The 112,289-nt window shown below is 47.4% G+C and overlaps 3 protein-coding genes across 12 annotated transcripts; 2 read left to right on the top strand and 1 right to left on the bottom strand.

The window, feature by feature from the left end:
* The first annotated feature begins 4,041 nt into the window (after positions 1-4,041).
* POPDC2 (popeye domain containing 2) lies at positions 4,042-15,043 on the top strand. 2 transcript variants are annotated; one of them, XM_037390203.1, is made up of 4 exons: positions 4,042-4,547; positions 6,906-7,014; positions 10,199-10,700; positions 14,596-15,043. In XM_037390203.1, exons 1-3 carry the CDS (start codon positions 4,057-4,059, stop codon positions 10,652-10,654), a joined length of 1,056 nt encoding a protein of 351 aa, XP_037246100.1. In that variant the 5' UTR covers positions 4,042-4,056; the 3' UTR covers positions 10,655-10,700; positions 14,596-15,043. The 2 variants fall into 2 exon arrangements, with proteins under 2 accessions (XP_037246100.1, XP_037246101.1); XM_037390204.1 differs by having other exon boundaries at positions 4,057-4,547; positions 10,199-10,562.
* Positions 15,044-17,250: 2,207 nt separating this feature from the next.
* PLA1A (phospholipase A1 member A) lies at positions 17,251-39,235 on the bottom strand. Of its 2 annotated transcripts, none has more exons than XM_037390201.1 (12): positions 39,119-39,235; positions 34,087-34,250; positions 32,083-32,284; positions 30,671-30,848; positions 29,068-29,176; positions 26,454-26,555; positions 25,494-25,583; positions 24,430-24,597; positions 23,278-23,367; positions 22,713-22,821; positions 19,050-19,214; positions 17,251-17,739 (listed from the first exon to the last, which is right to left on the bottom strand). In XM_037390201.1, the coding sequence occupies exons 2-12, from the start codon at positions 34,148-34,150 to the stop codon at positions 17,655-17,657; spliced, it is 1,362 nt and encodes a 453-aa protein (XP_037246098.1). In that variant the 5' UTR covers positions 34,151-34,250; positions 39,119-39,235; the 3' UTR covers positions 17,251-17,654. The 2 variants fall into 2 exon arrangements, with proteins under 2 accessions (XP_037246098.1, XP_037246099.1); XM_037390202.1 differs by having other exon boundaries at positions 34,132-34,250.
* Positions 39,231-90,516, top strand: CD58 (CD58 molecule). 8 transcript variants are annotated; one of them, XM_037390209.1, is made up of 10 exons: positions 39,231-39,331; positions 47,214-47,513; positions 48,517-48,771; positions 51,098-51,193; positions 53,836-53,892; positions 62,991-63,059; positions 63,409-63,477; positions 88,222-88,427; positions 88,628-88,828; positions 90,441-90,516. In XM_037390209.1, exons 1-8 carry the CDS (start codon positions 39,280-39,282, stop codon positions 88,233-88,235), a joined length of 912 nt encoding a protein of 303 aa, XP_037246106.1. In that variant the 5' UTR covers positions 39,231-39,279; the 3' UTR covers positions 88,236-88,427; positions 88,628-88,828; positions 90,441-90,516. The 8 variants fall into 8 exon arrangements, with proteins under 8 accessions (XP_037246106.1, XP_037246105.1, XP_037246104.1 ...); XM_037390208.1 differs by lacking the exon at positions 90,441-90,516 and having other exon boundaries at positions 88,628-89,000; XM_037390207.1 differs by lacking the exons at positions 88,222-88,427; positions 88,628-88,828; positions 90,441-90,516 and adding exons at positions 67,616-67,762; positions 68,438-69,311.
* Positions 90,517-112,289: the final 21,773 nt, after the last annotated feature.

Here is a 112,289-nt window from a genome sequence, read left to right as displayed (position 1 = left end):
GTGGTCGAGTGAGAATGGAGCTGTTTAAATCAGATTAAGAAAATTAAAAACAGGTCCCTGTACAATTTCACACAAATTCTATCAGCTTAAGACATGGGACTTTTGGCCTTTTACTTGAAAGTGAAAGCACGGTAGATAATTTGGAAAGTTTTTTGGAAGAAAGATGATGAGTGGGATGCTGTGATACCGGTGTGCAACAGGTACTGAACAGCTCCATCCTTGAAACAACAGAAAAACCTTGTAGTCAAATCCCGTGTCTTGCTGGGTGGCTTCATTTGTTACCGCAGGGCTCCTGTGCAGCAAATTCAAGCCTTGACTCAGGGAGTGGGAGTTACTGACACTGTGTTACTACTCACAGATGGAGCTGGTGACAGATGCTGCTCTGCACAGGGTGTCGGTGTACCTGCAAGGGAGTGAAACGCGACAGCAGCAGGAAACTTGACTGAATTATGCAGCAGGACAACTAAATAGAGTATGTGCTGCCTTTGTCCCTCTGTGATTTTCCATGAGCTTGTCCGGAGCAGGCTTAGACCTTTCCCAACAGTTGTAAATAGAATGCGATTTGAAACTACAGGTGGATATTTTGGAGTCACAGGGTTTATTAGTGTGGAAGTAACCATTTTGCAGACTGATGACAGTGATGCACTATATAATAAATCAAAAAGGAGATGTCTGATTATGCCCTCCCTGGCTTTCAGCCACTAAGGTCTTAGTGTCCTTGGCACAGACGATTGGACTAGTTTTCAGCTTGCGGGATCAGTAGTGAACCTGTAGACTTCCTGAGGATGGGCAAAATAGCCAGTCGTTGAGCTGCTGTGAGATTTGGAACCGATAATCTCTCAGTGCCGTGCTGCTCTCAAGGACAGAGGATTTATTTGCCAAACATAGTGCAGGTTGCATCTGGATTGCATCATTGTGTGGGGCTAAATATTAAGTGTTACTGGATGAATTCGTTGTAAGTAGGGAAATCAGTGGAGTACCTGTTTACACACTGCCAGTTCCAGTGCTGAAAAGCTTGACGTGTCTGTTTTTCTTCTTCACGGACTCCTTTTCTTGTAATGCCTACATGCCTTCTTCCAGGGAAGAACTTTAATGCTGCTCATGTGTTTTCTCTGCACTTGCTCTCTTGATTCCAAATTGTTTTGGGCCTCGGTGTCTCCCTTTTAATGCTTGTGTGGCTTTCCCCTTGAATCACTATTGGCTTTTGAACACTTGCTGAACCCTAGCATCCCTGAACGGAAGGCATGTATTCTAATTCAAGGCAAGGCATGAAAATAAAATTTCTCTCTGGAAAATTAAAAGCTTTTCTTGCTGGGTAGAAAACTGAAAATTCTGTGAAAACAGTCTGTATGGATGTGGTACTCTCAAGGGAGAAAGAAAGATTTGAGCCTTGGTGGTTCAAACACTTTACAAATCTCCCTTTTAAAAAACCTGAATTAACCTCTAGCATGTGCCCAGGCATCTGCCGTTCAAAAGGCTCTGTCATTCTCTCTGCAGTGTCACGTTCAGCCCCAGCAGAAAAGTCGCAGTTTCTAGTGAGAGCTTTGCTCTGTTACTGCTGTGGGTTTAAAGCTTCCTGGCTGCCGTCCGCGGGAAGTCACACTGGGCTGTCCTCGCCTGTGGCGCTGGTCCCAGCGCACGGTCCTGGGGTTACTGCAACGCCACTGCCAGTGTCCTGGAAGATGCTAGAGGAACTACCTTCTTTGTCTTAATGAATTATTAACATTGTGTTCTGGAGTACTTTCTAGCTTAGGAATTTACTTAACTGAGGAGTGAGATCAGTAACTTTTATTTTCCCTGCTTTCTTTGGTGTTGGTGCAAAAGTTTTTTGGTAGTATGGAATGGTGGGAGGAATTGCAATGTTGCTTCTCAGAATGCTTCCTCTAATGCAGTTGTATGTTGCTGTTCACAGCAGCTCAGTTTTGTCTCTCAGATCTTACGCAAAGTATCTTTTCTTGTAAGCATTCCCAACCTTGATGTCCCATCTCCCCATTATGTCAAATGTCGGCCTGGTGAGAGGGCCCCTTGTAATACTGATTATTCGTGGAGACCTGAAGGTAGACAAGTTGTTGGGATCATCTAGCGAGTACATGGCGACCATGTGAAAAACAGAACTTGGCTCCCAAGATTTTTATTGGAGTGCTTTGGCTATAAGATCATCTTTCCCTCTTTGCAGAGGAGGCGAAGAGAAATGAAGTCCTTCATTCCCCCATACTTCTTGCAGCTGAGCCTTGCTCTGCTTCAGCCAGTAGGATTTATTTCTTCACTTAAATAAGGGACCACTGGAGACAGGGTTCCCTGTTTCACTTCACAATGGAAAGCATCTTTCTGAGTGGATTTACTTATCCCTTGTGCAAAGCTTCCCACATGGCAGCCCGTCCAGATGGCGTGGCTGCTCTCAGGAGTCGTACCGCCCCGTGTTGCACGTGGACTTGTTGTAGAGATAGATTGTACTGCCTGAGACCACGAATTCTTTAAGGTTGCCATCAAGTGTTGCTTCAGCCTCGCCCAGCAGACAGTGTTATTCCAGAGCACTGTGCGTAGAAGCGGCGACCGGTGTGTCTTTAAGCGAATGGTGCCAGTGGGAATGGCATGTTAGGCAGGGCAGCTGCGAGCTGGGCCTGAAACACGACCACCCCTGAAACCCTACCTCTACTCCACTGACCCATGCAGGCTGACCTCATACTGTTGACTGACTGTGCGGGTTGCGTCAATGCCTGAAATGTAACTGCTTCCTGGCAGCGGGGCAGATCCTGCCTGGATGACTGATAACGTGTTACTCGAAGCAAGGGAGAAATTGCCTTTATGCGCCTTTTCTGTAGCTGGCCACGGAGGACTGAATTCGGCGGGTGCCTCTCGTGCCTGTGCCCTGGGTTACACAAGTGAAAAGTGTTTGCTTTCCTCTTTGCGCTAAATGAATGGCTGGGGGGGTCCAAATAGCTATGAACAATAAAAATGTGAGATAGTGTTTCCGAAGGATGCTTCCCAACGGAGCCTGTTATCTGTGAGGTGGGAGAATCCTACTAGGATTTCCCCACAAAACACACTTCCAAGTGTTACGTTGCCAAAGTTTTAGGCAGGATAGGCTCTTCGTGATAGATGCAGCTGGGTCCCAACGGCTCGTTTACTCTAGCTCTGTCCCTTGCAATCACAACTGCCCATGCAGAGCTTTGCGTCGTGCCCCTTGGTCTACAGCACCCCACGAGACGGAGCTCCCTGGAGCAAGGGGAGGCTGTGCTGCAGCGCCTGGGTGGAAAGCTTTTCTCGAGAACCGGCCTCTCTTCTTTAGCTAAGTCCCTGCCACCGCTACGAGCCACAGCAGGAGACGGGGGTGACCTTTTCCCTTTTTTGTGCTGGGTGAAAGTCACCCTCTCGCAGGAGCGTGGAGCCCCGCGGCTGGCTGGAGCTCACCGCGATAAGCTGGTTGTTTTCCCCTCTGCTTTCCCCTCCGCGCGCTGCACTGGGCTTATCTGGGCGCCTGAGTTATGTTAAGTATCGGGTGCGTGCTTGCTCTCTGTTCTCCTCGCTGCTTTTGCTCCTTGGATTTCAATTCCAAACATGGTTATCCATTTGGGGTCTCTCTCCTTTGCGCTGCCAAGTGATACACATTCCATGCTCCACACCAGCTCCCTCCGCTGCTCGCTCACGGTCGCTATTTCCATTTGCCGGAGGGCAGCGAGAGAGGCAGTGCAACGAGATCTCTGTCCTGGCTGCAAGTTTTCCAGCTAATGGCCTCTCCTCTTTCTTTGACTGAGCTCTTTTGGCCTCATATTTGCCAGCTCCTTTTCTCACTGGCGTGGCTAAGGAGGGGGCCAGCCACCGGTTTGTGAGCCACAAAGGGGAGAAACGAGCCCTTTGGGGATTTTTCGGGTGCAAAAGCGTTCAGCAGCGCTTTAACATGTCACTCTGAAGCGTGCTGCTGTGGGACCGGCTGGTGCTCAAGAGGAGGAGGAACGGCTACCCAGCAGCTCTGGTTTCAGACCTCTGCAGCACCCTTCGTGTATGACAATTCGTTTTGATCGCAGGACGGCCGGGGAGGGTGGGGAGTGGGGAAGGATGAGCGCAAGCAGCCTCTCTTGGGACCAGGCTATTCTCCAGCCTCCGGTGTGTGATGCCTGGAAGGAGATTATGGAGGGAGCAGCCTACCATCTGGCCAGCTGCATCGTCCTCCTGGGTTACATGGGGGGAAGTGGCATCTTTGGGTCCCTCTATATCTTTGGCTTCCTGGCCCCAGGCTACTTCTGCTATGCTCTGTGGGGCTGGCTGAGTGCCTGCGGGCTGGATATCTTCACCTGGAACATGGTGCTCGTCCTCGCCTGCTTGCTTCAGCTGGCTCACCTGGCTTACCGGCTCCGCAGAGACACCATCCCAGAAGAGTTTGACCTCCTCTACAAGACCATGTACCTGCCCTTGCAGGTGCCCCTGGAAGTCTACAAAGAAATCGTGAAGTGCTGTGAAGAACAAGTCCAGTCACTAGTCAGAGACCAGAATTACGCGGTGGAGGGCAAGACGCCCATTGACCGCCTCTCATTGCTGCTGTCTGGCAGGTAAAGGCTCCGGTTTCTGAACAAAGTCTGACGGCAGAGCGCTGGGGCTTATTGTTGTATTTTTGCCCTCTGTAGAAATTGGGGTGAGGTTTGTTTCCTTCCTCTGAAGGGGCTTTGAGATATGCATCTGATTATTGGGGGGGGGGGGGTAACCCACTTCTGGGGGTCACTTTTTGTTTGCTTTTGTTCTTCTAAAGTAGAGTATTTCAGGGAACAGTTTGCAGGATCATGCTATGTGCAGTACAGTGGCCGGCTCAGCCTTGCCTGTGATACTGTTTGGGAATCCTTACCTCATTCTCCATCATTTTAAAGGGATTTTATTTCTGATCGGAGCAGGCTGGCTGTGAGAGAGTGTTTCTTGAGGCAGGGAGGCAGCGTGTCTGGACCTGTGGTCTCTGGGGGTACCAGACACGCCTCTGTGATGTGCATGGTTGTGCACTGAGAATGCTGAGTCCTCAGTTCCCCTGGCCCCCGTGGCCAGCAGTGTTCAGGGAGAGGTTCCACCCTGCTCCCAACACCTCAAGTCCTAGGGCTGTGACATTTTTCACTTTGAGGGTCATTTCATCAAAAGGGAGAGCACTCCAGGGGTGGATCCTGCCTCATCAGGCCTCTGCCTTTCCCTGCGTCCTCATGCATTCATGATGTTCCTTCCTCTGGACCACCAAGGAGGACCTCAGGGACCTCTAGATAGTCACACTAGGGATTTGATTATTGAGTGAACTGTGCTGATGGAGTACTAGCGTTTGTTCATCTGAGCTCCTGTGCCATGCCTTAGTGAGCGTATCTCTTAATGATTTGTGAAATCCAAATGCTTGCGAATAGTGATGATACTGGCTTCCCAGCCGCTGCCAGGCACTTGGCACTAACGTCAGGTGAGAGTGGGAAGGGAAGGAGGTCTGTAGACGGGAGCAGTGCTGAGCTGTAGGAGTGTGTCTCACAAGGATTTTCCTTTGGGAAGACAAACCCAGCATCACCTGGGGCTTGTGTTTTACTGCAGTGGTCCATCCTCTCTGGTGAGCGGGTGTGTAAAGAAGAAGGGCTGTCCTTCATCTTTTTGTTATTTGTCCCTTTGTAGAATGTAAGAGCATTCTGAGACCACTGACCAGTGCTGAATGGCAAAGCGCTGGGAGGAAACTGGGTACGTGTGTTTTCATTACATTTCTTTCCCCTTACGAAACACCCGCGCTGAGCAGCTGCTCTGAAGTTTACTGTATCTGCAAGTCATGTTAGTGAGGAAGAGTCTGTGCTGTCTTGCCCCGCACTGGATAATCCGACGCTGCTCTGTGGGCATGGAAGTGCTGCAACAGACAGTAAGCCGGGGCTGGTGGGGTAGTTGTGCTGCTCTCTTTTGCAGTGGGAAGTATGCATTTTGGCACGTATAGGATGCTCCGTGGAGATACAACTGGATGTGCGTTTCCTGGTACCCCCTCTATTGCCTTGTGAGGTCCTTGCTGACTCAGCAGAGCGTTGCTGCTGTTACGGTGCCCCTTCTTAAACTGAGCAATAGCCAGACAAGGGGGACTTGGAAATGCAGGATGTGCCTGGATCGGAAAACCTGCTTTGTGATCCCTGACCCTTCCAAGCAGCGTTCCCAGCTGGCTGGAAGCCAACAGTGAACTGAGCCTTAACTCCTGAAAGCAAGAATTGCCTTTGTGCATTGTACAGTGGAGGAATGTGGCAACAGGGAGGCAAGAGGCCCCAAATCTGGTGGTGCAGAGTTATGAATAGAGCTCCAGAGTGCCCTGCCATTGCCCCAGGCCTGTGCAGCTCTCCTCTGCTCCCACAGCAGAGCTCTGTGCAAGTTCAACCTTGACACTGGTAGACGCTTGTAGCAAAAGCAGCAGAAAAGAATACTTGGGAGGCCAGGAGAGAACAAATAGTAATGTGCAGCAAACTGTGAGCTTGCAGCATGATGTGTCAGGAATGAGGGGGTTCTGGGTGTAACAGCTTCTCAGCATCAAGGTAGGGAATGCTCTCGTGCAACCCTGGGGACAAGGAGATCCAAGTACAAAGAGCCACAGGCTGGCTTAGAAGAACCTGAAAAGCAGCAGCAGTCTGGCGGGCTGAGAAGCCCTGGTTTAGGACCAGGCATTGCACCTGTGAGGGCTGCTTTGTAGCAGGAAACAGAAAACGGGTTATGGGGAAGTGGCAGCAAACGTGTCCCACAGAGGAAGGAGGGGCAGTCCCATAGACCGAAGCATCTGCAGCTGTCCCGGAGCGGGTGTGAGACAGGCATGAGATGAGAAGTCCTCTCCTCCCTGGTGGGACCGGCTGCCTGCCCGTTGTGTAAGCTGATCAGGTTCACGTGACATCTGTTTTGTGGCCTAAGCCTGTGCACCTCCTCTGTCCTCTCTGCAGGGTCCGAGTGAGCCAGGACGGACAATTCCTTCACTATGTCTTTCCGTACCAGTTCCTGGACTCTCCAGAATGGGAGTCGCTGCGACCCTCTGAGGAAGGAACTTTCCAGGTAACCCCGCGTGGCCCCGCAGCAGCCCAGCTCTGCTCCTCGCTGCTTCGTTTCATGTCTGAGAAGGGGACGGAGGGGCTCATTGTGCCGTTCAAAGCTAACTGGGAATACTTCCCTCCCCTTCCTCATGGTTTAGCCAGCACGAGATGGTGTGATCAGCTGTGTTACCTTTTCTCTTAACTTCCTCTGAAGACCTCAGTGCTGCTCCTACTATCAGCTGATAGGAGGGAGGGTGGAGCATGGTGTTCCTTTCGGTTTAGCAGGGAGATGAGGTATTGGATCACTGGCACTCTTCCATTACAGCATCCCCTGGTACCTGTATTGATGCATTTGCCCTGCACGCTGCTAGCAGGTTGCATCGCTCCAGCATCAGGATGGCAGCCATGACAATATGCTGCAGTGATGTAAATCCGTAAATATCCTGTTCCTCACAGAAGTTTTTGATGGTGATGTGTTTGGGGTGGAGAAGCAGAAGGGATGATTCACACCCGAATATGGTTCTTTCTGAGCAGAAGAATCCCTTGCAGAGAGGCCAGACCAATTCTTATTTGCAGCAACTGAAAGGATTTTGCTTTTGCTGTCAACACCCCACAGTATTTGCTTGGCTTTCCCTCTGGGGGCGGTTACTGAAGCCCACATCTCTCTGCCTTTAACTCACACCCCAGGACAGGCTGATGCCTGTCAGGCTGTCAATCTAGAATATGTTGGTTAGTGCATATGAAAAGGGATTTTGCTAATCCCTTGGGGGCATGGGGCAGTCATGAAGGAATGATGATGCTTTCTCATGAGGGCAGTCACGTTCAGACTTGGTTAAAGCAGGCCAGCTCTCCGAATCTGCTTTCCTTGGGTCTGAATTTGGCCCATGTGTGAAAGGGTCACGGTGGTCGCTCCTGAAGGCCATGCTATTGCCACTGACGACAGTCTTGCAAGAGGAACAGTGGCAGGAGATGGATGACTGTGGTACAGGGCTACGGCTCATGGGAAGAAATAGGGATGTGGGGCCAAGATGATGGGGTAGAGAGGGCAACGACAGCATGGCTGTGCTAGGGGTGGGGGTATCTCATGTTTTGCACAGGGCTTCGATCCGGCAGCAGTCTGCTGCTAGCTCCTGGACTGTAATTTGCCTAAGAGTCGAGCAGAGAGAAGGATGGCTGCGCAGTGCTCCCGGCAGGGAAATGGCCATCTGGATGGCATGCAACCTGCGAAAACATCTGCAGCACTTTCTGAGCTGATTTCTGTGGAACTGAATGTTCCAAACCTCCTGAGTGTCTTTATCTGTGGTAGGTGAGACAGCTTGGGAGCAAGCTGGTGCCAGGCTGCACCAGCCCTGCCAGCATCACGCTCTTGGCTCCTGCTCTGTGAGACAGGGCTGGTCCGGGAGGTTGGCTGTGCCTGGCCCAGGATGGGGAGGTAGAGTCCTAGGTGGGGCACTGAGGAGCATGAAGAAGCGGCAGCTTGTGTGAAACCAGGATTGAGCAGGTGAGGCTTTACCAGTCCATGTTCCTGCCAGGACGTTATTCTTGATGGCTGTGCTTAGCCACGGTGACGTGCTGCTTTTGGCAGCTGTATGACCCACTAGTCCCTCTTACCTGAGTAGTTAATAACACTCTGGCATTTCTCAACCTTATTTCTAATAATTTGGTTTAAAAAGTGCACATTTGGCTCTGAGGCTTTGCTGGAGGAAGGCATAAAAGGTTTTTCTTGCCCAAGTTTTCCCCATGGCTCTCTGGGTTGAGCAGTTTCAATCCTGAGCCCACTGAAAAATGACAGAAGGGTGACTCAGTCTACAAGGAGAGCCAGTTTCCTTGAGCTTTCTACTTTGGCTGTGTCTTCTTCCCACAGGACTGCTGGTTCCCAGTGCCTGAAGGAGTTGGGTTTCAGGGCTGGCACTTTCCCCTGAAGGCTGAATTATGGGCTCTGCCGATGCCGGAGTGCTTTGTTGGGGGGGATTCATGAGTGAAATCTGCCCTGCTGTCCTGGTTAGGAGGCAGGTTTTCTTGTTACATCTCACTTAATCCCTCACAAGAAGTGGAGGCTTTTGATCACTGTGCCAGAAGCTGGTTAGGAAAATGAGATTCTGGTTATTTCAGTTTCCGTGTGACCCTTCCTCTTGCTCACCTTGGCCTGGGAAAGTTCTCAGGTTTTATCTCCTATATTTCTTTCATAAGGCAGCTGCTTGCATGGCAATGGTGTTAAATATCAAACCCAAGGACACACACATGCAGCCAAGCTGTGTTCAGCTTCCCAGTGGCCCTCTGCCATGATGGCTGGCCAAGGAGACCCCTGGATAGAGAGTGAGAGGGAGCCCCCAGGATATTTTGGCTCCAGCACTAGTTCACATGCCAGTGTCTCCATTACACTCGGATGTTCTTCTTTGGCCCAAGGCAGTTTGACCCTTCTTGTGTTTCTTATCTATCATTATTATTATTATTATTATTATTATTATTATTTTACAATATACAGTTATGGTTTAGATAATGGTTTTTTATTATTATTAACAATGTGGTCTTATAGCTAGGGAGGAGTTTGCATTGGCAAAACCCAAAGCAAAACAAAATGTTCTCTAAAATCAACCCAACAAAACCTGAGGTGAGTTCCCTACCTACACACAAACACAGTAAACCCCTTTGATTTCCTCTCTCACCGAGCTGTGCCGCATGTCCTTCAAGGCCATTCAGCCCTACAGTGCCCCGCAGAGCTGGTGAGACAGGACACCCCTCTGGCGCAGGTGAGCCTTCCAGGTGGCCTTCTTGGAGCAGGGGCAACCTGGCAGCGGGATAGGCTAGCTGCCTGCCACAGGGCTACCCACTGGGCATGCAGAAACACCCCGCTCTGTAAGAGTTCTCTAGAGGGAGCAGGCTGCCTGTACTGCCCTGCTCGTTTCAGCTACATCGCTCCAGTGTCAATGGGGAGCATCATCTGAAAGCGGGAGGGTGAAACGTAGCCAGCCCTGTGGCTAGGGTAAGCAAGGGCGTGCCGCTGAGTGCATAGGAAAAACTGGTCTGTGGCTCCCTGGGGAGAGGAAACAGAGGCAGGTACGGATTTATCTGATCGTTCAGCTTGGACGATTTGGCTCTCCAGCCCTGCTGCCTCCAAGGAGTGCGGGCATCAGAGGGGCTGGGGGCCTTCACTGGAGGGAAGACGCAGCCCCGAGGCATGACTCCGCTCCCTCCCTGCCCCACAGGTCACGCTGACGGCTGAGACCGACTGCAGCTTCATCACCTGGCCAAGGAAGAAGCTGTATCTCCTTCTGAGGAAGGACCGCTACATTGCCCGGCTCTTCTCCTCCCACCTGGGCTACGACATCTCAGAGAAGCTCTATTCCCTCAACGAGAAGCTTTTCGCCAAGTTTGGCCTTCGCTTCGACATCCGCTTGCCCAGCCTCTACCACGTCCTCGGGCCAGCCTCCTCGGAGGGGGAGTCGGAGGACTGTGAGGAGCCGCCGCCTGCCTCTGGCCAGGCTGTCTCTGAGCCCCCTCCGCAGCCACCGCCACCACCACCGCCGGCTCCACGCCCCCGGGCATCCCGGCCCGACAGTGACCTGCTGGGTGAGGACTCCACCAGTCTTGTCTTGGAAGATTTTGCTGAGTTGCCGGGGTCTTTTATGGACTATGTGAGCGAAGGGGAGTATATGAAGTGAGGGCACTCCTGGCACGGGCATGCCTCACGCTGTGTGGGATCCCCGCGTAAGTACCCGCTTGCAGAAGCAAGTCCTTCCCGTGACCCAACTGCCCAGGCAGGGTGGCAGCCCCCGGCTTCTCGCACTCGTTTGCTGTGGGTTTGCTCCCCTGCAGTGTTTTTTTGCCTGCTGCCCCAAGAAATCCCAGGAGGTGGGCTTGAGCTGCGTGATTTCCTTAAGGAAAAGCAGCAGGGTAGAGGCTTGACTGCAGGCACCAGCTGCGCTCTGGGGCAGCAGGGCCGGTAACCTGGCTGTAGGAAACTCTTCCCTGCCCTGTCCTTTCCCCATCCCTCAGGAGAAACTGAAACAGTGTCCAGGCTGGCAGGTAGTACACAGCTGCCTGCAGAGACGCCACAGGGCTCAGCCTGGTTCACCATGAGCTAGAGCTGTGCCTGGAGATATTCCAGGACTGAGCTGAGGAAGACATGTGCAGGTGAGAGAGCAGACAACCCAGGAGATGCTGGCAGGGGTAGAAACAGCTCCAGGGTTTACAGTGGATTGATAGCGAGGAGTTGCTGTACAGCCTGCAAGTGCTTAGTCTGGGCAGGGGGAGAAAGCTCAGAGTCCTTCCCCCTGCTGCACACCGCAGCTCATCCCAGCGTTTGCTCTGTCCTTATTTCTGCTGAGCTTTGTCTCAGCCAGATCAGTGAGGTACTGAAAACACTGCCCTGTGTGTACAGCTCTTGCCTCCAGCCACCCTGGACTGACAGGTTAAACATCGTTTTAATATGCCCCAAACACTGCTTTCTGGTGAGTGGGAATAAGATGCTGTCTTCCAAAATGCCAGCTCCTTACGCTGCAAGGGAAAAAATCCTGGGCCTCGTGGATGTTGGGGCAGAAGAGCTACACAGGCAAACAGAAATAGACAGGAGGGTGGCTCATGCTTTAAATTCAGATCTAAATAGCCAAGAGAAGATTTCCACACTGAGCTGCTTTTAGCCAGCTGCTGCACACCAGCTGCAGACTTCGAAATGTGCATTCCTGCTGCCACCCCGTAATAGCTGCTTTCTGGCATCCAGCTACCAGCAACCGAGCCTGGGACTGGGATTTCTGTCCTAGAAGCGACCACTGCGTGTGTCCCAGTTGGGTCTGCGTGGCAGGGAGGAAGCTGCAGGGCTAGGCTGCAGCTGGGGAGCCCATCTTCCAGCAGACATCCTTGAACAAAGTGCACCACGGCACTCGGGTCTTCCCTGCACGCGCGTGGGTCTGCTGCTGGGCTGCGAATGCTTGGGCTGTGGACTCATCACTGGCAGGCAGCATGAAGCAGGACGCAATGACTCCTGGCATGAGCCCTGACAAGTCTGCGGTAACTTTCCCTACCCTGCAGCGCTTGTGCACAAGCCTCACCACTGTGGTGGCAAGGGGACCGTCCCTCACCGGTCCTCTGCATGGAAAGGCTGCGTGGGACAGGCAGCACTTGCTATTTGCAGGAGCCCTGTGGTGGGAGATGATTTTTTTGCTGTTCTATCCTGTTGCTTTTCTTAATTTTTGAAAAGAGTGGAAGATCTTACTGTTTACTGCAGTTACAGTTCTGCTTTGTGTTGAGCCACGTGCCTGTTCCTGTACTGCTTCCATGCCTCCAGATTTAAAATCTGGGATGTGAAGAAACTGGCCAGGGAAAGAACAAGTGTATTTGGTTTTGCTTGAATCAGATAAAAGGTCAGCAAGAGTTTTGCTTAGGCTTTCTGTTGTTGGGATTTATTTTTTTTTTTTAAAAAAAAAAGGAGGCATAGAGAAGAATTAAAAAAAAATCATCATTTGTTTTCTAGCTTAGAATTCCTAGGAACGTGAAGTCCCTGGTTTTGGTAGACTGCAGGAGATATGATTTTGCAGCTTTTTCAGTCCTTACTTGGAGAGACAGGAGCACTGAATCACTTAGGAGACAGCCATCCTCCTAACTGTCAGGCATAGCTGTTGAATACATGCAATCAAGAATGAATGCAGATAGTGTTGTAAATGTGAAGTCTCTTTGTCTATGCTTTGGTTGTAGTTTGTTTTCTCAGCAGAAGGATATCCATCCTCAGGTTATTGGCAGAATTCTCCTGGTTGATCAAGTTTCATATAATCAGAATGTCAAATGCAATTAAAAAAAACGGAGGAGGCAAGGAACACCGTAGCTTTTTTTTGAATCATTTCCACCCATTTTTGGTAATGAGTCAATATTGTGAACACACACACAAGAGGTATATGTGTACATGTGTGTTGGGGAAAGCTCGTGCAACACAGCACAAAGCTATTCTTCCTTTCACACAACTCTTTTAAAATGTGTTGCTGCAAGCTTTTGTCTTTCTAGATCTTGTGAATGAGGCGGTATCAGGGTGTGCTGATACTTGCAGTGGAGACCTGCAATAAAAGCCCAAATGTTTCAGAGGCCAGTATTTGGGGTGGGAGATGAGGAGGATTTTGCTTGTCTGCCAGTGTGGTATTTTAATTTCTAAGGTAATAAGACAAGGAAACACAAACTCTGTTTAGTGTGTTCATAACAGTGGAATGAGTGCTTCCTTGTTACTGTGCTTACTGCCTGGGCATCCTAATCGCATTCCATCCCAGCAGTACAGCAGCCGTTGTCATAACCGGACAATACTCCACAGCGACTTGAGTAAAATTTAGTGATACAATCACAAAAACCAGTGAGACAGAGGAGCTGCAGTTCTCCCTTTCGGCCAAGCACTTGCCACAGCTCAGCTGATGATCTGAGCAGGTCTGCCTTGGCCCAGGGAAAGCACTCCCATAACATTTCCCTCGGAAGTGCTGACAACATCCATAGTAAATAGGGATATTCCCTGCAGTGTTGTTGTTCAAAGTAAGTGATACCTGTGGTCCCAGAGGTCAGAGCTCCCCTGGGGCTTTCCCCTGTCTGTGCTTTCATCTCCTCCCCCAGCAATGTCCGACCCAGGTAATCACCTTCCAGCTCTCTAAATTCCCCGTGCTCAAGTGCTTCTATGGATCACGTTCCTTTTCGTTTTCTGTCACTACAATGGCCACCTTGCAATCCCACAGCGCAGGAGGGCAGTTCTTGAATGCCCAAAGTGCTGCAAAGATCACGCAGAAGAAAATATTCCTGGGAGATATGTTGGCCTACTATTCTTACCATTCCTGAAGTTTCTAGTCTCATGAGCAAGACAGTGATATCCCACTGATGAGCACGTTCTTTGCCTGAGGAGGAGAGATACATCAATAACTTAGAGGCTGCCTGTTTAAAAGAGATGGGTTCAAAGGTTCTGTTCAATGCTTGCTTTAACAGGGTACTGCCGTATAGCTCAATGCTCCATAGCAAACTAAGCTTTATTCCTTGCATGAATATTCAAACAACCAAAAGTCACCTGCTTTTTCCCCTTTTCATACCACATTTGTTCTAGTTTGTTGCTATCACGTGCTTGCAAGATGTGGAACTGTTGCTACCTAGTTTTACGCAGTTACATCGTGGGGCTGGCTTTCTGTTTGGTGGGTGAGGTGAATGGATGGGTGGGTGGGTGCTTGATGGCCTGTTACTTGGTTCAAGATAGCAAGAATCATTTTACACCTGCTTTGAGGGCAAAATCAAAGGAGCTGTGGACTTTGTTTCACCAGTATCACTGAAGGCGCTTTGGGCAGGGGGTGGGTGGGGTGGTTTTGCTGTCTCAGAATGGGTCTGTAACCGCATTTTCTGATTTATCACATATTGAAGAACTGTAACCGCGTTTTCTGATTTATCACATATTGAAGAATTACATAGTTATGCATGCTGATCTAGGCGGGGGGGGGGGGGGGGGGGAAGGAAGGTAATGGTGGGCTCCATGAGGTTTGTGTCTTGTAAAAATTTAGAACTAAGGTTTATTCCTGTGATAATAATGGTGGGTTTTTTTCTTCCTCCCCCGCCTCACTCTCATTTTCCTCCCCTCTCCACTGCTTTCCTTCTGCAGCCTCTGGAAACCTTCTCCGGAGTTCTCCCCATCCTCTCTGCAAAGGACGAGCTCCTCTGGCTCCCACTCAGACCCCCGAACTCTAGGGAACAACAGGCTGTTATGATCCTGAAGCCCCTCCAAAGGAGCGTACGCTCACACAGGTTTCTGACCGGAGACACCCTTTAGCATGCGCTGAGACATCCACCTGCAGACATGTACACGCAGGAGCACACGAAGCACACGCGTGAGACTGTGGTGTGACACTCCAGCACCTCCCACCCCATGGTTGTTCACCAGAGCTGCCTGCCCCAGTGTGCTTCCACGGTTTGTTTTCTAGTCCTGCCTCTGAGGTGCGTCGGCAGCTGTGATACCAAGGTACACCGATATTGCTGCAAGCGATACCAGCCTGCTCACAGAATCTGTGTTCCCTTTGATTTAATAATTGCCATTAAAATCAGAGATGAAACTGCTGGTGTTTGAGGATTTGGAGAGGGAGACAATACTGTTCGAAAGGTTTGAGGTGATCTCAAGGCACAGAGGGGAAAGGACAGGGGAAAATGAGCTGCCTGACACCTTTGGTAATGGGCTTGCAATGGAGAGCATGATAAGAAGATGTGCTATCATGCATCTCACTGGCATCCACTTTAGTAAGATGAGAAATTACTTTTCCAGGAGTTAACATTTCTCATTTATGACAAGCACCACTTCTCAAAGAAGTTACTGATTTCTGGCGAAAGGTCGGTTGTTTGAGTTGATTCATTTGGAATAAGAAAGGGGAAGAATTAGGACTGGGGGAAGGTGTAGGCAAGAAGGAGAGCCTGAACCCTTTTTTTTTTTTTTTTTGGTCTCGCTTGTGCTCAGAGGGGGACAACCGTGGGGTGCATGCACCAAGTGAAGAAATGAGTGAGTACAAAATGTCTCTGGGGAGAGCAGCCACTGGCAGGAAGAAGTGTGATATCTTAGATGAAAATAGTATGGAAATGGAAGGCCTTTTTCAAGTTCTGCTGCAACAGGCTTTGGCTGATGAGCTTCCCCGGCCATTTCCTCTGTCAGGGAACTGGAGATGGCAGTGTTGGTGGAGAAATCCTCTGTCCCACAGTGCCTGGTGCAACCAGCCTGGGCGGTGAGGGTATGAGCCTCTGCAGGGCAGATATCCAGGGAAGGAGTGAGGAGCATCACTCTCTCCATCAGCAGGCACAGGGCAGTGCGTTTTTCAGTGCCTCTTGGCTCAGACACGCAGGGGCCCGGCCATTCTGCGTGTGGGGCTGGTGGAGGCAGCCCTACCTGCCTTGGGCTGCTCACGCAGGGGCTGCCCCGGAGACTGGTTGGGCACGGCATGCAAGTCTCAGCTGGGTGAGATCTGTGCCCTTGGGATCTGGCACTCTTGCTGAGGTCTGGAGAGGCCTCTGAGGTGGTGGGTATGTGGGTTCCATGGTGTACACAGGTCCTTGCACTGTTTAACTTTGCAGTCACCCCAGGGCAGAAGAATGGGGCTGCCCCATGCCTGGGGATCATCCTGCTAATGGTTCTCACCATGCTCTGTTGCTACATTCTTGCTTCAGCCTGACCCCATTGCCCTTCACGGCTGGGAAATGTGTCCGGCAAATTAACACCGGAGCTGCTGGGGTCTCTTCTGCAAAGGAACTGAAACGCACAGTGAAACTCCGTCCATCTGTCACAGTGCTTTACACCTCTGCCCGAAGGAAGTGGATGGGGCTGGGCTGTATTACATGCTGCCCCTCACAGGTGCCTGCTGAAGTTATATTCCAGTCCTCAACAAGAAGCTCCCTGGAAACTCTTATGGCACCAGCTGATCTGGATCTCTGTCAGGCTGTCAGAGCTCAGCTCTAACCCCCTCCTGAGTGTATGCTGGAGACGGTGTTTGTTAGCTGGCCTTCCAAACAGCCACATGGCAGGGCCCAGAAGCTTGGATGTAAGCTGACAGCAGGAGCTAACTCTGCAGTGACAATGTCTAGTGAAGCAGTACTGACAGCTCATGCCAAATAGTTGAGGCTTCTTATAGCAGAAATGCCTTTAGGATGCCCCTCTCCTCTGACCATGGTGTTCCTTGTGAACTTTTCTATCACCTGTGAAGTCAGTCTGGGGAACCAGAGAAAATAGTCTATAGAAGATGTGACCTGTGGGCAAAAGTGATGAAGACCTGTCTCTCCTCTTTGATTTGCATATGCATCAGGGTGGTAGAAAAGACATGGCTTGGTGAGGGCTGTTTCTATGTACATGCATCTCTTACTGTAATCTTTCACCAGTTCTTTCCAGACCTTGGCAACTTTTCCAGGTTTGAAAGATTGTGCTGAGCTCCTGGGACTAATTTGTGTTAGGTGACCTGGTGGCTGCGATGCCTTCTGTTCTGGGAAGCTGGTCAAAGCAGTGCAAAACTGGATGCAACAGCGCTGCCATGTTCCCAGTGTCTGTGTCACTTCATGTGAGCTTTAAAGAGAACAAGCCAACAACCAGGAGAGCTGCTCCAGGCCTGTCAGGAAAGGAGATCTTTTCTGATTACTCAGCAGGAGCACTAACATGAAATCAATAGGGTCTCACTCTGAAAGTGTCTTGTATGTGAGACTAGTGAGTTTCCCATTGGGAGCACTGGCTAAGAATGACTCCTTCCTATGCCAAACCTGAACCACACCATTGCCCCTTGCTGAGGAAAAATAATACTTCTCACCTTTAATATGAAGATCTCAGGACACTTTAATATAAAATACAAATGAATCATCCCAGTAGTCCCGTCACAGAAGGAGTGATGTTATCTCCTCCTCCTTTCATAGAGATCCAAACCTTGAGATTAAATGACTTGCCTGTCTCAGAGCTGGATACAGAACCCATGAGATAAAAGTCCCAATCCAGTCTTTTAACTGAGAGGTCTTGCTGTAACCAGCCAGCCTTGTACCCACTGATCTCCCACACACTTAATTTTCCTTGATGTCCCGTCCTTCATGCAGGAAGTAAGCAACCCGTCCAGTTTTATGGTGGAAGTATCATCCGTGAGCAGAGAGCAGCAACAGGTTTAGGGCTCCTTTCCCGTTTGGGTATGCCTGCATGCTCCGAAGGCAGTGCTAGGCACATGTAGCAGGCAGCTCATAGGAGACATTTGTGTTGCCTGGGAGGGTGATGTTCCAGGGCAGGCATGACATTGTCCTGCTGCGGGAAGAGCACAGGGAAGTCAGGCTGGGCATTAGCAGGTGGAGGTTGCTATCCTAACACAGAGGCCAGCAAGCTGGTGATGGACCTTGTGCTACTCTGCAACGGTGTGATGAACAGGGTGCTGTGCCCTGGCTGAATGGTTGGAGGGGTGTGCATGGGGTTGTGTCCTTCACCTCTCCACTGCCCCCTCCCAGCAATACTACTGTTGCTCTGAGCATAGTTGTGAACCTGTACAGCTCTACAGCTTTGTACCTCCGTTGCAGCCAGGTTCAGTGCTTCCAGGGGTGCAGGTCAGTATGCCTTTAAGGCAATGTGCCATGCTGTCCCGGTCATAAGTGATAAAAAGCCATGTGTCTGCTCATCCATCCCAACTTTGGAGTGCTTTGCAGAGTGTTCCACTAGTGAGGAACAGTCCTTACGCCAAAGGGAGCGCCTGGTATTTACATAGGAGTGCCTCTTTTTTTCCCTGTCTGGGTCTCCCAGGTATGTTTTTACTGCCTTGTGCTTGAGTCTCCTTAACGCACATCAGAGCAGAATTTGAATGTGAGCTGTTTGCCTGCTGCTTCTGGTTTTCCCTGGTTTGGAGTACCCACGAGCTTGCTTCAGCCTGGGGCCAGCATAAGAGTCAATTCAGAAGCAAGCAGACCCAGCTGTTTTACCCTTCCTGCAAGAACTCTGGATCTGCAAAACTCCTGGCAAGAATATGAATATTGTATTATGGAGAAGACCTCTATCTCTCTCAGGATGAGGACTTGGCTGCTTCTACTCTGGGTAAGGCAATTATGGCTGAAGGCATATACTCTAAAGCCTGGCTTAGAAAATGCCAAAATGATTGTCTTTAGCCTTGGTGCTTTATAAACCTTTGCAGTATAAGAAGCAGAAATATATTACTGGTCTTCTGCTGTCTCATCCTGAAAAATGTTTGTCTGTGTTTCAGATGGGGGCCCAGTGTAGACAGGGGGAAGATGGAGAGAGCAAGCAAGGACAAAAGGAGTAAATTCTAGTTAGTTCAAGCTTTTGCCATGGTCTGCAACTTCAGCATCTTTTAAGGTGATGTGAGTCACATCCATTTTCCTTTCACAGTACAACGCTTTTATCCTGGGGAAAGAATTGTAGAACACTCTTAGAAAACTACCTTGGTAGTTTTTCTTTCTCACAGGTAGAAAATTATTTAAATAGGAATGCAGAGGTGATGGGAGAGACCTCTTTACATGTTTATCTATAACAGGAGAGAGAATGCATTGTTTCAAACCGCAGGCTGCATCCAGAGGCTCACTGGATCCCTGTAAGCTATTCCTGTGACTTACTTGCTATCGAGAGGCAGCTGGGCTGCACAGAACTTGCCCACGATGGATGACTCATCCTTCCTCCAAAATTTATTCTTGGGGAGATACTTCAGTGTCACGCTGTTTATCTGGCAGAGGGGAACTCTGTGGGCCAGCAGCTGTTTGCCCATCACCTGGAGCTTAGGTCTGCAAGGCAGGGTGAGAGATGTGAGGGAGAACATTCAATCAACCTGCAGATGCAGGCCATATGCAGATGTGTTGGAATACTGGAAGAACCCAGCGTATTATCATGAAGCCCCCCACAATAAAATGGAGTGAGAAGACTCATCTGTCAAAACAATTCACTGCACGAGAGTCTTACTGGCTGTCTCTCCACGTTTTATCTCTGTGGTCAGGAACATTTCTGTATAAATGTCCTTTCTTCCATCACACAATTACAACACCTCTTCCTGCTGTTGCATGTAGATTGAAACACTGCCCAGATTGCTACAGAGGTGAGTGGTGAAAAAGGCCAACATCTGTGAAACCATGAATGGCATGGATAGTATCGGTTCTTCACTGTATCTGAACTAGGGCTCATCAGAGAAAGCCAAGAGGTGGCAAGCTCAAAAAGATCGCACACTGCATAGAGTACCATTCCTTCTAAGCTGTTAAAATACCTGCTGTGGGATGTTGTGGATGCTAGAAAGTTTACATGACTGTACAAGTCATGGGAGGGTGACTGCACAAGTTCATGGAAGACAAAAGCTAATGAGGACAAAGATCTCACCTTTGGCTCTGAAAGTCCCTGAGATGTAATTAGTCAGACACTGGAAAGCTATTTGGGGAAGTATTGCTACATGTTTACGCTGATTTTGTTTTAAATACTCTTCTCTGAGTACTTGCTTTTGACCATGTTGAAGGTGGGATGCTCGGATAGAGGGACGTTTGTCTGTCCCTATGCTCTTACCCAGGTAACACGAACTGAGAAATACCAGAGGTTTGCTAAACAGCCAATGATCAGAGCCCAGCTGGTCGTGTGCTGCAGAGGAGTGCTGCCCAGCCATGATATGTAGGTGGGCCACCTCCCTTCTGTGGACTCCCTCCAATGGGCCTTCTTATGCTTGATCTGCTTGGCACCTCTAAGAGCCTAGTGTTCATCAGTTTCTTTGTGCTCATGAAGAATATGTGTGTAGCTGAATCAGCACAATCCCAGAAGCACCTGAGCAACTGCCTGATGAGAAACGTGATGGTAGGGAAAGGGGAGAGGTGATAAAAGGGTCAGGAAGAGTTTACAATTCTGCTAACCAAAGCAGCTCTTAGGAGTGGGCTGACAGCTGCATTTAGTGTCCTCCTAGGCCACAGTGGCCAACCCAAACCAGTGTATCCAGTCCCTCCCATCCTTTAGGCTGCAGCAGTAGATACTGGAGGTTTTGTATATCTGACTGCATCTGGCTTGAAATTATCTGCCAAAAATAGGGATCATCATGAAATTGTGCTTTTAAAGGAGAATAATGGGTAGCAAATGGAAAACAAAAAGAGGAGAGGCCATCTCTACTGCATATTGTCCATGGGCAGGATCCAGCCCTGCCCTAGGACAGAGGAACACAATAAGGTTAAGCAAATTGGAGAAGGTCAATGGTGGGACTGACGTTTAGTTCAACCCCACACAACCTTTGGATGGATGTAGGACTCTTGGTTGGCTTCAGAAGTATGTTTTCTTGGATATAGGGGATGATGTTGTGTGATGTGTAAGCAATGGCAATGCAGTGGTGAAGCATGCTGTGTAACAAGCTCCTAACTCTGTCAGCCCCATGGCAGCTATGGGGCTTGGGGACATGTCTCTTGGTGCAGTTGTGTGGAGTAACGGCAGCCTGAGGAGCGAGACTGGAATTGATGTTTGAGAGAGGAGAAGGGCAACGTGAGGTAAGACACAACCATGCAAGTCACCTGTTAAAGGTATGAAACTGGCTGAACACTCCCAAGTACCTGTGCACTCCTGGGGAGCTGCAGGATGCCACGCATGTCGGATTACCTGAAATAAGTCAGTGAATGATCGGTGTCTGAACTGCAATGTGAGAATCTGTGTTTAGATACTCATTTGCCACTGAGCTTGACTGCACTGGAGGGCTGAGCTTTGCCTAGAGTGGGGAAGTTTCTTTGCTCTTTGCTGCAGTGTGGATTCAAAGGGGTATCTTGAATTTTATACTTTCAAATCTGTAGGTTCACTGCTGTGAGCAAATTTTTCAGTTTTGCCTTGTGCTTCTTAGAAAGGCACTTAAATGAAACACAGTTGCTGTTCTCCTAGGGTAAGGGTATCTCTGGATAGGTTACCCTGCTATAAAACTCTACTGTCTCAATAAAACTTGAGGGTGCAGCAAAGCCTTGGGATTGCCTGCCCGTCTCACTTCCCCTGGCAGCCTGTCTCCCCAGCGCTCACGTGCCTTCTGTGGGATGCCTGTCGAACCCTGTGTCCGGCAACTGCAAAAGGAAGTGCTGCATGGGTCCTGACTTGACCTGAGTGTTCCTGTTTCCTCCCTCCCGCATCTTTGGAAAAGGCAGATTTGGCTTCCAAGCCAGGGAGGGGTTGAACACACTGAGCTCCACCAGGCTGGAGTACAAACTCCAAATTTCCGTCCCTGGCTGGAAATCTGTGACCAAGTAGCTATGTCATGCTGGAAAGCACCCTGGAGCGTGGCTTCCCCTTCCCTGGTTCTCATTCCCCACCTCCCGGTGCCCAGGACTGGATCAGCAAACACAATTAGCTTCAGATGACAATGTTCTGGCTTAGCAGACAGGACTGTGTGGGAGCCAGCAGTGGAACCCCTCTGATCCTAGGAGAGCTGGCTGGGGCTCTTTAGCAGACTCTTTTTCTGCTTCCTGAGGCAGCCAGCTGCATGTCTATACTGCGGTTCCCAGCCCACAGCCGCGGACAAGAAGGTGTAGGAGGAAGTGCAGAAGTGATCTGGGGAACTTTTCTGTGGTGGGGAGATCCCCCTGCAGCAAGGGCTGCGGAGCAGGAGCCCGAGTCTGGTCCTTTAATTCAGATACGGTCTGGAGGAGGCTGGTGCTTTCAAGAGAGATCTGTCTGTGTACACACGTAGTCTTGGGGCCCTGCCTCCTGGACCTTTCCCTGCAATGGGAGCCTGAGAGCTTTGCTGCATTACTGCAGAGGCAACAAGCTACTGAACACATTTCTGACATGCAGAGCTGCACTTGTCTCCTCCTTGCAACTGCTGTCCTATGGGGCATCAAAGGAAAAGTCTCCCAAGGAATAGCCACCAAGTCTATTAGTCTGGAACCTCTAGTGGGTGGGATCTTGCTGTAGCCATCTCTATCTGGCAGAGCAGGGATAATAACCATCTGGCACCGACTGCAATTTGAACTGGTGCCAGGCAAGGGTATGACACAGAAAAGGAACCAGCACAGCAACACAAAAGTATGCAAATTTGGTGATCCCTACTGCTTTGAGCACTCAGGGAAGAGGTGGATCTAGCCAGGGTTATTGAGACATAGTAGCACATGCCTGATTCTTGAGAGCATTTCAGGTAAATATGGAGGGACTCCATAAGAAAGGTTGTGGTTCGTTTCGCAGTGACTGCGCTCAGGAAGATAAGCTATTGTTGTGCCTTTCTGGGAGTGGAATAAACACCCTTACACATGGAGCTGGGAATATACAGGCCAGAAGCATGCACTGTTACTCACATGGTGATTTTTGCCGAGTCGTTGGTACTGTTGCTGCAGAAAGTGATCTCAATGCTGGTGACTACATTTCTTTTTGTCTGCAACTGGAACTCAACCAGGCTGTGATGGACTGAACAAGAGGCAGGTATGTAGGAGTGAGGGCAGGTACTATTGGTTAGACTTACCCCTGCCAAAAGAAGGGCTCTAACACTCATTCCCTGGCCCCACCAGCAGAAAGAAGATTAAACAAACATAAAAGAAACTAGTCTCTGTGTACGAGAGGCACAGCGGGCAGCTCTGAATAGTACAGTGTAAACAGACAGGCATTTTCACTACCCTTTACTTCGTTCCTGACGCCACGTGGCTGTACTGATCTGGGGCTGTGCCCACACTAATAAATCTGTTGGAGAGGGCTTTATGGGGCTGATGTGCAGGGGTGTTGCTCTTCAGCTGTGTGTCTCAGTCCACCTGGGCCACAGCAGCTGATTCTGATGGGGCTGGTGGGCTGTAACTGCCTGGCCTCCCCAGAGGCACGGCCTCATTTGGTCAAGACCCTTCTGACTTCTTTTTTCATTGTACTACTTACCACAGAATGGGGCTGAGGTACTGGTCATTAAATAAACTTTCACTTCCTTTGGCAGCTTTCTCATCTCGACACCTGCCTGTTCCAGCAGGCCTGCAAGAGGAAATAAAGCCAGTGCAGGGAAACCCATCAATGACTCAGAACAGAAACATGATCAGTCCTAACTCATCTTCTCTCACCCTGCCCAATTTTGCTGTCTTAGGGACAGACCCTTTTCTATACTAGTGCAAATCAGAGCAAGTACAAGTTTGTGGTGTCTGTTTAACAGATTAACAGTCCTTCAGAAAACCTCTCCTGGCTACCCCAGGTAATCATCATCAGAGCACCTCTTGGTGGCTTTGCTTCATTCCTCTGCTAACAAACTGTGTTATCAGTTGCACCTGTGCAAAATGAGCAAGACTAAAGACTGCCAAGCCAGGAAACTTAATGCAGATGTAAATGACAGTGCAAACACAAGGTGCTGAGAAATTGAATCTCTTGGTCAAGTGAGAAGACCACCATAACTTGAGGTCTGTGCCACTGACTAGCTGACAATGTGGCTTGGTGAGATGGGGAAGGGGTGGCTGATCTGAGAGCACCTATGCCAAAAGAGGCCTCTCCTTGTATCCTTCTGTACCAGACTGCAAATAGCACCAGAGGATGCTTCCACTCCTCATGCCACAACCCAGCTTCAGAAGCCTAAAAGAGGCAGCTATTAACCTATCCCAGTCCAGGGAGCTCATCTTTAGGGTGGCCATGGCAGGAATTTAAGAGAAGGAGGTGACATAGCAACAGTGACTGTAGAAGAATGGGCTTAGGCTAAAATTTACAGCTGCTTCTCTAAACCAGACACTTCTTGAGCTAATTTCTCACTTGTCAAGCAGATGATTCTGGAAACTCTCTTGTAACACATTTGTGGGCCCTATGAAATGTTTAATTATTTAAAAGATTAAAGATTAGAAATGTTCAAGATTTTGGTGTTCTACCTCAGGCAATATATGAGCTTTTAGACCTTCTTGTTGGAAGCCTGAAAACAAAACAGTTTCTCACTATCCCCAAAGAGAACCAAAGCAAATCCTGCTCTGAAAAATCTGAACTGCATACTGTGCTCTGCACTGACACCCATCAAGAAGGTATTGTCATTTGCTCCAGGAAGGTCTCATGCTGGTACTGTACCTATTCTGGGACAGGAGAACAGGAAAGGGTCAACACAGTCCACGCAATGACCGTTTAAAAAATCTTGATGACTTGCACAGGGAAATGCCAGGATCGGACAGGAATGTTTCAAGGCACTGACATAGAGATGCACTGCCCTCATGTGATCGCAGATCAGATACTTATAACCTGCAAGAAAAAAAATGCACCCAGAGAAAAGCAGCTATGAGTTTCTCTGTTGGCTTCAGTCTTTTTGCATGTCCCAAGGAACTGAGAATCAAGAAACCCGCTTGCTGATTCTGCAGTGAACCCCTTCCCATCAATAACATTTTGCAGAGCACCTCTGTGACTATAAACCCAGATCCTACTGCAAGGGAAGCTTTGCAGGAAGTTAGAAGTGCATCTAACAGAGTCTGTCAGAAGAGGGGGACCACAGGGCTACCACATCTCCATCAGTGTACCACTGATGAGGCCCCAAGTTCTCTGCACGGGGATACAGTATCTTTGAGTCCCACCTGCACCAGCAATGGGAAGTGAGATGCCATAGGTTTCCCCTGTAACCTGACCCTCGATGCAGCTGGCTCATCCAGAACATATTTTAATATTTAGCTGCCCTATTTACTGTGTAAAGTCCTCTAGAAGGAAAGAACAGCAATCATACAAGCTGTATCTCTATGTATACCTAAGTATACTGTGTCTCTAAGACAGAGCTTGCAGCATGAAAACAAGAAGTAGCTTTTGCTAGTAGTAATTAAGAGCCTTTCTAGCAAAATTTTTTTTTTTGTTGTTGATACAAACTCTATTGATGCTAGGGTTCTGGCTCATACAGAAGTGTCACCAAAATCATGTTTCTTGACAGTAGTGCTGCCAAGACACTTGACTTGTATGAGATTTTAATTTCAGCTGCTTGTACTGCTGAGAGGAGATGTGGGCCATGAATCACTGCTGCCATATGTCTTTACAAATGCATATTGTCTTACTTTGATGACTGCCCTGACTGTAGCGGGAGCTGGTTGCCAAACAGCATTTTCACAGGCTGCTGAATGGCTATGAAAGCCCCTTGCTTGGCCACAGAGTGTTCTCACCTGCAGAGATGAACCGGGGGCATCCTGGCTGATCTTTGCCTCCATTCACGAAATAATCAATGTGGCCTACAGGAATCCGGATCCCAAAATCTGAAAAGAGGTGAAATGCAACTTCATTCTTACACTTGGCTTTTCTATAGGCTTTACTCTACATGGTGTATGACAGACCCCTATAAACTGGTTGAACATTAGTAGTGCTGGACCTAGCTCCAGTGCTGGAGACAGCAAGGACCAATCTCCTGTTCCTGCACAGCTGCATTGTGCAGGTTTGCTTCGCGAAGCAGAGAGCTCCGGGCCCTGGCACCAAAATGTCTGCGAACTGCAGCTTAATCACCAGCTCTGTGACTCAGGTTCTTGGTTCTGTGTAAAGGAGAACAGAACTGACCACAGCCTTAACTGGGGATGATGAGTCATGATTGAGTTATGTTGGTAGAGATTTTTGTGTTCTCCAGGCAAGAGGTTTGACTCAAAGGCACCACATTATTCTTAAGCACATTCTGCCTATGTAGACCCTAAATACTTTAGAAAAGTTACTCTGTTGTTGTACCAGCTGTTGGTTCAACTCTTACTTTCCACTGGCACTCTCAGCAGTATCTTTCTTAACATCAGATGGGAAAAAGCAAAGTAAGACTAGACATGTAAATTCCTTCCAGGCAGTAAAAGCCATGCTAGGCTGCTTCTGCATAAACTCACTCTGCTGTAGCAAGGTTAAGGAAGAAATACTTGCTAGAAGGTTGCCCTCTGTCTAATGTCCACATGTCTGTTGCTTGAAGCACTCTGTGGTATGGTTATGTGCCAATTAATTCATCATTAAAGCTTATCTAATCAAGAAGCTTCTTCAGAGTGAACCTTAACTTATGGTAGTCTGGAAAAAAAGGGAAAAAGACCTACAGACACCTTAGCAATAATAATAGCAGAGGGAACAGAAGCACGGGCCGAAGAAGATAAAAGCCAGCTTACTGTCAGCATCAGTATGAATGGCTTCCACAAAGAGGGCATCTCCAGGATCCAGGCGTTCCTCAGGGCTGGCTCTGGTATACTTAGGGCCTGCGGGATCCAGCCCTGTAACAAAATCAAACACCTCAAGAACAAGCGCCTTTCAGCTCCTCTCTTATTTCTGGACCAGTTATTTTATTTAAAACTTGAAAAATGTTGCTAGGCAGAAGCGATAAATTATTCCCAGGTTGCACTGATTATACTACAGAATGGTTTCTGCCTACACTAACTTCCACTGCAGCTTCCTTACCTTGTCCTGCACTGTTCCTCTCCACTTTAGCAGTTTTGTACCTCAAGCTTCTAGCCTGTAAAGCCATGACTAACCTTCAAATAGCTCTGACAGAGTATCTTTTGGATTAGTGAAAGAGAATCAAACTTGTAGACCTTCCCTAGTGGTACTGTCACCTGTATTAGCACTACAGTCTGAGAAATCCCACTGAAGATCATCAGTTAGGTGATGAATTCAGCATCCCAGGCATTACAAAGGTCTGATAGGATCAAACATCCTTGAAACAAAAAGGCTTCCGAGCTCTCTCCCAAAAATAAAATCAAGTCCGTCAGCAGGCATCTACATTTTTGCCTAAAACTTGCTCCTAGAGCAACTTCTGGGGAGTTGAAAGAATACAGAAAATTATCCTTGGCAACACCAAGGAACAGGTTGAAGATAATATTTTGTTGTTCTGGCTGAGGTTTATCCTGGTGACTTTTCATAGAAAGTAATCTCACAAGATTTTTTTTATTCCTCAGGCAACAACAATAGTTTAAGAAGCAGCTCCAAATGCCACTTAGCCTCAGCTGGCCAGTTTCACTGCCTTGGACTCAGTCCCATTAATTCTCTATGGGGAAGATAATACAAACAATATAAAAATGGATGTTTGCATTTGTGAGGGGGGAAGCAAAGACGGAAAAAAATTATTTCCTTTCTATAAATAAAAGCTAATCATGAGAGAAGTCGTCAGAAGAATTTATTGCTTTAATTTTTCTTCCATGTTCTTTAGTCTTGACACACACAAAAACCTGAGAGGTTCCTCACCTACTTCTACAGACCAAATTTTATTTGAAGGTTTTAAGAGGTACTTAAAAGTGTTATTTGCTGTAGCTTAAAGTTCTTCCTGAGGAGGGAGAAACACCTAATATGAGCAGCAGTCAATTCTAGCACGGCTCAAAGGCAAGCATGTTTCTATATTCTCTATGCCTACCTCTTCCAAGCACAAGCTGCATAAACTCCATCGAGGTGTACATCCTCAGCAGCTAAGAAAACTATTCACTGCAGCTATACTGCATGTAACTGAATTCCTTCAGGATTTTTCATTTCCTCTGCAAATATTGAAACAAATTGTTCTTCAGCAATTTCAGCTATGTGCTGTTCATTCCAGTTCCTCTACCATCTGCTTTCCTGCACAGGGAGATATCTACAGGAACAGGCACTGGTTAAAGAAACTCACTTCATTTAAAAAAAAGAAGAAAAAAAAGAGTCTGTGCTCTTATCTCCAAAACTCCCTCTGGTTTTGCTCCACAGCTCTTTTTAGGTGATTGAAAACACTTCAGCAAATGATGGCTCTGGGATCACTTTCCTCTATGCATGTATGCATGTATGTCAGGAAGCGAGAGGTGAGATCAGACATATCTTGGGTATAAACCCACGTGTCTTCAGGCTCCTAAATCTGAACTGGAACCTGCAATGCACAGTGTGCCTATGAAATCATATGACAATCAGGAGTGTAGAAAAAGGGTTGTCTTCTAGCAGAGTGAAAAATTTATAGAATAAATAAACCTACAGAGCTTTTGTTACATGTAGACAGCAAGGGGGAAGAGTCTCTGACTCTGAAGTTGATTACCATGGTTTCCTGGGAAAGTATCTGCTTCTGCTCATCGGAAAGATGTTGCTGATCATAAAATCCTGGTGCAGAAGAATGGTTACTCCAAGTTCCTCCTAACATAAACTTTGATTCACAGCTTAAAAAGGGGCCTGGCATGAAACTCAGCTCCCGTGAAGGAATGCCTGTATTTCCTGCAGTGTAGGTAGCTGTGACATGTGAAGGCTGAACTAACGTTTCTCTGGACTGCCCTGCTAAGCGTGCAGTGAGACCTTCCTTAAGGCTGTGTCCCCTGTCAGTGAGGCCACTGCCCACCTTGCTGTCCCCTTGGCTCTCAGGTCACGTTTTCCTGCAGAGCAGCTCACTCTTGCTGGTCCCCCACAATGGACATGCATTGTAGGCTTTAATTTTAAGAACCACAGAGGTATACGTGCTATAAAGCAGAAGCAAAGCACATGGGTGCTGTGGGTTTTCATTAGTTATTACAAAGTCCTGTCCTCTTTTAAGAAGACACCAATTTGAAGAGTGGAGCAGAGGTGGAAGGACCCTTTTGCAAATGCATGCATTCTTTTGGCGGTGTGGAGGGGACTGATGGCTGGAAAGGCATCATCAGGCTCTTCTGAAGCTAGGAAGATGCCCTTAAGCTTGGATCTGTTGAGCCCTCATGCAATTAAAAGCCACTATGGGTGGCTCCCCTTCCTTGCTCTTCCGTTCTCTCCCTTGAGGAGCAGATGAGGACCCAAGATTCAGTTTTATGATACCTGTTATCCGTCCCAGCTGACCACCATGGAAGTGTCCCACCAGGCCCCCGACATGTGCACCAAGGCTTACCCCAATGATATGGATGGATGTCCCTGAGACTCCCAGGGCCTGCAAATTGATGAGAATACAAATTAATGTTTCTGTAGCAGAAAGGTAAGATACCCTCTGTCCCAGCCCACACAGCAGCTCTGCAACTCTTCTAACACAGGATTGCTTTTGAGGTGTATGGTGGAAAACCAAATAGATGTAGGAATGATGTGTGTTGCCCTTTCTGTTCTTCAGAATTCTTCTTCAGGTCCACAGATGCAAAGTCAATCCTAACCAGGTCAATCAGATGCTCCTGTTCATAACTACATAACCTGTAGCTTCTCTTTTCACAGCTTGCTTCACATTGAATTTCCTTCTCTCAGCTAAGTGACCCACACACATGATGTGAATAATGTTTTTCTCAGTAAAGCAGAGGAAAGGATTTTTCACTTTTATACCACCATTATACCATTATCCTGATTAGTATTTTAAGATTATATTTTCAGAGATTAAGATTCCTCCATGGGCTGAACTACTAGGTAAAGCACAGCCATTTAGACCTGATGTGAGATGACCCCATCCCTACAGGGATTCAGCTGCCTGCATGCTGGTCTGCGTGATGCAGTACCATACAATGGGAGCGCATATGGTGCACAAGAGTGTGGAGGTGAGATGAAAAATCCTGACTTTGAAATGTATGAGGCCATATCCTGGAGCAATACTGAGGCTTATGAGAAGAGAATATAGTCTTCTGTGGTTGCAGGAGAAGTTGGACAGAAAAAGTCCTTAAGTAGCTGGACTAGAGCACAGCACAGACGCAGAATGAGTGGTGGGGACATGGTTCAGCCCAGTTATTTGTTCACTGTGTAACCTAATCAGTAATGAGGGGTGACAGTCCTCTCCCCCTCCACCCCATCCTTCTCATGACAGCGGCTCCAAGGGTTGCTGTATTTCTGGATAGAAATGTGTGACAGTGCACAATGTGATGCATACCCAGGAACTCCTTCCTATGCTGTGCAGCCTAGGTCTGGAGTGCAAAAGTTACATGCAAAGTTTACTCACAGTTGGTTAACACGAAGAGGTGTCACCCTCATTGCCTAAGTGTTGTTTAGCTGTGCTGTGCACAAAGGAACTGGCACATGTCTAGGGATTTCCAGCTACTGGAAGTGTAACTGAAGCCCAAAGCAAGTATAAAACAGCCTCAAATCCCACACCCTCCAGCTTCCTGGACAAAATTTCCAGGCAGAAGAAGACTGTCCAGTGAAGCATGGATTTGAGAAAACCTAAGGCATCTTTTAGGTTTATTCTGGGCTGGAGAGGCATCTGACAACTGGCACGTTTTTCCAAAAAAATATCAAAACTCAAGAGAAAGAAGAAAAACAGTGGCATGCCCAAGCCTGGGCTGAGAGAGGAAAAAAAGAAAACTCTCTACTGCTACACAGTGCTCACTCTGGAATAATGAGCCTGCTTGTCCAGCTCCTGGAGATAGCAGGTTGGGAGCAGTTCTCTGGATTGCTTGCATGAATGATGTTCTCTGGCCATGCTCGCCCCCACTGTAAGTCCACAGTAGCTTACCAGGAGCTTGCTGATGAACTGTGAGATGGAGAGGGCCAGCTGTGTGACATTTTCCACTGCAGAGGGATAGGCTCCTGTAGAACCATAAACCCAGTCTACTGCGATCACGTTAACCTGGCTTGTGTGCAGTATGGCATGGACAAGCCCTTCAATCCAGGAAGGTTTGGTACCCAAAGCCCTGTGGAGTCATCAGAAACAAGTATGTTAGGTGTTTTCCAAAACAGGGCACGTGTCAATATGTTGTCCACTGGTGCTGGAGTTTCACTTGTTTCAGAGGAGGCTTCCAGACGGTTGCTGAAAGTTTTTTTCTGGTGCCAGACTTCCACACTTGGCATTTCTTTTCAGTGGTGTAATAACACCTTTCAGAATGGGCCGATTCAGTAATGAATGAGATAACATTTGCAGGGCTCAGGCTGAAAACTCAGTCTTGCTGTGGTGCTCCAGTTAGCCCCCCCAGAGCCCACCTGGAGTAAGTGAGCTGACTGGCAACATCTGGATCCTGTTTTGCCACCAACTGGCAGGAAGTCCTTGGCCAAATCACTTAGACTTTCACTGCTGCATTTCCTAACCTATCGACAATTAAAAAAAGAAATATCTATATCTAAGAATTCAAGGAAAACTGAGGAGGCTATTTTCTACCCACTTCCCCTAATACCACCTGGTTAGGGGTGTGCTATGTCACATGAGGGCAACACCTCGTTTTCTGAAAAGACCCTGCAACATCTTCTGTGGTTTCACCCTGGTCTTCTATGCACTTTCTCTTTAGGCCTTTGCACACCAAAAAAAAAATAATGTTATATGGTCAACACCTAGCTGAAAAATGTCGCAGTAAAATAAACTTGCGGAATGGTGACAGCTTAAAAAAAACGAGCTCAAATCTCCACAGTTTCAAGAATGGAAGTGTAATGTGTCTGGCTGGGCTCCTACATGGCTGACTAATCCAGGCTGTCAATAAATCAGGGCATGAGCTCCAAGAAGACAATTTGAAGGGACAGGAATCTTGAAGAAAAACTTCTTAAATAAAAAAAAATAATCAAAAGAAGGAAAGGAAAAGAAAGAGGCAAAGGAGAAGAGAGGAAAAGAATAAGTGAGAGAAAGAGATCCTAATTTCCTGACTTTTTTTAGGCTTTCAAAAAAATGTGAAATATGCACAAAATAGGCAGCTGGTCAGAATTTTCCATGCCTCTGTCCCTGGCCCACCAACAGTCTCCCAGACAATTCCCAGGTCGTCTGGAGCTGAGCACTGCTAACTCTGTTCTTAGCAGGTGTTCTGCATGCAGCCACTCTGCTGGGGAAACTAAGGTTGGAGGAGCATGAGGATTCTGTGCCAGCACCAGCCAATGCTTAGGAATGCCCCCGCAGCGGTTAATTTATGAGTCAAACCTTAGTCGCAGCACTCTTCTTACTCTCACCTGAAGCCATGGATTATGATCTTTGTTTCCAGGCTGCTGTTGAAGCTGCTTTTCTTGATGTCATCATCAGCTAAAATCAGCTCCCCACAGCTGGGGCTTGAGGAGGTGAACAGAAGAAATTGGACCTTAAGTTTACTACCCCGTAGGATATTTGCTGTCTGGAAGTCAGCACAGTGATGCCCTGAGAGTCTGCCTGTATTTCCTGCAATGAGAGGGAGTGAATAGCCTATTTAGTCTGTGTCTATGCAATGGGGGGGGGGGGGGGGGGGGAATCTCATTCTAATTCAGTAGGAAAATGGAAGTAACAATCTCACTTCTATTGATAAAAATTAAAAGGATAGAACATAAATTAAAATCAACCTATTCTGGAAACCTTTTTTGACAAAGCTGTTTCTGTCCTTTGATGGAATTCCAACACTGGCTGGGGAAGATAATTGTGGATATCATGGTATCTTTGACTTCTGAGAGGTTTTTTTCCAAGATGCAAATGACATTGTTAGGTTTTTTTCCCCAAATCAGCCACACACACCAGCTACTAAGTACATTTATTAACTTGTTATCAGATCTTTAACAAAAATGATTGCCAACAGGTAGGTAGTCACCACTGAATGGGGATATTTCTATTCAAATTCTGGTAGGTTTAGTAGAAGGTACAGGTCATCAGAAACTGATGACAATTTGTCAGAATTGACAATTGATTCAAAAATCCATAAATAAATATGAGAATGCTGATGACAAAATGTGTCAATGATAATTCCCCGATTGATTCATTTACTGGATGAAAATGCTTTATGAGAAGAAGGAAGCTACTGCAAGGCACTTTGATCTAGACAGCAAAGAAGAAAAAAACCCAAAACCATCAAAAAACTTCAAACCTGTAGCTAACAAAAACTGAGCAAGTTTAGGCTAGAAAGCAAGCATGGAAGTTTAGTAGTATGTATGGCTAGCAGTATGTATAGCTAGGTTACCCACAGAAGAGCTGCATTGTCCATCTTCTGTCATTTCAGAGAACTGACTGCTATTTTGGAGGGCTTGTTGAAGGTAAGATGTTGGATTTACTGAAGGACTAATGGGGTGAAATTTATTGACTTGCAATGAGCAGGAAACCAAGCTATTGATTAAATGATCATTTCTGACCTAAAAATTGTTACTTTATGAACTGGCATAGTTGAATCCTGCTGCAATGACAATGTCTGCACTTTCTCTTTTCTGGACTGGAGGAAGCAAAACAGCCTTTAATCTGCACATACAATAATATTAAAATGAAAAATTAAAAAAATCAACCAACCAGCTTCCTAACTGCTGGCTGTTTCCATAAAAGATACTTTATACTGGCTAGGCAGAACACAGCCTAGGGGTCAGCACAATGGAGCGAGATTTAACATTCAGATTCCCCCTTGTCAGATGTGACTATCTCTTACTGTTGTTTATTTTAGTCTTCCTGTATACTGAAGGTAAGAGAGAAAGAGATCTTCTCTGAGATCAATTTGGAAAAAACGCAGCTCATGAGCCAGCTTAACTAGCAAGGGCAGGCTCAGTGCAAGCATGGCACATGTCAGAAATGATATAAGACAAGTGGGGTTGTGAGTAAATGTAAGGCAGGAGGTGCACTGCTGTGAAGCTGCCTGTGATGTGGGACTGTAGTGGCGATCACAAAAGCAGTTTTGTTGATAGTACAATTAAAGAAGGAAATGAAAGAGTGGAGTTTGTTTATTTTCTCTCATCTGCTGCAAATCACACCTGCTAAGCTTTCAACGCAGGAGATGCCAACACTAGAGGTGAAGCGGTCCCTTTTCCACTTCAGGTTAGTGGAGTTAAATCATTTAGACTGACTGAATCAAAGCATGGGAGAAAAAAAGACCATTCTTGCACTACCCTTTAACCCAGCACCTAACCAGGTTACAGCAAGGTCCTCTTGACACACAGGTTGTTTAGGGAGAATTGAATACAGATACTTCTATATAAAACTTTCAATCCCTTGCCAAGCATTCATGTTTTTCTTACCTGCTTGTGCTGTGCTGAGCAGAAATAAGACAGCAAACAACTTACTTTCCAGATCCCCAACCATCTTCCTGTGAGTCCACTACAAGTAGGATTGTAGAGGGGAAAACAGCTGTGGTGAGTTGCTTGGTCAGCTTGACTCTGTTAATGGTGAACCAGCGCGTGCTCTGCTGGGAAAAAAGGGTAGGGGCAATTACCTCTGCTCTTATTTGACCATTAGCCAAGGTCTGTGTCAGAGGGCTTCACTGACTTTTTGGTTAAAAAACATGCCGATGTTCCCTTCCCCCTACCTCTCTTTCCTCAAGGCAAACTTTTCACTTCAGAAATCAGCTAGCAAAATCGGTCCCAGCAAGCAACAGAATTACAGTGCTTTACCCTTGCCACCTAGACCTGTCCGCAAATTCTGACTAGGAATGCTGATTTGTCACAAGGCTTCACAGGTCAATGCCAGGAAGATTCATACCAGCCTCGCATCTGTGTATTTTCCTATTGCATTGCTGTCTTTCCTGGTTTTCTACTTCTGGTCAAGCTCCCGTAACTGCCAAAAGAAGGCAAAGCAATGGATTGCTTCTGAAAAGCGAGGGGAAAGACAGACTAAAATGTAACTGGTGCCATATGGCCATAATACACTCAGGCTGTACATTTCTTAGGGCGGGGACACTCTACACGTCTCCTTTGGAGACTGTGTGTCAGATACTATGGGAAATAGAAGGATGATCTCAGTAATGCACCAGTATCATAAGCATGCAAATACATCAAACAGATCTTTGAATAAAAAACTTTACTGCTTTGGTGTAAACAGCTGGAGAAGCAGAAGCACGCTACCAAGCATGTAACCAGTAGTCCATCACACGACATTCATGAGATGACGGTACCATCCCCCTGGCTGTGCTAGGCTTTCAGGTAAGGGCACGCCTGTTCCCTAAGTCTCATTGGTGTGTGTTGGTCATTCTTGCAGAAGAACAAGGTGGCTTTACCCTTGACTGTGTCAAATGGCAAGAAGGGTAACGAGCAAAGGAGCGTTCCCCATCGAGGCATTATTCTACAGCTGCTTAAACAACAAACTGAAGAAATTGCTTCCATCGGTCAGACCACAGACCTTTGCAAAAGCATCCAACATTATTTTCCTTTACAGTTACTGGCAACAGCAGTTATTTCTTTACCCCAGTTTTCTCTGGCCAAAGGCTTTGGGACTACTTTAGGCAGAAGATCTTTTTTATTTCTAATTCACTCATGAGAGAAGTTTTGTCAGTTCTCACAGAGAAGTTAGGCAGCATCATCTGCCTGGCCTGGAGGGCTACTGAAGCCCTGCCTCATCTGCATCCTCCCAGAGACATGGATTCAGGCACATTCTGATCCTGAAATACTTGGCTCCACAATCAAGCTGGCTTATTGTCAGAGAAGTAGGTTCTTAGTGTCTCTTCAAATACACAATTGAGATTGTCAACCCAATCAGTTTTCCAAGATTAAAAGCTGCAATACGAATAGCCAACTCCTGGCTTCCACCCCACTCTTCATCTTTCTAGCCCTAGCATTAGACTCATGTCGATTCACGGATTGTAAGATAAAAGCCCATAGACTGCAACAGGCCTGCTCCTTCACCACACCCACAAATTCCACTGCTCTGGATAAGCTTAGTCAAGAAACAAGGGAATAAACTTGTGAAATCATACCAACAGGCAGTGACATTTCCATACTACAAGCCTCCAGAGCAGCAGTGCAATTGTGAAAATGAAAAATTTCTCAGAGTAAAACAAATCAGAGCACCTAAAGAAAACCAGGAAACAGTTCTTTCCATTTTTTATTAAATCATGGTAATAAGCACTACGTTTTGTATCAGAATGCAACTGTTACTCTTTGCCAAGTTCTATGGAAATTTTGAAATGCCATGTAATATATGGCATGCACTGGTATTGCAGCCTTAGAGTAAAATGAACCTGTGGCCCAGATGTACAGATCTGATTGAATTTTTGCACTGCTATGTGTATTTGCAGAGTTGCTAAAGAACAACTTGGTATGCTAAAAAAAAAAAATACACCTTCATGAAACTGAAAATTTCTTGAGCAGGTTTTTTTTTTTTTTCCTGTAATCTCAGATTTAGTGATTTCAGGAAATTTTTTATTATATCAGCACACTGTGGTGGTCCCCCATGCAAAACAGCGGAAGCCAATCAGTTCCTCTGTGCTTCAAATGCTCTTACCAGTAGAAGTATTTTGGTGTGAAGGGGTTTCTTCTTCTCGTTTGTGAACTTACTCAGTTACTGCATTTACATTAGTTCAGCAGCTTAACGTTGGTGCCACTTATTTTACTTCCCAATGGGAGTGATTACAATGGCAATGGGAACACAGTTGCAAAGACTTCCAAACCACCAGAGGTTTCTTTTAGCACTTTCTTACAGCATACAATCACAAAGCACAGTGTGATTCATTTGAGAATGAGTCAGGGATAATGAAGGCAAACAAGTTTGATTTTATGCACAAATTCTTTTCATTGAAATTGAAAAAATCATGCTGTTTGCACATTCAAGCAAATGCTGAAACTGCTCAACTCCAGCTGAAAATGTGGTTTCCTCACCCACAAAGCAACAGCTGGCAGAGGCATATAAGCACTGCAAATTCCTGCTAGTCATATGGAAATCTGATCACAAGAAAAATCAATTAGACTGCAAAACACTTCATTGATACTGGAAAGAATGCAGTTGGGGTAGCAGTGCGGGACCTTTAGGGAAACCAAGTGTGAGTTAAGCAGATGATGACTATTTAAAACCACTCCCTGTTGTCTTTGCATTCGAGGGAGAGCATGAAATACATGCAGAGCTTAGCTCACTGTACATTACGGCCTGGATCCTACCCTACCACTGGAATACTTGGTATCACAGCTCCTGTATTTTCTGTCCTTTGCACATGGAATAGAAACCATGGCTTTACATTAAGCACCTAGGCTTCTGTGTGTTGTTCCCAGGATCTACAGAGGAATTGGATGTAGTTCTTACCTCAACAAAAAGTGATTCAAACTCCTGACTTTCAGAAGAATATCCTTACTATGAGATAGTAAGAAGAAAATATTAAAGATTGGCTTGGCAACTGATGAAGGGAAGATATGGGCAAGTCTGTTTGGGTACTCTGTCAGGAAAGGATGAAAACCAGTCATTTTCTTGAGTCTTTCATGAGTACTTTATGGATCTTCTACTTAGTATGACTATATAAGTATGCACAAGAAGGCAGAACGCATCCTTGCCATGTATCTCCCAAAACACTGTAGTCTCCCCAAAGCAGAGGAGCCTAGGTGAGAGCACCAGCCACCAGGCTCAGGTTTCTCTCTCCCTTTCTCTGCCCCATGAAGCCCTAATCATTCTCTACAACATGGAGCAACTTTGCAGGAAGAACTTTGCCCTGCTTTGAGTGCATGTGGGCAACCTCCTGTGGTTCCTTCCACCCTAAAATAATCTAAGTGAAAGTGTCAGTCCCTGCTTCAGATTTATCACTGCTAACCTCAAAAGTCTCACAATCTACAGGAAAGTTGTAGCGTGCAAGGTGGGAGGTGGGATCCTCCCAGCAACAAGGTTCAATCCAAAGTCTCTGACATCTTGGGACAACTTTTTACCTGACAAGAGGACTAATCAGCAAAGAACAGCCACCTTTGCCACGAGGATACGGCAGGAAGATGGCCATGTTACATTTCTGGTGTAAACACTGCAAATTGGAGCCTTTACAGCAGGGGTCCTCAAACTTTTTAAACAGGGGGCCAGCGCACGGATGAAGTGGCAGGCAGTCACCTGCGGCTGCTTGGTTTCCCCCCCCAACCCCCGGCAGGGGGGGGCAGGGGGGTGTCTGTAAATACCAGGGGCCGGATTGAGGACCCTGGGGGGCTGTATCCAGCCTGCGGGCCGTAGTTTGAGGACCCCTGCTTTACAGGGTAGGGAGCTCCCTTTGGCACTTGACAGATATTGGGAATGGAGGAGAAAAGGGAAGATGGACATAAAGGGTTGTTGTGGGTTTCTGTCACTGAGCAAAAGGAATTTATGGGATGGGCCTGACTCCATGTAGTGGTTCCATTTGGAAGCTAGTTACATGCCACGTCATTTCACCATAGCTATCAAGAACAAAGAGTGGAGCCTGAGGTTGCTCCAAGTGGTGGCGAGTAGCTTGACACAGCTGCTTGGAGTGAGTGTGTGGACTGAGCACACTGGGAGAGAGCCAGCTGCGGGATAAAGCTGCAGTGAGAGCATCCCCATCCAGCCCTAGTGCCATGCTGGTGTTCCCCTAGGAAGCTGAGCCTCTGGGACCCAAGCAAGCTTTGAGGCTGTAAGGTCTGCAGCTGGACCTGCTGGCAGCTGGATTCTTCTCCGCCACACTGAGTGGGACGCCGGCGCAGTAGGCTGAGGCATCTGCTCATGGATCACTGCTATGGGAGGAAAGCTGGCTCACAGCTGCCACTAGCTGCCACTGCAGTATTTGGCAAAATAGCATTTTTTCAATAGCTGCTGAGCATTTCCCAAACTGTTGTAGTTTCCCTTTCCTCCTTAAAAAACCCTGTAGTGTCCAGACGCCAGTCATCCATGCAAGGTCACACCCATAGAGGCCAGCCCACCCTTGGGGGAAACAGTCTGGAGCCCACCCCCCATAGGGTGATATTGCCAGGTGCCCCCTGAAGAGTCCAGCGGGCATTTTGGGGACATCGGTGTCAGGACTACTAGGTTTAGATGACCACCATTTTCTGAGGCGGCGAGCTGCGTGTTACCTGCTGAAATTTGTTCTTCCCCCAACCTGTGGGGCTCCCACTTCAACGGGAAATTAAACCAATCCGTTTAATTTCAGCTTTTCAATTAGCAGAGCTGAAGCTTCCCTGCTGTCAGAGCATCAACGGGGCAGTTCCTGCCGCCGGCGCTTGCTGGGCTCACACCCGAGCAGCAGAAACCCATCGCAGCACCGCCTCGCACCCCGGCTCCTCTCTGAACCCCACCACGACACCCCGGAGGCGGCCTCGAAGCCTGAAATCCGAGGCCCGGGGTTTCCTGAGGAACCCCGTTACTCACCACCACCTCAGCAGGGCCGCCCACGGCCGGGCGCGGGGAGGGGACGGGAGGTGCAGGACGGTGACGGTGCCGGCCGGCGGGAGGCAGGGCCAGCCCGCCCTCGCCTTTTAGACTTCTACCGGAGCACACCCATCAGTAGAGCCGCTCCGGGGTGCGGAGCGATGAGGTCGTCGCTTTCGCTGGGGTGGCTTCTGTGCTTTGTGGCCTTTCTGGGTAAGTCGTAAGGGTGGGCGGCGGGAGATCCACCGCTTTCCTCCCCTTCGCTGCCGCCCGGCTCCCCTCACGCGGCGCCGGGGCGGAGGGTGCGGCGCGCAGGAGCAGGGCGGGCAGCAGGGCCGGCCCTACCCGTCCCTTCCCGGGGCGGCCGGGCCCCCCGGTGCCGAGCAGGGCCGTGAGAGGGGCGGCGGCCCCGCAGCCGCGGTTCGGTTGTGGTGCGACCTGGCGGAGCTGCCGCCGCCCGCCGTCGCCTTCCCGCCGCCTCCTTCCCGCCGCCCGCGGCGCCCTGCGCGGCGCTGAGGGAAGCCGTCCCGGGCCGGGGGACCGTCCTAACGGCGGGCGGCGGAACCCGGCGGCTCCCCTTCCGCCGCCTCCCCTTCCGCCGCCGGTAACAGCGGAATTCCACAGCATCAGCGATCGGTGTGTTTAGGGTCCACCCGCCCCGCTCGTGTCGCGGGTAACGCTCGTGCCCCGTTTGTCTCAGACTTGGGCAAACGGAAGGTTACGGTGGGAAAAGTGGGATTTTTCTGGTACCCGCATACGCTGAGGTAATTTTCTGTTCAAGTGAAGCGGCTCCCAGGTACCCCCGGTTTGCCCCCGTTCCTGAGAAGCTTAGGAAACCGGCTTTTATTGTAAAAATATATTTGTCATCCCTGCATCTGAAAAGGCTCATGCTTTGGCATCTGAGTCACTTCCTCAAGGGAAAAAAAAAAACACAAAAAGCCAAAGGGCTCACGGGTCGCGCCCTCCCTGTGAGGAGAGGAGGTTGTTGGGTGCCACGGCAGCGGGAGGATCGCAGTGCCACCCGCAGGAGTGCTCAGCCAAACTTGCAGTGACTTCGGCAGTCAGAGCTTCACCGGGACGCGGAGGGGATAGGGGAGCTAAGCTGGGGGAGCGAACTGGGGCACCTGGGAGCGTTCTGCATCTGTAGCGAGGCTCATCTGACAGCCAGGGAGCTCTTCCAGTGCTCTGAGCATCAGCTCATTTTTAAGCAGTATTACTGCCTTCTAGTTCTTGCATGTTTTGCTGGGTTCCTTAATGCTTCATTTCCCTATTCAACTTCTTTTATAAGAACTGAGTTAAGGGGAGAAGACCTGGTTCATGTAAGAGCACAATTTACCCTATATAATGGCTGACAAAGGTATTTGTTAGCAACTCTCGTGTTTTCTTCCAGACTTCTTCCAAAAGTGACCAACACAGAAACCAAACTTACCTGAATGTGGCTTTTTGTTTCTTTCCCTTTAGGCAGTTTGACAGTTCTGGGCTAGTTCTTGTTTTAGAATTTTCTCCTTTTCTTTCTCTACACACAGAAATATATGCTTCTTTCTGTGTTTTTGTTGACCATAAAAATACCAGGATTGCTCTTTTTTTTTTTTTTTCCTATGTCTTTCACTCCATGAGAGACGTCATGGGAACTATATCATAAGGCATTGGGATGAATGGGAGGAACTAACAAATTCAGTTTGCGTGTAGAATGTTGTTATTTGGTAGGCTGTTGATGGAAATGTTAAACACATTTTTAAATCATATAATGGAAAAATCAGTCATCAGCTGTATGAAACTGACACCTGATTGCATTGTCCTGTTTCCTTACTCTTGAATTTTTCAAAATAAACAGAGGAAGTTCTGATTTTCTCACAAAGGAGAAAAAAACCCAACCAAATAAAACCCCTCTGCCCCTTGCTTAAAAACTCTTGATAATAAAAACTCTTGATAAATCTTTGCCTCCAGACCTGTGGCTGTTACATTATATTAATTAATCATAATGTAATTATAATTTTATAATTACATTTATATAATTATAAATATGTATTTATAAATATAAATATATAAATATAAATTTATAATAAATAATAAAATTAACTATTAAATTAATTAAAATAATAAATTTCATATAATATATAAAATATTATATTAAAAACAAAAAGAAACAAGTAATTTTTTTGCCCTTGATATTTAACACTGTAGAGTGAATACAGAGTGAAAAATGTTGCTGACAGCTACTTGGCTTAATGTGATTAATGTTCCTAGTCCTATGAAAGCCAGGATTATCTCTGGATTGCATTCACAGCCTTCTTTGATCCTGAGAGTTGACAGTGTGGTTTTTTAAAAAAATATTGTATGTGGATTTGTCTTTTTTTTCTTTTCTTTTTTTTTTTTTCAAATCTTACTTCTGTCGGTTTACAGCCTCATGAGACCATGTTGGCCATGTTCAAGGTGGTGTGGCTGTAGGCTGTCTGGGTGATGCACGGTTCGTAAGGCAGAGGTTGTAGTTTGGAGTACATGTAAGTTGGTGTTGCCACAGGACAAGAACAGTTCCCCTGTATGCCATCTTTTTGTGCTATTCTTTATAAAGAGAACTGCAAAGATGATCTGGCTGAAAATTTACTCAGTTGAAGGAAGAAAGTAATTGAGACGTTTTCTCAGTACCATTGATCATATAGCTACATAAAGACTGTGCTAGTACAGCATAGGAAGTGGTATCCGGATGCTGGGAGTAAGCGGGCAGAGGATTTTAACTGTGGTTGTATTTTTTTCCCTAGCAGTTCAGGATAGGCATAAATGCAAATTGGTTCTGTCCCTAGGCAAAGGCCAGAGACTGAAAATAACCAGTATCCTACAGGCCACAGTGATCCTCCCTAATAGTTCACCATTGCCAAGAGGGAGGATTCCCAGCCCCCTCCCTCCCCCTCCTTGCCTCATGCTGCCATGTGTTGGCCTGGGCATTCACTGCGTTTGGCTCATTGCATTAGTTGTCAGAAGGTGAATGACATGGGCTCAGTCCGGGGAGGATGCCAACAGAGCAGGACCCTGAGACTGCAGAAAGGACAAAAAGCAAGTGTATGCATGTGTGTGTGATGTCTGCACCCACCCACTCCCTATGAGTGGGCTCTACCGTGGGTCTAAGTGCTTTCTTACTGGAGTTTGGGGAAAGCAGGTCGTGTTTGTGGGCTCTGGGGGAATTAGCAGGGCTATGGGTGAATATTCTGATAGTCCTGGACTGAACATTTATTTCAGGGTTCTGTGGAACTGGTGGTTCTGAGGGTTAGGAGGGAATGTAATACTCTGCTGCTTAGAGATCACAATCTGGAAAAAAAAAATAATCCTAAAAAAGGGGTAGTTGGGAAGTTACAAAAAACAGAACAAAAATCCAGTATTTAGAAAGATCAGATCTTGAGGCAGACTGTTGCTTGCTGTAAGCTAATCAGCAAGTGCTTTTCCACCCAGCTTTAGCAGGTGGAACATTAACATCTTAATGTTAATATGTGAGCCTAACTGCTGCTGGTATAGACCTAATATGTACATATATGCATTTCAAATGGGTACTTGAGACCAAAAAAGATGATAATGATAGCATTAAAAATAAAAAGGGGATTAGTTTACAGAAGTTTTCCAGAATAACTAAGCCTTACATCAGCTCCAAGAAAAGTAGTGAAGAAAATCATATCAGGCAGACAAATATAGTAATGAAGCATTTATTGCTGATAAATGGAATATTAAATTCCACTTACTTAGTCTGAATAGAATGTGGATACCTTTAGCCTGCTAAAATGCTTGAAGAGCCAGAATTATTCAGGTGAATATTAAAACATCAAGTATAGCGCACTAGGTTGTATGGGTGACCTGCTACTCTGTGCCTTGTCTTGTGTAGGCTGCAATTCAAGCTCTGCATTCAGAGACATGATTTGGTTAGCACGGAGTTCCAGGTTACGTGCATTAGCTGAGTGGTTGTCAAACATGACAAAATCTGAAATGTTTTCATGTACTGCAAACCAGGCTAAGATTCATGGCTTGCTGTTTGCTGCAGGCCAAATCTGCGCACCCGTGCTGCTGTCGTGGTTCAGCTGATGTGTGGTAGGCAGAACACTTGACCATGGCTCTGAATCCTGGGTAGGATGGGAAGGCTGCGTAGGGAAAGGTATCTTCCTGCTGGAGAAGTGGGAACAGAAAATGATGTAGACAGCATGAGGTGGGTGGGTTTGCAGAAGAGGCTTTGCTTGTACGTACCTTCTCTTTATCAGTAATGCTTTTGTTATGTGATTGGTTTGGAAGGATAGAACACAAAGACATGGCATAAGAAGGAATTTGGAGTGTGTTGAAGGAGATACAGGAGCAGGTAGTCTGATGGTTTCTGTAGAGGCTACTGGAAGCCTTAGCACAACACTGCTTTGTTGTGTGAACTTTATCTTGGAATAATAGGCTGCAATAAGGAGAGAGGGAGAAAGCAGAGAAACATAATTCTTATTTCTAGCTTTCCGAAAAGAGCGTATGAAAAAATGCTTGGCTGTTACTTCTTCCTCTTTGCTCACAGCAGAGAAGTTAGCTGCAGTGGAATAGGAAATCTGTCTCGGCATAAAATGAAGTAGAAAGCAGGGGGAATGGTTCCTTGGAAATTTATTAGAAAAAATATGACGACGCATGCTTTCTTTAGAAGCTCAAAAATATGTGATGGAGACCTTACGCAACATTTCTGTATTACGTATAATGTCCTTGAAAAAAGGAAGCTGACAGCATTGAATGGGAGGTTTCTTCACACTTCACCGCAGCAGGGAAGCAGAGAAGTGTCCAGTCCCTAGTTTTAGACAGATGGAGATAATGGTCTCCTTCTGTCTGAGGAGAAAGGCCTGAGTGTCCTTGGGCAGGACCTCTTCATTTCTTTGCTGTCAAGCTTTTGTTTCTCCAGCCAGCAAGAACAGAGTGCTGAAGGAGGCAGTGCTCCCCCATCCCAAGCAGAAGCTGTGGAGGGAAAACTTGTTTTCTTTTCAGCTCAGCTTTCCTTCATTCTTATTTCTTGACTTAATGAAGAAACAATCTTTCCCTCATAACTCCAGCCGGGCCCTTATGACTGAGCAAAGACATGGAGAGGTTACATGCTTCAGCACCCAGGCTTAGGAAGTTGTTAGTGGTTGGCTAAGCAGTGATGGCTGGCTTTCCTCCTGTTCTCAGTCCCCAGCAAATGGCTGCTTTCCTCTTACCTTGCTCTTGTCAACAACTGCAGTGGCTTGGCTTACGCTTGTGTTGTGATTTGACCCCAGCTGGGAACTATGTACCATGCAGCTGCGCGCTCACTCCCCCCTCACCCAGAAGGATGGGGAGAAGAATTGGAAAGGAACATAAAACTTGAGGGCTAAGATAAGAACAAGTTAATAACTAAAGCAAAAGCTGCACACGCAAGCAAAGCAAAACAAGGAATTAATTCACTACTATCCGTCAGCAGGCAGATGTTCAGCCATCTCTAGGAAAGCAGGGCTCCATCATGCATAATGATTACTTGGGAAGACAAATGCCGTAACACCAAATGCCCCCCTCATCCTTCTTCTTCCCCCAGCTTATATATATTCAGCGTGATGTCATATGGTATGGATTACCTCTTTGGCTAGTGCAGGTCAGCTGTCGTGCCTGTGTCCCCTCCCCATTTCTTGTGCCTGTCCAGCCTTCTCGCTGGCAAGGCCCGAGAAACTGAAAAGTCCTTGACTTAGTACAAACACTACCGGGCCACGACCAGAAACATCAGTGTCCTATCAACATTGTTCTCACACCAAATCTGAAAGGAAGCACTGTACCAGCTACTAAGAAGAAAACTAACTCTGTCCTAGCTGAAACCAGGACAGTTTGCTGATGTTAAGCCACCACAGCTTGGTTGTGTCTGTAAGCCAAAGTTACTGAGAGGTAGAATTTCACAGTGGGTAAAACAGGGAGTTTTTCTCCATGCTGGGACTACTATAGGTCCCTAGGCTAGAGATGACTTCTTGAGGAAAGTGTGTTCCTAGAAATGGTCTTTATGAAACATAAGTCTCTAACAAGAGTCCAGTCCTCATCAGATCATGAGTGTTTCATCGCGCCCAGCATCCTGCCTCCTTGTGGTCTCCAAATACAAATGTTGGAGCTCCTCTGTTCTGTCCTGGGTTTTGTTCTTTTCTGGAAATTGTTATTTGAGATGGGTGGAAAGAGATACTCATACTGGGGCAGCAGGAGCAAGTGAGATGTATAAACCTGTCTGAACAGGATAGAAGACAAAGAAAGGCAGGTGGGTTGTGTCGAAAAGATGTGGCAGTGATGGCCAAGCCCTCTTTGCCCTATTTACTTTCCCAATTCCTGTGTCCGGAAAAGGCCACTGTGTAAGTGCAGATGGAAAGTAGATACTGTAATGGAGTAAGAGTGCTTTCATGGGTAAATTGCAAACAAACTGAATAGTCCATAAGTAGTAAGGCATGGAGAAGACTTGCATGTGCAGTTTTCTATCCAAACAGTCAGAAGTGTGTTTCCCATTGCTTGCCTTCATTTTCCTGTTTGAGAAAGTCTTTGTTTCTGTGATGTGGCACCAGGCAGAAGAACAGGACACTCGGTATGCTGGCAAGCATTGTTCTTTGGTGATGGGGAACCTAATCTTCTTAATGACTGGCCTGGCTGACCTGGCTGCTTTCATATGGAATAGAGATAGGATGTGGAGCAAGATGGGCTGTAGTTTGTTTTCTGAACTCATACATTGAAGGGAAGTGACTTGTTTTGGTGTGATAAAGCTGTAGTATCTGCACTGATTTATGAACAGTAGTAAGTTTTCATACCATGATGACATAAGAAGCAAGGGAAGCACAGAATGATATAGGAATTGGTGGGTTCTTGACTTAATGCCATTTAAGAATAAAATAAAAGAAAAAGGTCCAAAAGAAACCTAAAACAGTAGCTGTCACTTGGGAGCAGTTGACTTGAGCAGTAGGCTTCTGAAATATTTCTCTTCTTCTCTTTCACCATGCAGTTACTGTTCAAAGGGAAATTTTTGATGGTGCATATTGGAAATCTTGCCTTAATGTGAGACCTCATTTATATCATAATTACGCCTTTCTTTCAACTTAGTAGTAAAAATTTACGAGCTACTGTGGAGCAGAATTGAGTCCTTAATGCAAGTGTAACTTGAACTTAGTATTGACATGATTTTGTTTGTGTCCATGTGCATGTCTGCCATGGGAGTAGTCTTGTGATTAGAGCCATTCAGAAGTAGGAGGTGGTTGCTGAAGACTGAAGACTGAAACAGGGACAGAGATGCTAATGGTTTACAGTATCTCTGTCCCACAGCAGAATTTTGTCTTGTCTGTTAGATCAGTAGATTTTTTTTTACACACGTAGAGACAATCTCTTATCCCTCTTCTTTTCTGTTGTTTATTTACATTGAGTGCCTGGGCCTTTTTAGTAGAATATGATTGATTCAAAACTGATAGCAGTTAAGGCTTCTGGACACCTCCCATTTCTAGCAGAGCAGCAAGCAAGATCTCCAAGGTTGGGATGCTGTTTCACATACATCAGCTGTGAAATAAACTTGCTTAAGTGACATTTCCAAGGCAAATCACTAGTATCCCCATGATTTTAGAGCAGGTGCTTTGAATCAAGTAGCAGTTTTGTGTCAGAAGTGTGCTTTTCACTAACTTTGTGAATATTCATGCTGGAAAAACTGCAGTTCATTTGCTGGGCAGGAGCTTCAGCCTGAGCATTCTGCAACAAGATGCTGTGATAGAGAGATTTTTGCTGGTGACAGCAATTCTTCATTTCAACTTTTTCACAAGGCCATGGGCAGGAGGCCTAATTCAAGTGAACAGAGGGAAAGTACTGAGGGTAGAGGACTTTAGGTTGGGGAAGAAGATTAGGACAATAATTCTACCTGGGACCAGAATGTGGAAACTGATCCCTATGTGGTGCCTGTCACATGATTGTGCTGGCAGGCTGGGTTTGGGTAATTCTTCAACTGACCCAAACTGACAAATATGCAACATTGTGATGTGCTTCTAACCTAAATTTGAATGTACCTAAAAGTGCATACAGCATTAGTCAAGCAATAGTTTATAAAATAATTGTTAAAATAACTTTTTTCTTTTTTTCCTTGTAGCACACATCTACTGTGAGGACGTGTTTGGCATCGTGGGAGAAAATTTTACTTTTCCAGTAAAAATAGACCAAAAAATAATGGAAATTATTTGGACGAAAAACAAGGATAAAGTGGCTGAATGGGAAGAGCAAACCAAACCAACATATTTTAATTCTCTCTGTTACAGAGGTTTGCTTAATGAGGAGAATGGGTGCTTGACTATATTTAACTTGGAGAACAATGACACTGGCACATACATGTTAGACTACGTGGATTCCATGAAGAAAAGTTATGTTTTAACCTTCATACTTGCTGTATTAGGTAAGTACTGGAAGAACTGCATAAAGATTTGTATCACTTTATTAACTTTAAGAAGGCTACAAAGGGGGTTGTTTGTCAGGGAAGCAAACAGAAATAGGGAGGGGCTGTTACTGGGCTTTATTGTTAAGTCACTTAGGCACGTTAAACACATCTTAAAAGGTGGTATCTGATTTGTGTGCCCATCATTATTCATCTTGGAATGACTTCTAGAATGCATGTATGTCGCGACGGAGGGAAGACACAGTCACTCAATATGAGTGATCAGCAGACTTCGTTTATTGTCTCTTACAGTCACCTTTTATGCCTTCTTATAATTAGCTCATACATATTACAAAAGTTAAGCTCATTATTGGTTAGTTGCCTAAATACCAAGCCCGCCCCTAGTTTCTCTTCTGTAGTTTTCTGTTCCCACCTGCAACATTCTTTTCCCACCGAAATCTTCCTGTTACTGTGTAACAAGGACAGCCAAAGACAGTGTATTTTGCTTTACTTCAGATAAGCTGAGAGCGATGTGCATTTTTGTTCAGCCAGCTGGACTATGTCTATGAGACCTTTTTCAGCTAGCCAGTTATCCACACATGTAGATGGCACACTGTGTACTTTCAGGTAGATAACCAAACTCTTTGAGCAAGCTGGCCAAGTTATCCCAGGCAGTATGTATCTACTAAAGATGCTTCTGCAGGCATATTACATGTGCTTGAATATCTGTAATACTATCCTGCGCAGATCTATGCAGCTTCATAGTAGTCTTTGGGAAATATATTTGACCAGTGTGTATTTTAGTCCCGTTGACAATGAACCATGAGGAGTCTCAAATGAGACACAGAAGAACCGCAAACAGATCCACTTTTAGAAAGTCATTTCTCTCATACACGTGTGTCCACACACATGCACACCTTACACTATGCGCTCATGCTGCTTTTGTTGCTCCTGCCCTTGTCCTGTGCTAAAGTTCAAGGCAGTTTATAACCAAAGTAATACAGAGTGTTTTCTCTCCTTTCAGCTCCACCTTCAGAACCTGAAATAAGGTGCAATATCAGCGGTGATAACCTTGTGTTAGTATGTATATCAGATTTCCAGAAGACTCTGCATTACACTTGGAATTTCAGTCGCTTGCCAGCCACTCATCACACCCAGGAAGTTGTGATATCTAAGAAGGACGTTGATGCCTCCGAGAGAGCTGCATGTTTCATTAGATTCTCTCAAACGGAAAAGAGCTCTGAAATCTCTTTGACTCAATGCTTTTCAGGTAGAGAAGGTAAGAATGGGTCAGGCTGTATATGCAAGTCTGAGAGGCTAGGTTGGGAAGCAGCATAGGCTTTGATTGTGAGATTTCTACTGACTTCTGAGGAAGTTGAGTTTAAAAAGTAAAAAGCATCAGAAGTGATTTGTCTACTAAAAGTGTGTTTAAGGTTGGTGAAAGGTATAGGATTGACAGTTTGATCCCCCTGGAAAGACACTTTTTGCAGGGATCTCAACAGAATAAACCCTTCAGTTGTGACTTGAAATCATAGAATCATTTAGATTGGAAAAGACCTTTTAAGATAGAGTCCAATGATAAACCTAGCACTGCCATGTCTACCACTAAACCATGTCGTGAAGCGCCACATCTACACACCTTCTAAATACCTCTAGGGATTGCAACTCAACCACTTCCCTAGACAGGCTGTTCCAATGCTTGACCACCTAACTTGGTCACTTGGAGAAGAAATTTTTCCTGATATCCAGTCTAAACTTCCCCTGGTGCAACTTGAGGCATTTGTCTCTCATCCTATCATTTGTTCCCTGGGAAAAGAGACTGACACCCACCTCACTATTATTGCTCAAAAGGAGGCTGTAAAGAGAGAGACACACTTAGAAGATCTCTTTGAACCTTCTGACCTGATATAATTAATGCTAATGACTGTTGTGCTGTTTGTACTGCTTTCCATGAACTGGAATGAAATTATTCAGTTGTTTCAAGTGAATCATCTAGCAGCCACTAGTTAAAATAATTTCTTACTTAGTCTGTGCATGAGTCAATGAGCTTACTACTTTTCCTCCTTCACAGACAGATATAAAGAGGAGAAAAGAGAATGTTCCTGCTGTTGCTTATTGCTCTGGGACAGCCTCAGCTGAGCTTCAGCTCAGCCTGGGGCTTACCTTTTAAAATTTCCCATGTCTATGCAAAAGCCACTTTCATGGTTTACCAGTGTAGGATTCTTCCTCCTTCACTGGAATTATGTGCTGGAGACTTAGAAATGAGGCATTCGGTGGGTTGACCCTGACTGGCTGCCAGGTACCCTTCACGCTGCCCTATCACTCCCCCTCCTCAAAAGGATGGGGGGAGAAAATACAACAAAAGCCTCCTGTGTTAAGATAAGGACAGGGAGATCACTCTGCAATTACAGTCACGGGCAAAACTGACTCGACTTGGGGAAAATTAATTTATTGTCAGTCAAAATCAGAGTAGGATACTGAGAAACCAGAATGAATCTAAACACCTCTCCTCCACCCCTCCTCTCTTCCCAGACTCAACTTCGTTCCTGATTTCTCTACCTCCTCGCCACAAGCAGTGCAGGGGGATGGGGAATGGGGGTTGTAGGCAGCTTGTTACATGCTGTGTCTGCTGCTCCTTCCTCCTCACGCTCTTCACCTGCTCCGGCAAGGGGTCCCACCCATGGGAGACTGTCCTCCATGAGCTTCTCCAACATGAGCCCTTCCCACAGGCTGCAGTTCTTCAAGAACTGCTCCAGTATGGGTCTCTTCCATGGGGTCACAAGTCCTGCCAGGAGCCTGCTCCAGCGCAGGCTTCCCACAGGGTCACAGCCTCCTTTGGGCATCCCCCTGCCCTGGTGTGGGGTCTTCCACAGGCTGCAGATGGATATCTGCTCCATCTTAGGCCTCCATAGGCTGCAGGGGGACAGCCTGCCTCACTGTGGTCTTTAACATGGGCTGCAGGGGAATCTCCTGCTCCAGGAGCATGTCCTCCCCCTCCTTCTTCACTGACTTTGGTGTCTGCAGAGTTATTTCTTTCTCCTCTCATGCCTCTCTCTGGCTGCAGTTGTGCAGCAGTTTCCCCCCTTTCTTAAATATGTTATCACAGAGGTGCTACCACCATCACTGATGGGCTCAGCTTTGGCCAGTGGCAGGTCCTTCTTGGAGCTGTCTGGCATTGGCTCTGTCTGACATGGTGGCAGCTTCTGGCATCTTCTCACAGAAGCTAACCCTGCAGCCTCCCCACCACCAAAACCTTGTCATGCAAACCTGATACAAGTGAACTGCTGAAATGTCATTTGGCTGAGATCTGGCTTGGCCTTTCATAGACCAAAAAACAGAATAGCTGTTGCCTTTCAAGCAGTGATGTGCCTTCACTAAACTAAGGTACTTACCATGTAACTTTCTGGGAACTGACTTAAGGTTTTGCTAATAACTGACTCTGGTACATTAATTTCTTGAGGTTTGTGTGGGGGTTTTTGTTTGTTTTGGTCTTTTAAAATTACAAATGGCTATAAAACGTACTCAAGGTTGTATTTCTACTGAAGTAGTGTGTCACACAGTTGCTTTTTAACTAACCAATCATTATTTATTTCATTTTTTTAAAGGAATCGGCTATCACAACAGAAGCAGATATACTCTTATACCAGCTTTTGTTGTCTTCATGCTATCTGTAGTAATAGTAGGGTTCCTATACAGCAGAGGTATGTATAGCATTTCCTAATTAAGCTTAACATGCTTCGAGATTATGCTGATCTAAAGTTCTGTAGGATGTATGGAAGTTTCTGACCATGGAATCTGTTGTAAATACAGTAGTAGAAACAGGTACATCTTAGGCAAAGGCTAATAGTTTTGAAGGAAATAATATACTGAACTTTCTTGCATTCGGACACTGGGCTCTCTGTACTGGGAAACACTGTAGTTTATCTTTCCATATTTCTCCTTCAGACTAGGTGTTTCATTTACTGTGTGTTTCTGCTTACAAATATCTGTGGCCTCTCCTATTTCTACCTGAGTGTGCTTTCACTGCCTTTTTTTGATAGCATCATAAAGCTGCCCTCAAGAGCAGATTTCTTGTTGGGACAGGCTCATACCAGGGGCTTTTAAATACTTTATGTGGAGTCTAAGCTGACAACCATGCTCAGCTGATACATAGGGACTTCTGTGCCTCCTGTCAGCCTGTATTGCCATCATCTTGGAGTTCTAGATTTGTTTCTTGATTTTCTTGATCCATCCCTACACTGAATTCAAGTATCTTTTTTTATAAATCTGACATCTTATTTGGAAATGGTAATTGTAGGCTATCACTGTGTATCTCTTGCTGCCACCTTTTTAGGTTAAGAGGTCAGATTGTATTCCGGCTTGAAAAAGAGAAGCGTACCATCTCTTCTCTTTGTGTTTGAGAGAGTCCCAAACAGGAATACATTGCTCTGCATGGAAAATTCCTGTTGGCTTCCAGATGGGGTCACCACTTGGGGGTGGCTGCAGGGTGAAGAGCATGGGATGCATCTCCTGTCTGGGAAGGACTAATTGATGAGCATATATAAATGTATATTGTGTGTGGACCTTATGCTTTCCTGATCATTCTCCATTTAGTTTCTGTTGGCGTAGAATCATAAAATAAACTAGGTGGGAAGGAATCCCTGGTGGTTGCATCCAACTTGCTACTCAAGGCAAGACCAGCTTGAAAGCTAGATCATGTTGCTCAGGACCTTGTCCAGTCAAACTGAATAATTCCAAGGATGGAAATTCCCCAGCCTCTTTCAGCGTGTGTTCAAGTGCTGAATCACCCTCGTGGGGAAGGATATTTTCTTCATTTCTGTTAGGGATTTCCCCTTTGCAACTTGCAGCCATTGCCTCCTGTCTTTTTGTTCTGTACTTCTGAGAGGAATTGTGGATAACTGGCTAGCTGAAAAAGGTCACATAGACATAGTCCAGCTGGCTGGACAAAAATGCACATCGCTCTCAGCTTATCTGAAGTAAAGCAAAAATACACTGTCTTTGGCTGTCCTTGTTACACAATAACAGGAAGACTGCGGTGGGAAAAGAATGTTGCAGGTGGGAACAGATTACTACAGAAGAGAAACTAGGGGCGGGCTTGGTATTTAGGCAACTAACCAATAATGAGCTTAACTTTTGTAATATGTATGAGCTAATTATAAGAAGGCATAAAAGGTGACTGTAAGAGACAATAAACGAAGTCTGCTGATCACTCATATTGAGTGACTGTGTCTTCCCTCCATCGCGACAAGGAATTTCCTTTGATTTATATGTAAGTTAGTTATAGACTGTGATTAGCCATCTCCTTAACCTTCTTTTATTCAGGCTGAATAAACCAAATTCTCTCATTACCTCCTTGCACAGCTCCAGCCCCCTAAGCATTTTGGTGGACACTTGCTGGACCAGCTTCAGAACTGGGAAGCCTAAACCTAGACAACACTCCACGTGTTGTGTCACAAATACTGAACAGACAGGAAGAATTTTTCTGTTGATGGGCTGACTACATTTCTGCTAACACAGCCCAGTGTCTGGTAGGCTTCTATGGCAAGGGCATGTTTCTGACTAATGTTCAGCTTGTGGTCCACCAGGGCTTCCAGGTCCTTTTCTGAAGAGATATTTTCTAGCCAGATAGAGCTCGGCCTGTACTACTCTATGGGGTGATTTCAAGAGGTGCAGGACTTTACGTTTGCCATTGAACATCACATCTTTTCTGCCAGCACATTCCTCCAGGTTATTGAAGGCCCTCTGAGTGGCAACCAAGCCTTTCAGCATATCCCCTGCTCTCCTCAGTTTGATGTCATCTGCAAACCTTCTGAGGGTACTTTCTGTGTCCTTGTCCATGTTGGTGATGTTGAACAACACTGCTTTGAATCAACACATGAAGAATGTCACTCACAACTGGCCATCAGTTAGACTTAAAATAATTCAGCTAGTAACCTTGAAACAGCAAAAGTTTCACCATGCTAGAAAATAAACTTGTTATACCTTGATAGGATAAGCACTCCATGTATATAATCAATCAAAAAATGTGATTTGCTGATTATTTAAGTAAAAGACTCAGAATCATAAATTGCTAAGCTCTGCTTTAGTTTTGTTTGGATGTGTTCTGACTTATTGTTGTTGCAGGAGGCCCGTTTTGTTGATCTCTCACTGATTGTCTTTGCCCCAAAACAGTATTTTGCTCTTTCTTCTTTCCCTAAGTCAAGTATTTAGCTGCACAACCTCAGTGAATTTTATTTGGTTTGGGGTGGAGCGGGGGAGTGGATGGAGGCTGTCAACTAGTTTCTGAAGGACCAAATTTTATTTCTGAGTAATTTCTCCAGGTGTCCTATTTGTTTTGGTGCAGGTAGACGTAAATGTCTGACAGGAAGAGTTGCTTGGAATAGTCCAGTCCATGGCTCAGGTAAGAGAGCTAGTGTCACAAATCTGTGTAAATCAGACTATTGCTTTAATTTGAACAAGGCTTACAATGTTTTTCTTTGTGGCGGTACAGTCTCTTATGGGAGAAGGAAGTAAGTAAGTTTTCTTTCAGGCCTTAGTTGTTCTAAAGAGTATAGTTATTTTTTCCAGGTCATTAATATATACTGTCTAAAAATAATAAATGTCATTATAGAACATCAGCTGCCTTCCTCTGTGGACAGCCAAGAACAGCTGAACTCAGAGTTAAGAAACCTATATTGGGGTATAAATGTTTCTAAACATCTGCTGTTGGTTGGAGCAAGGAGTCAGATCTGCTCATTTCCTTTTTTTGGAGGGTCTAAGCTTTTGAGTTGGTTTTTCAGTGTTTGTGCATGCAGCCTCAAAGTCTCAGTTGAGGTCCAATAGTGGATAATCCCAGGGACCTGCACTTCGCGAATGTGTTAGTGAGGCTGGCAGAATTCCTGACAGTGGATGGCCTGAGATCTCCCTGATCAGCAGCTCTCTTTGCCAGAAATGGAATTCACCTCCAATGGAGAATGGGAGCTGGCCTCAGGGTGAAGGCTGGAAAAAGCACACTACAGGGCAATGTCTATTGGAGAACTTACTCTTTACCTGTTTGGTTAGGGCTGGTTTACGTGCTGAAATGAGGTTAATATTTCTTCTGTCTCTTTTAATCTTATCTGCCTGTCCCATTTATATAAACTTCTTTCAGAAATCTGGTTGATTATTTTTCTGAATTGAGTGTTCATATGAGGTGCTTAGGGCTGGGCTTGAATGTAATACATTGCTTATTCCCAGTGCTCCCCATGGAAATTTCTTTCTGGCCTGTCTTGGAAATTGGGCAGCTAACCTTTTTCTCTGTGCATTGAATTTGACTTGGAAAGCTAGTGGTTCCAGTGGGTGGGGGTTGATGCTGTGCATGTGGCAGTAGATTTAATGATGATGGTCAAAAGTATTATCACTTCAGACTGGCAGGAGTTTGCTGTTAGTTTACCTTGGTCATATCTTGAAAATCCATCCAGGGACTGGTGAATGCAGGCATGTTGCTACTCTGGTGGGCAGAACTGTGGTCCTTGCTTCCCGTGCATGACTGGTGCGTGCTTATATCCTGTGGGTCAAGTTGCAGTTGTCTCCTTTGCTTTCTCTAACCCCTTTCAGTTGTTTCAGGAAAGTTCTGTTATCAGCACCATTTGATTCACTCTTACTGCATTTTGCAGCCTTGTCTTCTCCTTGTAACAGAAGGAGACAGTCAGTGGAGGAATTTCTCACCTCTGTCTGTTAGTTACCAGTCTGCTTCCCACCCATGATTTCTTTACATGATGCCCTTCTGCAGGCAACACAGATTCTCAGGGTGGTCTGCATTCCTGTCTTCCTGTCCAAATCCCCACTTGTGCTTCTGCTGTCCATTCTAACCCTGCGTTGTGATTTTTGGTTGGAGTGAGTTTTTTGGTTTTGAGTTTTTTACTAATTTAATTTGCAACACACTTGCTCAGGTCTCTGGCTTCTGGGTCTGTGTGTTAAGGTGTGGGAATCGCTCTACGGTGAGCAGCTAAGGAAGGGGACAACTGTAGTCTGTGCTTCTTTCACAAGGGTGAACAAGGACAACATATTTCAGCTTTAGCATGTATGCGTCTTGTTGCTAGGACCACTGTGGTCTGTTCTTACAAATCAAATTAAATTGGCCCCTAGGCAGTCAAGTAGAATAAGGGGAGCAGGGGAAGACTCTTAAAAAACACTTTGTTGTGGAGGTCACCAGACCAAATACTGTTTCAGTGGGGAATGCCCAAAGATTCCACCATCAGATACGTGCTCAGTGCCCTGTTGGAGTGTTATGGTGTTAAACCAATGGTGGCATCATGTGGGATACTCAGCCTGGTATTTTATATGAGCTGCTGGAGTTAGCATAAGGCTGGAGCAGGATGTTTCTTAAACTGTAAACTACTGTGTCACCTTTGCAGAGATTTTCTGTATGTTTAATTTCTAAGTTACTTTAATTTGTGAAGTTTCTGAATGTTTTTATCGGTTTGGAGGTTAAAAAACATGGTGAGGTCCTTGGTGATGGGCTTGGAAAAGATGCCACAGGTAGAGAAGCAGTACTGCGAAAGCAAGGGGTTTGGGGTTTTGGGGTTTGTTTGGTTTTTTTTTTTCTCCCTTTCTACCCCTCCCCTGTCCCAGCATATCAAAGTCTTAGGAGCTTTTTAGCAGGATTTTGGATAAAGAACTTAATTTTTCTTTTGATATTTTCATACTTTTGTTAAAGCTGTAGTTCTAGCCCACGATTTGGAGATCACTGAAGTCTAGAGACTGTGGATGGACTTGAAGGTGGAAAAAGGAGAAGGATGGGAAGGAAGGAGAAAAAAAAAAGCCATTCTAAAAAAACCTTCTTTAGTACTGCACTTAAACTTAAAATATAGAATAGCCCATGTTTCTGTTAGACATTCTTTAAGGTCTGCAGAGAGGAAGGGTTTAATGTCACAGAGTTAGTGCAACACATAGATGAAGGTAAAAAAGGAGATGTGGACTATCTTCTCAGCCGTCTCTTTTTTTATGGAAAAACTGTGCAGCTCTATCACCTTAAGTAAACCCACTTCAGAAAGATTTTGTTAAGCTGTAGGCATAAGTATAGAAAATGTTGGTTATGGTCTGGGGCCTTAAGTGGTTGTTGGAGGGAAGTTGAAATTAATTTGGAGTCCTTCAATAAAGTGGCATAACATACTAGTTCTCAGGAGTGTCTCCTGAGAGTGTTACAATGAAACTGTTGCTTTAAGGTTGAGTTGTGTATTTTGCAGACTATTGTGCTACCTCCGTACACATTTCTAAAAAGGTTTTCTGTTTGCTTGCAGCTACATCCTCATAAGCTATTCAGTATGAGAATGAAAAGCCTGAAGCAGGTAGCAAGTGAGATGGGAGATATTGGGAGAATATTGGGGAAAACAGGGAGAGCATGAAGCGGGGAATTGATTTTGTACATGGCTTTTTGTAGTCCAAACCATATTAGCGTGTTCTCTGTGCAGAGATTACCATTCCCCTGTTGGCCCAGAAAGACCTGTTGCCTGAGGAAAAGTAAATGTTGATGGGTAGATAACTAGACGAGATGTCAAAAAGACCTGGATCCTTGTGTTCTCTAAATAGCACAGAGCAAATACCTTCTTGGGGCTTTAGCTTCTTTCCTGATACGATGTGAAAGATGCTGCATGCTGTGCTTGCAAATCACTTCACCTTCTGTGGAAAGAAGAGCTAAGCATGTATGAGGGAACCCCTTTTTATAGCAAATAAGCAAATTATCCCTTTGTCTGATGTTACCTTTTGTTTGCATGCAAAGGAGTGCAAGGATATTTTTGTAGTATGCCATCATGGATTGGGTGGTCTTTGCTTTCTGCTGGAAAGAAACCCTGAAGCAGGACCTAAGATAATAAAATGCCGTGGCTTTGAAGCTTTGTTTGTATTGATGGCAAGTAGAGCTGAGCCTCAACACACTGATTTAGAGATGGAGTACTTACAAGCTTGCAAAATGCTAATTTGGGAGATAGAGCAGGCTTCTCTCCTTAGAGAAGCACCATTTCTGGATGTGGTATCTTCCACTTGCTTTATGCTCTAGGAAGGTCTCTTCACTGCAGTCATCAGGCAGCTAAGTAAAGCCCCAGTTTTGTTGTCTTAGTACACCCAGTATAAATTTCAAGGAAATTGTGGGGCCTGTATTTTGTTCTAGAAGTTCTTTTTATCCAGAGGGATAGGGAAATATGAACATTATAATTCAAATCAGCAAAAAAAGCGGTATTTTTTCCCCTCAGACTGTTGCACTGATGATTCATTCACTCACTCAGTTTTCCATCATATCCCACTACTAGCTGATAATAAAAGGGTTGGAGAAGAGAGAAGTTTTTCCTGATTAAGGGAAAAATCACTAGTGATGACAATAAGGAAAAGGAAACCTAGAAGCCCCTGAGTTTTGCTGCTTATTCTTCCTGCATGAATTGTAATGGGCATAGAACAGCTTTCCTTATCTGAAGAAATAGGGGTTGTGTAGCTGATGGTGAAGGTGTGATGCACTGTAGGATTGCCTTATCACTTGTGTAACTATTTCCATATACATAGACAGGGATATAGGAGAAGGAGGTTTATTTTATGCCTGTCTTACAGAAGAAAGGAGGGAAATGTACAGTTCAGGCAAAAGAGAATCAGGTCCATAGATAAGGTTTTCTCTTTGAACACTGGAGGAACAAAATAAAATATTTTCTGGTAGTATAGAGTGGGAACGTCAGGAAGGGGAGTTGGTGCACCTTTGCACAGTAAACCCAGCACCTAGGTAGCATGCAATTTCTGCTGTATGGATGGGAAACAGGAGGCCTGAAATGGATGTATAAAGCAATTTTAAATACTGGTAGCACAGCAGTATGTAACAATTGCAGGGGAGTAGGTGTGCTGCTGAGCTCTGGACAGTACAAGAGCAATGACCTGTGGTGGTCTGGGGAAGAAGCAATGGAGTGTGCTCTTGAGGGACTGTACCTCTTATCTCTTCAGATGAAGAATTGAACAAGGAGGACAGTGCTCAGGAAGACAATCCAACTGTCAATAACAGTGTAAATTGAGAAGGTAAGCGCCTGTTCTATGGAGCAGTCAGTGGTAATGACCCAGCAGGCAAGCTGGCCAGGATCCCTTGGAGTTGAAGGCTCAGAGCAATTCCTGTGTAATGTAAAAAAACCTTCTCAACAGAGGTATTGGGGGGGATTGTGCCGTGAATGCAGAATACCTTTCCACTGTGCAGGAGTTTCAGGAGCAGAGTTAACAGCTCTCAGGCTGTAGTTAAGGGCAGAGTGAGTCTTGCATTTTTACCATCCTTGGAAATAAGCCCAGCAGAGCCTATGGACTTGGAAGGATGTGTGTTTTGGAGATCATTTGGGTTTAGAAAAATTAAAGTAAAAAAATAATCCCAGTCAGAGTGAGATAAAAATACTGGTCAGGTGGCAGTCCTTGCTGAAGTGCTGGCTTCTGGTCTTCTTACGCTACTTGTTGAGAGATCTCTGCAAGTGGGCTTCTAGTCCCCCAGTGTGTGCAATTGAAGCGCTTAAGCGAGGAGCAAGAGTTGATGTGACCAAGAGGAAGCTTTGCCAAGAGGAAGCTTGGTTTGGAGAGATTGCTTGTCCACAAAACGTAGTCGGTCTGTCCTCCGTTGTTTCTGGTGGAAGACAGTGTTCTCTCTGTATGTGTCCGTCTCTAAAATCCTTGACATCTGCTGGAAAGGCAGCACAGCAATTCAAGCAGTCAGGAGGATTTCTGGGGAGCATCAGGGACAACTTCTTCACGCAGGCCTCCGCGTGCACCACCGAGGGCTGGTGTGCAGCTGTACCTGCTGCTCACTGACAGGGGAGGGCTGCATGGGGATGTGGGCATGAGTGGCTGCCTTGGCTGTGATAATCGAGAAACAAGTCCAGATCCTGAGAGGCGTGAGGAAGCATCAGAGCACAGGCCCTGTGGAGAGCAGATTTCCACTTACCCAGGAAGATGGTAGGCAGGATCTCATGGGAGACGGTTCCGAAGAGCAGTGGAGCTCAAGGGAGCCATCAGGCCTTTTGGGGAGACCTTTCACCAAGCCTGAGCACAGGCCACCCCCATAGTCAGGAAAACAGGCAGGCAAGTCAGGAAATGAGCTTGGCTAAGCAGGGAGCTCCTGGCAGGGCTGCGGTGGGAAAATTGCTTCTACTAGATGTGGAAGCAGGGGCAGGCTGCAATGGAGGAATGCAGGAACACTGCCTGGGCAGCAGGCATGGTGTCAGGAAAGCCAAGGCTCAGGGCGGCTTGGAGCCACTATGGGATGACCAGGACAATGAGAGCAGCTTCTGCTGCTAGGTTATCTGTAAAAGGAATAATGAGGAAAATGTGGGCCTGTTGCTGAACAGGGGATTGATTTAGTGATATCTGATGCTGATGAAGTATAGGCTAGATGAGCAGACAGTGAGGTGGCCTGAAAATTGTCTGAATGGCTGAGATCAGAGTGTTGGGAGCACATGTATGAATTCTAGTTGGAGGCCAGTATCCAGTGGTGTACCCCAGGGGTCAATACTGCGTCCGGTCCTCTTTAACATCTTCATTAATTGTCTGAATGATGGGGCACAGTAGGCCTTCAGCAAGTTTGCTGATGATAGAAAACTGGGAGGAGTGGCTAACACACTGAAGAGATGTGTTGCCATCCAGAGGGACCTTGACCAGCTGGAGAAACGTGCTGGCAGGAACCTCATGCAGTCCAAAAAAAGGAAATGCAAAATCCTGCACTTGGGGAGGAATAATGTCACACACTGGAATATACTGGGGACCAATCAGTGGGAAAAGCTGCTTTTCAGTAAAGGACCTGGGAGTCCTGGAGGACAAGAAGAGCATGAGCCAGCAGTGTGCCCTTGCAGCAAAGGCAGCTATTGGTATCCCAGGCTGCATTAAGAGGAGTGTTGCCAGCAGTGTGAGGGATGTGGTCCTTCTCCTCTACTCGGCACTGGTGAGGCCATACCTGGAGTCCTGTTCTGGGCTCCCCAGTACGAGGGAGACATGGACCTACTGGAGAGAATCCAGGAAAGGGCCATGGAGATGATTAAGGGACTGGACATGGTCCTGAGCAGCCTGCTGTAGTTGAGCCTGCTTGAGCAGGAGCATAGGACAAGATAACTTCTAAGGTTTCCTTCCAACCTCAACCATTGTGTGATTGTATGATAACCTTTCCTCATGTGAGAGAGCTGGCACAGTTCAGTCGGCAGAAGAGAAGGCTTGGGGGAATCTCATCCATGTGTATAAATACCTGATGGGAGCAAACGAAGAAGAGGGAGCCAGACTCTTCTGGCTCCAGAGGTTGCCCAGTGACAGGACAAGACACAATGGACACCATCCAAAACATAAGAGGATCCATCTGAACATCAGAAAACACTTTTTTGCTGCAAGGGTGACTGAGCACTGGAACAAATTGCCCAGAGAGGCTGTGGAGTCTCCATCCTTGGAGATACCCAAAAGCTGTCTGGACATCATCCTGGGCAGCCTTCTCTAGGTTCGTCTGCTTGAGCAATGGGGTTGGACAAGATGACTTCCAGAGGCTTCTTCCAATGTCAATCTGTGTCTCTGATATCAGATTCAGATAAGGCTGAGATACTGAGTGCTACATTTGCTTCTATCTTGACAGTCTCTGTGGCATTTTTGCTTAGAGGCAGGTTCAGAGCAGAGAGGATCTGTTAGCAATGGAAGAGGATCAGGTCAGGGATTTCTGGAGAAATCTTGGCCCAAACCACTCCATGGGATCTGATAAAAGGGCTGCCACAAGAGCTGGCAGATGTCATTGAGAGGATGTTGTCACCTTCAGAAGTTGTGTTGGGGAAGATCTGTGACAAATGAAAGAAGGGAAGCATTGCAGCTATCTTTCAAAAAGGCTAACAGCTTCATCTGTGGAACTACAGGTCAGTCAGGCTCACTTTAATCCCTGGGAGAATCATGGGGCAGGTCTTCTTGGAATGTGTTTCTGGTCACAGAAGAAAGACGGTGACTTGAGAGTAAGTGTAAATCGCAATTGACCAAGTTGACACCCTTTTTTTGCATGAAATGACTAGATTTGCAGACAAGGGGAGAACAATGGGTGTCATACCTTGACTTTAGCAAGGCTTTTTATGCAGTGTCCCTAGCATTGTTGGAGTCCTAAATTGGGATGTCCTAGTCTGGATGAATGTCTGCCTACATGGGTAGAAATCTTGCTAGATTGTGAAGCCTGCAGGCAGTGGTTAATGGGTTACAGTCCACATGGATGCTGGTGGCAGTGGAGGAATGTAGAGGTTTGTTAGTTGGGGGTTTTTGTGTGGCCTAGGCAAGGGACAGAAAACAGTGTCATTGGGTTTATAGACAACAGCAAAACATGGAGTGCAGTCATTCAGTATGAAGGCAGGATTGTCGTTCAGAGGGAGCGGGAGGGGTAGAGGCCTGCATGAACCTTGTGAAATTCTGCAGGGGCCGTGCAGGGTCCTGTACCTGGATGAACCAACACCCTGCACTTGTGCAGGCTGGGGACTGACTGGCAGGGGAGCAGCTCTGCTGAAAGGTACCTGGGAATGCTATGGACGTACAGTGCATCAGCAGTGCTCCCTGGCAGCAAAGGCAGCTGATAGCATCCTAGGCTGTTTTAAGGCATGCTTAAGCCAGTGCATTAAGGAAGTGGTTATTTTCCATTACTTGGCACTTGTAATACTCTGTCACCTAACATCTGGTTTGTGACCCACCCAGTGCTGGAGAAGTGCTGCTAGATTTGAGCAGGTACAGCAGAACGCCACCAATGTGGTCAGGGGCTGGAGCGCAGTTTCTCTGAGGAGAACCTGAAGAGACTGAGCTTGTTCAACCCCAGAGAAGAGCAGGTTTTCAGGGTACCGAACAGCAGCTGCCAATACCTGTGGGAATATAAGAAAGAAGGCTGGGCCAGAATGTTTGCTGAGGTGTATTAGCAGGTTATCAAGGTGATAGTCCTAAACTGAAGTAGGGGAAGTTCCATGTGGATACGAGGAGAAAGCTTTCTGCCTCTAAGCATAACTAATCACTAGGACAGGCTGCATGGAGTCATTGTGGAGTTCCTACCCTTGGAGGTTTTTAAGACCTGCCTGCAGAAAGTCCTGAGTAACCTGTCTAGAACTGAATGTTGACCTTTCATGGAGGAGGGTGTTCAGTTAGAGACTTCCTGGGCTCCCTACCCCAGTGAACCTGAGTGATTGTGTGTCTTAGAAATTGTAGCTGGTGACTCGTCTCTAAGCAATGACTGATACCACTGAGAAGCTAAGCAGCGAGATACACTCTGGAGGAGTGCAACTCTCCTGTGATCTCTTTTTCAGAACCCTCTGTCATGCAGAACAGCACCCTGACATCCAGGTGTTAACTATGGTGCAACTGAGGGAGGTGAATACCTGTTCTGTGGTGGGGAGGTGTCCTGGAGGAAAGGTGTTGGCTTTCTGGTGTTAGCTGATGATGTTGGCAACATGTTGAGTTGTAGCTAGTAACTCACTTTTATGCAATAGCCAGTACCTTGAAACTGAGCAAGGCAGGGGACTGTAGTTGTCTCTGATCTCTTTTCAAACATTTCTGGGAAGGAGAACAGCAGCTTGCTGGCCAAGCATGCAGATGACAATGGTATAAATGAAGGAGGTAAGTGCTTGTGCTATGGAGCACTCTGTTCGTTGTGACTTTTGCCTTAACGCTTCTTGATGTGAAGTTACGGCTGGCACCATGGGTGCTGAGTGCTTTCTGTGCTTGACCTTTGCAGGATCTGGAAGGGATTATGAGGACGGTGTGGAGTCAGGTATAGAGGAGGGAGGGGAGGTGTTGTATGATTGTCCCGTGGGTGTGGGGGATGTTCGTCAGGGTTATTATGGATGCTAAACAAATGGCCCAGCTCTCATTCAGATTATTCTGAATAATCTGAAGATTATTGAAAAGAGAAGGGGAATTGTTGTGAGCTCCAGGATTGTCTGAGTATTGCCTGTTGTTCTTGCAGAAGTGACCCAGGATGCAGAAGGTGGAAATGGGGAGCAGCTGAGCAACCCTCCCTGCTGCAGTACAGAAGGTATGTGAGGGTGAAGCTCCCTGTGTCTCGGACGAGTGTGCAGACTGGCACAGAGGCCAGGAGTGGCAGTGCTGGGTTGGGCTGTGTATGACCCTGACCCCTTTTTGCTCAAGTAGAAAACAGAGAGAGAGTTATTAGGAGAGAAGGGGCATGTGTGTGTTGGGCACGTGTGTGTGATGTGTGCTAGGAAATCAGATGTTTGTGATGGGAGTGTTCAGAAGACTTGACAATTTAACTAGTTTAAAACTGTAGGATTAAATGTTACTAATATCCGTTAATAATACACCTTTTGCTCATGCTTGCACTTTCACTTTATTCCATGGCTTAACAAGTGATAAAGGCTTATAGTGGCTGAGCTGTCGGTAAGGCGGTATGTTTTTGGTCAGTAGATTTCTGAACTGCATTTCTACCTTGTTAATTATGAATGCTGTTGAACACCGTGTCAAACTAGAGAGATATTGTGTAACGCTGAAGGTTGGGGTTTTTTATTGCTTAGGTGGGCAGCTGTGTTTTCTTTGGTCACAAAGAATGCAGAGTTTACTTATTTTGTGGGTTTTTTTTCCTGTGGCTTGTTGTTTCTTAAACCTACACGGAGGGAAAGCTCTTCTAAATAAACGGATCAGTGTGCCTGAGGGTTGACACATGGAATGAGAAAACCGATTACCCTGTATGAGAGAATAGTCATCAACACTACATCTTATGGGGTACATCAACATGGAGAGTGTCAAAACTCAGATTAGTCCTGTCCCAAATCTGGTAACAGAAGAATGTAAGGGCTGTCCTTTAATGAACTGCACAGACAAGGGCTTACATTGGTTTATCATCCATCCAGACCAGAATACTGTTTCTGCAGTGTTTTCCTGGAGTACAGAAAGACTGTGGAATGCTAACTTGTTTCACTTTTGTTACCAATTAGTTTCACACTGTGATTCCCAAGAAGTGTTAAAGATCATAGGTTGGGAGCTGAGATCACTCTAAATCTGGCAAAGTACACAAAAAGGTCAAGCCCTCACCCAGAGAGCTGTTACTATACCATTAAGTTTGGCATCCAGAGCACGTGGTAGTACTGCAGAAAATCCTGCTGAACACTTACCTGTAGAAAATCCAAAGCTGCCATCTGTGAAACAGGAAGGTTCCAGGCAGAATAGTTGAAGCTGTAGCGTAGTGCTGTATCTCAGAGTCTTTGGTCTTTGTGACAGCCAGGTGGTGGAGACAGAAGTAATTTCCTCAACCTAGCAGATTCAGTGGCAGCATGCCATCAATAGTTGTGAATTTCTTGTTACCAAGGGATGTAGTTGAAGTACATGACCTGCTTAGAAAGAATTTCACTGGAGTTGTGTAAGATTTTTTTTTGTCTTAGAAGTAAAACTGTCAGTAAATATGTAATAAAACTTTCTCATTACTGGTGTGTCTGCAAAGCTTGCACAGATTAAGATGATACCAAGAACCATTGCTGAACTTTGAATCCAAAGAGGGCAATCGACTTACCTGAGTTTGAGAGACTTCCTGTAAGTTACCATAGTTCAAGCATGCTTTACTCTGACTCTTGGGAGCTGTCTTTCCTGTGGATGGGTAAAGATTGTTCCACGTAGATGATAATTTGTAGGATGTCTAGAGCCAATCTGGCCACTTACTCTCAATAAAAACAGAGGTCTTGCTCTTTGGACCAGCTCTGGTGTTTATTGCACGCCTCTGTGAGCCAGTTTAACTACCTCATGTAGCCAGAAACTGGGCCAGCAGAAAAATTATATTGGTTTTCTGCTGGACTAATAGGTTAAATCTGATCATAAAGGGCTTTAATAATATAATAATAACTGGGCTGACATACTGGAGGGGATGGAATGCTGGTCAGTGGTGGATTCAAAGGGAGAAAGAAGGACAGGAAACAGGGAAAAGGAGCTGTGGGGTGAAGAGGGCTGTTTCAGTGATAGCAGGACAGGCAGAGATGTGTGGGTGAAACATGTGTTGCATGAAGCTGTCACTTTCTCATACTGTAAAGCTTTGCTGTGCCTTGAGCATGCTGTAGAACAGCCATAGTTTAACTGAGGATGGGCATGAACTGGTTTTGTAGAGCTGAAGCCTTTTACAATGCTGGCTGTTCTGTGTAGAACTTTGCTAGTTTAAAAGTAGTCAACAAATAAAACATCTGTGAAGGAGCAAAGTTTTGAAGGATGTGAAGTTAGGTCAGCTATAGCATAAAAACTGGGTGAGGGAAGAAAGGAATGGACAGAAAAAAATGTTTTGCTATTTGTGAAATAAGATGGGTGACTGCGTCGCGTCTACAGCTTCCTCAAAGTAGGCAGCGGAGGGGGAGGCACTGATCTCTCTCTGGTGACCACTGATAGGGCTTGAGGAAATGGAACGAAGCTGCATCAGGGGAAGCTGAGGCTGGACATTAGAAAAAGGCTCTTCACTGAGAGGGTGGTTGGTCGCTGGAACAGGTTCCCCAGGGAAGTGTCATGGCACCAAGCCTGTCAGAGTTCAAGGAGCGTCTGGATGATGCTCTTGGTCATGTGGTTTAGTTTTTGGTAGTCCTGAGAGGAGCAGGGAGTTAGATTTGGTGGTCCCTGTGGGTCCCTTCCAACATGAGATGTTCTATGAAAGGTTTTGTTTCCAAATTTATTAACTGGGTCATCAGAAACTTCTTGTTTTGAGTTGTTTTATCTGATGTAAATGTTTTTTTTTTTAAAAAAAAAGATTTAGAAAGCTTTTAGAAAGTGGGTACTAAAAGCCAGTGTGTATCAAAACATATTTGTTTGGTAAGAAATGAAATGTGCAGATTGGCTGAAAACAATTTTCCATTCTTCAAAAGAGAAGGAAAAAATATTGGTTTGTCTGTCATATAGGCCTTAGTTAAGTGGTATAACAATGGACATTTCATACTGGTTTCTGCTTTTTTGTCATAGATCAGTGGTCTCCAAACATTTTTGGTTGTGCACCCCATCAGTAAAATATTATCAGTAAAATACACACCCAATTTATGTGTATTTATTTATAAATTATATACATGTGCTACCATACTCAACTATTACATTGATTTTATATATATATATATATATATTCATGCACAAAACCAGAAATTAAAAAAGGATAAGACTGAAGTATACAGTATTTTAATTTTTAAATTTTATTAATGGTGAAAAAATATTGTCTTCCTGCACCATAATGGATTGCCTTGTGCACACCCCACTTTGGAGATGACAGATGCAGATAATCCATTTAAAGATTCTCAGAATGCACAGGAATGTGGAAGCTAGTGTGTGTCACCTTACTGCTGCGGAGTTTTCTGTGGTGCCAGGTTTGATTCTTCTGTTCGATTACCAGCCAAACAATCATATTCAGATATTTGCCAAAGACAATGTTGAAAAGGGAAAAACAATCTCCAAATGTGAGAAAACATGGATGAGTGGAAGGGTGGGAGGGAGTTAGGACTGAGCGTAAGAAATATGACTCTGTGATGCAGGCAAAACAGCCACAAAAGAAGGAAACAGACTTGACACAGGACGGTATAGCTGGAGGGAAGTTGTGGTGTCTTGTAATAGCAGAGTCAGATCTGGTTAGTTGCCAAGGCGTTATAGTGAAGACCAAATTAATTAAGTCTGTATTATTTGTGGCCTATGTGATAAGCTGCTTTGCAAGGGCTACTTACTTGGCTAAACTGTACTCATGTCATGCTTGAAGAAACCATTATGTTATATCATGTCGAGACATCAGATGTAGCTGTGCATCCTTTGGTGCTGTTTGCAAGCTGTGTGGGGACACAGCATTCTGCATGTTCTGTGGGGAGTGTGAAACCTGATGCTTATCACCACAGCTATAAAATGAGACGAAAACACTAATTTCATGTTCAGGCCCTCTCACTGCATAGACACAAGCAAATAGCAGCCCGCACCCTGGCTGGCTTCTCAATCGCATTCTTTAGTCTCGTCATCAAGCTGGCATAAGTCAGCTGGAGATAAAGCAGTAAATCTGCTTGGATTTTAAGGAAACAAATCATAAAAATACTTCAGGCCTATCCAGGAACCTTGTGAGAACCACACTAAGGGACATCTTTCTTTTTCTCATTGTCTGCAGAGATGAGTAGCATGTGTAAGTCATATGCTGCTCTCCTAGATTGTCTCTTGGTATCTTATCCTAGGTTGGAATGATGCTTGAGCTGGACACTAGTGGAAGGGAGAGGTAGTGCTGTCAAAATAAGAGCAAAGACTGAATGACACAGTACCTTGGCACATCCAGTTGCTTCCCCTTACGCTGTTGCTTTGCGCACCAAGATGGAAACACTGATGTAAGCGGGCCTTGCGTATGCTTTACTGGAAATAAGCCTGGTTAGAGGTTGATGCATGCTGCATGCAGTGAGTTAGGTTGGGCATGTGATCTTGAACTTCCTGGATTCTAACTTCCTGCACTATAACTTCTCTTTGCCTTCAGTTTCCTTGTTTGTTAAAGAAGAGCTCTATTTGCAGTCCTCAAAAGAGAACTCCAAAAGCACTTGGCATTACTGTGTGAAAGAAATAGCAGCAGCAGCATCACATGCATGTGTGATGCACAGCTAATACTAACATTATAGGCCTGAACCTTTGTGTAAAAGTGGTGTCTTAAGTGCCTAGTGATGTGACCCAAAGACATGGAGTCAAAACAGCCTCATGGGTTATCAACTGCTTATCAGGTGGCTGGCAGTAAGTGTTAAATATTCTTAATCTGCTCCAATTGCAGAGGAATGTGTCTACCACCATTTAGGTAAAATGGCTAGTGGCTATCATACCATGGGCTGTGTAGCGGCTGTAATTGCTTATTTTGGATCATGTGACAATGTCTTAATTAATCTTCACACTTTATAAGTATTTAAAGCCTGCAGTATTCTTGTATAGCTAGTTCAATTTCTAGAAGACATAATAATTTACCTGTGTGCTTTTCTTTTTCTTTTGCTTCACATCTTAAATCATAAACAAATGATCATAAGCAATGGAAGAGAAGCGGTAGGATTCAGCGGAGAAGGAGCTGCTGTCTTTTCTCTTGGAGAATTTCCACGAGCACTGAAGTCCACCCATAAAGTACATCCATAAAGAAGGGCTTTGAAGACTAGCTGAGCTGTTTCCAACGCCTGTTTTTCTGAGAGGGGACAGCCTCCATTTCTACTGTCACTGCATGAATATAAATAGGCCAAATCATGGACAAAATCTTTTGTGTTATTTTGTATCTGGTTTTAACAGTGTTCTACTAACATGAAATGTAAGAACTAAGGTGTTTTTTATAACTGGTTTTTAGAGATTAACAAAGTCATATCCATTTGCATGAATGTGGATAAATAGAAAACTAATCAGCTTTTTATGCAATTTTGGATCAGTAGTGTAGTCAGAAGACTGTTCATCCTGCAGCAGTTTTGAAGTTTCCATTTGCTAGTCTCAGTTCTCCAGTAGGAACTCGGTGCTCCAGACAAATATTCTCCAAGATAACTAATCTCCTGGAGATGGCAGAAGAGTGGCACACTGATCGTCTGATGGTGGTTGACTTTGTGGTAGAGCTACAGTTCAGTTTGTTGTTGCATTGGAACAGAGCTGCTTCTATTAGCAGTGGTTTGGGGGTTTTCCTGAAATTTCTAATATTTTTTGCACTTTTAGGGTGTGGGGGGGTTTATGCCTTATCTTTTGCTTCACATTGTGCTAAAAGAATGTCAATCTACCCATTTCTAAAGAATAATGATATATTTTTAGGTTGCTTGTGACTGGAAGACAAACTTGAAAACTGAGGTCATATATACACTGAACTTCAAAAAGAATCAAGAATACCATGTATTAATGTTTTCAGAACATCAGGCTATAAAGTCTGTTTTGTGACTCCTGCATGCTGATTGCTTATGAAAGCTGAGAGCCATTTCAGTTGATTTTGAACTTGGTATGTGTAAAGAATCATGAAGGTTTGACAATGATAACCAGAGATCAGAAACTCCCCCTTCACTCTTGTTTCAACTTATGCCTCTCTTGTTCACCCACCAGCCACTACTATGAAGAACATGTTTCCATCTTCTTGATGATCAGCTTTTGTAGGTACAGGAATGCTGTAGGTACCCTCTCAAAGCCTACTTTTCTCCAGGCTTGAACAAATACAGTGCCTTCAACTTCCCCTCACAGTACAATGCTCTGACCATCTTGGTAGCCCTTCACAGAACCTGCTCCAATTTTATTGATATGTGTCTTCCTGAAGGGGTCCAAAAGTAGATGCAATATTCTAAATGCAGTCTGGTGTGTGCTGAGTAGAGTGGTATAATCACTACCCACAATCTGCTGGCTACGTTCCTGGTAATACAGCCCAGGATGCTGTTGACTGCCTTTGCTGCCAGGAAACACTGCTGGCTCATGTTTGGCTTGCTGCTTACTGAGATCCTCCTCCTTCTTTTTAGCAGAACTGCTGCCCTGCCAGCCAGACCCTAGCTTGTATCATTGCAAGTGGTTCCTCTTCCCAGAGCTTTACATTTGTCCTTATTTAATTTACCTGTCTAGGTCTCTCTGACAGCCTGGCCCTTTAGCATGTTGACTGATTTTCCCATCTGGTGTCACCTGCAAACTCAACAAGACTGCACTTTATCTCCTCCTCCGGACCACTGGTGGAGATATTAGACCAGCTCCTGCATAGACCCTTGTAGTACTCTGCTTGCCTCAGCCATCCAGGTAGAATACAACCTGTTAGCCGCCATCGTCTCAGCCCAATCATCCACCCAGTTCTTTACTTGTAGGGGAGTGAAGACAGTGGGTTGACTGACATTGGTATTATGCAGCTGTGGCTTTGCTTTGACGATGTGCAGCTGTGATCCTACAGCAAAGTGGTTAAATAGCTCTGAGGAGTGTGAGAAAAAATACCCAGATGAAGCAGAGACAAGGAGGAGTGTGGTCTGGCCTCTGGAGGATGGAGAAACAGCATGGACAGTAAAGTTCAACCAATGGTAAAGCTTTTTGCTGCTTACTATATTATTTGTGTTGCATTATTTCCTGACCGCTGTAACTCAGTTGCAACATTTACCTATCTATAGAATCATAGAATGGTTTGGGTTGGAAGGGATCTTTGAAGATTGTCTAGTCCAACCCCCCTGCCATGGACAAGAACATCTTTTGCTAGGTCAGGTTGTTCAAAGCCCTGTCCATCCTGACCTTGAACACTCCCAATGATGGGGCATCCACAGCTTTTCTGGGCTCCCTGTTCCAGTGTCTCACCACCCTTGCTGTAGAAAATGTCATCCTTATGTCCAACCTAAATCTATCCTATTTCAGTTTAGGACCGTTGCCCCTTGTCCTGTCACTACTGGTCTTGGTAGTTGACTTTCTCTGTCTTATAAGCCTCCTTTATGTATTGGAAGGCTATAATAAGGTCTCCCCGAAGCCTTCTTTTCTCCAGGCTGAACAACTCTCTCAGCTTGTCTTCATAGGAGAAGTGTTCCATCCCAATGATCATCTTCATGGCCTCCTCTGGACCCCTCTAACAGGTCCGTGTATTACTTGTGTTGTGATGATACTCCAGGTAGTCTCACAAGAGCAGAGTTGAGTGAAATAGTCACCTCCCTTGACCTGCTGGCCACGTTTCTTTTGATGCACCCCAGGATAAAATTTGTCTGCAAGTGCACATCACCAGCTCATATCTAATTTTTTTTGTCCAACAGTATATATCAAAGTCCTCTTACAGAAGGCTGCTTTCAATCCATTCATCCCCCACCCCGTACTGATACTGGGGGTTGCCCTGACCCATGTGCAAGAGTTTGCACTTAGCCTTGTTGAACTTCATAAGGTGCACATGGGTTCACTTTTCAGGCCTGTCGAGGTCCCTCTGGATGGCATCCCCTCCCTCGAGTGTATCAACAGCACCGCTCAGCTTGGTGCCATCTGTGAACTTGCTAAGAGTGCATTTGATCCCATTATCTATGTCATTGCTGAAGATACTAGATCGTATTGGTCCCAGTGCAGACCCTTAAGGGACCTCACTTACTACTAGTTTCTACTTGGACATTGAGCCGTTGACTGCAATTGGACGTGGCCATCCAGCCAATTCCTTGTCCACCCAACAGTTCATCTAGTTCACCCATTCAAGCCATAATGTTTTAACTTGAATACAGAAACACTGTGGGAGACTGTGTCAAAGTTTTTCTAAAGACAAGGTGTAAAAATACTGCTTTCCCCTCATCCATAAATCTACTAGAAGATTATCATCATTGTAGAAGACAGTTGGGTTAGTTAGGAATGTTTTACCCTTACTTAAACGTATGTTGACTGTTCCCAACCGCTTTCTCCTTCATGAGCCCAGAAATGTGTCCCAAGAGGACCAGCTCCAAGATTCTTCCAGGGATGAAAGTGACACTGACCAGCCTGTAGGTCCCCAGGTTGACCTTTTGGTGCTTTTTAAAAATAGATAGCTTTGTAGCTTTTCTAGTCTAGTCGGGGACTTCCTCAATCTTCATGACCTTTTAAAGGTGATAGCACTCAGTGACATCAGCCAGCTCCTCTGGCACCCTTGAACATGTCTGTTCAAGTTCCATGAACTGGTGCGGATCAAGTTTTGCCAAGTAATCCCTGAATTCTGGTAGTTTTTTTCTTGAGCCCTTTGACAAAGCACAGAGCCTGTGAGACTTTGGTAATGAAGACTGAGGCAAGGAACACATCAAGTAACTAAGCCTTCTCTATCTGATATCCTTAAATCACCCCGCTGTTCAGTAATGGGCCTGTAAATTCCTTCTTTTTAATGTAGAAGGTGATACAGCTCTTGTTGCCCTTGATGTTCTTTGCAAGTCTAAATACAGCTGAGCCTTGGCTTTCCTGACACCATGCCTGCTGCCCAGGCAGTGTTCCTGCATTCCTCCATTGCAGCCTGCCCCTGCTTCCACATCTAGTAGAAGCAATTTTCCCACCGCAGCCCTGCCAGGAGCTCCCTGCTTAGCCAAGCTCATTTCCTGACTTGCCTGCCTGTTTTCCTGACTATGGGGGTGGCCTGTGCTCAGGCTTGGTGAAAGGTCTCCCCAAAAGGCCTGATGGCTCCCTTGAGCTCCACTGCTCTTCGGAACCGTCTCCCATGAGATCCTGCCTACCATCTTCCTGGGTAAGTGGAAATCTGCTCTCCACAGGGCCTGTGCTCTGATGCTTCCTCACGCCTCTCAGGATCTGGACTTGTTTCTCGATTATCACAGCCAAGGCAGCCACTCATGCCCACATCCCCATGCAGCCCTCCCCTGTCAGTGAGCAGCAGGTACAGCTGCACACCAGCCCTCGGTGGTGCACGCGGAGGCCTGCGTGAAGAAGTTGTCCCTGATGCTGCCCAGAAATCCTCCTGACTGCTTGAATTGCTGTGCTGCCTTTCCAGCAGATGTCAGAAGTTTCTCCGTCTGTGCCGGAGTCTGTCAGTTAGAGGCTTCTTTGTGCTGTTTGAAGAAGCCTTTACTTCCCTCCTTACAGGTCTGGTGGCTGGTAGCATGCTTCAACCATGTCATCGTCCCTGCTGGCCTTTCCTGTGATCCTGATGCACGAGCTCTCAGCCAGCCTGTCACCTGCTCTGTATCAAAGCTCCGTACGCTCAAGCTGCTCTGCCCAGAGAGGGCAGCTTCTCTTTTCCTCCCTCTGTGACCTCCCTGCAGAGCTTCTACACACCCACTGCAGTGCTTCCATCACGCAGGTTGGCTCACCCAGTCTCAGTTATTCCAGCAGTGTTGCGGTTAACTTGTGGAGAATAATTAATTCTTCTTGCTTGCTTTCCATGTTGCATGTATTTATGTATGTAACTTCATGGCTCCTTCTGCCAATTTGTTGGGGTTTTTTTTCTGACATCCATTTTGTTCGTGTCACTTTGTACCCCTTTGGACCCCTATCCACTGCTACATAACTAGTAGTTGTTAACAGTGTGGGAAGGATCACAGGTGACTTATGCCCATACCTTGCCCTGTGTTAGGAATCCAAACCCTACATAAAACTTGAGATCTTTTCTTATCATTACACATACTATTTAAATGTTTACTTCTACTTGCACAATTTCTCCTGGTTTTGCAGCTGCATTGCAGGATTTGTTAGAGCTAGACCACCTTACCTCTGCTGTGTCTGTAAATTTGGTCATTATTTATTTTTTAAAAAATAAGATATAAAAAATTCTGCTGTATTTTTTTTGTAATATATACCTACAGTTTTTATTTAACCTTAAAAGTCAGTAACTGATCCCCAAAATAATCTTTAACCCAAAGTGATTTATTTTATATATAGATATATTTTTAAGTCACAGCTCCTGAGCCAAGTGTCCTTCTCCACTCACCTTCAACAGGTTTATTGGGATGATGCTGTCTACTTCTTAGTAACTTTTACCAAATTTCACACAAAGATGTCCTTTGTTATGTGTATTGTGGTAAGTGAACCTGTACCTTGTTTTCCTGCTTGGACAAAGGCTTGCTTTCTGGTATTAGTTTGAGAAATAATGGTCAAAAAAGAATGATTGTTTGGGTGAACTGGCTGAAATTGCTCCCAGAAACAATACCAATTCATCTAATATGCTGCATTCATCCTGTACATTTTAATACTAAATACTATGCAAAAGTCTCACATAGGGTGTGACTGAAAATTCCTTGGCACCTGATATCACCAACTTTGTTTCCAAAGCAAAAAGCGACAGCCTTCAAAAATAGTAAACAGTTACGACTGACTGACTACAGTTGCCAGAATTCTTCAGCACAAGTCATGAAATTCTGGAGCTTTATCAGAAGTAGAAAAACCCACTTATGTGGCAGGCTGATGTAAGACCAAGAACCACAGTCTCTCCAGTGCCTCACTGCCTGCTTTTACCCACTCACTTTGCACAGTGTCTGCTGTGCATGATAAATTTCTGCCCACTGGTTAGAAGTATAGACCTTGCAGTTTTCAAAGCAAGAGTGAAGCTCGGGGCTTTTTTTGTTGGTATTGTTTCTTCGGGGTTTATGATTAGACGGTTATTTTTTTCATATGAATGTGAAGCCAGACATTTGGGAGAATAAATAGGTCTAATTTCCTGCCAGTTTTGGTGACAGCATTTGCAGTGCCATTCCCATTGTCCCTCTCTCCAAATGTCTCCTGTACAGTAACTAAAGAAGAATAAATATTTTTTTCCATGAAAAAATTGTGTCCAATCTTACCTTGCAGTGAATGCAAAAATAAGCGTTTTCAATAGCAAAGAGTAGAAGCTCACTGGAGATGCAAACAGTTACTTCTGGCTTGTGTATGTCTTGAGTCCAGGAAACGCTGAGTGTATTCCAGGAAGTGAGCCTGCCCTCCAGTAGTCCAGAGTCCCAGCTCATCCTGATGTTGAGACCTGAATGTTGCTAATAATAGAAACTCACAGTGAGTAGAAGCTGCCGCTAAGTACTCGTGCTCACAAGATGCATCCCAGTTGATTCCTTGGTCCTGGCTCCTTCTCTTTGTATTAGCTTGAAACTACTGAAGCAATGCCTGGAGGAGATCTCACTCCTCATTAATCCCAGAATAAATGAGATCAGAGCTCAAGTGCTGGTATGCAACTGATTTTATGGATTTTGGGCATCAAATTCAAACCACAGTTGTGAAGGCAGCTTTGTGTTGTGCTGACACGTATAGGCTAGCTTTCTGTTGTTCACAAACACCCTGTCCTGGATCTAGCTGGGGAGGTTGAAAAGTTACACCATCCTCACGTTATCGTTGGCTGTGTGACTGTTGGGAACAATCTCTGACAAATTACGGCATGAAAGCAGTGTGAGTTGAAAGCGCCTTCATTGGTGCCCAGGACTTAACTTCATATGGAGCTCCACAGGTAGAGTTCGGGGGCCTGGCTTCCAGGAGCAGCACTGCAGCGAAAGCTGGAACATTGACAGGTGGCATGGTTGTCTTTCGAGCAGACTTGTATCTATGCCTTAAAACCAGGGGCTGGTGACACCTGGCAGACTGCAGGGAGGTGATGCGCACTCGGTGTGGCACGCTGCTGCTGCAACACAAGTTTGCAATGCTCTTCAAGCAGTAGCAAGTTAATTTACTAACACCCAAAACAGCAAGGGGGAGGTGAGCTTGTGTGCTCCCGCTGTCTCTGGGTGCAGTTTGAACTCTGACGTAGGTACAAGGACATGAAACATTTCTGTGGACCCTAAAGAGCATGTGAACAAAATTCTGAGGAGTTTTGCCTTGGGGTTGACCTTAAGGGGACTTCCCTCCTTAAAAGGTGGTGAGCAGAGCGGATTGTAGGGCACCATGTGGGCCACTGTGGCTTGACTAGTGCAGTTATGGGAGAAATCATTGTATCCTCTGCCCAAAGAGGTATCTTAAGTTTCTGCTTTGTCAATTTTTATATGAACCAAATATAAAACTTGGGTCAAAATTTGGGTATAATGCAGCTTCTGCTTCATCCCTGATGGATATCTGAGGACAGGCCTGTGAGTCCCATAACTTGTCAATTTTTTCTAGCAGTTAGAGAGACAAACTGTGCCTCTCCACTTAGAAATATCCATTCCTAGCCTTAAAAAACTCAAGTTTCTTTTAAGTTTCTTTCCCATTTAGACTGTGTTTTCCAATTCTATCCTATCTGGTTGTGCTTGCTTGCCGTTCCTCTTCAGTGGGGGATTCAGCGCTCTTGGAGCATGCGTTTTTTGATCCCTGTTTGGTTCCTGGGGCAGAAGAGAGCAGAAAGGTGGACCAGGAAGTGGGAACAGAAGGGAACTGAGCGATGAATGGTAGGTGGAGGTAAGTGCAAATGAGGTCCAGAAATTCTTTTTACAGTACTGCAAAACAGACCGGATTTTAGGGCTCCAAGAGTAAATTCATCACAGAATCATCTGTTGAAATGCTTGCCTCATGCTGCAATAGGTTGTGTCTTTTAGTCCTGGCAGCAGAGGAGAGATGCCTTTCCACTGATACCAGCGTTTCCCTCCTCGTTCTGGTTGGGAATTACATATGCAGAGGGTTTCACTTCTAGTTGCAAGTTCTCAATTTTAAGTAAATGTCAAGCTAAGCTAAACAACTAACTTAACTAAACTAATCAAGGGAGGTCCTTGGTGATGATGGTGTCTCACTCAAGCCAGAAGACTATCCCAGGGAGACAACATTTGAAAAAGAGGTGAGAAGCTTTAGGTGCCAGAGTGGCAGCCTGAAGCTCTGTGTGTCTGGGTGCTGTTGGTCTGCTGGAGCAGGACTTGCGCCAGGGCAGGACCCAAGAGTGTAGGGGATTATTCCCAGGTTCCCTGTGCTGTGTGGAGACAGAAGTTTTCTAAGGAAGGTGGTTGATTTGCAAGGTGAGAAAAAGGCTCCCGAAGACGAGTCACCTGTGGATTAGCTGTTTTGCATTAGAGCTGCAGGAGGCAGGTTGCTGCCCACTTACTCAGAGGGTATTTGATGAGTGTGCTAGTGGCTTATCCTGTGGGATGGTTTGTTGTAGATGTTCTAAAGGGCCAATAATAATTATTTTTGTCGAGAGGACTTAGAAATTGGCTAAGACATATGATATTTTATATTATCTTTAGAACATCAGAAAGAGGGGCCTGGACCCTTGGGGGAAACTATCTCAGCAGTATCATCATGATTTAGGATAATGCATGGTCAGCAGGCGGGATGGGCCAAAGTTTGGATTGGAGAAGGAGAAAACTATAAGGAACTGGCTGTGGGACTTTGAGGTTGGAGGCCTTTATGGCTGAGGGCCAGCCCATGGGGGTGGGGGACTTGTTCCTTGTAAAAAGATGTTGTGTCCCGGGGATCCTGCAGATCACGTTTCCCATTACACATAGACTGCTGGTGTCCCGCGCTTGTGCCCTGGGCTCGGAGGACCCTTCTACTTCCCATCTCCGCCGCTTTGCTTTTCCCCTCAACAGCAGGAGAAGAAAAATTTTACCAGGCACACAGAATTTTACCACTGGGTAGTGGAGCAGGTTCTGTGCAGGGTTTATTGCTCAATATCCTTGCATGGTTGCTCAATTACATCTGCTCTGAGCGCGTGCCAGAATCCTGAGAAGTTTAACTGGTTTCCAGTGGGTGTGGACCTGGTTGGTTCCTGAGGCCAATCTAGCAGGGAGAAAGGTCATGGGAAATAATACCTGATTTGTGGCCACTGTTGTATGATCCCCAAATATGTCAGTGCATGGAATGCAGCCAGGCTATTTACTGTTCTTTGGCTCCATCATGGCTCTGAATCATGAGTTCTGCTCAACAGCATCGGTTAAATGTGAAAGTCCTCCGATACAACTCTGCAGAGATAAGTCAACCGGAACTCATTTAATATGCTTTTCCTAATCACGGTATTATCACAGTGGTAACAAGTATATGGTGAATTGAAACATTGTAATCATTAGTAATTTGCTCCAATATTAATAATTATTTATCATCTGGTTGTTTTTCAGTTCTCTGTTTCTGGAGGCAAATAAATTCTGACAGAAGTTCCTTGTAGTGGCAAAATCAAACACTGAAAGATTGGAGAATGCTGAATTCAAGGTTTTCTGCACAATCTTCCCTTATTTTCCCTGTACTTAATGCATTCTGAAAATAGACTGGTATTTCAGCAGGTTCCTGTTGCTAGTAGTAAACAGATTCTGCTTCAGCATTTAATTTAATTTTTTTTTGCATTGACTTCGTGTAGCCCCCTGGTGTTCCCTTGTAGACATAATCCAAGATGTACTTTAAAGCAATTCACTTTCTTTCAGGTGTTTCTGAGTTATAATGTTCACATCGTCGTATGTGACCATTTCCCAAACACATTTTCTGCACTCTAAGACAGGTGGTGGTATGGTCCCCTTTTTACAGGCGGGCAAACGGGCACACGGGGAGATTACGGGCAGGTCTGTCAGATGCGTGCGCTGATGAGGGAGCATCCACGACTAAGGCTTGGCTTTCCTGCATGCTCGTGGGCCCTTCATGTGGTTGAGGCAGAGCCCTGTTCACCTTCAGATGCAGCTACAAGCTACTAGCAAGATCTTTTGTTGCACACGTGGGGAAACAGGGAATGCACAAACAGCTTTGGCGTGGCAACGCAGATATGAATTCTGTTTGGGTGAAACTCGGTGTGTTTAGGCAGCAGAGAAGGTGGGCTTCCCTGTGCTCGTCTTCGCCTTCAGCTAGAAATGCATTCAGGAGAAAATTTGTTTATAAATGAGCTGTACAAGCTGGTGCTTTGACTTGTTAGGTAAAGGCCAATGGTGCCTGGAAATCTTGTGCTTCATGTGTGTGCAGATGGATGTTTTGTACGTGTGCATCTGTGTATTGTGCCCTGCTCGTGCTGGGGAGGGAGGTATGCTGGAGAAGTAGGTTATTGGCTTCTTAGTGTGCTGGAGCTTTTAGAGTAGAAAGGGTTTCTGTTACTATAGTATTTCCCAGCAGATCAGTGCTTGTGCTGGGCTGCGAACTGTTTGGGGTCCGTTTTCCCCAGGTGTAGCAGTCTCCACTGAGTTGTGCTGAAGCAGATGTAGGGAGATAAGTACTTTCATCTGCTGAAACAGTAGGATGGTTAAAATCTGTGCAGCTGCTGGGCCAACACAGATATTTGGCCAGTGTCTGCCTTAAATGTGTGTTCAGCTGGTTGTTTTGGTTTATGTACAGCACGGGGGAGCTCAAACAGCAGTGGAGATAACATCCAGTTCTTTAGAAAGGCATGTAGCAGCCTTAGCACTGTTTCTGTCTGCCTGCCCACCTCCCACCTACATCTGCCCTGTTTATGCTGAGGATGAACTGTCAGGCTGACATTTTACGAGTGCAGGAAACTAGCAAACGAATGTGAATAATGGGAAGTGTCTGGCTGAGGCTGCCTAGCATGGTACCACCTGCCATCAGTGAGAAAACATGGGTCCAACAGGGAGTTTGTGACTGTTGCAGCCCCTGGAAGACCCATGAAGATGGATGGATCCCTTTGCCGTTACCAGTCTTACCCATTTTAAACTCCTGCCTTAGGAGCAAGGCTTTGTGTGTGTGTATGGATAGGTGTGTGTTGTTACCTAGAAGAGCTGTAGGTTCAGGGGGACGTAATCTGTTGAGGTAAGCCTTGTTTCAGTTCATACTATACATTCAGGAACTACGTGATACACTACCTGCTTTCTTCCGTTCATATCTAAATTGTCTCCAGATCCTCGGGCTGAGGACAACGTCCAGTATAATACATTGTTGTACATCTGTGGAAGTGGCATAAGAGTGCTGCATTGGATCTCAGAAGATTATTTCTTTGGGATTTCATCTTTTCTGTAGTCATCATTTTGTGAGCATCCAAGGCACTGCCTCTGTGATGAGAGCTGTTTCACCTATAGCATCGTTTCTCTCTCCCAGCACATCATAAGGACAGTAAGAGGACAGCGGTATCGGCACCTGTCCCATTTTGCAGAAGAGTGGCATTATTTGGCATTTTGAGCATTTTCTGTATGTAAAATGTCAGACCTTTTTCAAAAGCATTCAGTGATTTGAAGTGCCTTATGGTCTTAGCATCCAACGTTAGCCAGGTTAAGGAGCTTGCTGGGATGACACTGTCCAGAATCTGGACTTTCACAGGGAGTTGTATTATTGAAACTACGTCAGTTATACCAAAGAAAAAATAAATCTATCACCTTGGGATTGACTTAAATATCATAAAACCTTAAAGAGGAAAGAAAGATGAGAAATGGCATGGGGCTGGAGGTCCGATAGAAATAAATACCAGATGGATTCACAAAACTGGGACGTCTTGTTTGGAGCGGGTGGGAGCTTGGATGCCAGCTTTCCGGCAGAAACACGGTGGAGCCGGACACGCAACTCTTCCCTAGAAATGTTTTCCTGGACTTGACTGCAAGTTCCTCTGTGGGAATACTTCCAAGCGCTCCTGACCTGACCGGCCAGCAGGTACCGCTCTAGCATCAGCAATCGCGGCTGCGGTGGCAGCTGGCAAAGAGCTCCTCGCAGTCCCTTCCCGCTCCCTTTGACCAGGGAATGGTGTGGCTGTAGCTTCAGGCACCAGTTTGGCCCGGGAAGCTCAGACTGGTGAGCTGGACAGTGTGTATTTATCTGCGTCCTGATACAGGGAGGCGGTTGCCACAAGATTTGTGCTTGGTTACTGCAGGCACTTCTTGGATTTCTCCTGGGTTTAGGTACGCCTAGGTGCAGCAATGATGAGTTACTGGTCAGGAGGGAATTTTAACAGATTATTCTTTAATGTTCTATTCTTGGAGGTTTCTGGAGGAGCTACCCGAGTGGATTTTTCAAAGAACTGGGAAAACAAATTTCCTAAGGAAAGCCTTTTGCTTACTGAATTGGATTTTAGCCCTCGGAGTTTCCAGTGACTGGCAACTGAGTGTCCTTGTGCAAACAGTTTGCGTGCCCCTCAGCCACAGCCAGGCACGACCTGTTCTAAGGCGCTTCTTTCAATGCAGCTGCAACCCCTCCTGCGCTTCCCCCCACCCCCTGGTCATACAGGTTTCCATCCTGGACTATTAAAGCAGTGCAAAGCCTGCATATTGCAGACTAGCTGTAATTAAATCTCCCAGCTGCAGAAATAGTTTAAACAAGTACAGCTGGAACTGACTGAATTTTTTCTTTACTGCCTTCTGGGCTCAGGCCAGAGCGAGGGTCCTGCTGCCTCCCTGGAACAGGTAGGGGAGGGAGCTGTAGGAAGAGGGCAGAGAAGGGACAGCTTCTTCAGCTGGAAACCGATTGAGTGACCTTTCCGCTCTCTGGACTGAAGCGGGACCATTTCCTCTGTGTGCTGACATTTGCTCCAGCCCTGTCCTGCCCCTTTCTTCACCTCCACTTCACTTTGTAATTGCCTTTTGTATTGTTGGTTTACCCCACCCATCCCCATGCTCCTTCCTATCAGCGTGTCCTCTCCAGGGATACTTCTGCATGAACCTGGTCAACACAAGAGGCACAAAAAGGACAGCAATTGCTTTGCTTTTGTGGCCCGGTCCTTCCCATTCCTTGTAGGTTGGGTCTGTCTTAGTTGAGAACGCATGCCACCGAGGGCTTTGAGAAGAAGAAGGTATGAGCATCCTTTTCTCTTTCCTCTCTTCCCATGCAGATCTCCTGGGGTACCCAGAGTTTGACCTCTCTGGGTTCTCACACCCCGGCTGGAGCTGCAGGAGAGTCAACTCTTAAGCAGCACATCATTTCTTACTGGTACTTTGTGCGTCACTGTGTTACTGTGTTTATGCAGTTGGGCTTGCAAACAGCACTTTACGAGTTTGGCTCAATTTCCCCTCCCCTCTCTTCTCCTCTGCCTTGTTCTTGCCCTCTTGCCTTTCATTTGTTCCTGGTTTTGTCATGATCGAGGTTAGGAGGCCGGAGTCTTTTAGGCTTCCGAAGACCTGCATTTCTAATGTAGGAAAACAAGGGGAAAAACACGTAATCTTTTTCCCTTGGACTGAAATCCTACAGGCTCCTTAGTCTATTACAAAGGCACATAAATGCATAAGTGGCATTTCTTTTCCTTTGACAGGCATCTTTAAGCGGGGGAGGTGGTGGTTGTGGTGGTGAAGGAAAGACAATTCAGTTGTTAAAACAAGAACCCAAGAGGTAGGATTCCTGATTTCTGTTCTCAGAAATCTTCTGCCACTTGTTGGCTGTCTCACTCAAAGCTTGTCACTTAAATTTTGTGTCCAAGTTTACCTAACTGTTAAATAGCTTGTTTCTGCATTTTCTCAGGCTCTTGCCTGCAGGAGGTGATTATGGAAAAGGTAACATTTCCCATAACGGCTGAGCTGCAGTCGATTTAATTTGCAATTTGTTACGAAATAGTAGGTATTGTTTTACCTTCCTTCATCCCCAGGCAGGGGGAATGGGCACAGTGAGTTCCAGAGATAAATGGTGAGCCAAATAATTATAGGCCTGGCTCCTAGGGGTGGCTTGAGGATTAATGGCTGTTTGTACAGCACTTCAAGATCCTTAGCTGAAATGTGCTTCTAACTCGGGGGCACCGGGGGCTGGAGGTGGTGGGTACCCCCGGGCTCTGGGAGAGGTCAGCACTGGGAGGGTATCAGACCTTTGGAAGCAGAGATGCAGCTTCAGGGATGTGCCCAGCCAGGCAGGGGGGGAGTTTGTGTTAGACCTGGGAAATGCTCCTCTGTGGGATGGGAAGGTGGAAGGGAGAGATTGTCCTTTCAGGCTTGTTGCTTCTAAGCAGATGTGGCTGCACGGAAGAGACACCTGAGGAATAATAATACACCCAGTGAATGCTTCTCTGGCCATCTTTCTGGTCTTCCTATTAATCAGCAGTGTCCCAGCTGGTAAGAAGTCAGTGAGTGCTTGGCTCTCATGGATGTAAGAAGAAAACAGCTTGAGTTGCCTTCTGATGACAGCCAGAGCCTCCTTGGTCTTTTCCCCTTGGGAGCCATGGGTGACCTCCGTAGGTTTCGTTAAGCCAGAGTACTGCATTTCAAGTGTTTTGGAGCTAATATGCTGCAAATGACCACAACTTGGCTAGGCTGGGACCTTCGCTGTCATTCTCACAAGTGAGGAGACTTCTCTGTTGGGTGCCTGCGCAGTGTCAGGGTCCCAGCGTGGCTTTTGCAGCTCTAGAAGGAGCGCCGAGTGCATCCCTTTCCAATCTTACCGGGGAGATTTTCGAAGGGGAGGCAGTGCTGTGAGAAGCGGCGTAAGACACGGATGGATCCAGCCGGCTGGCGCTCGTTTGAGTCCACAAGCAGCCGCCAAGGGCCAGGCACTTGGGAAAGTCCTTCCTGTCCCGTGGGAGGAGCACGTGTGTTTGGAAAGATCCTTGAGCGTAGCAGCTGTGGGTGGTGCAGGAGCCGAGAATTTCTCCCTGGGTCTCAGGAGTCCCTCAGAGTGGTGCAGGGAGCGGTTCGATGCTCCCAGCATCATCCTGAGCGGCAGCTGGTGGTGCTATGTGACAAGGCTCTCCTGGTATCGAGGGACATGTGACGAGGCTCTCCTGGTATCAAGGGACAGGGCGCTGACTGTGTTAGTAACTGCAGTGACTGTGGGGAAAGGGGATGGGTCAGGCTGTGGCTGGGGAGTCTTAACCGCACAGGTGCGGTGAGTCCATCCCAAATCCTTTGCTACTCTTGTACTGGGAGGGAAGGGAGAACAGCTTATCTCCTCTCTACAGCTCCAGGTTTTAGGAGAACATCCAGCACATCTGAGCTACAGAACATCATCCTTTCTTTAGTTGTCTTCCTATAAGAGGTGTGTTTTAACCTTCTGCCTGTTCAGTGCTCAGTCCACCAGGCAGCAGCAGGGTATGTATGGCCCTTCGTCTGGCAGGGCTGTGTTCCTTGTCTGAATGTCCCCTCCTTAGTATCTTCAACCCCACATTTGGATTTTGAGATGCCATCGATCGTTGCCAGTTCCTATCTTGCTAGTTCCATCTGGCTGGGTAGAATTTGCTGGGGAACAGACCTGTCATCTGATCTTTGCCAAGTGTGTCTGGGTTTGGGGTTTTTTTTTTATTATTATTATTATTTTTGAAGCTTTGACTCCTGGTTACGGGTGATGTGGATAAAAGTGTCTGTCCCCACCACCCCTGCCTCTGGAGAGCAGCACACAGAGAGGAATGAAAGGGCCATGGGAATGCTTAGCATTATTTTATTATTATGACCTTTAAGAAGACTGGGAGGATGGAGGAATACAAGGAAGACACTAAAAGAAGACCACACAGGCAGTGCTTAAGGGGGGAGAGCAAACCCAAAGGGACTTCAAGAGACAGATGGGAGGGGAGGAAGAGAGATGGAAACAGGAGGCTGAGCAAGACTGGCAAAGAATGGCAGAGCCACCTTCTTCCAGTTTATCCAGAGAGCGGCAGGAGCTGACCTGGGGTGCTCTGTCCATGAAAAAACAGCCTTCTGCGCGCCATTCTCCCATTTTCCTGAAATCTCTGCTTTTGCTCCTCCAGGCAACCATTAATCTAATATTAAGCCCCTTAACCTCTCTAATTGTTCCCTTTCAGTGTCAGCTGGTTTCCTATTAACCTTTCAATCTCTCAGTAATGCAGTTACTTCTGACTCCAGCCAGCCCCAGCTCTAAAGCTTTACCTCCGGCAGTGAATTTTCCAAGCTTTCACTTTTTTTCTCTTTCTTTTCTGTAATCATTATTACTGCTGTTAAGGAGCCAGTTTGAACCAGCCTCTTAAGTGCACAGGGCTGAACCAGTCGGAGTCTATAAATAGCCCTTCCCTAACCTTGTGCCTTATTTCATTAAGTTGATTGGCTTCCCTCTCTCCACTTCATTGCATCTCTGTCTCTCTCCACCCTCTCCATTATTGATGCTGGTTCTTTTGTTGCTGCCTGAGACACCTGCTTGTTGATAGCAGCGTTGATCAGTCCCAGGTTTTTCTCTTCGGAACAAAATAGCATTGTTGCTGGGGTAGCATCTCCAGGGCTTCATAACAGAGGGAAAGCAGAGGGTGAGGTAGGCCTGAAACAGCAAGTGGGAAAATGCCCACAGCGTGCAATAGGGAATTGCATAGCTGAGCAGCAGTCACAGGGGCAGAGTTTGCCCTGTAGACTGCAAACCTGTAGGCTGGGTTCCTCCTGTGACTGTCCATGCGATTGTATTTGAATGCAGCCTCCTGTGCAAATCCCATCGTGCAATGTTGAAGCCAAGGCGTCTGCCCAAGGACAAATGGCACTGCAGTTCCAATCGAGAGTGCTGGCCCAAAGCAGACCTACGCATCCCAGAGGGCAATGTGAGGTGCCTACCACCTCTGAGGCGGATCTGCCGGCGACTTTGACATCATTAATTGTTATACTACTGCTGCTTGACGCCACAACCTGGCAGAGCATAGCTTGCTTCGCTGGCCACCACCAAGTTGCAGCGCAACAGTGTCTTTGTGCTGTGCCACCTCTAACTCATCTGCTTCTTTTGGTGCTGATGCAGCTCTTGAGCTCTGCTCAACCCTGGTACTTCTCCCCAGGGCCTCCAAACTGCTCCTGGTTTTTGTAAAATACAGTGGATGTTTGTAGCGAAGGCTGAGTTGAGAGGTTACATGAAGTGACCTGGAATCTCTGCGGTCGGTGTAAATCACAGCTGCACATTGCAAGACTGGGCATGAGTGGCCCTTGCAAACTGCCTGTGTGCAGTGACACAGTGGGGCACAGCATCTGCCGGTGCTTTACAAGTATTAGAGCGTTATTGCAGTGCTGTGACAGGTTCTGTTCCATGGACCAGTGACAGCAATGGCTTCTGCAGGTGGGGCAGCACCACCTCATTGCAGAAGAACTGGGATCAGAAATCTGTTTTACTGTGTGCCAAGGGGCAAGTTCTCTCCCTGTGGAGCCTCGTTTTTCCCCAAAGAAAGGAGAGACTCAGAGGAAACTTTTCCAGCCTAAGCATAGGCTGACATTTACAGCCTTTTGCTGCAGCTCAGAAGAAGGATTTGTGTGTCTAAAAGCTCCTCTGTTTTTTTTTTTCTAGCTGTATCATTTGTCTAACACCAGCTGTTACCTTTCCCTGAGAGTCCTGCCTCAAAGTCAACAGCAACTTACCAAAATAATAGCAGCTATTCTCTTCCGCGCTCTGTGCAGCTCTGTGTGTCCCTACTTGCCCGCTTGCTGCTGTTCCTTGTCGGAGGGCAGATTCTGGCAGCAACGGGCCTTTGTCTTGTTTTCTGGCAAACGACCTCTGTCTGCAGCAAGGCTGGAAAGGCAAGCAGGGGAGAAAGGGGAGCTGGTAAAACTGTGGTGAAAGCAGGTGAACTTCTGGTGGCTGCTTTTTTAACCGTGGAGTCTGGCTGTAAAAGCAGGGAAAGCCCCCCTCTCTGCTAGGGCAAGGTGGCAGCTGGCACTTGTGTCTCTTTAATAATCCAGGTTCTCCAGGACAGCGGCGTGCTCGCTTTCCATCGCTCGCAGCTTCCTTGCTTTCATGTTTATCCTTTTAAATCCTCAGGCCTCGCCTTTGTTCCCTTTCGCGGGATGAAGAAGGGCCCCCCAGGTGCTGCAGCGAGGCGCCAGGGGGGTCGCTGGGGCAGTGCCCCCCCGCCTGCCCCTCAGCCCTCCCAGCTGCCATTTTGGCTGCTGCTAATCATGGAAGGGGCTCAAGAAACGCTTCGCATCGTGGCTCTGGGCACCTCATGGCAAGTGGGTTGGTGGCTGAGCTGGGGGTTGGGATCAAGCCTGGGATTCTGCCCCTCATTTGTGAGAAAAAAGGGGGCCCAGGGGCTTCTCTCATCCCTGCTGAGCCACGGGGCGGCAGAGGGGCATTGGGTGCTGCTCCCCCCGCCTGGGCCTGCCAACAGGTGCCATCTCGGGGCAGGCACCGTCCCGGGGTGCTCCCCTTGGTCTCCACGGGCTTTGTGCTCTGCCTGTGAAGAAGGGCATCCGTCCTGCAGACCCCACCAGCGGGGAAAGGCCCTGGGGGGGCTGCTGCTGTGGCCATGGACAAGTGGAAGCCCCTGAGACCAGTCAGTGGCCCCTAACAGAGCCCCAGCTGAGCGAGGGGCACAGCCTGGCCCCAGAGGAGGACTCGGGGGCTGAGTCGAGCTGGGTGCCCTGCTGAGAGTGGAGGTTAGCTCCTCAAGCGCCTATGCTGGAGGCAGGGGAGGGAGAAAAGCCCCCCAGGTGACACCAGGAGGTGCCTGCTGTAGATGCAAATGAACATTTACTGTAGCACAGCTTGTTTTCTCTCCACATTTACTTCCCCAGGAAGGTGCGGTGGTGGAGGGAAGGGTCAGGGACTGTGGCTGGTACTACTCCCTGCCACTCTGGTCCCATGCCAGCAGGTCTGGGGGGTTGCTCAGAGCCCCTGCGAAAATCCCTGGCCTGCCTGCTTTTCACGGTGGGTCCCATGCTGCTGGTGGGAAAGCCAAAACCCATGGAGAGCCCTTCTGACCGCTGATGAGCATGCTGCAGCTCTGCAGCGGGCACCGTGCTGTCTCTCGCTGCCAGGGAAGGGTGGCAGCGCTGATGGCAGCGGCAAGGGCTGGTGGGGTGGTGGCACATGGTTGCAGAGTGACATGGAATGCCTTGGTGTCTCCCTGTTCTGCCTGCTGAGAACGCTGCCTTGCAGTGAGGGTGACCAGTAAGGGGTCAGCGGAGCAGAACGTGTTCAGAGGGGAAGGCGATGGGCGGTGGAACTCAGAGCAAAGCTGCCCCTGCCTTTTTTGATCTGTATTACGACAGGCGAATGGTATCGGAGCCTCCTTAGCTACGCCCCAGTTGCCCATTTTCCCTGGCTTCTGTGGCCCATCCCATCTACTCCCCTTCCCTGGGAAGCTTCCTAAATATTTGCCCCAGTGATCAATCATATGACCCCACTGCGGCAATGTGATACAGCTTTAGCTGTGCTAATCAGCTTAGCTTGGGCCCCTGACCCCTGTCATCTTATTTTAGGAAAAAACTTTACACAGTGCCTGGTGAGGGCTGTTCAGTCCAGAGGATTTAAATCCAAAGTGAAAAATAGCGACACAGACTTCTGCTTTTTTCTTTTGTAGCCGGAATTCAGTTTACCATTATTACAGCTTCTGATTTGTCATTCCTCTAGGAGGAGCTGAGCTTTGAATAATACACAGATGTTTCAATTGCATGGTAAAATACTTGACTCTTTTGACTGTTAACAAAAAACCACCCCAAATAGTAAATGTTGCGTGCTTTGGCTGAAGCACTTAAGAGATGCTCAGTCATCCAAATGGACTTGGCCACTGAATCACTTCCCCCCTTTCTCCTCTCAACTTTAAATTATATCCTTTCAAGCAAAATATGCTGTGAGAAAAGAGTAGTGTTTGATGCAGGGGGCTGGAAACATCTACCTCGAACCACAGGGGGGTTTGTGGGGGATACACCAGAGGAGAGATGGGCCTAAAGATACACATATTCTTGGGGTGATTTTTTTTTTTTTTTTTTCTCCACAGAGAGACATCTCTAGTCCAAAGCACCAGCAAAAGTCAGAGATGAATGAGCAGCGAAGAGCCCAGCTCCTCAGCTGGTCAGCCAGTGGTGTTAGTGGGAGGAAGTATGCTGATAGCTAAGGCTCTTCCCAAGGCGCCAGGAGCGTAGTGCGAGCCCTACAGACATCATAAAAAAATAGGAACTACGCATCTGGAGGAGCTTGTTTTAGGTGCGTACTAACAACCTTCCCTCCACTGCATAATCTCTGAAGGAAACAGACTGGCTCTGTGGGGGAGAGACGGATGAGGACAATTATACGGGGGTAAAAGAATAACTTGAAATATGTTGTTGTGTAAGAGGAGGGTCTGGCAGAAGCTGAGCACCTTCCAAAGCCTGAGAGCTACTGCCAGTGACAGCTTCTGTCATCAGCCCTGCAGGTGAACATCCAGTGTGCTGCCAGGCCAGGAAACATCTCCAGACCCGCCCGAGGGCTTTCCCAGCCCAGCCCAGCTACTGCGGCAGCCTCTGCTCCCAAGCTTCTGAAGCACCACCTGGATTCAACAGGAGGATCTTCAAACTCCCTTTGCCACATCTCCAGCCCTTCCCCCTCTCCGTGAAGCATGTCCTTGAGTGAGTTAATCATCCTGCTTTCTCAGCAGGTGAAAAGATCTTCCTATTTAGCATCCCAGGGGAGACATGGCAACTGCCCAGGCATAGTAGAAGACTTTGAACATCCTCAGGGTTTTGAACTTGTATTGTCCTCTTGACACCCATGACTTGAATATAGTCTGGAACTGATTAACTTGGCTGCTTCGATCTCTGGAAGGGAATGTTCTTCCTGCAGTTAAATATTTACTCATCGTTGCACGTGGACCAGGCATTACAGAGGCTAGGGCTGCATTTGCATTCCCCCCCCCCGCCCCTCCCCAGATGGAAAGAGAAAGGAACATCCTCCAGCATCTTAGTACTGCCACCTCCATCCTTCATGGTACTCCAGTCGTGGCCAGTTCGACCCAGCTATCCTGTTAGCATCAGCAGCATTCCTAAACCATGAGGTTTGTAGCTCATGCCATGGGGAGCCCACATTGCGCACCCAACAAATGCCTCAGTTCCAAAGTACATCCTCCGAGAACAGCATGAGTTGCTTTTTTGAAAATCACATGTCTCTAGCACTTACAAACACCTTTGTATGACGTTGCTTTGGGAGATGTAGAGCTCCCCCCTCCCCAGCCTTCCACTGGCAGAAGGACTTTTACCATAAAAGTCATTTCATCACAGTGAAGGGGTTAAAATGGGAAAAATTGCAGCATCATTATGGGATTTTAGAAATACTGGGGTATTCGCATCTTCCCTCCAGCTCTGACTTGCTGGAAATGCTGGTGTGTGTGCTTTTGACATGCTGATATAGCCAACAGGTACCTGTCAGCCCCCTCTACCACTGCCCAGCATCAGCCTGCTCCGTCCTCGCTGTGGCAGGGCAGAGAGCTGCTTCCCAGCCCCAGGACCGGGTCTGGTCCCAGGACACCATCAGGTTGGCACTGCAGGGTCTGTGGCGGGGAGGGAAGAGATGCTGGGAGGTGTTTTGGCTCAGCGCAAGGCTGGGCAAACACAGCAGCTCTTGCTTGGGAATAGGTGCAATCCCTGGCCACGGTGGTGTTATCCCTGTTGCTCCTTGCAGAGGGAGTCTCCCATTTCCTTTGGCCCTCTTTTTTTGGGTGTATTTTTTGTCAGGGACTCTTTTTTTGGGTGTATTTTTTTTCCCCATCTCCGTGGCACCCAGATGTTAGCTTACCATTTCAGGCAACAATGACAACAACCAAAAAATAATACCGCTGTACTCAGTTAATCCATAGGAAAATCCCACATCGGCAGACAAAAGGTGGAGACGGTGCTCACGCATTTTCCCCTAAGGGCCTTGGGCAATGGAAATTTTCTCAAGCTCCATTCATTAACGAAATAGATGAGCAGTTATGTAAAGTCACGTGAGGGAAGTGGTTGGGCTTTGGTCAATGAAAGAGTTAGTCACACATCGTTGAGCTTGATGGGCCTGGGAGGAAATGTGGAGCCAAGGCTTTGCTTGTTCAAGGGCTGAAGGGGGAGAATTTTAGCCATAAATCTTCATTACCCCCTGAGCTCAGGCACCACCTTTACAGATCAGGCACTGCAGGAGGCACGTGGCAGTGCCAGGCCAAAACCAGGGAACTGAAATCTGTTGAGATTCTCCCCAGCTTTCTCTTCCCAGGTCACTTACCCCTCCTCTGAAGGACTTAAGCAACCACCTGATGATTTTTGGGGTGCAAATGTGCTGTTGTGCGTCCCCCCAGCCAGTCTGCTCTGGAAGCACTCGGGGGTAAGTAAAAGAACACAGTACGATTCGGCAGTCACAGGGCAGATAAAATCTGCGTTTAGGGCTCTCAGGAGCCACCAGAACATTACTAAGACATTCAACTGGGGGAGGATTTTCAAAGATCTGTTCTGAAACCTGCCCATTACCAAAGTTTGTCCCTGGTTTGGACTGTTGTCTCTCCTGTGAATCAAAGATGGTGCCAGCATACCGAATTTCCCTGGACTGACTGTAGGAGAGAAGATAGGGTGCTGATTGGGTTCCATGCTTTGGTACCCAGTTAGATGGGGCCTGGAATAATGTTCTCCCATCTCTCACTGGCTCTCATCTTCTCCCTTGGTTGCCCAGCCAGGAGTCCATCAGTGCCCTGAGTCTGAGTTACCTTGGCCCTTGGCTCTTCTTAGCTTCTTCTCTGGGGCTTGCAGATCTGACTTTTAGACAATGGTGTCTTGCAGAAGACAAACCAGCTTTGTTTTCTCTCATTTGCTCTAATCTCTGGATGCTGAATAACCAGCTTCAATCTGCTGGTGTCTTTTCACCTTGCAGACTCCTGAAGGTCATTTGAGAGCGTTGGGCTAGCAGGGCAGCGAAGCTTGGCTGGCAGCCTCCAGGGACGTGGAGCAGCAATCACCTGGCACAAGCCGTCAGCAGGACTCGTGGCCTGACGAGTGCAGAGGGCAGGGGAGTCTCAGAAAGGAAACTCATGTGGGGTAGGTAGGGAGGATGTGAGGATCGGGGTGTATCCGAAGCTTGGTTTGAATGCCTGACGACTGGGAATAAGTGGGAATTGTGTAAAGCAAAGTCCCTCCCACATTTGCTGGTCTGCCTCCAGCGCTGAGGTTGTGAAACCCTGGGAGCCTGCTGTGGGGAGGTGCTCGCCCTGATGGTGCTGCTCAGGACATCCCAACCACACGTGAGGGACCGCAGCGCCGAGTGCAGATTGTGCCCTCGGTAAAAGCCCAGCTGTCTCCCTGAGCAGATGGTTTCCAGGAGTAGCCACATTCCTGACGGCGGGGAGCTGGAAGGACCACATATGGGATATACCTTAAAATAGACAGAGATATAGGAACAGAGTTCAGGTCCCAGGCAGTGTGGACTTGCTGGTATCTCAGGCGTTTGTTCTCGAAGAGAAGTGCTGCTAAAGCTACAGCTGCCTCAGCCGTGGCTGCAAGTGTCACTGGTAACCCTGGGGTCATTTTCACCCAGGGAAAGGATTCTGGCTGAGATCGGGTTTTTCCCCCCACCAAATTCCTTTCTGCTTTATTGTTTTCTACTTCTCTAAAAGCTGAGTGGGAAATAGGTTCCCCCTTTCCCAAAGGTTCAAGGTATTTTGCTAAAAGAGGTATCTTGAATTGGGAGAAAAAGTTAGTCTCCAACTTTGCAAAGAGTTGGTATTTTGCTAGGGGTAAAAAAAAAGCTCTTTTTGAAATTATTTCAGTAACCTTTAAATGGGTTGGGGTTTTTTTAGAACCATTTAGATATATTTAGCCTTCTGGTTTTTAACAACTAAGTATTGTAAATCTGTGGTGAATTTTTTTTTGTGTGTTTTGGTTCTAAAAATGTCTAGGCATTATGATACTTAGAAAAGGGATCCCCTTGGCAATATTTCAAGCTGTCAAGTTATGTGAAAGCAATCTCTTCCCCAGGAATTATTTGATTGTGAGGAACTGGCAATGCAATTTGAGAAAAGTTTGGCCAAAGGTTTCCACCAGTTTCTCCTGAAACCTGTATCTTTGCACTGTGAAGCTGTTACTGGCTGTTTGCAAACCAAGTAGAGATGGGTTTCAAGACAAAGCTGCTCGATGGCAGCTGCAGAACTCAATGAGAATAATTTCTCTTGGCTTCCTTATTCTTTTGCTCTTTGAAATAGTTGTTCTATACCCTCCCCCACCCCCCCCCACCCCCCAAAATAATACACCACAGAGTCAGTTGTTTCTGTAAGATACTGGGAGTGTGCAGAGTCTGCAGGTTCCCAGAGCTGTTGGGACAGCGTGCTGCAGATGGGGAAGACCCAACCACCGGCAGGTCAGGGCGTGGAGTCAGTGAGAAGAACGAGGAATCAGGGTTTCCTTGCCGCCTGCCTCTTGCTTAGCTCTGCAGCCAGCGCAGCCTGACTGCCTCACCGTGTCTGCTGGAATGTCTGACACCAGGAGCCCACGGGAGTTAATTATTAAACAAACTGGAGTTATTATTCCCTGTGCCATGCTATTCCCCACATAAATCTGCTGCACAGTAGAAAAATGATCCTGTGCATCGAGAACAAAGAAACCTTTCCAGGATGAGCACATTTTCCTCTGCTGGAGAGCTGCTCTTACTTCAGCTCCCTAGAGCTAGAAGAGCGATGCACTTGGTCTCCATAAAGGTGGGCTTTGGGAAAGGCAGATGAAAGTGATACGGGGAGTCGTGGCGCTGATTCCCATAATCTCCCCAGCTGTTAGCCTGGCCCCAGAGCCATCTCCTTATCAGAGAATACATTTCTGCTAGCAACATTTCAGAGTCCAGAAGGAAACATTTTAAAGTCACCTTTGGCATTTCAAGGCTAGCACAATTTCCAGAGTTTCCCTGGACCTCTAGATAAAATATTAACTCCTGGATGAGGTGCAGAGGCCCCAGCAGGCTGTCAATCAGCAGCACAAATGCGGAGACAGGCTCTGGGGCAGAGATGGTGGGGGAGCATCCAGGGCTTAAAATCCATCTGTGACTGGTTTCACTTGACAGACACACAGGAAAACCCAAAGACTTACAGGCAAGATCCATAGATGTCAGCAGCTCAGGAAGGGGTCCCCTTTGCCAAAACAGCTTACCTTAACTCTGGAAGGGGACGTCAGGGAGCCGCTCTGGCTTCTCGGCTGCCAAGCCTTTCTGAAGTCCCTTCTCTCACACAGAGGAGGGAAGGTTCTTTCCTCTGTGGCTGCCAAACCTGGCAGGGGTGGGAGGTCCGGGAAGGGCATGTTCTTTGGCAGGGAGGGTGCATGGGCTGAGACCCCTGCAGAGATCCAGCATCTCCCCCAGGCTGCAGGAGGGCCCAGGCAGGAGGGCAGGCAGCGCAGATGCTGGTAGTGGGGTGAGTCGGGTTGAGGGACTCGGGTGTTGCTTAGGTGTTTGGCTCAGGTACTGTGTGGAGACAGATGCCTGAGCTCTGCCTTTCACCGCCCAGCAGAGCAGCCCTGTGGAGGCAGAGCACTGCAGGGTGGCTGGGAGGAAACAGGTGGGCAACACCGGCCACTTCCCTGAGGACTTAATTCCTGAGGATCTATGCTCCAAGCACTTTAGCAGGCAGCCTCTGTACCTGACACGGGTGTTATGCTCTCCCTGTCTTTGCTGGCTAGTGCCAAGCTGAGTTGGTCCTTTGCTGCTCTTCTCAAAGAGGGCAGACGTCTCGTGGAAGAAGTCCCTTCCCTTTGCCACATGCTGCAATAGCAGGGAAAAAGAAACACGGAGATCCTGTGGCCCAGGCAAAGCCAAAACTACGAGGTGACTGGCAAGGCTGGCCATGGGAGCCAGGAATCCTGGCTCCTGGGAGCCAGCCACTGGCTTGTATTAATTACTTCTTTGAATGTTGTTTAAAGGGACAACACAGAGTACGTGCTTGCTTCTGCTGGGCTCACTCAGGTGTGTTTGTGGTGGCTGTTGCTTTTCTTCAAGAGCTTACCTCGGCTCTTTCCCTATTCCTTCACTGGCACCCTGTGAAAGGACTGCAGCGGCCCTCGTCATTCCCTGGATGCAGGAGGAGTGTCTGGAGTAGACTGAGGAATCAAGAACCGTGCGCACTCCAGAGCTGGCTGCAGGCAGGCTAGCTGTGCTTGCAGGGCTGCTAATGCCTGGCCGCGGCTGACGTGAGGCACGTGGTGAGGTCCTGTCCTGCTCCTTGCGCGTGTTGCACAACCTAGCAGTGCTGTGCTGCGGCCGCCTTCCTCACCTATGACCCCGTGGGCCACACGTGGCTGCCCAGCCTGCACTGTAGCCTCTTGGCTGTGATGGTGGGCGTCATCCCGTGTGGTGCTCGGTATCGCTGCATGCCCAGTGCAGCTCCTTTGCTGAGGGACCTGCTTCACTGATGGCTCACGCTGCCAGAGGCACCTGGCTGGGGACCGCCTCTGCTGCAGGGATGCTGATACTGAGAGGTCCATAGTAACCTGGAAAGCATGTTCAGCAGGCTGCTAAAGGAAAGGAAAGCTGGTCAGAAAGGGATTGACACCTGGCACTCAAGGGCTGTGTGGTCCATTTCATCACCAACTTCACCCTGGCTTTATCACAGCCTTCACTCTACTTCCCCCATCCCCTCCTGCAGACAGCATCACGGGGAGAGGGTGTGAAGGAGCCCATATCTGCAAAGACTGGGAAAGCCTGGACATGGATAAAAGTCACAGCTAGAAGGCTGACCTGCTTCAGCGTCACCGCACTGTTTTGCTCCTTGCTGAAGCAAGCAAGGGTACATCTCCACAGGGAGGGGGGATAAAACCCATCTCCTCGCCTGTGCTCTGAGTTGGCTGGATGCAAAATAGCTCCAGTTCAGGAGGGACATGGGTGCATGAGATCCATAAGTGAGTTGTACCCCGCCTCTCGGCATCTGTAGTCCATGTGCTTTCCACTTCCATGTGTTTAGTGCTGGCATAAGCCATAAAGGATCTTTCCTCTCTTTTTCCTCGCTCTCTCCGAGCAGCTCAGAGGCTGTGTGTGACCAGCCCCGGCTCTGGACAGGGGCTAACTGCAAAATGTGTTAAACGAATGTTGGTCCTCTATTTCCAACATTGGCTGACCCAGAAAGCTACAAGTGCACATGGCAAAGTCCCCTCTGGTGCCTTCCCCACCGGGGTTTCTTGAGAGTTCAGCCTCCTGAGGATATGGGGCAGGCTGGTCCCTCTCAGGTCATTCTGGACTGGCTCACAGTGTCCCCCTGAGCTGCGCCTCTCCCCTCTCCTGCCTTTCTGCTTGCCAGAGTCTCAGCCTAACCCTTGCAGAGGAACAGACATCCCTCTGTAACCGCACAGTCTGTCATGTCTGCCTAGGACCAGGACCTTGCAACTCAGTGCTTTATGGGCTCTCAGCATCCCCACTACTTCATGGCCAAAAGATGTGCAAGCAGCATCCCAGGACAGCTCTGTGTAAAATATTCAGCGTCCCAGCAGGAGCAGAGTGTCTCCAGTACATGTGACATCACTTAGGCTCAGCTTAGCCCTGTCACTGTTTATGGATGGATTTTGTTTACTTAGAAATGTGAGTGAGTCTGGTTAAGGAGAGAGTTAAGTTACAAAGAAAATACACAAATGTCATGGAGAATGAGGATTACTCAGCAGAAAGAGGCCCCTTTGGGTGCTCAGGACCTTGGCTAACTCATGAGGCTGACTGGTCTATGCCCTAAACTAGGACTAAAATGCTGAGAGAGGTCCTAGAGCTTCATCTTCCCTGCCTCTGGCATTAAAGGTGACTGAGGAGATACCAGGGCTCTGGATGCTGGCTCTGGGCAGCCAGCACCTTTGTTCTCCTAAAGGGGAAAGGAGAAGCCTTCTTCACTTGCCCCTTGCAAACTGTAGCTTCTTTAGCCATTGTGACGGGGAAACAGATGGAATTAAATCATTTTGTCTTCCCTCCTTCCCAAAGAGCCTTTATTTATTGTTTCTACTTCACACCTTGGCTGGATGCTATTCCTAAATTTGGTTGTAAAGTGTTTTCCGATGCCTACGGCCTCCCTGTAACCATACAAGCTACAGATCAGGAGACAGGTGTTACAGCCGGGGATCTGGCACAGTGTGCGTCTTTCTTCCTCTGCTTGGAAAGAGCAGGGTCAAATATTAGTTTGAGATGAAAGTGAATGTCTTCACTTTGTTAGGAACAGGGCGCTGATAATGACTCTACCTCACATGCTTGGCTAGCCTCGTGCCATGCCCTGGGAGGCTGCCAACCTTCCGTTCAGCTGATCCCTTGCTATCTGTGAGGCCAGGCAGAGCCAATGCCCACTCAACGGGACTTTGTCCTCCCGACGGCAGGCAGCTTACGAAACGTCAGCCTTTGCGTGTGCTGGCATGGCAGAAAGGCTCTGGCCCTCACAATAGCGGTGTTCTCTGTGGTCTCGGCTGGGGAAGGCTAGCACCACGTTAAACCTGAGGGCAGGCGGGCTTGGAGCACTTCTCAGCACGATCTCATTAGCTGCTGGCAGCACCCGCGGCAGCGGCTGGGGGCTGGATGGGCTTTCCGCAGCATGAGTATGTGGCGGCGGTTGTGTGCGTGCATGTGCCTACACTTGCATGCATTTTCTCTGTGCGTGGACTAAAAGCCACGGCCTTTAAGACGTGTTAATAATCATCCACCACGTTTCATGTATTCTGTGCACAGGGGACAGGGCTGTGGGGGAAGCCGGTCCTGTCTTACAGAGGACCATGCTGCCCAGCCACTGTGCCCTGGGCTGTGTTGCTGTCACCACACTCTGTGTTGCTGCCACAGACCCTGTTTGCACGGAGCATGTCTTTGCCAATGCAATTATGCCTTTCTTGTCCAGAGACGCTTTCAAACTGTGAGAAAATCCCATTCTGGCTTCTGTAGTCCTTTCAAAGGGCAGGTTTAGGTGTTGCATTGATGCCTCGGTGCTTGGATCTGCTGCCAACAAGATCAGGTACATCTCCTGAGCACGTGTTGGCCCTATGGCTGTTTATAAGTTAGGGTTAATGAGGAGCCGGGGCTCTAAAGAGTGTAGTCTTGTTCCTGCCGAGGGCTGAGCTGGGAGACTTACCTCTGAGCTCACTTTGTGCTAGCTGCATGCGGAGGGAGCTCTGCCAGCAGCCTGACTTGCAGAGCAGAGCCGGGCAGGGTGCTGGAGGGACCTCTCTGTGGTTAGTAGGAAGGTAATTCACCGGCGTGGCTGGGGTTTCCAAAGCGATCTGCCCTTGCATTGGAAATCAAACTAGCTGACACAGGCAAGGGGAAGTGTTTGTTCAGTTTGAGATCAGAGGCTCTTGTTTTGAAAGCTCGGGTTTATCCTCAGTCCTAACTTCTCTCCATACAGCTTTAATCACTGGTCTGGGAACAGAGGATTTGAACCATCTCCAGAGCTATACAAGCAGATTTGGTGGCGCTCAGTAGTACTCTGTAAATAAGTCCCAGCAGGCAGCTGTGTAAGTAAACAGCTTCTTTGCAAGCACCAGGGCCTTTCTCTGCAGGCTACGTAGGCTGGTGGCGGGTGCAACAGCAGGGCTCCGCTAGCTTTCGCAGGGGCAGCCTAAGCACCACAGGGCGGGCAGGGGCTATCTGCAGCTACCCACGGACAGTCGTACCACCCGCTTCGCTGCGGCTCAGCAAGAGCAGGGTTTGTATCGGGGAGCCAGGAAACCAGCTGTGTTGTAGAAACAGCTGTGCCGTGACATCATCTTTGTCCCTTGGTGCGTATGTGTTTCACCAGAGGCTTTAATTACACAAGCGTGAACTCACCTTACCTACAGGGCCAGGTTTCTTGCAAAGTGCCTGCTGGAGGAAAGATACGATTTTAGGATAAATGAGGGAGGGACATATTCTCTTAATGCTTCATGGTAGACTTCTGGAGCAGGGCATTCTGGTGCAACCGAGAGTAATATATACCCTGAGCCCTTGCCAATATTTCCCTTTAGAAAACGACAGGTTTTTGACCATTTGCACAGAATATTTCAGAAATTCTTCATGCACACATGTATGTAGTTGAAAATTTAGAGAAAATGAATGCATTTGCCTTTAAAAGTGTTCATTTCCATTAAAGAGCTATTCTCCTAATACCTGTTGTGTTAGGTGGTTTTTTTTTTCCAGCTGGACAATATTGCCTAGCTCTCGGGGGCCTGATGCTATCAGGCAAGACTCAAATTATTGAACCACCAAGGATATAAATAAATGCCGCTAAATGGCTTAGCTCAATGGCCTTTGCCCTTCCTGGGGGATGGAGCTCATCTTCCATCAATATGATTAGCAGAGGAGATTGTGTATTGATTAATCGTCCAGACTCATTTCTCATTAGCTGGCAGTAGCCTGTGGTGCATGACCTTTTCCACTGGAGTCGAAGCAGCACATTTTACTCCCTGGTGGTTGGGTGCCCAAATCCTTCAAGGTCTTGAGGGTCCATGCTAACAGATTTGATGGTTGTCTGAGGGTAAACAATGCCCCGGTCACCTCCTCCAGGATGCCTCTGGGGCAGAGCTAAAGCTGCCTGGCAGGTGGAGGGCGGGGGGTGGGGGTGGGGAAATACCCTGCTAGCCCCTTGTCTCTCTAGGGGAGAGCGTCCCCGACATGCAGACCTCTGCAAAAAAGAAACACAAAACACTGCTCGGAGTGCAGGTGTGCTCACGCGTTGGCCGGTGCATTTCTGAACAGGCAGCTTAATGACCCCGGCTGGGCATTGTCCGTAAATCGGCGCTTTCCTGCTGGGGCTGGAGCGCAGTCAGCTGGGCGTCGCTGCCTTCCCCGGGAGGAACTCGCAGTCCCACGGGCGCGGGAGGGCTGGTGCAGCTGGATGGGGCCCCAGCACTTCCAGCACAGCTTGTCCCCAGGTCCCCAGCCTCCAGAGCTGGCACCTCTCGCTGCCTATTGTGTGCACGGCAGGGGTTTCGGCACCAGTGTTAACCTGCTCTTGAGCTTCACAACAACAACCGGGCACTGCTGCCGCATTTGGATGGATATTGCTTTTTCTCAGCAGGGCCTGGCCCTGGGACAAGTGGGATAAGGAGGTGGCATTCGTGAGCTCTATTCCTGTTGCTGCTACGCAGCATGACCTTGCGCAAGGCCAACAGGAGGCGAGGGGAGGTGGTCCCGTGACACTGCCGCCATCCTTTGCTGTGCCTTGGCAGCCTGCTTCTCAGCCCAGCAAATGGCAGGATCGTGTCACTCGCCCTGGACATCACAACCCTATCTGGGATGGAAACTTAACGGAGGAAACAGAGGTGTCCCACTGAGCAGTGCTGCCCGCCGGGCTGTGCGGAGCGGTGCGGTACCCAAGCGAAAGGTGCAGCAGAGCTGTGGGAAGGACTGTGGTTCCAGTGCTAGCAGAGGGGAGTGGGAGGTGTGACACTTGGCCTGGGGCGCTGAGGATGTGGCCATTGTTTCTGCCTCCACCTCAGTTCATTTTCTAGGACCAGGGTTTCTAGGCACCACAGTCAGGCGCAGGTACCTACAACAGAGGCGCATCACCCGAGTCCCCCAGCCTCCTGGCAGCTCTCACCCAGTGCCGAGGGGCAGGCAGCGGTGTCTATAGCTGTCTTCTGTCAATAACAAGCGGGTTACTTAACCCCTGTCTGTCACCGTGAGATACGATGCCAGCACTAGTAGCCACCTACTTCCCAGGGAAATGAGATTCTCGACTCAAACTTGTGACTGGAATTGCTCTCTTGAGGTAAAGGCTGTTGTATGTTCTGGCCCTGTGCTGCTGCAGCCTGCCCTTGCTGCTTTAAGTCAGCAGGCCACCTCTGGGTAGAGCTGAATTAGGATTACAGCTTCTGGGCTGCTGAAATCTCACAGCGCTTTACTGGAGTCCAGGTTTCCCCTACGGAGAGGGATGAGCTCGGGCCATCCCTACTGTGCCTTCTGAGCAAACATCAGACCAGAGCACATTAGCAAGTTCTTTTCTGCTACTGCATCTTTTGACGTTCAATAAAAAGCTTGTGGACTGGGAGCAGGGAGGAAAAGCAACAATGAGAAAGGAAAAACTAAATGCAGCAGAGAATGGAAAAAGGAGATGGGGATGGCTCGAGGTCAGAGGCCAGGGAACCGTGAGTCCAGGGACCTGCAAAGGAGGAGAGGCTGCAGGAGAAGGTGCAGAGGGCAAGGGGGAGGGGGGTGACAAAATGAAGCTGGAGACCCCCAGGAGCATGGGAAATACAGGTCCGTGTGAGTGAGGATGCTGTAAGACAAATCATCACCCTGCTGTTACAAAGGGGAGCTAGAACTGAGAAGGAGCCCAAAAGGAGAGAGGATAATCCAGTGATTCCCTTCATGCTGGGACAAATGAGGGAGCTAGGTTCCCGCTGAACGGAAGGATGACGGCAGATACTACTCAAGGCACTTTACATACCTCAGTGAAACACATCCTAAGAGAAGAAGGGCAAATCCATGGCCCAGCCGTTACAGACACCTCGGGAACTGCTGCCAGCAATGTGTTGTCTCTTTGAAGGCACCTGCAGAAAGAGGGCTCCCCATGGCAGCTTGGGTGTCACGTGGAGGAACGCAGCCTCTGGGAGCGAGATGGCCAGGCCAGGCTTTAGACTGGGACACGGGGAGGAGGACTTGGGATTTTGTGAGGGCTTTTTGGTTGGGACTTGTGTGGTTTCCATGCTGGCTTTTGATGTGTAGTTGAAGGAAGAGCACCGATGACAAAAGGGACATACATGAGAGCAGGAGTGTAATACTCATTTGAGCAGGAAACTGATACTCCATCCAAGATTATATAGCCAGTACATATGGGAAACTGGGAGAAATAATGGAAGTGTCTGAACGCTAAGACAAGGAGCTCATGGGCAATATGCAGAACTAGGGTATGAAACTCCGTATGCCAGGACATATTTCTTCCCTAAAGAGGCAGCAAACTAATCAGAGCTGCTGTTGTGTTTGACCTGGTCTTGGTAACCAGTGAGACATTACAGAACAATGTGGCAGAAGATAACTTTTAACCTTGGCTGTGCATAGGCTGATTCTGTTTAAATTGATTGGAAGAGTAAATATCATGGGGCCACAACTAATATTTTTCAGCCTCAAAACAGGAATTATCAGAGAAGGTATGGGACTGAAGTGATAAAGCAATTTGAGTGAAAAGTCTCAAGTACTTGTATGTGGAAGACATTCAGACTCAGCATGGCAAAAGCTAATTTGCCTTCCTGAACAAGAATGTGGAGGGAGAGCATACAGAAAATGTGGTGCTCCAGTGAAAAAATTTCCCCGGTGAAAGATGGGAGTGGTTAGCACAGAAATCTATGTAGCAGAGGTCACAAAGTTTAGGGTAAAAGACACATCAGTCGGCGGAAATCAAGGTGAGATAGACCTGGCCGAGCTGCTGAAAGAAGTTCTTTGTAAAGGTAAAAAGAACAAGGCAAGAGATCAGACCTCTGTGCAGTGCGGCTAAGATCAAGGTGTGCCTCCAAAATCGAAAGTTTTGCCTCATTTTGTGGGCAAGATGGTGTGGAAGAAGGGGATTACAAACTGATAGCTGAAAGTGTCTGGAAATAGAAACAATCCCATCAGAGGCCAAGGCAAAACTCACGAGGTTTATTCAGATGAGAAGGTTCCTGGAGACACATCAAGTAGTAAATCCAATGGCATCAGTGTTCAATCAGCCTGGTCGACTGAAGGTTGGCTGGGGACCACACAGTGGCATAGTAGCAACGATTTTACCTAAATTTAGTTAAGGAACAAAAAAGGGATGTGGTTAGTTACAGACCCAAGGGCTTAGAACGACTTTTCTTTTTATTCTAGAACAAAATAGAAATAATTAAAGATATTGATGTGCATAGACAATGGGACAGAATTCAACATGGCTGTATGAAAGGTAGAGAATTTTCGATTATTTTTATGCTTGGAGGGGAGAACAGATGATTTTTTTAAACATCAGTCATGTGGTATATGAAATGCATCATCTAGGTTTCACAGAAGGTGGTTGGGAAGTTGTGAAAGCAGGGGGTGCAGGGATTCGCACTTGAACGGAAAAGTGGGTATCGCATCGCTCAACATCGCTTGATGAAGAGACCCTGAAACGTAAAGTAGTAGGCAATTGCTAATGAAATTCCTTAGGGACTGGTTTTGGCACCAGCTAATTTTATATCCTCCCTGATGACCTTGGAGAAAAAATGTAAACGTTAGCTGAAGAGACAAAACAAGGAGGCACTGCCAGTACTGAGGAGGAGAAAAGTACCTTCCAGAAGACCTGGAAAAAAGAGAGAAAAAAAAATGTAACAAGTACAAAGAACGGCACTAGAATGATCTGCGGGGAAAGACAAGAGATGATGGTAGGAATCTGCATGGTCTTTGCTTTTTTTAGCCTAGCAGAAGGAATGTTAAGAGGGCATATGATTGCCGCCTATTAATACATCAGATGGGTAAATCCCAGGGAAAGAGAACTGCTATTTCAGCTAAAAGACTGAAGAGCACTGGCATGAGAACATATATGCATCACCTACTTAAAATAGAGGCTAGATACAAAGAGGTCACTTTAAGCACAATAACATAGAGGCTTCCTTCTAGCCACTTGTAAACCGTTTTCAGATGTGTGCCCTAAAAACCAGCTCTGGAGGCAAACTCTGCCCTTTTACCAATTTCAGGTAAGCTCCGTCATGGGAAACATTAGCTAGGCCATGCTGTAGGTAACTCGTAATTCCTACTGTGGAAGGTCAAGCCCCACAAATGTCATAGGCTTGAGGGCATGTGGTTTTGCCCAGCTTCACATGAGCTAGCAAGTACAGTCCCTGGTCCCATTGCTTCTGGGATCTGGAGGCATAGGGGGCTGCTATTAGCACAAAGAAGAAACTTCTTTGCTGTCCTCCCCAAAATGCACATATTTGGCATGGCCTTGACCGTTGTGCGCTCTCTGATACATGTGGGCATGTTGCCACAGCTTCTCGTGGGGCTCTGGACAGGAGCCCACGCAGTAAGGGTGATAAAGACATGGGTTAAGCAAGATGTCTTGCACCACAAAGCGTCTTTTATCTCCCCCCTTTTTTTTTTACTTTTGAACTTACCCTACAAATATGTGGAGTCACCTGGCCCGTCCCTCCTTTAAAAAACCAAAGAGCTGGGCCCCAGACCCCAGAGGAGAGCAGAGCTGTGTCCCTGGGCTGCCCATGGAGGCCTCCGGACAGAGGCAGGTGTACCCTCACATGTGTGCATCAGTGCCCGCCAGGCTGCATGTCAGCCGTGTCGCCTGGCATCAGGCACAGCCCACAGGGGAAACATCGGCTCCCAGGGAGCGTAAGGAGAGGAGGAAGAGATCAGTCACAAGCCCCTTGTTTTGGCTGATGTGGTCAGCTCCACCTGTCGAAGTTCTGTTCAGAAACGTTCTTCCTTTGTTCAAGGAAGGCCGCTCCTTGTAGCTGCCTTACCCTGTGCAGGTGTGACCTGGAGACACAACTTCCAAAGACAGATTTGGGACCACTTGACAGCAGACATCTCCCAGTGGTGTGACCTGTGCGCAGGCGTGGTGGCCAGCATGTGATGTTCCTGCTGAGGTCTTGTCACACATCAGAACTATAGTGGAGGCTGTGGCACTTGTGTTGGCTCCTCCATACATTGGTGTTTGCTGCTTTCAGAGGTTAAAAAATGATTTCCCTGTTTTCTGAAAGGGAGATGCTGAAACATCAACTTCAAATCTAATGTACTGTGCTGCTTTGGTCAGATTCCCCTGGGGGACAATGACACTTGGGATCTCTTGTAGAGCACTAGGAGATACCTGTCTGTCTGCCCTTACCTCTGTACACTCTTCTGCTTGTCCATGCAAGATCCTTGTTTTGCAAGTGACTCTCTGTGGATGTGCCTCCAAATTTGTCTTCTTGTACGCTAGGACCTGTGTGCATCAGGGCATGGGCCCTATTTTGTGTCTCCGTACGTTGCTGTGCAGGTTCATCCCTCTGCACCAAGAACAAGAGAAAGCTAATGAAGGTGAAATCCTTATGCTGCCAAGTTAAAGACCACTAGAAATGTGGCTGGAATAATCCTGCCACTCTGACAGCTTGGACTAGAGCCGTGCAGAGTGTGCAGGCTGGGAATACTGGGATCACATCAAATGGCCTTGCAGGTGTGCCCTCAGGTCTTCGGATATTGCCCCACTGTGCATGTTCTCCACTTACAGCCTGCAGGTGCCCGGAGGGGAGACCTTCACTGCCTGGCAGCGAGCTGCGCTGCAGGTCAGAGGACGGCTGAAGGTGGGAAATGTGTCTCCCAGCTGAGCCCCTTGTCTGGAAGAGCTCTGCCACCCACCACAATGTGCCTTGCAGGCTCTCTCCCTCTGCTAGATGGCAGGCACAGCAGCCTGCCAAAGATCACTGGTTCAGAGGCTTTTTGGGAAAAGCACTCACCACAGGCTGGGATTACACCAGCAGCGGTGACTTACCCCTTCTCAGGCACTGGCAAAACCTTCTGAAGTCTCTTCTTCCACCCAAGAGGAGAAAGAGGTCACCCTGATGAACGCTGAGACTCACCAGCACCACCTCCCCTTCCCCTGCACTCACATGCCAGGACGAGCGAGCGGAGAGTCCAAGTGACAAGTTTAGGAGGCGCTGAGGGTAACCAGAGAGGTGAACCAGAAAACGACAGGAGCACCATGCACGCTCCCAGTACCCTGTGGACCTGTCGGCTCAGGGCCTGTGATCTGCCTGTGGTTGTGCTTAGTAGCAGTGGGCTCCCGGGAGGATGCAGCTCCGTCGGGCGATAAGGAGATGAGCCTTTGCCTATAGCGGAGGGTGCTGGTGCACAAGAGGAGCACCTCCCACGGGGCAGGGGTGGCAGAGGTCCGCACGGGAGCTGGCCAAGGCATGCCACCCATAGCCAATATATAGTCTTCAAACATGTGCTGTTCCAACACGCCGGCGGACAACTCGAGGGAGGTAAAGGAAAGAAAGGGAGCCCTTTGTCACCGCTCTGGGAACAAAGGCCGGTCTGTGAGGCCAAGAGTAATACTGACCCAACCAGCATCAGCTGCCGCTGTTTCTTCCGTCACACTGACAATGCACAGTTGCAGGGTTTCTTTCCCTGCGAGGAGAATGGGATTTAGTGATACCATAAGTTGGTCAAACAGCAGCCAAGATACCAATTCAAGTCCCGTTCAATGGATGCAGCGTTTGCTTTGTGTTGTTTTTCTCCCACTTCCTCTATTTTGCACCAGGACTCATTTCCTCTCCTTTCTCCGTCGCACAAGCACCACAAACGCACACGCACTTCCACTCCTCTCGCTTCCATTTACCTCCTATTTTGGAGGAAGCAGCTGTGCACTTTTATTGCTGGGGAATAAAATGTTCTTGCCAGCACAGCCCCCGGAGAGGCAAACAGCGTTAACCACTGAAATCAGCATTGGTGTGCGCCAGCGGCGGCGTGTCTGCCCGAACGAGCGGGCCAGCGCACCTTGCGCTTTCAGGCTGCCTTTGCCGGGGTCTTGGGTGGACACTTGACCAGGATCTCCCAGTAAGTCTCCTCTGGGCTGGGAGAGAGGCCACAGCTGGCCCCTGCTGGGGGCTGGTCCCTGGGCAGGGAACACAGGCAAGGCTGTGATGTTGGTGCCCGGGCGTTGAAGGGGTCTCCAGCGACGTAGCTTGGCTGCTGCCCGACACCCTGATGTACCGTTCGATAACCCCTGGGACAAGGGCCCGCCAGGTGGGCTGTCTCTGCCCTCACCACCCATCCGCCCTCGGTGGCAGGGTGCCTTCCCCATCTGCTGAGAAGGGCAGTCCGGACCGTGTGGCTCCCACGAGGCACTCGCAGGGCCCCACGCAGCCGGTGGGGTGAGGGGGGGAGGGGACAGCTCTCAGGGTCATCTGGCTGCCACTGTCCTTGCACCTTGGAGCACCTGGAGCAGTGCACAGAAGCTGCTGAGCTACAGCTTCCCTCTTCTCTTGAGCTGGGATCCAGGTGCAAAGAGCACTCTCTGAAGTTTCCTTCTCCATCACAGATGCGCTCACCGTCCGCGTGGTCAGGAGGAAGGCATGCAGGCTGGCTAGATTTCATCTCTGTCTGCGAGCCCCTTGCTTCACTGCTCCCTGTTGCTACATATTGCTGCAAAATCAGGGCAGTTCTGACATGTAAAGTGCTCGAGACTGGCCAAAGATAGAAAGAGCAGCTGGTATGTGTTCAGGTTGAGCTGGGAAACCTCTCAAGGATCTCCCTGGTGCATCTTGTTCATGTATTCAAGGGTAAACTGGTGTTCAGATCTTGTAGGAAAAAAAAAAAAACTTTGTTCTGGTCAGGAAGAGAAAAATTGTGGGGATGTAATTTGCTCCCCCAGGATTTCACCTGGCAGATCTAGTCCTGCTGTTGCAAGGAACTGGAAACTGGCAATCCAGTGGCTTCCAGGCTTTTGTGCTGAATGGTTTCCATCAGTTATAGGTGCTGAGAAGCATATTTTGGGACAGTGAAGGGGCAGAGTGTGCACGTAATACACAGAAAGGTGCCTCCTTACTGACCATAGGCAGACCCCTGTCCTGCAAATTAATACCTGAATTATTGAGTAATCTCTGATGATCACACAGTGCCAGACATACAGAGAAAACAGCAGAGCAGAAGGATGGAGCACCTGGAGCTCCACCGGAGCTCTGGGGCCATGGGAAGCAGCAGAGGAAGGTCAAAGACTGTTTCACTCTGTGCCTGCACAACATGCAAGGACATAGAAAGGCCTCAAGAAATAGTCCTAGTTCTTACACCGTCTGGCTCTGATGTGCTTGATGGGTTTGGTAGTTTTAGGGGAGGAGAAAGGAAAAGAGGAGCATAGCCAACTCCCTTGGAGGAGACCAGCCCGTGGCTGGAACTGAAACAAGGACTGCTGGAAAGCCAGAACTAACCCTGGCTGTGCCAAGCAACACAGCTCATCCCCTCCACAAGCATGGCTGCGGCTGGGTGAGTAGGGTCCTGACTCTGTTTGTGGAGCTGGGAATGCACGGCACTGCAAGAAAGGGAGTTAGGACCTGCAGAGCAAGGTGTGTGGGTCAGGGATGAGTGCACACAGACCCGCGGGCCCTTGCATATAGCCATGCAAGCCATGAAAATATGAACATGGCTGGATGCAGCTGATATCTGATGCTGTAAGATGATAATGCATGAGACTGGCTACAGTTCAGTGGGTCTGTGCTAGAGCAGTCTGCGCAGAAAAGGTTCAGACTGGTGGCTGCTGACGCCTATCATTGTCAATGCAATGGAGGAATGGACAAAACAGAAAAAAACAATCCTGCTTATTTTGAAAGAGACCCAAAGAAGGCCCTAAACTGGCTTAGAAATGTGCCACGGAGTTCATCCCCTGGATACCCTGCTATCACAGTTTCACATTTCCATTTCAAAGTGCTGCAGAACAACTAGTAATGTGTGAGTATAGCACCACACGTGTAAATATAGACACAGATTACAGAGACACAGAGGTATGTCTGTATGTACATGTGTATGTTTGTGTATGGATGGATATATACACGCACTCACAGGCAATGTACCTACAGTATACATATTAGATATGTTATTTTTAATGTATATATATATATATGTGTTACAATAGAGCACTTAATGAAGAGCATGTTTCTGCCTGCTGACATCACTTTCAACAGAAACTTAAAAAGAAAGACCCTGCTGCCCAAGACCTGGGTTTGGTCTTGGAATTTGAAGCAGTACAGAGACAAGGAAGATGCAATATCAAACACCCCTCCAGGACCTGAAGTTAGGGAGCAGGAAAGTGCTACAGCAGAACCAGATTCCTGAGCCCCACAGGGACCATGAAACACTCAGCCGAGGAAAAGGTCTGCTCCTGATGGCAACTGCTCATGTCCCTGGAGGAACCCCGCAAGTCTGAACTGCAGCAGCTCCTGGGCACTGCTCACCGAGTTCAGGCTGTTTATAGTGATGCCCTCCCTGACAAACTGCTGTTGTTCTCCCATTTTGATCTGAAAGGAAGATGTGGGACTGGGCAGCCCCAGGACTACCGACACCCCAAGAGGGACACACTCTGTACCTCAGGGTGATGCTGCTGCACACGGGGAGCCCCAGGGTGCGTGGCCAAGGGCAGAGCAGCCCAGCGTAGGTTGAAGCCAGTGCTGCCTGGCCAAAGTTAACATGCTCCTTGTTCCCTAATCTGTGAGGAACCATCCCAGGGAGCCCTGGAAAAGATTCACACACAGGCAGAGGGCAGAGCAGCACCTTGCTTGAGTTAACAGTACCATCACATTAACCTCAGGGAGGGTGTGCTTTTGTCACCTTTACCACAGGGGTGTGATAACTTACTGGAAAGCTTTCCTATCCTGGAGCACAGAATTTAAAGGGAAGCAGTTGGATTGCATCCCCAGCTCCCCTGGCTTTGGCACACGTAACTGAGCTCCCCAAATATTGCTTTAGCAGAGAGTTGGACACAGAGCAGAACAAGGAGGGTGTCTCTCTTGCACGGCACGGTGACATCGAGCCCAGTTTCACGTAGTTCAGCATAAAGGAAGAACAGCAGCAAAAGCATCTTTGAGATTCAGCCAAAATCTGCTCGGGAGGGAACTTCAGATGCTACTTCTGCTGGGAGGTCAGGACGGCTCAAGGTCAGATTCCTGTCAGAGGCAGCTCCGTTGGCTGCAAGGCGATCCCCACTTTCAGGTCTGAAATGGTGGTGGGCAGCTGGCACACCTCCACCTTGGCTGGCACTGTCAAAACTGTGGACACAGCGTCCTCGTGGAAACTCTAAAGCTGGGAGCATCCTTGAGCATGGAGATGGCTTTTCTCAGTGTGTGTGTGTGTGGGGGGGTGGACGGGGGCATCCTCCTGCTGCAGAGAGTCAGGGGGTCTGGAGTGAGGCCGTGCCCTCTGAGGAGCCCCAGCCCCGTGCCTGCGTGCTGGCCATGCTGGCCCCGCAATTCAAGGTTGGCTTGACCGGCAGGGAGTGATCAAAGAGTGTGCTCGATCTTAAAGAAAGGGACGAGTGAGTCTGGGTTGTTTGTGGAAGGGGAGGTCAGACTGGACCAGGAGAGCGAAGGGATGGTCTGGTCTGAGGTTCCTCACCTTCACGCAACTCAGGATGAGTCAGAGCCATAAATGTGCAGGGCAGGAAAGAGGTTGACTGAAGAAGAGTGGAAAATTAAAGCCACAAATACCCCCATATGAAGGCCAGGAAGGGAACATTCTGCTTAGCTGTCTAGGACAGAGGTTTATGATTTTTTTCCTATGCAGTTCAGCGATGTTATCCACTGTGAAAAATCATTGGCCGTGGAGATATCTGATAAGCACTGAGCTGGCATCAGTTGGGAGAACAAAATGTCAAGAATGCATTGGGCTGCACCCCCACTTTTACCAGCAGGCAGGACTTTGGGCTGGGAACAGCCTGTTGCTCGCCCTTATCTCTGATTGTCCTGCCTGCCTGGCTTCTTTACTGCCTCCTAATGAGCACAAATATGATGTGCTGAGATTTGATCTTCTCCTAAGAACCCCTTCTCCTCTACCTCTCACCCCCTGTTCTGTGTTCCCTGACACACAGCCTTGGCTGGGGATGGGAAGCCCAGGGAACCGGCAGTGATGTGAGGACAGAGGAATACCTCTGATTTGGCTCGCTCTGCGCTCCTGGGCCAAGGGTGACACAGTTTTTCCCCAGAGCGGCAGCAAAGTTGCCATTTCTAGCAAATTCTCTCTGCTCCCAAATGATTTATAATGAAGGAAAGCAAAAATCCCCTTATTCTTGGTGAGAAAGGGGATACATGCAGTGGGGTGCTGAACAGCCCCAGCCTACACCTCAGCTGTTCAGGGCGCACTGGAGATGTCCCACCAGCTCTGACAGGCACCAGGCAGAGGAACAGCTTCAAGGGGGCCAGTGGGCCGAGGTAGGACACATCATGCCCTCCCTTACACAGCTGCTATGGGGCTCAAGGGCTTTTCTTCTCCTGCTTATGCTACATCCCTTCCCACCAAACCCACCCCTCTGACTGTGCCCTCCCGGGAGCGTGCGACCCCCGCCTCACCGCCGCGGGACCGGAGGGTTGTGCCAACACCGCACTTGGTGGGTGCAGAAACTCATCCCACAGGCGTGTGAAAAGCTCTTTGTCCAACAGTGACACAACACATGGCATCTGAGGACGCTTCGGTCTCTCGGCAAGGTGGGACAGGACTTGCTGGCTTGGATCACAGAGAAGCCCAACATCCAGGGAAGGGCTTGTAGGAGAATGAAGGCGGTTGGTTGATTGACATTGATAATGTGCAGCTGTGGCCTTGCTTGGAAGACAGTGGGTTGAGTGACATTGATGATGTGCAGCTGTGATCTGACAGCAATGTGGTTAAATAGCTCTGAGGAGTAGGGTGGGGGGAAGCCTGAAGAAGTAGAAAGCCTGGGTGAAGCAGAGATAAGACAGCAGAGTAGTCTGGCCTCACCTTGTCTCTGGAGGATGGAGAAATGATGGACGGTAGAGTTTGACCAATGATAAAGCCTGTTTGCTCCCTGTTGGTTTGTTTGTCTTGTGACAATTGGTGCCCCATGTGAGGAAAACTGATCTGGGCCCAAACTGCGATAGGGCTGACCTCCCTTTTCCTGCTCGGGGCTTGAGATGGGTGAAGCTGTGAAAGAAAAGGCTTTTCTGTACTCCTTCCTTCCTCAAGCTTGACTCCAGGTGCCTTTCTCAAACCTGGCTTGGGAGTCTTTGCTTTGCCCCATCCCTTGGGAGCCACCACATGCTTAGAGCCCCACCAAGTCCATCCTAATCTGCTTCCCCAGGGCTGTTGGCAATTTGGTTGATTTCTGTGAAACCTCGGGCAAAATACCTGCCTCTCACTGTGTTTCTGAGCAGAAGGTGCAAGCCCTGTCCCTGGGGGCTGCTGCACCCCTCCCAGGCTGCTGCTGGGGGGTACCTGGGTCAGCTCTCCACTCTTTGGGACATGGCTGGGATGCTGAGCTGCTGGTGGCCAAACCCCACCGGTACCCTGGGAGCAACAGCATTGCTGTGCTCTCCCTAGAGAGCAGCACGAGGCTGTTCCAGCCCCAAAGGTGGTCAGGCAAAAGCCTTTATGTAGCTGTAAGACATCTGTGGTCACATAGCTAAACAACTAGACCTTGCCTGAGTGTTCAGGTGCTCTCATTCCACTGGTGTGGGTGAAGACAGGGCAGTCCTCAAAGATAACACGGGTGGAAAGGTCCTCTTACAGCGTGGTTGTTTGATGCCACAGGTGTGTTGTGGGGAGGTGGGTTCCTGTGTGTTGGCTGAGGATCCAGCAGCCGCCTGCATGCAACAGTGTGCATGGAGGGCTCCATGCCGGGGCTAGCTTGAGGATGAGGCACAGAGATGAGGAAGAGGTGCACGGTGCCTCTTCCAAATTTGGTAGCAATTTGGGGATTTTGTACAAACTCATTGCTAAAATGAAACCAGCTACGTCACGAGGGCATGAAAAGGGACCCTGCTGACACTGGTGCAAGTTCCTTGGGTGCCGGTAATGACACATGGTGGTTTAAAGATGTTGATGAACTTGGGTGGCTGATTAAAATACCACACTTGAAATTTAGAACAAAAAAAGAGGAAGGCTCAGACAAGCTGTAGCTATCTGGCTGCTTCAAGAGGAGGTAGTGAGTATCCTGCCTCGACTGCTCTGTCTGTGACCAAAATAGCTCTTCCCCAGCAGATCCTGAGGGTGCTTATCCCAGTACTAAATTCTCTTGCCTATCATACCTTCATATTTCCAGGTGACCACACTGTTCCCAGCAGCTCGCGCTGGATTCCAGCAGTGCAGCTGAGCCGCTCCTGACCCCTGCTCTACAGTAATGAGACTTTGCTCGAAGCCTGCAAGTGGTATCAGTTGCTTGGGAGGAGCAGAAAGAAGGTCACTTTGAAATTTTCTTCTCTCCAAGGAAAAACTCTCTCCATTTCTATTTTAATCTCTCAGGGGGCGAATTGCATCATAAAAAAATGGGAGAGCAGAGAAGTAGGAGTGTGCGGGCAAGCACGTGTGAGAAAGAGGAGGCTGGGGACAGCCACGGTTCAGCCTGGCTGCTGCACTAATTTGCTTTTAGAAAGTATTGTTTAAAGGGGAAAAAAAAAGGGGGGGGACGACAAAGGGAAAAAAGTGCCTGGATGATTAGTTTGAGTTACAGCTGAAAACAGCAGGGGAAAATAGCCTAAC

Source organism: Falco rusticolus, chromosome 5 (genome assembly GCF_015220075.1).
Source record: "Falco rusticolus isolate bFalRus1 chromosome 5, bFalRus1.pri, whole genome shotgun sequence".
Lineage (NCBI taxonomy): Eukaryota > Metazoa > Chordata > Aves > Falconiformes > Falconidae > Falco > Falco rusticolus.
The sequence above is the reverse complement of the archived record's forward strand: the minus strand, read 5'-3'. Positions and strand labels throughout refer to the sequence as shown.

Coding starts and splice junctions, on each gene's coding strand:
- PLA1A (XM_037390201.1), bottom strand. CDS start 34,150: ATGGTTGGGGATCTGGAAAGTAAGTTGTTTGCTGTCTTATTTCTGCTC. Junction 32,285..34,086: donor GCTCAGCACAGCACAAGCAG/GTAAGAAAAACA, acceptor CTCTCATTGCAG/GAAATACAGGCAGACTCTCA. Junction 22,822..23,277: donor TACCTCAGCCCCATTCTGTG/GTAAGTAGTACA, acceptor CCTCTTGTTCAG/TCCATCACAGCCTGGTTGAG.
- POPDC2 (XM_037390203.1), top strand. CDS start 4,057: ATGAGCGCAAGCAGCCTCTCTTGGGACCAGGCTATTCTCCAGCCTCCG. Junction 4,548..6,905: donor TCATTGCTGCTGTCTGGCAG/GTAAAGGCTCCG, acceptor TCCTCTCTGCAG/GGTCCGAGTGAGCCAGGACG. Junction 7,015..10,198: donor CTGAGGAAGGAACTTTCCAG/GTAACCCCGCGT, acceptor CCTGCCCCACAG/GTCACGCTGACGGCTGAGAC.
- CD58 (XM_037390205.1), top strand. CDS start 39,280: ATGAGGTCGTCGCTTTCGCTGGGGTGGCTTCTGTGCTTTGTGGCCTTT. Junction 51,194..53,835: donor AGGGTTCCTATACAGCAGAG/GTATGTATAGCA, acceptor GTTTTGGTGCAG/GTAGACGTAAATGTCTGACA. Junction 63,478..68,437: donor TCCCTGCTGCAGTACAGAAG/GTATGTGAGGGT, acceptor AATGATCATAAG/CAATGGAAGAGAAGCGGTAG.